Source organism: Ptychodera flava, chromosome 5 (assembly GCF_041260155.1).
Source record: "Ptychodera flava strain L36383 chromosome 5, AS_Pfla_20210202, whole genome shotgun sequence".
Lineage (NCBI taxonomy): Eukaryota > Metazoa > Hemichordata > Enteropneusta > Ptychoderidae > Ptychodera > Ptychodera flava.
The window spans coordinates 47,369,947-47,491,842 of NC_091932.1; the positions used below are offsets into that span (position 1 = coordinate 47,369,947).

A 121,896-nucleotide genomic window follows, 5' to 3' on the forward strand; every position below is an offset into this window, starting at 1 on the left:
AGTAATTCACAATTATGTAAAGTTACATTCCCTTTTTTCATGATCGAGTTCAGTTGCCGAAAAAGACAAGTTATCTTCAAATACTTCTGGTCCATGACAGATATTATTTTTAAGAATCTAAAAACGTGAAATAACCCACAAGGAAACTGTCACTTTCGGAATAAAGAATGAAAATCAAAAGTTAACCTAAGCAAAATTTGGCACTAGAGAAACAATTTCAAAAACTTTAACACACTTAAAATTCAAATGGCGGCCATGCCTATATTTGGAAAATCACATTTCCGATTTTAACAAATATAGGCCCTAAGCCGGATTTTCTATTTTAAGAAATGTAAGCTGATGAAACTTGACTTACTCCATGAGCTTCAAATTGGCTCCCACAAGATCAAAACACTACTGTAAAAGTTTGTTATGTATTAAAGTCCGAATATCAGTGCATGGGGCGCATTCAACCTCAAAGGGACATTATTGCTATCTTTTTACCCTTTTTTCACGAATATTGTTGCAAACGAGCAGTTGCTGATGTTGTTCGACTTATTGAAAGATGCCTAAAAATTGTCAACCATAGACAACTTCCATCCCATCTGCCTACACTGTGTAGAAAAACCTCGGATGGGGTTTTAGGTGGTCTACCTTAAATCAATTTTCGACAGCTAGTCTGTAAGTCGGTGGCAACGTCATACGTTGTCGTGTTCCGCTCGTATGCTACGAAAATAAATATTGTCGCCTTGGAGCAAATGATTTATGACAGTAGCTTAATAAGGGAAGTGGTAAGCTGCTTGTTTTGATGTTTCTCTTCCCGGTTTACATAAAGCGACGAATTTCCGCATTTATTAGATTACTTTTTGCTGATTACATGAATAGGGATTCGAAGGATCCCCTACTGACATGTGAAAGTCAGTCGACTATCGATATTCTGTTTCTCGCGAAGTCTCGCACAAAATAAATGGACATATCCGCCCCTACTAATCAGTTGTCTTGTGCCGACATTAGGGACTGTTTATGATTCGATCGCATAACATGATTTGCAGACATGCTATGATGCGTCAACCTGGACAGTCATTGGGGTCAAAAGATGGATTTGTCATCTTTGACGCGTATTTTCTTCAAGGTCGTGATCTTACATCGTCTGCAACTTAAAAACGCCCATTGTGATGATTATAAATCTCTGATAAAATAGCAGCTTTAGGTCTGCTAGCTTTGATCAGATTCAAAACAATTTTCTTGGTTGGACAATAATGAGCCTCATGGAGCAGCTAACGCTGACACTTAACTTTGAAAATGACTGAAGTTTTATTACCTAAGAATACAAAACAGGATTTCCATCTCCTTTCCGTGAACCGGTATTCGCAAGCACCCTTGTTTCTACCGTCTATGATTTAAATGTTTCAATTTATTCCTGTGAGAGACAGTCAGTGTTTTACGAGTCTAGTTTTATGGATGGAAATTTTGTGCAAAAATGATTGCATGATTGTTTATTATCAGATTGTTGTGATTGTTCGAGAGATCTTATCAAGCTATTGGTGATTATTACTTTGGTAATATCAGTACGCGTGTCAGGGGTTACTTTGTCTGACGGAACGGCAACTTCAAAGTGCATGGCATGCTATATTCAAAAGAATCATCAAAGTCTTTGCAACTCAAAACCGTCGTTACCCGCGCCAAAAGAAAATACCGCTCACTGTTTTTATTTCTATGGTCGTGACAAATTAGGTCAACAAGCCACTTCCTTCGTGCAAACCAGTTATATACGACATTGCCTATTTATGGCATGTCGGTACCCAGGATAAAAATCGATTTTTTTTTAACTGTATCATGAAAGGATTCTAAAAATGTTCAATGTAGACTCTGGCAAGCATGATATAGACCAAGACAAAACGAAAGCAAAGACACAGTACGATCCAACTTTGATTACGAGGATGTCCCGAAATACAAATGAAGGGATACACCATTAATCACATAGGAGGGGCCCTTCGCACAGACAAACATGTACACTTCTCGAAAGATTTATCGCATTTTACCTAACGACCATTATGTTACGTACGTGCAAAACACTTCCTTGACGCTTTCGATATGTTATTAAGTTGCAGGCGGTGATATAAGATTAACCTGATATGAAAAAACTCAGGATTGGTCATAAATACGTGTGTAATTGCTTAGCCACGGCAATAATAACCGTGGTTTTAACAACGCAGATCAAGATCATACATTCACACATAGAATGGCGAGCAATTTTATCAAAAATTCAACATTTTGGATTTGGATGTTTATCCACAGAGAGTAGATGGGACGATGAGTATTGCTTATTTTACCATGCTTTCAAGTTGGTTGTTTGAGAAATTGGGTCGTAAGAGTATGCAATGACGATTGCCAATGTCTCGAAGATGGAGAATGAGACGGAGAATGTCTTGAAGGAGGTTCTAAACTACCAAACAATGGAAAGACGGAAGATATGCTGACTATCATCACCCGACAAGGAAAAGCGACCTGGAAAACTGTTTTGGTTACAAACAGTTTCAAAGATGCGTGAAATAACGTAGACTTAGGGCGTCTACAGGCGATCTAAGCTTAACTTACACTAATAAGAGCCCTTAGGCTATGTAAGATTTAATTAAATAGCCAGAAGCGTATCCGGATCTGATTGGTTGTTAGTATGAACACATATGATTTAAACGAATTGCAGGAGTAGAAATGGACCAATCACAAATAAGATTAGAAGGCCATGGTGGGTCACTGAAAATGTTTGTTGCCAAATCTCAATAGCACCCTTTGGGACCGTTAAACGGTTGAAATACTGCAGACACAATTTCACTTAATTATTCGTGTGAAGAAGGAAATACTTTTACACAATGTCCACTGTCTCCCTGGTGACAGCAAAAAAAAAGCCGTGGATATGGTCTGGCCAGTATCACGTGTCCTCTCGTTGGAAATGACTGATCAAAGATCAGAATAAAAGATCTGATTCGGTCTGACGATTTTGTTGCCTTGACATGCATTCTGCAAAGTTCTTAAAGTTTGTACAAACAAGATGTAGCGGTCTGGTGACTCTAACTGTCGAAAACACTATTTCTATTCGCATCGTATTTCGGTGTCAACCAACCATATCATAACGTCGAAACGTCAACTAAGGGAGCATTCAGTCGTTATATGAAGGTATGGACCGAAGGATATATTTTACAAATCAGCCCCGAGGAGGGTCAAATGACGAATGAACAATCCTATCAGACTCACAGTAGCTATCCCTCAGTGTGTGAATTGCGTCAGTTTTAAATGTATAAATGTGTTTATTATGAATGAGACGGAGTGACAACATAACAAAACATCCACCATGTAATGAATGTCCGTCTAGTAATCATTCTTAATATCTGTAGATCTTTTGTTTATGACAAAGCTAGCAGTTCTACCAGGGTCATACTCGCATTTCAACAAGGAAGGGGCACATTTCACATAATGAACAATCCCTGATACTCCGTCCCCTCATCATAACTTCTATGTATGTATGTATGTATGTATGTATGTATGTATGTATGTATGTATGTATGTATGCTTACATATGTGTGTGTGTGTGTATGTATGTATGTATGTATGTATGTATGTATGTATGTATGTATGTGTGTGTGTGTATGTATGTATAATGTATGTGTGTATGTATGCATGTATGTATGTATGTATGTATGTATGTATGTATTATGTATGTATGATGTATGTATGTATGTATGTATGTATGTATGCTTACATATCCGAGTGTCTGTCTGTTTGTTTGTTTGTTTTCTGTTAACCTATCAAAAAAGCGTGATTATTATGATGACGGGCATTTTAACTCTTATAAGATTAGATAGCTCTTGAAAAGCTTACCCTATATGATATTCAGTTATGTGTTTTTCCTTTTACAAAGACAAAATATTGTACTTTTTAGACAAAATATTGCACATCTTCTATTATTCGACTTTCAAGAGGAAAAAAGAGAAGGCGGCAATGTAAGATCTGAAACATTAAACTTGTATGCATCTGCCAAGTGGCGTTCGAATCCGTATCGTTGTGGAGATTAACTTATGAATAAAATGCCACGTAACTGATAGGTACAAGCATAAATCCTTTATAGGGTCTATAGTACAAATTTTCATCATTGGAAAAATAAAATCCACTGGGGGATAGTTGATGACAGTTCTCAATACTGCCTCCGAGTCTGCTGCGAAAAGACACTCACTTGACAGATGTCGTAGAACACACACGGACAATGACTTTCTGGTCACGGTTATTTCGTTGAGGTAGAAAATATGATTTACATCACAAAGCTACTGCGGTAAAGGACCGTGCTCGGAGGTGTCAATGGATTCGTTTATGGAGAGCGGCTATATTTATTAGGGTTTTTTTTCGAAAAAGCAAAAGCTGAAAAAGCCGCGAGCACGGAACTGGTTTAGGCGATTCAGTAAATAAACACGCCAGGAAATCAAATTATGATTATCAGAGCAGATAAGAATTCCTGAGTGGTATTAATGAATACCTCCACCACGGTCACTGTGCCTCCACAAACAACCACTGAACCAAGTCTACAAGCACAATGGGTTGATAACTCGTCCTACAGCGCTATTGCATTCAGGCCTTAGACAAAGCAAATTAAGTAGGTCAATTTAAGTTTGAATGCCAGTTTCAACTACAAATCCACTCGATGCACATGTGAGGTTCTCAAAGATCGCTGGAGATTGCCAAAATCCAAGCTTTATGTCAAGCCCGTTTTAGGAGATTTACGGTTCATAATGAATTTGTATTATTGTATAAATGGGAGAGTTTACTGCTACGGAACCTAAATGTTTTAGTTTCAAACGCATAATGAGAAGGACATCAGGCTGGACGGATTGACTGGTATCTATCTTCAACTTCCTTGTGAACAACAACCTGTTGAATGTCTTAAGTCTGCTGCGTTTGAAGCCCTGCCGCTGTGGTCGGCTATCTCGGCCGACGCTGTACGCTTCCTTAGCATGGGCGTAGATGGGCGAGGTAGTTCACGTATCAAAAGATACATGTATGATGGTTTTGAACTTTTTATAACAGACATGAAGTTAGCCTAATGAGATATTTGAACAGTTTTGGTACCTCCTTGGGATGACGTTGATGAAAAATAATTTTATAAACAGTATTTCCGTCTCCCCGAAGAAAATTGGTGGCCGCCATGTTGGATCAAGGGTCACGCGAGTAATGTATATCTATTGACTTGGCAATTTTAAGTGGTCAGTCGAATGACATTTTCAATAAAACCTAAAAATCCAACTGAAAAAAGTATACTGCCTTAAATGTACAAATCTGAATGATAAAGTGGAAATGACTTACCAGAAAGTGGATATCGCCAGTATTCAGATGAATACAATACTGTCGTATCAGTGTGTTTGCTCGTCCACCACACATACCAATGTACGAACGTCTCATTAGCATATCCATTGAGGTGTTGCAGAGAGCCCGTGTACAGCGAATGAGATAACCAAAAGGGGCTTAACCGATTATGTAAATACAACTCATATGTAAATCATATTATTGTTACACAGATGACTGACAAGATCCGACCTAAATGCGGTCAAAGTTCATCGTCTCATAGACTCATATTCGGTTACAAAGTCCCATTTCCTTCTTTATGTTAGACCATGTCTTCCTATTAGTGTCACCTGCAAATCATACCATACCAGCGATTATGTCCCAAGTTCAATCAAATGAATTTGAGTATAATCCTAATAAAACGTGCCCTTGTTTTAAAAATACGGGCCCTGGTTTTTGGTTTGGTTGCGCCTCATATTTCACTTCTCTATTTATCAGTATTAAAACCCACAGAGGCACTGGTGCATATGAGAGGAAATAAGTCGATTGTCCCGCACAAATTCATATAGCAAAGGGGAATTCCAATGACACTCGTTGACCTAGGAAATAAAATGTTGTGAGAGACCTCCGCATCCGTCAAAAATACGACCAATCTGGTGCCGTAACTTCAGGAACTGACTATTAACGAGAAGCAGTCTACCAACGTACGGTTATAGAGTTTGCCTTTAGACATGTTTGTGGGTGGGGACTAGAAGTTGATACTGGTCTGATATCCGAAGCCCTTCCCAAATGCACCCCATTAAATCTTCTATAAACTGACAGGAAACAAAATTTTACCATTCATCATTTACTGGAATAAATCATGTATTGAGTATTGGTTACTCAGAGACAACAATCACCTCCTATGTGTGGAAAATTATTACTTCAAAAGTTCTGAAATTTAAAGTAAATTTTATGTAATTTCCCATAAGTTATGCCAGAAATAAATAACTAAATAACTAAATAACTAAATAAATAAATATAAATTACCAGTTACCCCTATTGTTATAAGTATGATGCAAGTAAAATGGGAACGACATTTAAAAAAATGTTCATTCACGTTACAACATACTAGTACATTTTTACGGTGACAAAAGCGACCGTCAAAATAAAACCCACTGAACAGTTTGTTTGTTTGATTGTTTGTTTGTTTGTGTAATCCTGTCTTTGATGGACCAGGTATGATGTGAGTCAAGCTGATTACAAGACATCGCACCAAAGCAACCGATTGCATCAGAAAATAGGAGGATGAAGTTACTGAAAGTTATACAAGCATGACCTAACCGTGCTCTCTCTGTGCTGAATATGGTCACGTGATTTCCAGGAAAATAAATGATGTGAAATGAAACGATTCATGACTCGCATGAATTCTCATTGTTGATAAATAACGGGAAGTTTGTTGTCGCTAAATCTTCTTTATATCAAGTGAAGTTTCTCACAAACGCCGTTTTCTTTGACATCAACAGTGAACCGTTTATGTCAACGTATCGTAAGATCCTGTAATAATATTATGACAATTCCAACACTGAAGTTCAGCCTCAAAATCAAGGTGACCATAGTATCAGCTGTCATTTATGTAGATTTATTCCATACTTGATGCAATGACTCAACATTCTCTTGATTGCACATGAACCAAACATGCAAAATCAGAAGTCTTCTTTTGAGAAAAAAATCCATAAATCTGACACATACGAAATTTGCTTGCCGACTGGTTCACTGAAATTCCCGAAACTTACTCTCCCATCTTCTCGCTCTAATATATGTCCACCTGCAGTACACGTATTTTGTCTGTCTATTTTCTCTGTTTCTGTGTCCGTCTGACCATGACTGCAGAGCTGACTTTGTCGTTGACAGTTAAGAATTGCTTCTCAGAAACGGCACGCTGATCATAACCTCAGCGTCTGTACGATTGAAGATGTATTAAACATAGACATCATCTTAAAGAAATGAATTGACGCAATTATCGGTGATTAAATTGCAAAACAAATGATGGCAATATCAATAAGAAGTTCCCGGGCGGGTTCAGAACACTGAGTCATCTACTTCGAATGCAACTGAAGAAAAATAGGGCAAGAAGGGCTCGAAGATGTCGTCCAAAATGCAGATAGCCGAGCAACTTTTTAGCGGAAACATAATTTTGAAATCAGACTATTTTGAAAATTTATAAGTTCCCGTCAGTTGCTAGACTAAGCTGACGTTTGATGATTCAATCGGTTGCAAATTATGCGAAACAAGGCAAGCTTTCCGAGGAAAGTGTGAATTTTTACTGAAATTGTGATTTTGTGTAGTTCTTCCCTGTAGATGACATGCCGTTTGTGTCGTGAATTGCTCAACGATATCAGAATACTGATGAAAAGATAAAAAACATATTTATTTTACGTTCTTTAACATTTTTTACCACTAAGGTAGAACGCGCCCCGGGGACAGGTGTTTCGACTCTCAAACTTTCAATTCTTTTCTGATCTACCACTTGTGGGGGTTCATTTTAAAGCTCTTGGTCAAAGAAAACTTTTTACCGTCTTAGTTTGTCAGAAATCGAAATTCTTAATTTTTTCCATAGAGTTAACACAGGGATGGCGGGCATTTTGAATTGCAAATACTGGTAAAATATTTGGTAATCTGTTTCTCTAGTACCGAAATTTGCACGACGACACCCGATTTTTATTCTTGATTTTGACAGAGGAATGGTTGAAATATTCCTTGCGGAAAATTTTGAGGAATAGTTTCAGTCTTTTACTTTCGAGGCGCATACTACCTTAAAGATCCAGTCTTGACTCAGTCTGATCCATGCACTGAGGGCGTTATGTCAGTGATTTCACTTCCTCGCGAAATATTGAAATAAATATATAAACCCAACATAAATTTAAAAAAGATTATAAAAACAGTGTCAAGCATTATCCAATGTTTCTGTACGACAATTCTTTCGTTGCTATGGTCATCACCATCAGCCTGAGTGTGAAGACCATAACAACGAAAGGTCTAGATCTCATGGAGTTTCCCCACAGTACGTAAAATGCTCCTCGGGAGGGGAATTATAGAGCCGGACACAGATACAGAAATCGCCAAATCTGCAGAGAATTTGTACTTTTACTTACCATCTTGGTAGACTGAACCTGCCAATTTAAGATTCTAACAATATCAAAGTTCGACAAATCATTGCCATGGCCAGTTTGTTGCCCATTATGCAGCTAGTAGCGTCACTTCGTATTTTCCACCTCTCACTCTTGTGCTTTCTATGGAGGATTCATGCTTGATATTTTAGGGTGACCTTGCCAGAAATGTTATTGCTTGACTCTACTCGTTTTTAAATACCTCCGAGGCGCATTAAGTGAAATTTGAATCAGTACGGACACAAGGAGTAACCAGAGAATACACAGTGATCGTTTTGAAGGGTCAATAAATAACCTTTCTCCCCAACAAATATAAACTGTTGAAAAGATAAAAACATGATGTTTGGTTCCTTATATAAACAGTATTTTCACTTCCTCTGGAGGTTCATGACATCTAAATATTGAAATGCATACATACCCTATATAAATGTATAAGGATATAAAACACACATTATTCCATGTTTCTGTAAGATAATTTTTGTTCAGTAAATTCGATTCTATTGTTGCTAAGTTAGTTTCGGAGAATAAAAAATTACTCTAGTTTCTGATGACGTGACTTCACGTAACTGGAAAGGAAACGATAGAGAGGTTATGGCTGTTCCTTTATGTAAATTCACCAATTCACTATGGCAACCATGTAAACTAACTCTGATATAACAAAATTTAACGTGCTACAATTTTTACAACATAAGATAAAATAAACGGCCATATTATATTCTACAACTTTGTAGGTTCCACTCTAATGTCAGGACTGTATGTTGAGAAACTCATAAAACGGAGATAATACAGCATAAAATACAGAAAGACCTCGGTATCATAGAAGCAATACGAAATGGAAGACGTATAAGTTAACTCCAGGAAAACGATTGGCCATACACATGTATACTTAGGTTAGTGAACACAAACTACCGACACAAAACGTAGTATGTTTCCTTGGGCTCACAAATACACGACTCCCTAGGTTGCTAATGATTTATGCAAAATGCCTTTACATTCACCAGTCCTCACTTATGATGCCTTTCGTTTGATTTCACTTAGTGTTGTTACGTTCAACAGATTTGGCGCGTCATGTCGTAGGCCCGCTGGCGACACTCAAAGGAAAGGTTAGGAGCCAATGCTTGTTCCACAAAATTTCAAAAACATCCCTTATCTGTGATTTCTCAGCCTAAAAGACACTCTTATTATGAGCAATACAGGAGAAAAATAAACCTGAAAACATCCTCTAATTTCTAACATTTAGGAGTGGGCTAGATATTTACAGCCATGTCGATGATGTGTAGAGCACTTAGATAGTCTTGACACATCAGTGTAGTCTATTGTCCGTTGTCTGTATTAATTTACCCTGCAACATTTGAGCTTTTTGAAAAAGAGTGTACACGATGACGTTCTTATTAAGAAAATAATTTCAACTTAGCGCTTACATGAATGTATACCTTAAGAAATTATTTACCAATTTTAAAGGGGCATTCTAATCTTCTCAAGGATAAGTTTTTGACCTCTTTTTCGTGTTTTCACGGACCTAGATGATGAACAAAACCTCTCTTTTCCTTGTTCGAGAACATGTACATGGGTATACCTTCCCCTTTTCCCTGGGAGTGTCACCACCGAGGTCGATGGATCTCCTATATCATTGTAGTCAGATTAGTATATCACGTGTGATGGGAAATTCTTGACGGTTGTCACGCTCCATACACCTGTGACTTGTGATGTATATCCAGTATATTCATCGGTTCTCCTTTCTTTGTTAAATGAAGTTATTTATTCAAGTCCTGAAACATTATGTTGAAATGCTTAATGTTCAACTCGGCAACGCGGGCGATATTTGTGATCTAAGGGCCAATGATGTTGTTAACAAAACGAATGATTTTACAGAAGACGTCGTGTTTGCAAGTCTAATACTATGGGTTTTTATATTCTTTTTTTCGGAAGAACAGTAAGAACATGATTTTGTGTTCTGGAACAAAACCGATAAAATTATGTCAAAAGTTACAGCTAGTATCCCCGCAATGGAATAGTCAAATGACGATTGGAATTCTATCTTACGCAAGAATATTTTGATTCAGGTTAGGGCCTACCTATTGTTAGAGTAACAGTACAGCGTTGCTCATAAACTGTCAAATTAATTGTAATCTGCACTTAATATTTCACTGAGTCTTTCTGAAGTCACTTGTGCAAATAAGGCTCTTTTATGATATGAAATGTTTGTTGTCTCGCTGATTAATTTCTGACTTAAATGCCGATGTAGATGATGAGATATTTACGAAACACAGATTTACAGTATTACTGACAAAGACACTTCTGCGTTGTGATAAAGTTTCGTTACGTCACAGAACATATGATTGTTGGGACACACCGATATGAACAGAAGAGCCAAAATAACTCCTTTCGACACCGGCCGAAACAAACGCAGTTACTGATGATTGAGAAAAAACTGCATATTTGACGACAAACTAAAAAGAGAGAGAGAGAGAGAGAGAGAGAGAGAGAGAGAGAGAGAGAGAGAGAGGAAGCATTTAATACGATGAGGCCACGTAACGTTCTCTCAGAAGAATGAGTAGTTACGGCGGTTAAACCAGCAGGCAAACTGACGAAGACAGGAGTGTTGGAAATGTATGAGAAGGGAAAGGACTGGGCCCCGAGGCTACGATAGGCTGTATACACAGTCCTCTACTCAGCAACCCTGGCCAGAATTATGGACTGGGTCAAAACACGTCGACATTCTTTGAACATATACATGCTGACTTATTAAAGCAAGCTGACCAGTCATCTACACGTCATAACATGCATGCAGCAAGCCGGCAACCTTGCCGGTCTCCAGTTTGTCAGTGTGGAACATCAGGGCACAGCAAACCTATTGCCGTTCCGACTAACTTTTGTTTTTTCATATATTATGCCATTAATTTTGTCATTAACAACATTGTCTGGAATTGCTTGAAGAATGGAAGGAGATAGACATTGAACCTTGAAAGAGGGCGCCATTACAGTAGAATGAGTTACTCGAACAGGATGGACAGTCAGTCGACCAAGTCTGATCGATCTATAGATGTAGGAAATGTTGTTTAGCACAAACGCCCTCTCGTTGTGAATTTATTTCATTTCATCACTCAATTATCATCTAAAGCTCAATTTTTACATGACCTGGTTTATGATGGCGTTGACAATCCCTTGGTAGCGTGTCGGGGCGGCAAGGCTGCTATTCCGATGTTGAAGGATGAAAGCGAGTAGTACAACAAAAATGCTACGGTGTTGTTAGTTAGGGACTGACTCATATACTTGATACATGCACAATATTGATAATTAACGGCCATGAATAAGAGAACGTTAGAATTTTACAATCACATCTGTCTACGCTGAGGGCGGAATATCATTCCGTGAATTTTAAAACTGTATTTTGCCTTTGTTTGCCAGACTCTACGAAAAGACTATGGCTAAGATTTGGATCGAAATTTCAGATCACGTGAGACTTTACTCATAAGCATCGAATGATCGAATGATGAATACACTGTGAGTGAAATTACTGAATAAGTCGTACTCTATAGTCAGCAATGTTCGATTCATCATGTTTTATTTCAACTTTTCGATTTTACATCTCCATGTTGAAAAAAGACGAAATATTAAATCTTGTGTACAAAGGTATGCAATAAGATTTAAAATTGAGTACATGACAATTTCGAAAACCAGGTAGACTCCATTAGAAAACTGAGTTTACCTTGAAGTATAAAATCAAGAAGGGAATACACTCCTTTGTATAGTAGTGTGCTTATATTACATCTGTTTAACGCGACAAAAGTACAAAAAACACCCTCCGTTGTAATTTATTGTATATTACAATTAGCCAGGAACACGCAACTTAACCAATGCTCCATTAAACCTGCTTAACTTAGATATTTCAATATGGTTACACTACAAGCAAAAGGTATATATATATATATATATATATATATATATATATATATATATATATATATATATATATATATATATATATATATATATATATATATATATATATATATACATGTATCTGTGTCTGTGTCTAGCCGGCGAAGGAAAGAGATAGCGTACAATTAAATGGTTCAACCCACCATTCAGCAAGACCAATGTTGGAAAGGAACTCTTCCGTATACTTGAGAAACAGATCCGAAAGATTCTAAATTACACAAAGTTATCAACGCAAATGCGTTGCAATTATAAAATAAACGGGGTTAACAATGATGAAAACAAAGTTACTTACACGTTTGAATGCATAATCTATAAGGCTACTGTTACAAGCGATGCCAATGTGACGAAACATCGGCCTAACCGACATCACATCTAAAACACGCTATGCAAATCATGCCAAACCTTTCCGAAGCAAGTCATATGCTAACAGCACAGAATTATCAAAGTATATCTGGTATGTCTGTCTGAGGACAGACCATTCAAGATATCACGGTCAATCCTGTCAACAGGAAGCAGTTACTCAAATGTGTCTAAGAAATGCAATCATCTAAAGACACTATTCATGATAAATACAGGTAAGTCCAACCTTTTAAAGAAGCTTCGTTCTGAGTTGCTTTCGAAGTGCCGACACGAAAACAAATTTTACCTGTCCAATTTCCATCCAACCAATCACCAAAAATGCTTTGACCCAACATGACACTTATATGTAGGCACCCGAAGCAAATTCTACCTATATCTGACCCAGTATGCTAGTAGAGTAGGGATCGTGTTACATTCAAAACAGCAGACATAAAACTAGGAGCAGATGGTAACTATGGAGACAAAAATGTTCACAATTGCTGTTAAAGTCTTTAGCTGCACGTGAACTTCTATAGTCGATTTATTTTTCAGAGTTTCCTGTGTGCCATCGATTTCTTATTCAATTAAGTTCATGTTATCAACTTTGACATCACCAGTTTGTTCTCGTGTCAACCAACTGTAAAGTCAAAGTTCCGAACTTGTCGCACTGAAAGGAATCTCAAGACAAAATCCAGGACTTTCTCAACTGGCATTGAGCCTTTCCACGAACCTAAACTGAGCAATCAAAAGCACAGTCACCGAACAAGGAAAACTTATTGACTGATGATGCTACATCTATCGATGCGATAAATACGCACGAAATGTATGGTGGCGATAAAACAACAGAACCGTAACGAAACACAGGATACTTAACGGCAGATCACATCCTAGGGTTCTTGAACGACTGCGCCGCATTACCGCCGTTTGATAAATACTGATGATTACAACAAAATGAAAAGAAGAAGTGAGTTCTGGAAGAGTCTGTCAAGTTAACTAAAATTGAAGAACGGATAAAAAGTAGCGTTGTCATTGTCATTAAACAATCTAGCTACATAGATGTCGATAGCTGGATATTTGGTCACTATGCTGTACTGATAGATGTTTGCTAGCATTTCAATATTACATTTCGAAAACTAAAATCACTGCAATTTTGAACTCTATTAATAACTTCTCAGAATTGTTTGTTATCATTCTGAGGTAGACAGTGACAGTATTTACTTCTATTGAGTACAAAAAGAGGTAAAAAGATAAAGAAAACACATTTTTTAACATTGTATTTTACAAAAAAAGATTCAACTGATAGATATGGCATGTAATTACAGAAATAGCGATTTCAATTAAACGTGTGTATAATTAATAACTATTGTTTCGAAGAGTTGTCTGTTGTAAATATTATCATCGTTTAATTACAATGCTTGCTTGAAAATTGAGAAGAGATACGACACGCCTTTTAATATCAATGCTTGGGTATAAAATGCTAAACCCATAAATCCCTTTTGTTTCTGAAGACATAGCTCTCCCTTATTGTGATTATTTCCAAGTTTGTACCCAAAACATGGACACAAAACTCTCGATTGGCAGCGTTTGCGGTTAAAAATTTAAAAACTATGCTCGTAAATGTCAGATAAGATACAAGACTACGTAGTGATTTAGTAGTAAAACGTGCATGAAAAATCTATGGGCTATCTAAATCATAGATTGCAATCAAGACTAGAGTTGTTGAAAAGTCATAAAATTGGTGTTTAACGATTACACTTTACAAACAATTATTTTCCTATAATAAATGAACATACTTGAGACATTACCATGGCCAGCATAAACAAATACAATGTACTATTATGCCGTTAGGATGGTGGTCAGACGGTCGGTTTCTACTCAGTGGTCTAGCCGATAATGTCTCAATAGCCATGATAGTAAACTTTAAAATCCATCAGATATACATTAAAACCATCAAACGGATCATAACTAAAATTAATGTAACGTTGAGTGAAAATGAATACAAGCTGTATATTTTTATCAAAAACACTATCATGTTATTTTTTTTTTAAATCGCCCCCCCCCCCCTCCCAATAAAAAGTCTGTTCAAAGTCATAACCGTTTACAAAACTGTAACAAGCATCTTGTTCATCTCTAAAATCATATTGACATGACTTGTATTAAACAAGTAACGACGATCTATACGTTTCTAATATCACACGTTGACGGGTGAATTTTTGTCTACACAATGATTCATTTATCATCACAACTTTGTAGAGTATACGCAATGCGTATTTTATGAAGGTAATACTTTTCATTTCACTATAATTTGGGTAGAAGAAGAAATCTTGAAAGACAATAATATCTAATGTACAGTTACAGCTATCGCCCCTCACATCAACCATTCTTAATTACTGGAAGGTAAGATCTGGACAAATGTAGACAGTATACTTGCTACAAAGTCTATGCCACAACGTGTATCTTTATCTGTCCTGGCGGCACTGAATGAATGTGTTGTATCTCAACCTTGGTTAACTGGAGTAACTGGCACAGAGGAAAGTGTGGGTAAAAGTAATACATTTAAAAAAAATAGCTACTTGATCGGTTTCAGGATTCAAACTTATCTTGTCTTCTTATTAACGGCTTATTGAGCTCATCTGCATAAAACGATAACAAATTCATAAAAAGAAGAATTCGAAAGTCCTTAAAAGACATAAATTTCGAACTTTTTTCGATCAAGCTTGAACATATACATACAAATTGCCGACTATACTTTATAATTACACTTTCAATATCGTAAAAAAATCAGAGAGGAGCTCACTTTTGAACAGATCTGACCTATTTGAAAACTTCTTTTGTAGATTGATCCCACATAAATTATTGATGGATGACAAGTGATAAGTAAATACAGTACCATATTGTCTAAATACTTGCTAACTTAAAATATATCTGTTGTAAGTTGAGATTGGTTCTGGAATCAGAACATTATTTTAGTGTCTACATAGATGTTGTGAATGTAGTCATACGTTATCGATGAAAATGGTAAGCCAGGCAAGATTGCTCTTGCAATTCCAAATCTCCATGGAGACGAGGACGTTTTAATTACTTTAAATCAAGTCGTCCGCCTCTCGATATCCTGGCTCCGTAGCAACAAAGTAGTCATCCAGGTAGCCGTGCAGGAATTCAAAAGTTGGCCTATCAAAGGGTTCCTTGGCCCAACACTTCTCCATCATCTCGTACAAGCTGTCAGGACAGTGCATTGGTTTTGGCATTCTGTAACCGCGTTCGATCTGTTCCAGTACCTCCCTACCGTTCATGCCTGAAGTGGGTAAAAAGGATGTTTTAATGGTTAGATTTCTGAAACTGCTGGTTTGTGAGAAAATGATATTTAGTTGACTCATGATGACGTAATGAACACGTGCAATAAAAAAATGCAAATTAATTTTATTATTACTGGATTAATCTGAAATATGTAATAATACTCACTTTCAACTCAAAAAGTCCTTTACTTTGTTATTTAAATCATGCAGTCGACAGACTTCGTTTATAAATATAGCTAGTTGCAAGCTTTGGTCAGATGAACCAACAAATGGTCTCAACATTATTGGTGATCACGTGCACGACACCATAGTTTGGTTTGGTTACTATTTACTTTTCTAATCCCACGTCCAGTCTGAGAATAGGCCAAACAAACAAAGTCTTACCCGCATAAGGCATCCTTCCCTTAGTGACGATTTCTGTGAGTAGGATTCCGTAACTCCAAACATCGGACTTGATAGTGAAACGGTTAAAGAGCGCCGCTTCTGGAGCCGTCCATTTTATCGGAAATTTAGCACCTTGGAGACACAATATAAGAAAAATTTAGTACACAAACGTCCAGTTCTAACAACTTCACTTCATTAATTATTATTAGAATTAATAATATATATATATATATATATATATATATATATATATATATATATATATATATATATATATATATATATATATATATATTATATATATATATATACACTTCTTTGTACATTTCATTATGTTGCAACGTTGAATTAGTGTACGCCCTCTAAGTTAGATTCTTGAGATTCTGACCATACTTCAAATGCTAGTATAACATTATTTTACTATTCATCCTACATGTTCTATTTCACAAAGAATGGTAAAACAGCAGCACAAAACGGATGGATGGAATGTTCTTACCTTCTCTGGCTATGTACTCGTCTTCAATCAATCTCGATAAACCGAAATCAGCGACTTTGTAGTCCACTTTGTCACCGACCAATATATTCCTGGCGGCAAGATCACGATGAATGAAATTTTCCCTCTCCAAGTACGCCATTCCGGCGGCAATCTTGCAAACAGAAAATTGAATCAGTTGTCATTAATGCCATGGTCCGTGTAAAAATTTTTTGAGATGACAAAACGCCTCTATTTCACTACTACACATTCTCTTTCATCACACATAAACACTGGCAAAACAAATGAGTCAGGCTTGGAGGAAGATTTTAACTTTGTCAGGACTGAAAACATACATGACCTTGGTTCAAGATCATGCTTGTGTAATAAATCAGAACCTCTGATTATATTGCAGGTGACGTTGCAGGGCATAGATCGTCACGTGATCATGTCCTGGATCAGAGCCCATTAAACTATTTTCACACTGACGTCAATATTAAGTTTTACACGATGGGTAAAATATATCGACGGTGTTTTTCCGAAACGTTCGCATTGAAAACGAGCAAGATCACAGTTCGATACAACAAACAGCCTTAACCTTGGGTGCAGTCTCTATGGTCTCTGAAATAACTGACCAACAAGTCATATCGAGAGAACAATGATATGCTCAGAAACGCATACTGCCTCTGGTTTTTGACACACATTTCCTTTAGGTTGCAGGAGCTGGCTTTTCAACATTTCTATAAAACAGTGATCAGCGAAACTTTGATTGCGCTGAGGTGACGACAGGCCATTGCAACAACGCTGTGTAAAAACCATATGACCTGTAGGTGTGCGTAAAACAGCTTTGCGTAAAAAAATCACCGGGAAATGCCCAGCTGACGACCCATGCCAAGCTGGAACTGCTTAGCTACCGCATGTACACGAAAGAGTCTCACCTGTGCGGACATTTCTATCATGTCTGGTAGTTTAGCATGTTGACCCTGGCCGTCCCTCAGGTAATCCAGTAAACTGCCGTTCACCATCAATTCAGTGACAATGTAAATAGGTTCCTGTCAAAAATTGACAGAATTCCATGGCGTTAGGAATTTTCATACATCCGATCAATATTTAGAGCGATGAGGAAACTAAAGAGCATTGCGGTTGTGGAATATTTTGTCAAAAGATATAAAACGATGTTCAGAAATGGTAAAAGATTTCTCTTCTTCAAAACTCATTAAACAACTAGTATCAACTTTTTTCCTGGATTGTAAATTACAATGGAACACCTGACAGCGATAAAGAAGAGGAGTTCAGAACTAATGCACAGTAAGTGTGAAGAGCCACCGTCAACAACCACTGACATAAAACTTGATGTCTTCAGATATACGGAGATCGCGTTACCACTTAGAGTATAGGAAATGTTCTATTGTCACATGAGATGTTATTTAAATAAGGTACAAAATAAAGGTATATCATATTTGGCATTTTCTGAAGTATCATCACGTGATTCGATTTCTACACTTACCGCGTCTGAGCAGACAGCCAATAGATTTACAAGGTTATCGTGACGTAATCGTTTCATGACATTAGCCTCCTGAAGAAATGCCTCGGGCGACATACTGCCCGGTTTCAGTGTCTTTACCGCCACTTTGGTCACGTTGTTCCACATACCTGACATGGAATAGAATGCAAGACATTGGATTGAACAACTAGAAGCAATAAGCGTGTCTGGGACACAACCGACAGCAGCAGCAGCAGCAACAACAACAACAACAACAACGACAACAACGACAACGTCAACGACAATGAAAATAACAACCTAGTTGCAAACGGTTATTATTGCACTTTGCAGCAAAAAATGATCTTCACATAAGTTTTCATACATTTTCCAACATTAAATAAATACATGCTGTCGTATGTTGATGATATCATAGAGATATGGGTTTTGCATTGGATATGCGCGTCTCCACATATCATGACGTCATCAGACCTGTCCAATATCAGTTAATTTATTTACCATTATGACTCACGAAATTAAAAAAGTGAAGAACTTTTTATCTGGATTCAAAACTAGTTTATGGACGAATTGTAGATGAAAATATGAGAGCTAGTACTAGTGTACCTTGCCAGACTTCGCCAAACTGTCCTGCACCAAGCTTTTTAACCAAAGTGAGCGATTCTCGTGGTATTTCCCATTTATCATAGCCAAGACCTGGTGTGTTCGGATTGTCCTTGGGACAAGCTTCGGTTAGTCGTGTGCACAGACCATCCGCACTCGCTGTCAGATAAAGATATATCATAGATTCGTGTTTTTGTTATCATAAATGTGTTTAAGTCAACGGGTCATTTTTAGGTCAAAACCTTTGAACCTTATTCTGAGGTCAATCTCGTATTACGTCATAGGCCATCTGATGATCAGGGTTCACAGTAGATAAAATGCCGAGATATTGCCTCATGTGTTGTGGCCTGAATTGTACACTCCCGTTGTTCTCACAGAACATTTTAGACACTGTTTTCGCCCGTATATGCCGTCTTATCTAAAAAAGGGTAAAACTAAGGGTAGTATACTTAACATTGCAGGAAAGACTCGTGTAATAGGGTAAAATTGCATTCGTTTAGAGAGCTTGGCCAATCAAACACGCAGATGAATCAATACCATTTTAATAGCCAACTATACAGAGTACCATCAGCATGTTAGAGCGATACATAATGTTTTTGGATTTCCCAATAAATAGCGCTGCAAGTTGTACCTTGGTAGTGCTTGACAAGGTCAGCGAGTGTTGGAAAGACAGCTCTAGCAGCGATGAAAAATCCACCATTATCCATAGTTCGGATTCTGTAATGTTTGACACTGTGACCTTTGGTGACGTCATAGTCGAGCACTGACATAGAGTAGGCACCTGTCAAAGAACAGATTGTTTCCATTGTAATGAGTTTTCAAATACGTCCACAAGATACCGTTCATCGCAGTCAGTTATGACCGAATCATCCAGGTGATGTTTCCACCTGTGATGTCGCAGCGGATCACATTTCTAAAAGTAGTGAGTGTCTGGAAAGTAAACGACTTAAACTTTTGCTCAAGATTTCTTGTATGAAACTCTCGACTATTCTCTTGCAAAATCAAGAAAAAAAAATCGGGGTCACCGTGCAAAGTGTGGAACTAGAGAAACTAATTACCGAGCATTTCAACCCGATATTTGAAATTCAAAATGGCCGCCATTGCTGTGTTAAATGTGAAAAATAAAATTTTCAAATCTCGAAAAATATTTCTACTCCACGAGCCTAAACATGAGCCCTATACGTAAAGAATTGTAAGAAACTGGGAGTACGAATATCTGTCCCCGAGGTGTATTCTAACTTACTAGCGCACAAATTCGTTCAATCAGTGTAAAAAGTCCTAAACTCTAAGTAATCGTTACACATTTCATAGGGAATGAGTTCTCAATTAAAACTGGATGCAAAAACATCACGTAAACATCCATAAACTGATCTCTTCCCCATAACAAACGCCATTCTTGTGCAGTTGATCATCATAGCTCAGTTCGAGTGTTTGCAGTGATGGTATTGTGATAATATTAAAGTAACATTTGTCAAAACTCATTTACACATCGGAGACTACTTATGAGTATGTGTGTATGCAACTGAATTGCAAACTAACCAACTGCAACTTCTCTCTTTTGATCAGGTTTCGATTTATTGACACCGGAATGTTATCTGGAATTTAAGTTGAATCGGATATGGAACAGCAATCGCCTACGTGCTTTATGGGGTATTCAAGGAGCAGATGCCATCGTTTGATAACTTTTGTCATTTTTCTTTCACTTCTCGCAAAACTACGATAATAGAATCGATGCAAAATAAACGCATCCCTGTCAAAAAACAGCTACCACTGGCTTTGACAATTGTGAATCAAAATGTACACATTTCATGGTCATAATTGCATTATAGTATCAGCATACAAGACAGCTCATGACGTCATCACTGCTGTTTTCACGTACCTTTAGCGGTTTCTGCTTCCCTTATTAAAAACATTCCCGCCATGCCTCCTGTTGCCTTCAGTTTCTTTTCTGCATCTCTTCGAGGAATGTTTCCATAGAACCAGCTGAAGAAACACAAGAGAGATCACATTCTGATTGTAAGTTTATCTGTAGAGAAATTCTCGAAACTAAATGACAAACGATGGTATTTCACTTCCCATGGAAACCTGCGACCGAAATTGATAAGTCGGACACTTGAAATTGTCACCCAACAAATCAATTTATCTGAAACATTTGTCTCTGAAACCCTAGTAAACTATCGCCTGCAATACTGCAATAAACCTTTGAAAAGTAGTCCGGGCATTTCCCCTGCGCATAAGAGTGATAAGTAGCAAATATGGGCGCCATCAATTGTTTTATATTTTGTGACCCGAGAACTCATTTATCTTTAGTAATTTCTAAATCTTATACAATTTTTGAAAAATGATAACACAACATGAGATAATTGTGCATATATCAGGTATAAAAGACCCTCTAACTTAATGGGGATCTTTGTTCGGAGAGAAGCGCAACTTCGTGGGGATAATTGTTCAGAGAGAAGTGTTATGTCAATGTACCTGGGGTTCAATTACTTCTTACGCAAACTAAATATACAAATCTCTTCAAACAATACCCAGCAAATGGTTTCAGTTCATTTTATACATATTCAAGCACCAGAACTCTCTTGAAAATTTGACAGAATTACCAATCATATTTGTATTCGTTTCCTTATTCCAAAATGGTATGGCAAACAGTCTCAATTCTTCTGCCTACCGTGCTCAAATAAATCTCAAAAACCAAATCGTGAAAGTTGAATTCAATTTATCATTAAACTCCTGAGAACGGATTTATTCGTCCAGTAATCCCAGTTAAAGCATTTCAAGCCCTGAAATCTTGTCGTTTCTACCTAAGGCTTTCAGTGCTTAAGTTGAACCAGTTAAATGGTGAGTGGTTAATCACCCATGAAGTGTGCGACAGATCTGTCACTCGGCAAATTAGAAACCGAAGCTTCATGTCATCAAATCTACTTTTAGTTATTTTAATGAAAAATGTGTATTACAAACGGAATGCATCTTACTCCATAGATTCTATGCTGACTTCTTCTGCAATGTAGTTGCTAGGCACGTAACCTTCATGATTTGTGGTCAGGTGACGGGCCATCCACCAATCACCAGCGCTGTATCATGATCAGAAAAAGAAGAGGTAATTTTCATAATTATTCGATATCTATCAAATATGAGGAAGGCGTGATAACTATCACTATTACTGTTTTGGTATTTGTATTTTGTTTTGGTTATCACTTGTTAAGTTGTTGTTGCCGCTTCTTGAAGTAAACAATCGCACGATAACGAAGACCCTTTGAGCCGTATATCACGTACTCTGCAACGATAAAATTTCAAAAAAACTGGTCTCTCAGTTCCCGATTTTGTGAAACTGAACAAAGTCCACCGAGTAAAAAATGCATGTTAAAAAACCTTAGTAATGATTTCATTGAAAAAACATCTGACCTCTTGTCCGTGACGAGAAGTCGGTCTCCCTTCATAAAGGCGACGTCATCGGTCGACCTCGCTTCGTAATCGTACAGGCCGACATATATCGTAGCTGAAAGAGAAGGTGGAACGAACGTTATTTTCCCGCCAAAATTGTTAACGTTAATGCGTGATATGTACAGTAGAGGAGCTCACGCGGGACAACGTTTCCGAGGTATTGGACATGCTCTGAACTGATAATCCAAAACGTTGTCTGCCGAAAGCTATGATGTGAATCAAAATTGTCACTAATGTACTCTTACCTGCTGGAGTACATTGCTGGTTTTTCGACGGGTGGCGATCCCCCCGTCCGCGAGATTTTGATCGCTTCGTGTTAAACATGATTGAGTATATTGCGTGTTATTCGATGCCAAACACCACAGCGATCTAGCGCGGAAGTTACTCGCACCTGATCTAGTTTCGTTCACTCATAAAACAAGGCTCTTCTCTGTTTCAGTATGGAATGTCAACTTCCAAGTATCTTTGCATAGGTGATTATATCGTTTACTGATTACTACTTGGCGAGAAAATCATTTAGACGTCTGATTCATTCAGCATCTCGATAACCCCCGAAGGCACAACACTCATTGTTACATGCAATAGACTTGAAAGGCATGTCCGACATATGATTAACTTTAAATAGCTTTGAAGATAATGCCCGAAAAGAAATTAAAACGAATGCAAAAATCTTGAGAACTTCTCACCTTCCGGTTCTGATTTGGTCGGTGAGGGCGGTTGCATGCCTAGGTTGGAAGGTTCTGAAGTGTAAGAATTCCTGGGTTTTCCAACTTCAGATCAGTTAAGCTCTTGCTCTTTCGCTTCTTCTTCTCCTCCTTTTTCCGTTTTTTCGCTTCTTTTTTCTCAGCCTTACTATGACTACCACCCATCTTCAAAAGTAAAACTGATTACCTGCTGGAAAATATCTGCATAAAAAAATGGGAAAATATAATATTACATTTTATCAGGCGTCATCGAGAAAACCAGACATGTATAGTTAGCACACGACACTTTCTGCACCGACTTTAACACAGCTTTGCTAACTGCTTCAGATAATGGTAAAAATGCATCAGCAATGTTGACTCTTCGGATACGTCAAATAAACTTGAATGGAAAAATAATGTCCAATCCGACATCTTCATCATCATCATCATCATCATCATCATCATCATCATCATCATCATCATCATTATTATTTATTTATTTATTTATTTATTTATTTATTTATTTATTAATATGTGTATTAATAAATAAATAAATAACATTATAATTATTTATTTATTAATATGTGTATTAATAAATAAATAAATAACAGGCTAATCACGATTAAAGGTATACTGTCACCTGTTCCAATTTTGCCACAGTTACCATGGAAAGAGAAAATCTAACCAATCACAGATTTTAAGCGGGTGGCCGCTTTTTAAAAACAGCGCCCTCACATGGCATTTTGAATACCAAGGAACGCCCCTTTGACTGTATATGGCCATATTTAAATTACAGGTGACTGTATACGATTAAGGCCTTCATTATAATGTTCCATGAAAGGATAATTAAGTAATTCTGAACGTCGACAAATCATTGCAGTTTCGAATAGATGGGGAATGAAATTCCAAATTTTATAGCATGATAAGCAAATGATCATTGACCCATGGCCGTCCTAAACATTGGTCGGTAAAGGTTACCATAACTAGCGCTGGGAGAATTTAAACGATTCATTTCTGAGAGAGGTCGAAATAGTTCACACGTAACTTGGTGCCAAGTCATTTAAAGCTTTGAAAGTCATAACTGCAGTGGAATATACAAAATCAATGGGCAACCAATGCAAACTGACTAAAAATTGGTCGAGAGAGAAAGGTCATGTCAACTCCGAGAATTACCCTCTCGGCCTTTTTCTGCTGTTTATACATAGACAGTACTCTACTGTTTATGGTTTACACAATCTTTGGAGATTACTCTTACACGTGTTGGTCTAAACAATACAACGGTAGTCAATTATAGACAGGAATAAAGCGTTGTAAAAAGTACATTCCTTTCGACCAAGGTAGAACGCACCACGGGGACAGACACTCGGACTCTCAATTTTTTTACAATTCTCTTCTTTTCACCGGCTTAGTTTTCGAAATTCGAAAATTTCCATTTGTCTCCATAGAGTTAACACAGGGATGGCGGCCATTTTGAATTTCTAATATCGGTAAATCTTGGGTAATTTGTTTCTCTAGTGACAAAATTTGCACGGTGACCCCCTATTTTTATTCTTGATTTTGAAAGAGAATGGTTGAAAGATTCCTTGAGGAAAGTTAGAGCAAAAGTTTAAGTCTTTCACTTTCGAGGTGCAAACTACCTTAACCACAGACTCCGGTAGATACAATCTTGCACAAATTAACTATTTGATCATCCCAGCTTAAAATATTGTCTGTTTTGGACACCTTGTAGTTTGTGAACATAAACATTGCAAGAGCTAAGTGATAATTTCATCGGATCACGATGAACTCATGTGCAGATATCATCACTACGCAATAACTAAGGAATCTTGTGTAAACGTCATCAATGGGTGATGGCCGTTCAATGAGCAAAAACGTCATCAACATGTGGTGACATGTCATGCGTAAACATCATAAAACAGGCATTATGGGTTATTAGTCATAAATTTAGTGAAACTGATTACAGACTGTGGCCGACTGTTCTGATTTATCGACCTTGGTATGTAATATAACACTGCACGATTCTAGCCACAAAGCTTGACATCAGAGTGAACGGAAACTCGTGACGCCATACATTTGCTGACGACGGATATTGAATCATTCTTTACGTCACTCATAACACGCTTTTAAGCAAAATGGAAATTTCAGTGATCGAGTTATCATGAATGAGATGTACTCGAACTGTAACCTTTAACCCTGCCTGCATCAAATTTGGCATAGCCCGGCGTCTTGTATAACAAAGTTAAATCTCTATACGAGGAAAGGGGGGCTGAAAGAGTTAAAACTTCCAACATACCTGGCTCAAATAAACAAAGATATTCGGCCACACTCGAAGTAATAAGGGGTGTTAAATGATTTAGAGTCAATAAATACCTAGATGACATCGCTAGACATCAGTTTTGTGACGCTATGTACAAGGTAGACATCGAATTATGAATGCAGAACTTATTCGTTTGAAGGCAATTCCCATTTCGCGTACCTTACCCTGTCGCCTATCCCGACGTCGACGGCTCAACAAATTTATTTTCCCCTTAATGACCTATGTAAGTCACGATTCCATGAAATCCACCCAAAGAAAGATTTCCTCGTTCATTGGTCGGACAACTTTCACTGCATTTCCTTGAAACAAACATGAAGTTGACAACCTCTCTCTGAATATCTATACACGTCGTGACATTTTTACGCATGCGCAATGTGACACAAAAATGCTGGTAAGGTCGATTGTCTTAATAGCGGCAAAACGGTGACTGTACTCATACCAATAAATGCAATGTGTAGTATCACAGAGCGCTGTTTAATACAGTATTTTCCCAAACACTTTGTGGACAGCGAGAAACAGTGATTAATTTCAGTGGCGCGAAATACTAATATGTTACTACATGTGACTTTTGGAAAGTTTTTGAATAGTGACGTCTGAGTGATCGGATCCTAACGATATCGTAGTGACTATTCAAATCATATGCTAGATTGGCCATACCCTATCTCATTTGGTTACGAGAGTCACTCTTTATTTATTACTCTTTTTGAATAATGTTGATTGGTGAGAAATACAAACCAAAATAACAATATAACAATATGACAAAACTTTCAAGTTAGAGACAGACCCCTATTCTGATACGTCAGAAAGTTTGAATATTGCAATACCACAGGCCTAAAGAACTTTCAAAAGAAAGTGTGCTATTGTGAGCAGCAAGTTCCCAACACAGAAATCTTTGAATACTTGTTTCCTTGACTTTAAAAGCCATGGCCAATACGTGTGACCTTTGGCACTTACAGATGCCACACTAGTCATACTGTATACACAGCTTACATGTAAGAACTTCGGAATTTCACCAAAGCGCTTTATATATCTCATCGGTTTCTGACCCAGGAAATAGATATCAAAATGAGTCTTGAGTGTCGTAAACATGGAAGACATACTACCAGCACTGAGTTAGTCAGGGTTGCACCTTGTTGTGTAACCACTGCGAATGGTTATCTGAAATACGGATAAAGCGCTTTTCTATTTTCGCAGACGTTGCCATGACCTCGTTTTCGAGTCTTTATTGCCAAGAGCAAGTCATCAAGTGGTTATTTGAATAGTTGTCGCTCGAGAATGACTGCATCACTGTCAACTCCACAAGAAATTACGCCTTATTTTAGAACGCTACATTAACTTTAGACCATGAAAAACATTTCATGCATTGATGTGCAACCACTTACTTGAGAAAGGTTTTACAACGGAGTGAATACACATAGCTGCGATCCCGGTTTCATGATGCGGCAAACTATTCAAACAGAATCTTTAGAGATGGCTACACCCATCGGATTGCACTTTGATAAGGTAGATTGTTCGCTTTGCACTGAAGATCTTCACAGAGCATCTAGTTCGCCCACTCTCCTTATGGATTCTTAAGCCGCGTCTCTGGTTCGCCTATACTCCTTGAGGTTTTTGACTAAGCAGCTAGCTCGCCCACTCTCAGGAGGTTCTGAATGACGACGCATCTGTTCCGCCTACACTCAGTTCCCGTAACTTATTTCCTGACTTATGGGATTGAATGAACGTGATCAGAATTATACGCGTCTATATTCATGTTCCAAGACCCTTCTTCTTCTGTACCGAAACTTTGAATATGCCAACCTATTCGTTCATTTAGTGTTTCAGATGTCGACACACACAACGTAATGTGTGGTAATCGACACGCGTGCTCACAGACTGTTTTCACTCAAGTTTCATTAAAACTTTCCTACCGTACTTTTCTGACCGTGCATCATCCAGCTACCACTTAAACGACGCGAGTTTGTGCGTCCACGCACCACCTCGCCTCGAAAGCCTTGTCACACAACCTACTGACTGGATGTAGAAACCACACACTGATTGCTTGGGATTAAGGATGGACACCATACGATGTCACAGTTAAATCAGTGAACTTTCATACAAACTTTTAAATCAACATCACTGATTCATCGTCGGCATTGATAAAAGTCTACACTTATTGGGACCTTTTACAGAGGTGAATGTACGCAATTTTACTATAGCTGCATTTTTAGAGTCAGTGAAACTGAACTTCTTGATTGTTTTCCTTTGCAGATAAGTAGCCTAAGTTTCACGTTTTGGCGTGGATATATATATATATATATTATATATATATATATATATATATATATATATATATATATATATATATATATATATTATATATATATATATATATGATATTATATATATATATGTATATAATATATATATATATATATATATATATATATATATATATATATATAAAGTAAGAGATAGATGGGAATTCTTATATATATACATATATATGAATTCCATATATATATATATATATATATATATATATATATATATATATATATATATATATATATATATATATATATATATATAAGAATTCCCATCTATCTCTTACTTTAGCAGATACCGAATCAAAGATCGTACAGTGTATGAATACGCGATACCTTGTTTAGACGGGTAAAGCTACATTCAGAATGGGAATGTGTATTCAAACCGACACAGTCTTAGAATTAACTTCTGGTGAATATTTGTCACCAAAGGTCAGGCAAACGGCTTCACAATAGAAATCTGTTTCACACAATACATCCTGTTAACAATCCTTCCAGACAAACAATTCGTCTGTCGTCCCTGGATTTGGTGCCGTGGGAGTAACGTATTCGCTTTCAGTAAATATATGAACGACTGACATGTGGCAGACCGTCCATTCGAACCAACAAAAGATGTTGGTTAAAGCGATGAACTACGGTCCCTCTATGAACCGTGGATGAGCATACAATACACTGTCGACACTGTTACTGCTATCGACTTGGAGTCACGTGACAAGGAAACGTGACATGCCCTCCATCACTGTCGTATTCTGAGGTTAAATCGATGGGTCACTTCGTTAACATTTAATAGCACGGACAAGATTACACTGAAAAGGTCTGGAATCGATTTGAGTTCATTCTTCTTACAGTGTTGTATTGTTCCAATACCGTGCTTTCCTCGACACATGCACATACCGTGTGAGGCCCTGGAAACGCCAGGGTCGGGCGATAGGCGGTACAGAGAAGCTCAAAATAATATCAACAGCTATGGTTTGCATCCTTCGATATACGGTATCCGCCTGGATATGAAAAGTTACCGACTTTTTCGATGAGACATACTTTAAATTCAAGGCATCTTCTGTATCGCCATAGACATATAACGCGGTCTGATACACTAACACTTTGTTCGGCAAGTATTTCATATATTGAACAATTTCCGAGGGTGCAGGTTCTTCTACATAAACAGTTGTTAAAAGAATTGTCACGTGACGAAAGATGTTATCACAGTTTCCACTGTTACTGAAAAGTTCTGCAAACTAAACATCTTTTCAGTAAATCGCACAATGGACTATGAAGGCTACTTCCTTGTCGAGAACAATGATACACGTCAACGGTTAAGTATGTTGTAGAGTTTAAAATAGCCTGAGCCAATAGCAAACAATAGCAAACAATTCGATGTGACATGATTTAGTACGCAGAGCAACGCTGATATTGGGAACGCTGTTTAAGATTGCCTGGGAGACACAATTATGTTTGTGCACATTGGTGTTTTTCATAACGTTGATTTTCTTCACAAATATTCCATACGTCGCATTGCAGAAATTTCGAATGAGACTGGTTTTTTTTTTCACTTTTATTGTTAAAATGAATATACATAATCATTTTCCTTCCGTCCGTACTTTTCCTGAAAGGCGTGCTCGTGAAATATTTGAAATTTAAATTAAAGTGAGTGCCGATGGCATGACAAAACTATATATAGTATGTTTCAAATAAGCGGAAGTTTCCCGGTTCGAGAAAATGGCCAACTTCGCTTCCTGCAACCTTATACCAAGTTTATCCTGAGCTAGCTTCATAAAACGCAGCTTTCCTAAACATATTTTCATAAATAAGAAATATTAGGAGCACTGCTAATGATCACCCAGTGTATGCAAATACTTGTCAAGGAATCAGTGCTGAACGATTTTAAATAATTGTATTACAACATAAAAAACTCTAGGATATCAGACTTCACCGAAATTTCTGAATTATCATTATCATTACATTAGAGATTTAGATCTCACGTTTTGACAAGTTAAGACAGCCAAAGAGTGAATTTTCGTGAATTCCAAGATTTTTTTCATGGCCATGAGAGTCGGAATTGATGGGAAGTGATGTTATGTTTACGTTTATGTTTAGGCTAATGTGAAAATAACAGTTTTCGATCTCCGACGTTTATTACTTTCTGTTGATTCATTGATAGGACTTGAAGCTGTAAACCCAAATGACCTGACTGGACTGGTCGACCGAACACATTCCGAAGGACCTACAAAGCCTGCGATATTTCGTATGTAATAGGCTGTGATTTCACAATTGAACAGTGCCTCTCTTACGCTTTTGTGAAGATACTCAAGTAAAAGGTTATTGTTAGGCGTGTTGAATGTACATAGTTTGGGTCGTAGAGTTGCTGAATTTCCGGTAATTCCTAGAAGTGTAGGCATGACGCTCTCTAGACACGATTTCCATTGGAAAATATGTATACAAGGATAGGCGTGGTCTGAGACGGGGTCCCATACAGTCTGGAGCATGCCAATCTTGTACATATATTGTCATCGACCATATCGCATAAATTATCAAACACAGTGCAATGTTCGTACTGACACTCAACCGCCAAATTATTTGAAAAAGTGAGTTGATTCTCGTTTTTCTTAAAAGCTTTCTTGCGTCAAGACTTTTAGCAATGCCATTCGAAAATCACGTTTTCACTATGGAGGCAAGCATGAAAGTGATAAAGAACACGGTTCAAATTTTGTTTGCCTTGAACCACCAAATTGCCGTGACGGTGTTAATATGGTAACTGACTACCCTATCACCCGAATGACTGTTGACAAATATTTTCACTATTTATGGCTGTCATCATTGATGTTCCATAAAACAATACTATTTACTTGTTCTTCGCACTTGAGTGCGGCGAATTGCAAATCAATTGTCCTTCAAATAAATTCTGGCCATGGCTATGATTCCGTTGTTGACACTACGAATTTCAGCAAGACTATGACAGTGAGACAAGAAACCAATATCGAAACAAAAAAGTATACTTTTAAGCACATCAAAAGTTACAGCTGTTTTGATGTGTGACTATTTAGCTGATACATGCATGTCTGCAATGTCAACACCCACTAAATGACTAATGTTCTAACAGAATAAACTCTATGTAATTCATCCACTGAATAACACAAAAGTGTTATTAAAACCTTAGGCTAGATATAGAGCTGTATTCAAGAGATAACTAACCACATTTAATATTTTTATTCAATCAACGCATCACTTGTCCGATTTCAATGTGTAAATTTGAGTACCCAATACTAGTATGATGAACAAGTTCACCCGATCGATTCCTCAGATCAGCCTTGAAAAATGTGTGGAGCTACCTAAATCACATGGGTGTATTACATTGGATAGACGTGTGCAGACAGGCTAAAGGATTATTCTGAAAAACAAACGTATTACGAGCTTATCATACCGAAAACTCCCCTTTTGTCTCACTAAATAGTGACGAGACTTATTTTATAAAATGACAGGAAAACAAAGATTTCAACAATTTGTTTCCGAAAAATATTAGTATTGTACACGGAGTTTAATAACACACTGAACCATGGCGTCCATTTTAAATGCATTTGGCGATTTTGACAGCCTGGTTCTTTAATCAAACAATGGCAGAGAACCTTATTTTCTATAAACAGGATTAAACGTTCAACGTATCCTGGAGCAAGGTATGAGGAATGGATTAAAGCTGTCATTTAGGAAATGCGAATCTTACAAACTTTCATACAAGAGAAGTAGAGCTCAAAACAAAATGTACTGCATCAGGGTTTTCTCTCGACTGCGCAATTGCGCAAAGTGCGCATTTCGAGCCATTTTCTGCCCTTTAAAAGTTACTGACAGCGCGAAAATAGCGCACAAAACACAGCAAGCAAATACGCCCATTAGCCCTGCGTACAGGTCTGTGTGTTCCCGGCGTTACACAGCCTCCACCACAGCCATGCAACGGTCTATGGAGATGACTGGCGACCCTGCGGTCCAGATCCGGACCGCAACGAAAACACGGTCTCTTGGCCAAAATTCTGCTCTATCGGGGCAAAATCCTTTCCCTGCCTACCTTTACCTTCTAATCGACCCCAGAAAAGATGCGATTAACTTCTCCTAACGTCCAAAAACCGCTCGTTTTCTGAAACATAACGTACTGGAAAAGTTGTTTACCTAGATCGCCATTTTGAATCTTGCCAGTTACCTCTATGGACCGTTGCAGGGCTGTGGTGGAGGCCGTATAACGCCGGGAACACACAGACCTGTACGCAGGGCTAATACGCCCATATGATGGTGACCCAAGCTCATAGTGTAGTGACCTGTGAATTTGCTGTTGTTTCTGCCCCTAAAATGTCAAGTCTGCCCCCTAATTTTGATGAATGGGGCAGAAATTTCCCCTTCCAGTGAACATACGTACCACAGTCGTTTGGAGAGCTATTCAGCGCTGGGACTATTCGCCCCATAGACGGGTATTTCTCGCTTCTGCACACTCGTCTATGGGGCGAATAGTCCCAGCGCTGAATAGCTCTCCAAACGACTGTGTACGTACCGAGAAAGTACTGCTGCATGTAAAAGAGGGCTTGTGAACTGAGAAATGCCATTATCCCAGAATTGATACGACAGTACTCAACACGATCAGTCTCGGGTCATCGCCGCATTAAATCAGAGCCTAAGGTTATCTTGTAACTAAGGAAATAGACATTTGATTCATCTGTAATCTTCGCTATACAGCAAGCGAACTTGTGGCGATTTCCGAGATTAAACAGTTTTATGATCGTCAATACCATTTCTTGTTGCCAAAACGCTGATGGGTAATACACAAGTTGTAGACGACAGGCAAGGCCTGGGTCACAAACTGGGGCACAGATCTCTAGAGTAAAATTCACATCCGTAAGTTTTTAATACTAGACTTTGTTTGATTAGAAAACTCAATGTCGATTATCCACTTGGCAACGGTAAAGTTAAAACGGGAATGCGAAGACTTAAATCGTCATTGCTGAGAAAGAAGACGATGGTCCCGGTAGACATAGTAACAATATCCGAATAATAACAGGCTTGATGGTGACTAAAGTTGAATACGCTTGAATGGTAGTTGTAACAATAATGATACAAAAAACGTTTATAAATAAGTTAATGATTTCAAACATTTTGCGTTAAAGTGGTTCCTATTAGAATAAGCTAAGTAGTAGATTTGTATTCTAGGCAACTCGTCTCGCAATGTATTACCGTGCCTCATCATCCATGACATACATGATCACACGTACATGATTGTTTGTCGCCCTTTGGTCCCTCTCAAAGTACTGTAAACGTTCCCACATAATGGCACCGACGTCACAAAAACCAAATGTGAGCTAAAAAAATATCACATGCTTAAATGTGCTTGTATGTATATGCATTTGAGATCACATCCAATAGCGTTGGATGAAATATTTTAATTTTCCCCCTCTTAATGTTGATCATATAATTTTAGCCGATGAGACGCAACAATGTTGTTAAGTGAGGCATCGCCGCAAGGTCACACACCCCTGCCCTTAAAATGCAATCGTTCCACAATCTATATTCAAAGTTATGACAGCAAACTAAGTAGTTTCAGTAGCCACATTCAACGACTAAATCCTATGGCTTTCCTCCGTGGTTTTAAAATTACTCGAGGGCATTCACTGAACTGTGAAAGCTAACAATGTCTGCCTGTGACTGATACCAGAGGAACAGAGACCGGTCCAACGATGAAAATTACCACCAGTCGAGACCATATACTTTATTACGCAGAGGAAACATTCCCATGCAGCTATGAAGTTACAGGGCAAGTTGGCTGCATATCGCTGTATAAATCTATAACAGAACATTGTTTGTCTAACGTCTTATTGAAACGGGCAGACACAATCGCAGTCGCAGTCTAGTAGTCGAAAACAAGGAATTTAAACTCAACTCCCGATGAATACGAAAATTACACTGTAGGAAATCCGTTTTGAAGCTTTCTGGAAATCCTGGTCTGGCTTGTAAAGCTAGTGAAGGTGTTTTGACAGTTCACACAAAAATGGACGTAAAGTGGATTAACTGAATGCTTTACAAGAGCGTTGACATAATTATATGAACCTTGCTGTGATAAACATCGAACAAAATTGCAAGTTAATTTGAGGATTTTTTCCCGATCGTCGAAACGACGGAACTACGCATCCTCGACCTCAAAAGGAACATTGTCTGGGAACCTTCATTCAGAGTTGTAAATATACGGATAGGTCTGGAATTTATCAGGAAGAAACACAGAGGACTGTGTATTGCGATAAAAATGCTGAAAACTTCTGTACAAGTGTTGGTCGTTCACATCGAGCAACCAGAAAAACCGAACCAGAGGAGCTAGGGGAGGCATTTTTTTGTTTTAGGTAGTATGCGCCTTGAAGTAACTTTTGCTCAAACTTTCCTGAATGAAACTTTCAGCCATTCTCTTACCAAATCAACAACGAAAATCGGGGATCAACGTGAAAAGTTTGAAACTAGCGAAACAAAGTAACATATTGCGATATTTTAAATTTAAAATGGCCGCCATTCCTGTGTTAACTCTACGGGACAAATTGAATGTTAGATGAGAGACGATGAAAGTTTTTCTTTCTCCAAGAGCTTTAAAAAGTGGTAGATCAGAAAGGAATTGTAGAAATTTTAGAGTCTGAATATCTGTCCCCGAGGCGCGTTCTTCGTGAACATGTGCTTAATTCCTTGACAGATATTGAAAAATAAACATAACCCAAATAAATGGACAAATACAAATTAAAGACATACATTGATGGATGCATATATCAATTAATGAATGCATCCATACCTACTTAACGTATGCTCAATCCCTCTCTACATACATATCCTTCTCATATTACTAGATATATATGCGGTGCACAGTTAATTTCCATACTGCTGAAACACGCTATATTCTATAATTGCCTTTCGTATTTGATATGTTGTTTTTAAAAACCTCTCTACATACATATCCTTCTCATATTACTAGATATATATGCGGTGCACAGTTAATTTCCATACTGCTGAAACACGCTATATTCTATAATTGCCTTTCGTATTTGATATGTTGTTTTTTAAAAACCTTGGCCGACAGAATGCTCACACAACACCGCCATAATACAGAGAACTGACTTTAATGTTGTAAATACATCTTTAAACGGATTTCTGGCAATTGAGGAGAGATATTACTAGAATTTTGTCAAGTGTCAAGTTTCCTACGGCATAAAGAGATCGAAAGTCGTGGAAACCCATGGCGCACAGTAATAGCGCCAAGTAAACACGATTACATGTAACAGCAATGGCTGGTGACACACTCGTCCTACAAAATAAATCGATTTGGAGTTCTATTCAAAGAAACCCCATAGTACCAGCCGTTTCTTTAATGTAAAGGTTGTTGAAACTTGCTTAGAATCCATAGGCAGACATGTATAGTGATACCCAGGTCTTAATGTAGTCTGTTGAGCTATGCCCTAACTCTTGTTATACGGGGCCTGGGCAGATCGTCCATGTGGGGCCTGGGTGCAAATCATAGGGGCTGGTTTGAATGCACTGGGCACTTTGTCTACGCGTACACCTACTTGACCATTCACAGTTAATGGCGGATAATCTTTGTTTGAATGTACCGCTACAATGTGTTAGTCACTGCACAGAATGCTAATTAACAGATTACAGTGTCGGTGACGGGCAAGGTGATTCTAATGGCAATCGCCTGTGTGACGAAGGTTGACATATAACGCATGCCGCTTGTACTCCACGTACATTCATGGTGGAGGGACTGTGCTCCAGGCAAGGTTGGTCTCTCCATGGAGGTGCAATTGAACTCTCCATGGTCTCTCTATTTGCTCAGTTTGACCCTGAAGGTTACCGCCATGGTTTAGCAGTAATAGGACCCCAACGAGAGTAGGAGAACTGTTGTGGTTAAATATTTAGCGACATTTTATCCAAAAGAGAAGTTATGCCTTCATAATAGCTGTGTCGGCAGCGCAGTGTACAAAGTACGAAGTGGCCACGTTCAAACAGTCGATTTGCAAGCCATTATATTATACCGAAGTTGCTTGTCTGAGCCATATACAAAGTCCAGTTCCAGTTATATAACGAATAGACTCTGTCCACATGAGGGGCGTTTTAACTTTTAGCTTTAAACATGTCATCGCTTTGTTTTTATCGTTAACAGGGAGTGCACGCCTACTGTTTGTGAGTGACTTTTAGCCTTGCTATCAGGTCGCCCATGGATTTTAAGTACACTATTGTCCTATGTTCGGTTATTTCCCAGGACAGGCCACAGTACACGGAAATACGTTAACATAGTCTGCAACAAGTCGCCTACGTCAAGCTTTAAATACCATTCACTTTCGATAAACAAGCTCTCTTCATGATCTGAGAGAGACTGCTAAATCAAACAATAATGGCCTCGGATACTGTGTTTGATAGTTATTCCGAATCGAAAACTACACATAGGGAAGTTTGCCGTAAATTGTCACGACACACTCCGACTATAGATGCACTGTAAGCCAACAACATTCAGCTATGCTCTCAAAACTTTCGATACGACCATGTATGTTTGGCAGAACGCAGTAGGTTTTACATACCTTAGTACTGACCTGAAGTCTATGACTCCAATACTATAGTCTGGTACACTGTCTTCACTTCAAAACTCTCCAAATTCGTAGTGTTTTCAGACTGAGTTCAGCTCTGCCATTATGTTCGGTGCGCCCTTCCTTCTTGCCCTCGATCCCACGACACATACAGATATTTTACAGGGGTCATTTCCTGGTTCGAAGGGCAAAGTTCATGAAAGGGGGCGTCGTGCAGATTGCTGGGTTTGCGTTACGGATAAGTGCAACGCAATCGGTGCATGTTTGATGAGATTGACCTCACGAAAGCTTATCAAATTATCTAGACCTTCTGATGATTTTTTTGCACTTTCTTGTTTTATATGTCAAATCCAAGTTCTTGTCACGTGTATGGACTGCATTGTGTTTATGTGTATTTGTGTTCTGGTTTGCAATAGAATTCAAATGTAAACAAAACGGTGAATTTTACATGTATACATGCTGTGTTGGCAAACTAAATAGTTGTTGTGTCAACATGCTTTCGGGAGTGGAACAGGAACTTGCGATTGACAAACAAAAATAGTGAAAAAACTCATCAAAATTTTAGGTACTGATCCTATAAAGGGACAATGGGTATATATATTTCAGAAACATTTACTTTATTTTAATTTACAAGAGAACGTTTATTTTCCCACTGCCTCAAGATTTTAAAATAGAAAGTACGTATTAGAGCAATGAATACAACGTCATGTGACTTTTGAGAATGAATTCTAATCCAAACCAGTACTAGAATTCAGTTGTCAACAAAAATGAACATGAAACATGTATAAGTTGAATTGAAACGTTCAAGAAATGAAATTTACTGAGGCCGATATACAGCTTTTATTCTTTATGCTTGTTTCCCACTCAAATTCACTCATCTCCCTTTATACTGAAATGCATGTCTACGGCGGACCATGAATGATAAACACATCGTCGACAATGTCGATAAAAACTTCATGTAAGGTTTCATCAGCTGTAACTTTGGATTTGCTTTCTTAGATTTTTCTGTTTATCTCTTTGCAAAATCCTGCTCCCGATACGTCATGCATTTTGTTAGTATTCGGTGTCAAACGTTATCTTGACAACTACTCAATTTTCATGCCGCGGGGACAGATATTTGGACTCTCATATTGCTACAGTTCTTTTCTGATCTACTACTTGTGGGGCTCATTTGAAAGCTCTTGCAGAAAAAAAACCAATTTATATACCGTATTTTTAGAAAATCCGAAATTTAAGATTTCCTCAATATAGTTGACACAGGGATGGCGGCTATTTTGTGTTTTCAAATAACGCAAAATGTTTGGTTGTTTAGCTAGTTCAAACCTTTGCATGGTGACCCCCTCCCCCCGATTTTTATTGTTCATTTGGTAAGAGAAGTATTGAAAGCTTCATTAGGAAAGTTTGATTAAAAGTTTAAGTTTTTCACTTTCGAGGAGCATAGGCCTACTACCATAAGCAACAAATTACACCCAGCGATGGATGGCACGAGATTTCGACCAGTGAAGTGGTCAAAACCGAGTGGTATACCGTTACTTGGTGTGGTTTATTGCCATTAGGCCTATATCATAACAGCATATTGAGATTCTGGCGTGAAACGTCAAAAAGGATATTGCCAATAACTCACCCATGCTATATCGCTACTATATCACGGTTACTATTTCCACGTCTCGACCAATCAGATCGCAGTATTTGCATCATCAATATACTGGTATGATATAATTGTCAACAGTCAACAATAACGTAGCCTATTGTACTCAGATTGATAAGGGCGATGCTTTTAATTTTGATAAACTTCAGAAAAAAGAAGATGGAAACATATTCTGTGAGTGAACATAAATAGTATCAAAAGCTACGGCTAACTTAATTCCGTCGGTTGACTAACTTGTCGAATCAGTCAAGCATGATTGCTTCACAAAGTCGTTCCCCTGTCATTGTTCATGGTAATATATTGATTAAAAATATATTTAGGATATTGTGTACATTTTATTCTTATAAACTTTCGATATTCCTGTATTCATCAGGGAAGTGTGTACATATATCATAAACCCATCCTCATATAGCATCATCCAAGTGACATTTGGCGTAAAATATCACCAGTGAATCCGTGATATTTTAAAGTTAACGTCAAGAAATACACGATTAACGTCATCGTTTTTGAAGTGTTCCGAACTACATTTGCAATTTAATAGTAAACAAAGTAAACAAACAAAATGGCTGGCACTCTCCGCCTATAAGATACGATGTTGCTGACATAAAAATTGAACGGCTTTGAGACAAGGATATTTCGGGTAGCTAAATACGGGAATAAAATGCTGGATAATGTAATGTTATCCCGTAGTTATTCTGTGAAAGTTATTTTATTATTTTAAATAATTTCTAGCAAATATTTCACCTCCCGTACAGTACGGCTAAACTCCGTGGAGACCATGACTGTGTGGCGTGACAGCAGAATGTCGCCGCGCATGCGGCACATCAATGGCAATTAACTCTCAGTGCAAACAAACAAAATGGCAGCCTTTTTCGGCTCCGTACGAAGATGCATGGCGCTCAATCGAAATCACGAGAAATTCAATGCAGATGACAGTTTTTGATCGATAACGCCTGTAAATAACATGTTTTACCTTACAAAGCTCTTCTTGAATACCGGTGTGGTGTTTATAATGATAATAACTTTTATTGCCCAAGAATACATCAGGGAGTGCGGTAATCCAAAGTTACAAAAACAAAATTGCGATCTTCAACAAACACTGGATGAAGCTGCTTTTGGAGAAGGAACTAAAGTACAAGAAAATAATTTCACAAAAGGTAGTTTATCTCTGTGAGTATTTACATGAATTTTTTTTCTTTCATTCAAACTAAGAAAGCCAGGATTATACAAACTTGTCCATGAAAATAAAATGTCTCTACAAGTGCTGTATTCTGTAACAAAGTGGCATTCATCCTCACCTAAAGATTTACAAAGTATGCATAACCTTTCATTTGCGGACACTTTTGGGATTGACCTTTGACCAAATTCTATTTAAAGGTTGAACCACAGGCGACCCAATAAGTACTACTGAGTTTTTCAGTGTTTTCTCTATCATTTTCTCTTCTTTCTTCATGCTCTGAATGATCGGAATAAATAAAATAAATGGTTTATATAACATAACCTAGCCTCTGTGACTCTTTATTTATTTTACACTCCATTACAAGGACGTATATCTCTCATACACACATGCTGTAATTAATTAGTCAACACAACTAATTATGCTAATCCGTGGACTTATCAGGGATTTTACAGGTTGGTCAACATCGCGAAAGATAGGAATGCATGGTTACTAAAACTCCTTTTTAATTAACATCACTATCTTTCCGATGTTGACCAACCTCTGATAAGTCCACGGATTAGCATAATTAGTTGTGTTGACTAATTAATTACAGCATGTGTGTATGAGAGATATACGTCCTTGTAATGGAGTGTAAAATAAATAAAGAGTCACAGAGGCTAGGTTATGTTATATAAACCATTTATTTTATTTACTACGATCAGTCAGAGCATGAAGAAAAGGAGAGGGGCTGACAGTGACAGAGAAAACTGAGAAAAACTCAATAATAAGCTTATCAATATGTATGGGCCGCCTATGGTTGAACTATAGAGATTTCATTGAGCTATGGAGGATTTTGTCGCGGGTGGCGTTGACGTGACTTCTTCGTATAGTTTCATGAATAAAGCCTGTTTTTCACAAATACTTCATATTTATGCATAAAGTGGAATTATAAAAATAAAGCCTCAAAATTTAAGGTTTTAACTATCATTTGTAAAATTCTGGGCACGGGTAAATGTATTTCCAAATACAGCCTGTTCCTTGCGTCGTACCAACATTTGTGCTGCGTCAGACACTCGACTTCGTCTCATGTCTGTATGGCCAGTTCAAGGATAGCAAAATTAATGGCAAGGGGCAAGGGAGAATATTTTGGTAAATGAAACAAATTTACGTGATTGAGCTGTATTTATTCATTATAATCAAGCGGTGCGTTCATGCTATTTTCTTCTTCAAAATTAGAAACAGACTCTGCTTGCCTCAAAAAGCAAGAGATCTCACGTCTGACTTCAAGCGTTCGCTTTGAATTATGAATTTTTCAATACTCTTGTGCTATTTTAAGTCCCCGCAAGCGGGGACTTTATGGGTTAGGTCATGTCCGTCCCGGGTCCTTCCGTCCGTGCACCTGTCATCAACGATTTCTGTGGCTCTGTGAAGCGATCGTTTTGTAACTGGGCATAAATGTAGTACCATATGGTCTCTTGATGCACAGTCCTTATTATCTCAAAATAATTCAATTTAGTCACCAAAATTACTCTTGATGTCTTTTATTCAGACTTTTTTTCTCTGAATCCGAATCTGAAGCCAATGTTTGGCTCATGTAAATACACTGATGACGTAAATCACCGGACTGTACGATTATTTATGGGGGAGACGCTAGCAAAGGTTGTAGTCGATTCCAAAAGGTATTTCGCAGGACTGGTGACGGTTTCGGTTGGTCAGTTTTAGGAGTTTTAGGCGTCAAGCGTTGTCTGTCGTGATGAACGAGAGCCACAGAAAGCTTTAGTAATTTGCAAAAAATGTCATCTCGTCAGTTTTAAACGTCATCGTTGACAAGCACTACGGTTGTTTATGCGGGCTCCCGTAAAATAATGGTATGGTCAGATGATTTGAATCGCTGGTGATCACATGCAGTGAACACGTGCTCTGAAATGTGGCTGTTTGACAAAGTTATCTATCTGTTTGGGATCAGACGGTCCGTCATGACGGGACGAAAAAATGAAGGCGGCGTTCGACGTCGACTGCATTGGCCAGGAATGATGCCGTCCGCAAAGTAATGCAGTACCGAAAAAACCGTCATTAATATTCAACTTTTTCGCTACTCGGAAGTTGAAAGAACGGCTAGTACGGGATCGAAATAAAATACTCGAGAAAGAACGTCGACTTTCAAAGTCTGAAGGAGCCATGCTCTGCCCGATGGCTATCCCTTGGTGGAGCGTAACGGTGCGAAGGCCCTCGCTGTTTTTGGAGTTTGGTGATGAATGCCGCAAATAACAACGTTGCAGACGGCTTGTTGAAGCAAACAATATTCGTTCGTATAGCCATGACATGCATGTTGATGATGCCGATCATTGACCAATGTAATTTTGTCTTTCATAGTCAGGATGCAAACCTTTCGATAATACAACCAATGATACAGTCGACCATCGCAGAATTACGGACAGTGTTAGATGTAAAGGAATCATGAATGCAACCTTTCGATAATACAACCAATGATACAGTCGACCATCGCAGAATTACGGACAGTGTTAGATGTAAAGGAATCATGAACGCGAGTTCAGAGAAGAAATCGAAGCCAACCACACGACCTGATATATGCTAATGAGAGCTGCGTCATCCGCTTTGCCTGTGCAAACTCGCGTCGACGCTTCATCGCGCCGAACATTTGATACAGCGAACGGAGGAGCGATTTCCTGCCAACTGTACTACATGTACTAATATCCTATTGTGTCTTGACAAAGTCATAAATGCAAGTAAATACCCAGAGATTGACAATGAACTCCGTGACTACGGTATCGAGGCACTTGAAACTCATCGATCATCTTGGATCAGACTACGTAAACCGTGAGCACTCACGGCAACGCGTTTAGAAACGACTTCAGACAAGCGAAGTTTACGCTGAGAACTCGGAGTCATGTCGTTTGCTAATTCAAGAATATGCGGAAAGGTTTCCTGCAGTTCGACAATTGACATGTATTGCAGTAGTAATTCCTGTATCCTTGGTTGCATGCGAAAAGGGCTTCAGCTGCTAAAACAGGAGCCCGTAGTAGATTTTCCGACGGCAATGTAGATAATTTGATGTTGCTCTCAATGGAAGGGCCGTGTGTTGCCGATTTCCCGTACGGCAGAGCAAGGGAGATATTTGCCTCGAGGGCTCGCAGAAACCCTAGGAATTCTTAGATGTTGAATGTTATTGACCTGATACTCAGAATTCAACATTAACACAATTATCAGTAGTTTACAGCTACTAAATATTCCAAACAATGTAAACAGCGGGGACTGTGTCATCTTTCGATGACTTGTTAATAGATAATTTCAAATGATTTTCCAAATTGCAAAAGCACAAAGCTGCCTTCGAATTTTAATTTTCAAACCGGTAAACCCCCCAAAAACAAACGAATCCTACCTCTGATCGCGCGCTGTCTGGCTTTTTTCGAGTAATGTTTATGATAAGAATAGCATAGCCGAAATGTTGTGGTAAAATAACCAGCCTCCCTTTTTTCATGGCCACTGACACGAGAAAAGTGCCAAACAACCCACCGAGAAACCGTGACCGCTTTTTACCGTTGTCTGCCTTCTAAAAATGTAAAAAGTTAAAATGCTTCAACATCTTTAAAGGAGCAATAACTCTAACTTTCGATCATTTTTCACCATTTTATTACCAGAATACCTTTCTCATTCTTCTATCGAAAGTATTTTGAAACTTACATTATTACCTTTGCCGACAAAGTATTAAAATTGTGTCTTTATTGCATTGTTGTCAAATGGTTTTTAACGGGCCAGTAGGTATAACTTTCAATTTCTTTTTTTCACTATCTTTTGTTGTATTCTCCGTATTCTCCAAAGCATATTCATATACACAGTATTCCGCCTGTCAACCCAGTCCGTATATGCGTAGACTGCATTGTTATTGTTACAAGTAAATTATGGCCGCGGGATTCACTCAAACTGTAAACAGAGACACTGAATTTCGTATTGTCACCATGGTAACAAACTATATAATAGGCAATTCAAGACGTTAAGACTTTACTATAGAAACTGTATTTTACTCTTAAGGTAGAATGCGCCTCAGTGTCTCCATAGCGTTAACATATATAGGGACGGTGCCATTTTGAATTTCAAATATCGGTATTTGTGTATTAAGTGCTAAAATTTGTGCGGTGAACCCAATTTTTATTCTTTATTTTGAAAGGGAATTGTTAAGAAATTCCTGAGGAAAGTTTTAAAAAGTTTACGTCTTTCACTTTCGAGGCGCATACTACCTTAAAAACAAAAATTATGAAAAAAATCATAAAAATTACAGCCTTTGACCCTTTTTAGTGGACAATGTACGTACACAGAGGCTAGGCGGTGATTACATGTTGAATACACAAGGCGGCATTGAGACATGTGATAATTTGAGATCTAAAAGAAAATATAATTTACAAAGATAACAAAAATACTTAGAACCAGAAGAAGTGAAAATTTGTAAAGCTGTAACGTAATGACACTCTCTTTGACGTATGACGAAGACAATGAAGATGATGCCGATGATAGTGATAGTGGACCTTGAACTCTACAAGGGTAGTCGCGTAGAAGAATCCTGGAGCAGTCGTGCTTTATGACGAAGCTGCTAAGATAAACGGGACTATCATTTTTGAACTGACTTGTTCTGTTCAAAAATTATTGAAATATTTGGATCAAGACATAAGAAATTGTGTATTAAAAAGGGCGTAAGGTGTCTCTGTCTCACTCTTAGCCAAACGAAAACTTTAATTTTTATGCAAGGAAGACTTCTCTTATACACTATTCATCATATATTCATCGCCATCATAATCATCGGGCCATCATTGCCCCCATCACCATTGGTATCATATATATATATATATATATATATATATATATATATATGTGTGTGTGTGTGTGTTGTGTGTGTGTGTGTGTGTGTGTATATAAACAGATTACTTCAAGTACAAAGTAATGAAAGCTATTGCATCTTGCAATCCTCAGATAGACTCTATCTGAGGATTGCAAGATGCATGAAACTTAAGTAATAGATTTCATTACTTTGTACTTGAAGTAATCTGTTTATTTATAACGCTCTGCTTTTGCATTGAGCACTGTAATTTCCCACGAGGACATCTGAATACTTCAATATATATATATATATATATATATATATATATATATATATATATATATATGTTTGTATGTATGTATGTGTGTATGCGCATGAAACACAATGAGCATCAAACTTACTGTGCGATCTCATCTATATTGTATAAAATCCATGATATCTCACGGTCAATCTATATATTTCAATAGACAGATGGACCTTACAGGTTTATTGCTAAAATGACAAGCACATCCTACATACATAAGCAAATGTCAACAAAAAATTAGCCAGAGAAGGCTTGACAAAAAGAAAAGGTTGAAAGAGTGGGGGAAAAAAAGAGCGTGGAAATTGTACAAGGGATCTGGTAAAAAGTAATGCTACCTCATCAATCTCCTAGACCCTACCCCTCCTGAACATCAAATGTTCCATCCCTTTGTTTATCATGTTTACATAAGGCCAGATGGCAGGAAATATATTTACAACCTTGGGGATTTTTTAATTAATGCTATGAGTGCTATCATTCGAATGTAAACAGCACTTAAATTAGTTACAGATAGTGAAATGCCTTCCACTGTGGAGCGGGGGGGGGGGATGATTAAGACATCTGGAATTATCCTGGATCCAAATTTGACATTAGTTCTTATGTGTCTTACATGGAAATATTGCAAAAATTGATCCATAATGAAAAAAAATTACCTCAGCTTTATCTGGATCAAATTTACTAAAAATCGATACCAAATATGACAAAATTATGTTCACAGCCTTCGAAACTGTCTCACAACATATCCTGGGTTGGTGTAGGTCATTTAAGGTCACAAACTGAGAAAACTACTTAAAATATAAACTTTTGGGGGCTTCCCAACACTTTCAGCAGAAAATTTATCTAATAACATCCCTCAGGACTTTTGTACCAAATTACAAAGCTATCAGATAAGCAATTTTGAGAACAAGTTTTCTTGACCAAAAAGGACAAATTTGTCTTAAAAATACAAATTTGTATATTTCAGGACAACTTCCATATATCTAACTATTGTCATCCCCGGACATCTGTGTACCAAATATAAAAGCTTTCTGTCCAGGGGCTTTAAAAGAAAATATTCTTTACGATTTTTTGACCAAAATTGACAAAAATTGCCCTAAACAGTAATTTTTCAAAGTCTGTCTTAATTTCAACAAATTAGAAGGGTAACACCCTTGCAAACATCCAACCCAAATTTGAGAAAAACTGGGCTGGCGGTTTCAGAGAAGAAGAATGTTTACTTAAAATGAGGAAATAACCAAAAAATTTAGCAAGAATTCAAAATTCAAGATATCTTTACGACATACACAAAACTGTATAAGGTCTACCTAAGGTACCGGTACTTATACTTATTTTCAAAGCAATCAAACCAGCGGTTCTGGAGTTATTGATTTTTGACAATTTTCACATTAAGCTCATTTGCATAATTTGGGTACTGCAAACTTCATTTGAACAAAATCGCATCTACAGCCCAGGATTCATCCACAGACTAAATACCGCACTAAAAAGAGCAGCGGTTTGTGAGTTTTTGAAGTTGACAGACATACTGTACATACGTACATACATACATACATACATACAGACACCACCAACTTCAGCTTATATGATAATCAAATGTGAGCTAAAAACAGTCTGTAGCTGTAATTCAATGATTTGAATAATACCATAATCATAGCATGGTTACAATCATCAAAATTACCCCTCTCAGTGCTGAAAGATCAGCCATACAATGACCAACCTGTCACAGAGGAACACTAGACATAATATTTTTCAAAAATATTATTCTAACAGTGCCCTCATAAAAGTTACTGTAATTTTATTAGTAGTACTTACAGCAGCATACAAAAATATCCCTAATTTCAGGACCAGATTTTACGAAAAAATTTAGCAGAGCTAGTTTATTACACAGACTTTGCATGAGATGAAGAAAAACATTGTCAGCCGTATGAGTGTAAAACCAAAGATATCAATAATTTCAAGATACAGTCAGGAACAAATTGTTAACAATCTAGATATCGAAAGCCCAAGTTCATATGTTCTATTGGTATTTAATGAAGTCATGTATTTAAGTGCGTTCACCAAGGTATATCAAGGATGATTTTATTGTTTGAATTATTTTCTTAGTTAACATTAGCAAGGCCTGGTATTTAAAGAGTTAACATGTATATATTAAGACAAGTTTACTCCCCTCTGTCTCACACTCTTTGCATTCACAAGGTTTGATATGTTATTGGATCAATTTGTATGCACCAAGATTTTTCTCTAATGAAAATCTTTTACCGGCTTACGTTGATGTTTACATGTGAAAAGCTTTTGCATGCATGTCTTACATCATTCTTTGCCTTCAAGAGGTCTGTTCTTCCAAGGGGCATCACATGTCTCTTATGTCTGCCCTAGGGTTCTATAAATAAAACAATAAAACAAACAAAACTCGACAATCCTGTGTAATTGGTGTCAGACTCTTTATTTGATTGCTATGACCAATCATCGGGTTTCATCAATATAAGTCTCATAGAATCATTATTTCAAGGTAAAATATCACCATGGTCTTGTAATGTCTAATATCTGAGCTGTTGTGTTCATGTGATTTTTGAGTGGGTGAACATATGCCTATTAAGATGTCACTTCAGTGTGAATGTTTTACCACACTCTTTACATTCATGCTGTCTGATGCCAGAATGGGTCTACAAGTGCCTTCTAAGATTAGTGTGTAACTGTTATACACACTCTTTATATTCGTGGGGTCTGACACACGAACTGATCAACAAATGCCCATTAAGGTGAAGTACTACGAATTACGTCAAAATTAGGTTGTGGTGTCATTTTCTTGAAACTTTGCACAAATATTCTTGGAAGTTGTGCAAGTGCAAAAATGAAATAAAAAATGGGGGTCACCACGCTCGTTTCCATGGAAACGGACGTTAAAATGGCGTCGTTAGAAATAAATAAAAATGATATAATTCACTTAAACTAAAGAAAGCAATTATAAAACGCTTAGAAAATGAGTTAATTTTAATAAATACCAAGACTTAAGATCTATATCTATCGAATGTTTAGTTTTCATGATGTTTGTAAAGAAATTTTAACATAAGTATCGATTACAAAATGACGATATCGAAATTATATCACTACATAATTTTCGAACTTTCTTCCTGTCACTTTGAATGGTGTCATTTTGACCAATCTTGGCGAATAAAATCCTGACATAATACCATTTAGTTTACACTTTTAATAAAAGGGTGTCACCATGCTACTTTTTACAATATCTCCAGGTGAATGGGTAATATGCGCCATGTAAATGGGAGAGAAATGTTAATTTTTCGCTCATATTGAATAAAAACCAGCTTCCTAGGGGGTCAAAATATGACAAGGTTATAGGTCACATGTATTTCTAAGAGAATGGGTCAAAAAATTAGGTAAGAGCGCAATTTCAACAATGACAGGTGATGTTAAATACATGCACTTCAAAATAACCCATTTGCGGCAGGCTGGACTTAAATCTGCGCAGAAACGTTCTAAAGCGTGTGCGCGTCCGAATTCGTCGCCCTTCACCTTAAGACCCAGTTGTCTTTTAAATATTTAACCACTCTTTACATTCGTGTGGTCTGATCTTTGGATGGGTCAACATGTGAATTTTCAGATTGCCCTTCTGTGTGAATGTTTTACCACACTTTATACATTCATGCGGTCAGACACCTGAATGGATGAACATGTGCATAATAAGACCATCTTCTCTTTTAAATGTTTTACCACAATCTTTGCACTTATGTGGTCTGATCTCTGAGTGGGTCAACATATGCGTGTTTAGATGGCCCTTCTGTGTGAATGTTTTACCACACTCTTTACACTTATATGGTCTGATCTCTGAGTGGGTCAACATATGCCTGCTTAGATTGCATTTATGACTGAATCTTTTACCACACTCTTTACATTCATGAGGTATGGCACCAGAATGGATCAATATATGACTGATAAGACCCTTCCCACTTTTAAATGTTTTACCACACTCTCTGCATTCATGTGGTCTGATCTCTGAATGGGTCAATATGTGCATTTTAAGACTATCCTTCAGTGTAAATGTTTTACCACACTCTTTACATTCATGCTGCCTCACACCAGAATGGATCAACATATGCCCAAGATCCTGTTCTCTGTTAAATGTCTTGCCACACTTTTTGCATTGAAATGGTCTGATCTCTGTGTGGGTCAACATCCTGTGCTTTTTAAGACTGCTTCTGTGGCTGAATGTTTTACCACAATCCTTACATTCATGCGGTCTGGCACCAGAATGGATCAACATATGCCCAATAAGATCCTGTTTTCTTTTACATGATTTCTCACACTCTCTGCATTCATTTGGCCTGATCCCTGAGTGGGTCAGCATGTGGCTTTTAAGACAGCTCTTTCGTGTAAATGTTTTACTACACTCTTTACATTCATGCTGTCTGACACCAGAATGGATCAACATATGCCTTGTAAGATCATATTTTCTGTGAAACATTTTACCACACACTTCACATTTATGTGGTCTGACACCAGAATGGGTCAACATGTGCTTTTTAAGACTGTCCTTTAGTGTGAATATTTTAGCACACTCTTTGCAACTATATGGTCTGACACCAGAATGGATCAACATATGCTTATTAAGACTGCTTTTATGGCTGAATGTTTTACCACACTCTTTACATTCATGTGGTCTGATCTCTGAGTGGGTGATCATATGCGTTTTAAGACTGCTCTTTAGTGTGAATGTTTTGCCACACTCTTTGCAACTATGTGGTCTTATATTTGAGTGGATCAACATATGCTTTTTAAGACTGCCCTTCTCTGTAAATGTTTTACCGCACTCTTTGCATTGTGGTCTGACACCAGAATGGATCAACATATGCTTATTAAGACTGCTTTTATGGCTGAATGTTTTACCACACTCTTTACATTCATGTGGTCTGATCTCTGAGTGGGTGATCATATGCGTTTTAAGACTGCTCTTTAGTGTGAATGTTTTGCCACACTCTTTGCAACTATGTGGTCTTATATTTGAGTGGATCAACATATGCTTTTTAAGACTGCCCTTCTCTGTAAATGTTTTACCGCACTCTTTGCATTGTGGTCTGACACCAGAATGGATCAACATATGCTTATTAAGACTGCTTTATGGCTGTATGTTTTACCACACTCTTTACACTCATGTGGTCTAATACTTGAGTTGGTCAAAGTATGAGTCTCAAAATTGCCATTTGAGATTAATGTTTTACTGCACTCAATGCGTTGGAATGGCCTGAGTTCAGAATGGATCAATGCAAGCCCCTCGCATTCACTTTCTTGTGCCCCTGAATAATTCATTAAGCCATGTGCTCCATCATAACTGCTGATCATATAAATTTCACCACACTCATTGCTGATTTCACCATCATTGTCGTCACCATTATGAGAATGGCACTCCACCAAACTGAAGGAATCTTTGTGTAATGTAGTTTGGTTTTCAATATGATCACCCTCATGGTGTGGAGTTGGGTCTTCATCTCTTTTCTCAGGTTTGGACATGCAATATTCCAATGTTATCAGGCAATGTTGCATAACACTCTGTACAATTATTGATGCATCTGTTAGTGAAGAGATAAATATCAAACAGTTCAGTAGAGTTTAAGGTAGTAACATCCACGGCTCCATATAGATGTACAAATTTTGTACATCCATGGCTCCATATGGATGTACAAATTTTGTACATCCGTGGCTCCATATGGATGTACAAATTTTGTACATCCATGGCTCCATATGGATGTACAAATTTTGTACATCCATGGCTCCATAGAGCACTCTTGGTACAGAGAGAGGTAGGCTTTTGATGTTAATGATGACTTCATGTAGTATTGGACAAAACATGGACTTTTTCATGGATTTTATTAGATTAGTTAAGAGCACAGCAATAGCTATCATACCAATCTTCAATCCAAAACTTATAGGTCAAAGGTCACATCCATAGCACAGCACAGCAAGGGACAGATTATGAACAAGTCATTGACGATGACACAGTCTCCCTTGAAATTTGGACTTTGTCACTACTATCACTAGAAGTGACTAAAAATTGAAGTCAATATAATGCACATGAAAAAAGAAATGCAGGTACCAAAGCCCTGATTTTGACAGATGTAAATGTTGGATTGGATTGTAAACAAGTAGACATTAGTAATAAACTAAATGTATGTCCTTTAACCAAGTTGGACAGAATTAGGTATGTCATGCCCTGGCTCGTGAAATGTCAAAATTCAACTAATCCACAAGAAACCAGTCCAGGCCTGTCTGAGTAATGGCTTTTGACATTAGAAAGTCAGAAAGCCAGATGTGAACCAAAAATGTCCCCATGTTCAGTACAGAATAGACTTCCTATAATAGCTATTGATACATGTACTGCTAAATTTAAAATGCCTTTCTTGACTGGTAAATCTTTGTATGATCAACATCGGCAGAAAGTGTCATCAGATTTAGTGCCATCATTCAGAATATAGATCTCTAATTACAAACATTGTTTCCCTGTTTAGCCAATCTTGGCTGCCACCCTAATGACAAAAGGTCATTAAATAAGTCAATTAATAATTTATCAACAGGTTGTTGCTGTTCACTTTTACAGTACTGGAAGATCAACACTGATGATCTGTACCATGTTTCATAAAATTTGATGCACTATATCTGGACATATCACACTAATGAGGAAAATACATTAAATATACAAATTAAAAATTAATTAACATGATAGTGATAAACGTCCTTATACATACCCCCGGTAGGTAAAGCAACAAGAGCTCAACATCTCTACTAAAGTTTCAACAAATCTGATGAAGTATTTCTTGATTTATCAGCCTTCTTACAAAAATTCATTTAATATGCAAATTGGCAATTAATTCATATTTGATGACACTTGGTACAGATGGTGATATACCAGAGCTGTAGCAGTAAGTATGCAAAGACATTTAGCAGAATCATGTCATGTAATTGCTAATTTGCAAATATAATGAATTTCATAATTCCTATAATATGTCGAGAAATACTGACTCAAAATTGATGAAACTTGGTGCAGATATTCATATTATACCAAAGACATACCGGTAAGTGTGTACAAAGACATTTTGCAGGACCATGTCATTTTATTGCTAATTTGCATATTTGATGCTTTTTTACGGTGGCCCAAAACTACCTGTTCTCCGCATTCAAAGTCTGCGTCGCATTCAATTTTTTTTCTCTCACATATGTCTCCGCATTCAAAGTCTGCGTCGTATTCAATTTTTTTTCTCTCACATATGTCTCCGCATTCAAAGTCTGCGTCGCAATCAAATGTTTTTCTCTCACATATGTCTCCGCATTCAAAGTCTGCGTCGCAATCAAATGTTTTTCTCTCACATATGTCTCCGCATTCAAAGTCTGCGTCGCAATCAAATGTTTTTCTCTCACATATGTCTCCGCATTCAAAGTCTGCGTCGCAATCAAATGTTTTTCTCTCACATATGTCTCCGCATTCAAAGTCTGCGTCGCAATCAAATGTTTTTCTCTCACATATGTCTCCGCATTCAAAGTCTGCGTCGCAATCAAATGTTTTTCTCTCACATATGTCTCCGCATTCAAAGTCTGCGTCGCAATCAAATGTTTTTCTCTCACATATGTCTCCGCATTCAAAGTCTGCGTCGCAATCAAATGTTTTTCTCTCACATATGTCTCCGCATTCAAAGTCTGCGTCGCATTCAATTTTTTTCTCTCACATATGTCTCCGCATTCAAAGTCTGCGTCGTATTCAATTTTTTTTCTCTCACATATGTCTCCGCATTCAAAGTCTGCGTCGCAATCAAATGTTTTTCTCTCACATATGTCTCCGCATTCAAAGTCTGCGTCGCAATCAAATGTTTTTTTCTCACATATGTCTCCGCATTCAAAGTCTGCGTCGCAATCAAATGTTTTTCTCTCACATATGTCTCCGCATTCAAAGTCTGCGTCGCAATCAAATGTTTTTCTCTCACATATGTCTCCGCATTCAAAGTCTGCGTCGCAATCAAATGTTTTTCTCTCACATATGTCTCCGCATTCAAAGTCTGCGTCGCAATCAAATGTTTTTCTCTCACATATGTCTCCGCATTCAAAGTCTGCGTCGCAATCAAATGTTTTTCTCTCACATATGTCTCCGCATTCAAAGTCTGCGTCGCAATCAAATGTTTTTCTCTCACATATGTCTCCGCATTCAAAGTCTGCGTCGCATTCAATTGTTTTTCTCTCACATATGTCTCCGCATTCAAAGTCTGCGTCGCATTAAATTGTTTCTCTCCTAGATGGGCGTCGCAGTCAGTGATTTTGTCACCAACACATGAGGGCGCTGGCAAGTTTCTGTGAGCGTGACCCTCGCTCCATGACCCATGATTGCATCCGGAAAAAGTATCACTCTTTCAGTGTTCGTGATTGCGAAAAGCTCACTGATTTCGAAGGTAAGTGACAAAGTTATTCATTGTATTGTAAGCTTATGGGGTTAATGATCTAGCCACCGTCTAGCCCTGGATGTATTGGCAGTTGTGGGACGGGCTGCCGTTTTATATTCGGACGCTCACGTGGGACCCATTATGATGCGCCCATACTGGTGAGCAGCGTACCCCCTTGGCTAGATCATTAACCCCATAAGCTTACAATACAATAAATTACTTTGTCACTTACCTTCAAAAATGAGCTTTTCGCGATCACGAACACTAAAAGAGTGATACTTTTTCCGGATGCAATCATGGGTCATGGAGCGAGGGTCACGCTCACCAAAACTTGCCAACGCCTTCATGTGTTGGTGACAAAATCATTGACTGCGACGACCATCCACAGGCGGCCCAATCACTATTAATAAAGCTTATTATTGAGTTTTTCCCAGTTTTCTCTGTCACTATCAGTCCCTCTCCTTTTCTTCATGCTCTGACTGATAGTAGTAAATAAAATAAATGACTATATAGCCTTATCCAGCCTCTTGACTCTTTATTTATTTTACACCCCATTACAAGGATGTTTATCTCTCATATACACATCTTGTAATTAATTAGTCAACACAACTAATTATGCTAATCCGTGGACTTATCAAGGGTTGGTCAACATTGGAAAGATAGAGATGTAAATGAAAAAGGAGTTTTAGTAACCTTTCCTATCTTTCGCGATGTTGACTAACCTATAAAATCCCTGATAAGTCCACGGATTAGCATAATTAGTCATCTTGACTAATTAATTACAAGATGTGTGTACATGAGAGATAAACGTCCTTGTAATGGGGTGTAAAATAAATAAAGAGTCAAGAGGCTAGGTTAGGCTATAAAGTAATTTCTTTTTATTTCCTACGACCAGTCAGAGCGTGAAGAAAGGGAGAAGAACTGATAGAGAAAACTGAGAAAAACTCAATAATAAGCTTATTAATAGTGTTTGGGCCGCCTGTGGCCCATCTAGGAGAGGAACAATTAGCTGCAACGCAGACTTTGAATGCGGAGACATATGTGAGAGAAAAACAATTGAATGCGACGCAGACTTTGAATGCGGAGACATATGTGAGAGAAAAACATTTGATTGCGACGCAGACTTTGAATGCGGAGACATATGTGAGAGAAAAACATTTGATTGCGACGCAGACTTTGAATGCGGAGACATAAGCTTATGTGAGAGAAAAACATTTGATTGCGACGCAGACTTTGAATGCGGAGACATATGTGAGAAAAAAACAATTGAATGCGACGCAGACTTTGACTGCGGAGACATATGTGAGAGAAAAACATTTGATTGCGACGCAGACTTTGAATGCGGAGACATAAGCTTATGTGAGAGAAAAACATTTGATTGCGACGCAGACTTTGAATGCGGAGACATATGTGAGAAAAAAATTGAATGCGACGCAGACTTTGAATGCGGAGACATATGTGAGAGAAAAACAATTGAATGCGACGCAGACTTTGAATGCGGAGACATAAGCTTATGTGAGAGAAAAACATTTGATTGCGACGCAGACTTTGAATGCGGAGACATATGTGAGAAAAAAACAATTGAATGCGACGCAGACTTTGAATGCGGCGACATATGTGAGAGAAATACAATTGAATGCGACGCAGACTTTGAATGCGGAGAACAGGTAGTTTTGGGCCACAGTACTTTTTTGTAATTAGGAAATATGTCCAGACATACTGCAGCAAATTTGATGAAACTCAGTACAATTCTTTGACACACAGGGTTGTAATAGTGCAGAAAAACATTTAGTGATATCTTGTCACTTAATTGCTAATTTGTATATTTAATTCCCTAATTAGTGCGCTATTTCGTAGTACAGATGTCAATCTCTTTATTCTCTGACAGTGTGTGAAGACATTAAGCAGTAGCATGTCAATTACATGACATGATTCTGCTAAATGTCTTTGCATACTGCTACAGCTCTGGTATATCACCATCTGTACCAAGTTTCATCAAATATGAGTTGGCATTTCTTGACATCACCCTAATTACAAAAATTCTCAAATGCGCAAATTAGCTTCTAATTGACATGATCCTGCTAAATGGCTTTGTACAAAGTTACAGCTCTGGTATATAAACATCTGTAAGAAGTTTCATATAATTTGAGTCAGTATTTATTGAAGTATTAGAGGAATTATGAAAATTCATAAAATATGCAAATTAGCAATTAATTGACAAAATACTGACAGATGTCTTTGTGTGCTATTAGAGCTCTGTGTGACCAACATGTGTACAAAGTTTATCAAACTTTGTATAGTCTCTTAAGAAAGCTCTTTTTCAAAAATCATTATTATGCAAATTAGCACTAACTATGCACGCCACACCAAAAACAACGGGTGTGCACATGTGCCATAGTGTATTATCCTTGTACCAACTTTTAAAGGAATTGACTCTGGCATGTCTGAGATATCTGCATGGACGGACGGACGGATGGACGGAGCCCTAACCATTAGTCCAGTGTTGCCGCCAGGACGCGCCCTTGCGACAATGTCCCCAAAACGGAAGCCGTTGTCCCGCACTCTTCTGTACTGCGGGTCACCTCGGGCGCACTCGTGAGTCGACTGTGAATGTAGTCTACAAATAATATCTGTTACTGACAATGATCTTTGTTTTGCATAATTATTTTGAGGCTTACACTTGCGTACTTTTGGAGCTAGCTATATGATTATAAAAGTAATTAAAACGCTGCACTTGATATTTGCTTGATGGTAGTCTGCCTGAGCTCTGATTTGCGGCAGATATGGTACTGATTTAATTGCCTGAAATTCAAGCATAGCGACGCGGTCCCGTTAGCTTGAATTTTGTTCAGTGCAACTAATGTGTTATGAAATAATGCAAAATTTGATTGACAACTGCTTGTTGTTCCCAAAATGTACAAAATGTCCCCCAAAATAAATGGTATTGGGACACAGTGTCCCCTGATGTAAAATTCCTGGCCGCAACACTGTTAGTCCCCTGGACTTAGTCCGGGGATTAAAAAAGTACAGGCACATATGTAAAATATTTAAGTCAAAGTTGTGAAAGCAATATATATTTTAAACTCTTCAGTCCAATATGAGTATACATGAAACCATGGCTATCAAAACCATGAGTGATCAGAGAGATCGATATCAAGTAAAACCTCAGCAAATGACATGAAAATGTCTGACAATCAGTTTGTATTGGCTGCAATATTTTACAAGTGGTATAGCCACAAACTGATGATGTCAAATCACCATACACAATACACATTGCCATAATTACAAGCCTCTGGGTTTTGTGTACAGCGATTTAACGTCATCAGTTTGTGGCTATACCACTTGTAAAATGATGCCATTTTGGCACACTTAGCTGACTGATCACCTGAAGCTGATTCTAAACATTAAATCAATTCTGGCATTCATACTTCACACAATAGCAGCCAACAAATACATTTCTGGACACATTTTTCCTGTTACAGTTCTTAGTAAACAACATGAAGTTAAGTGAGTGCAAAGTCAGCCAATTTCCTTCAAGGCGCAGGTCATTTATCAGCCTTACACACAACACACAGAGAAACACATGTGCACAATGGTTTGTTTGTACCACCATCACATAATTATTTTTGTTAGAGTCTGTAGAACACAATGCATCCTTTTATTCCAGAGTAGAACTATAGACTGACTTGATAAAAATTTCAAACAAAAACAAAGGGCTAAAATGTACATACTCAAAGTCTGCAAGAAGTAATCTAAAAACCAGGGATTGAGATCTACCCATAAACAATAAATTCTCGATGGGATTCGAATTCACATGTATGGCACCCTGTCAACTAGCAAAGACATCACAGTCCAAAAATGACTTGACAAAAATCCCCGTCCTTAAAAAGTGTGGTGTGGTTCAAGTAATCATAACATACTTCTTCCATTTTCTCTGACTGTGACCCCCTCCTCCACACTGTAGTTCATTGTAATTCATGCAGCACCCCAGTAAAGCTCATACAGTAAGCCTGTGACTTCAGAATTTCAACCCTTCAAAATTAGGTATGAGACTAGTTCAGCTGTACTGTGTTAGGAGGTAGTGAATCCTTTCTTAGGCCATTCATTTGACATCAAACTTACTGACACTTACCGCAAAACATGGTCAAACTCATAGTCAAGTTGGAATGAAAATCTATTGAGTTACAGTATGTACATGCAACAGATCTGAGCATGACAAAATGGCTGCCATATTACAATGTTGCATTGAAAAGCAAAATGATGTAGACATGTGCACTATATGTATGTAGCATATTCTTGTGTTAGATCCACTTATACAAGCAGACACATATAAACACACCATACCAAACAAAACTCAACTTCTGCCCTGTATACCCTTACCTTTCATTGATAATGTATTGTCTTGATATTGTTGACACATCTTTTCAGTCAGTGTCTCTAATGGTTTCACTAGCTCATGCATTTTGTAAACATGTTTTAGACCTTTGAAAATTGCACAACACTCTGAAAGAAATAAAAAATGTTTCAATGTCAAGAAGCTATACAGTTAAGCCAAAAAAAAATAAATTGTGCTGTTCCCATAACATGGTTTTCAAAATAGGGTAGGTAGGTCGGCAGGAATTTTTTCCCAAAGTATTTTTATTTTAAAAATATGCATTTTTAGGGGGTAAGGGCAGTGAACACAGGCCACAACATTTCCAGAAAAATGTATCATACAGATAAAAGGAAAAAAAACCAAAAGACTTCCTCGTTCAAGCAAAAATCAAATGCCAAGTAACAAATGTGTGATGTTTATGGTTTTTTCTTTCTTATAATTTTTACTTCCATGTTTACGAAACTCTGAAAAGTTTAGGGTTGACAGGTAAAAAATAGGGTAAGTCAAGTTATAGGAACAGCACGTTGTTTTCTTTGGCCTAACATTAACAGCAAATCTATGATATTCCCTAACTGAAAAAAGAAAAATGGTCAGATATATTCACTGAAAATATAAACACCATACCAATGTGCTCCAGCACAACTAAGTTTCATAAAACTGCTGGAATCTTAAGCAACCTGAACATTCATAATTTCACCACACTGTGGGAACAGCTCTTTCATCACTTCATTGTAAACCTTAAACTTTTAACATAGTTCTATGACTTTAACCAATACACAAATACTGCTCTAAACATCTGATAAAACTCTGGAAGTCACGTTGTCCTATTGTTGATAAAAGTGATATCTTATTACATGCCTCGATATGAGTGCAAATCAGTGCATTGATTTGAATAGGAACATCTGGGGAGTCAGCGGGCTGTGTGAACGACGTACTGGATTTACAGTTACTCTGTCTATAAGCCGTTCCACTTTTGCAACATCAAGGTAAACGAGACACTTACATGTAATGCTAGATTTAAAATATCCATGTGTGCACTGCTATTTTGACTTTCGTTACAATCTGTTTAATGCTGTTCAATAATGGTAAAATTGTTTGAGAATGCCGTGCATGTAACTATTAAATGCAATATGGCATTAACAGTGAAGAGGCATGTAATGAAAATATTATTGCCTGAATACATGGGTTTATGTGTCCCCTCAGCAGGAGACAATGTGCCCTCCTGGTGTCCGGCAAAGTGTCACCTGTTCTCGGGCACATAAACTTATGTACAGTATACAGGAAATACTGTAAATGTATGGGAAAGACTGCAGAATGGTGGACTCAGTGTGTTTGATTTTTGTTAGTGACCTACGAAGTCCACTCATCTGATTACTTTAGAGCCCCTAAGAAATTCCTGTTTAGTTCGCAATCAGTGGTGTGTCCACTATTCTTTACTTGTATCTGACAGAGCTCTGAATTGCCTCACTGGCTGCTGTAATGTAGCTCGAGGTTTTGCCTTGGTATTTGGGTTGACCTGCACCGCCATCTAACTAAAATACATGTACCAAGGCAAAATCTCAATCCACAGAACTGTAGCTATGGCCTTATTTGGTGAGAGTCCTAAACCCAGGAACAACACAGCCCTGCCAGGCAGAGCTTGGGGAGCTATCATTATTTATGACTGGGGTGTGATGGGGTCAGAGGAATTTCATCAGAAGCTCCTAAGTTGTGAATAACCCCTGGCAACCATGATGAGTTTGAGTAACCCCTTTCTCTAAGACAGAAATTTTGACTGAAACCCCCAATACATATAATAGTAAAATTTACAAAAATACAGCAATAGTATACAGCGTTTCCGTTAACGCGAAATTACGCGTATTTTACGCATTTCTTGCAGAAATTACGCAAAAAAAATGACGAACGCGTCGATCTGTACGCATTGATTTTCGGTCAGCGTTTCATAAGGAACGTGACGCTGAGCGTAGCACACGCGTACACAGGAGTCTCAGTCAGTCAAACAACAATAAACGGCGACGCTTTGGAACTAAAATAGACTAACCCAAGACAGGTTAATTTGTTTCATTTTGCATTTTTTTTAGCTCTGCGTCAGAGAACGAAAAAACATCGCAAACTCTGTTTAATTTACGACAATTTTCATTGGCCATCATTTCTGATACCTGTCATAACAAGACAATGTTACGATGTTTCACTCTGCATGCAACACCGGAGACAATGAGTGAGGTGAAGTTCTGAAGCGAAATGTTGTAATGTGTTTTTTTTTATGATGGGTATCACAGACGACCAATAAAACCGTCTTCTCTAATGCCGTCTTGTGTTTTTTGTAACAATATTTGTGCTGTATAAATGTTTTAGTGGCGTCTCTAAAACACGCTACACACTGAGTACACGGCATTGCTGACGCATGCACTACCCTGAAAATATCTTCCATGCATTTTCCTGAAATATGTCGAAAAGGAAAACTATCAACAGTTATTTTTCCGTCTCGTCGACATCGAGAAGACCGCGTCCACTACCTGCTGTATTGGTGGAGCCCGACAACTCTATCGCGAGTCGGCCAGCATCTACTAGTACTGCAGAAATTGCAGCCCCCGTAAAACATCATAGTAAGTTTCGTCAGGAATGGATGCGAGAGTTCAGCTGGTTATACCCCGATTCGGAAGGTCCCTCAACAGACGTCAAAATGCTCTGTAGACTTTGTAAACGTGCTGGTAAAAATAATTCCTTCACGAAAGGTTGTACTGACATGCAACGTTCTGCACTGATTCGGCATGTTGACACAAGCGACCACCGAGCAGCATGTCAATCAACGGGATTGCGAAAGACGATGGAACGATCAATTGAAACCGCTGCAGTTGCGGATTCTGACGGACAGACAGCTGTCATGCGTACCGTTTATGTCATGGCCAAGGAGGATATCGCGGACAGAAAGTTAACGACTTTGCTGGAATTGCAAAAACTGAATGGTAGTGACATGCTAAAAGCATGTAATCCGTACTCTCATTCCGTCTCCATCCATGAAATGCAGAGAGCAATAGCAGATATCATACGGCGAGATAATTGTGAAAAGATTAGGCAGAGCCCTTTCATTGGTCTTCTCACCGATGAAACCGTCAATATAACGATCGACAAGAAACTGATAATATATCTGCGTGTGATGACAAATAACGGGCCGACTACGTTATTCCATGAAAATGTGACAGTTAGTAACGGTACGGCAGAAACGGTGACAAATGCTTTGATAGAATCGCTTCGTAAAAGTGATATAAACGTACAGAAAGTTCTCGGTTTCGGGTCGGACGGTGCCAGTGTCATGACTGGTCGACTAAATGGCGTTGCAGCCCGTATGAAGAGACTAACTCCGTTTATGACGTCGGTGCACTGCGTAGCTCACCGCTGTGCTCTGTCCGCCAGTGATGCAACAAAACGAGATAAGGGAGTCATCGATGTAAGCGAATATCGTAGAGACGTAAATAACATTTATAACTTTTACCACTACTCTGCTGTCCGAATGAATCGTCTTCGCGAATTGAGTGAGGCACTTGACAACAATGATTTCCGTGCACTCAAAGAGCCGTGCTCTGTGCGGTGGTTATCACTTTCAAGAGCAGTAAATGCTATAAATAACAGTTGGAATATTCTTGCCCTGGAATTAGAGGAGGAATCTCGTCCCGAAAAACACAATCCTACAGCGAAGGGACTCTTGACACGCGTATCCTCGTTCAAATTTGTGGCCACGACCAAACTTCTGAAGGATGTATTACCGGTAATGGATAGATTAAATCTGCTATTCCAGCGCGATAACATTGACCTTTCGTCCATAGCGCCGATGGTTTCATCAACAGTCGAAACTCTCCGAAATTTATTGGAGACTCCGTACAGCGGTGTACACGAGGCTGGCTTTCTTGGTGAACTTGACCGCGAGAACCAAACTTATCTGGGAGTGCAGCTTAGAAATGCGGCCGATATTAACGTGAATGCGTTTGCCAACGGTACTCGACGCGAGTTCATCCAGGCACTCGTTTACAACTTGCAACACCGTTTCTCGCAGGAAGAAGTCACTGTACTCTCTTCATTAGACGTCCTGCTGAATCCGCGGAAACTTCCCCAAGACAGAAACGATCTAACGAACTTCGGACAGGTCGAGATTGAGACACTCAGTGACCATTTTGGTCACGACATCGATCGGGATGGAGATATCCACCCGGCTATTATAAATAATGATGAACTTCGTGTGGAATACCAACAATTCAAACTTATGCTTTATGGCCTGAGACATATGTCCTTTATTGCCGTTTGTACACTGATGTTTACCGAGTATCGCGAGATTTATCCCAACATCTCTACGCTCGCCACCATAGCGGCTGTGATCCCTGTCTCTTCTGTACCTTGCGAAAGAGGGTTCAGTACACAAAACCGAATTAAAAATTGCCACAGAAACCGCCTAAACGAAGACGTTATCAATGACCTCATGACGATTACTATGGAAGGCCCGGCAGTGGGCAATTTCGATTTCAGAGCAGCCATGTTGTTATTTCGACAACAGCGTCAACGCCGAAAGTAGAGAGAAACATTTATAAGTGAATGTCGTCAGTGTTTAGATCGGCTGGTCACATTGTCAGGACAGCAAAGGTGACCTTCGCTTCGTTTATTGACTGACACGTGCGCGTAAACGCATATATGCAATGTATGTATACAGACCATTACCGAGCTCCAGGTGTAGACAAAACGAAACAAATGTCTTGATTAGCTTGAAATGAACCTTGTCGTAAGTTGCAACTTAAAAACTATTTCGGTGAATAAAGGAGTTCATTTGAATGCGTTTTGACTATTTGTCAACTGTGTCTTCTATAAACTAATTTGCATATGCTAATTTAAAACACTTTGAAAAGGTTACGCATTACGGCTACATTTTACGCAAAAAAAATAGAGGACGCGTACGGCCATACGCAAAGCAAAAAATACTAACGGAAACGCTGAGTAAAGACCTTTCAAATTCTGGTATACCCTGCTAGATTATCATTGGTTATCTCATGACGGTTGAAAAGGGTGAAATCAACAAAATCAATGTCTAAGTCACAACAAAATGTACATATAAAAGCTCATGGTATAACCAGTATCCAATCATATAGTATTGTTTACTTTGTATGAGTATCGTGACAGGGTTTTCACTAAGATATCTGACAGGGCAGAATTTCAAAGTGGGGGGGAGAACACACAGCAGGCTTAGGGGGGAAAGTGTCAGAGGGGGTTGCATCCTCTCTTGCGTGTAAAATGTTGTAATTGATTCCTGCAATTGTGCAGCCTGGTGCAATCATAGAGGCGTTTTCAATCGGTGATTTTACAAAGTAAACCTGTCAGAACACCCACAGGGGAGTGCACGAGATGGGGGTGCCCTCTCGCATGGAAAATTTTGAGAATTTGATGTGTGAAATGGTGCAGTCTTAGAGGTGTTTCAATTCATATTGCACCCCAAACTGAGTAACCCCCTTATCTCCACATTTGGAGCAACCCACCTTGTAGTTTTCAATTTTTTGAGTGGCCCCTTTAGATTCCTCCGATCTCCCAGCCCTAAATAACAACGGCTTCCAAGTGTCTCCCTTAGCCCTGCAAACGATTCTGTGTGTTTCCAGTGTTGTTGAGGCCATGCAACGCCGTGAACACACACCATGATCCATACGCAGGACTTAATAATTGTGTTGGACCTTGTCAAATATGCTGACACAGGAGTACCCAGTGAACCATTATTTTAGGGGTGCCCAAAAGGTATGAGGGACTGAATATAGCCATAAGACAATTTGCCTAGCTCACAGTGTTGAATCTAGAGCGCGCCATCGCGGGATTGACGCGTTTCAGCAAAAAATCCCGCTCTGAAATCTACCCAGTGCGTCACTTTGGGCGCACTCACAATGAGGGGGGTCTGTAAATAGGTCAACGTGTTTTTTCTTTCATTGTTAAACGTAACCACTTTGCGTGATGATTTGCTATATTTTGCTAGAATGTTACCAATGATTTCATTTATAAATACTTAAGCAGCACACGTCCGTTTTGAAATGACATTTGCGTTTGTTACATTGTCAATAAAACTTGTTTGTGAATGTACTGACTGACAGCCGTGACGAGAAAAAAAAATTCACGTACGGGAGTAATTTCAAACTAACTCTCACACAGAAAGGTTTTTGAAAAATGTAGCCAACACACCTATTCCATTCAAAAAGAAAAAACATGTTCTTGATCAAGCGGAAATCAAACCAAATTCCAAAATTTTCCGAAACATTTCATGTGTCCACATGGATCGAGATACTAGACGTAGCTTGGTTCATGTTGTTTGTCAAAGTCGTTATGCCACGGTCACGCATGCATGGCTTGCCAAGAAATTCGATCTAGCGAGAACAACAGTGAATATCTATTCAGATCTTATACCAGACGGGTCATATGTCAAGTTCTTCAGTAAGAATGCATTTACTAATACTTGCACGGCTTGCATTGTCAGAGTCGGGACGTTGTGCTGTGTTTGTTTTGCCTCGAGGCAGCACATGGTGTCGGCCATTTTCCAAACTTGCTTAGGACAAAGCGTCATCACTCTAGACTCCCTAGGTTACCCTTTTATGTCTATGGGAACTTACTGCTGCAGAGATCGAGACTACTTAGTCATTAAAAAAAGTCCTGCTCTATCAATGAGAGCTGTGAAATGACAAATGAACTTACTTTTCTCACTGTGGGGAAATTGTCAATTGTATTTTTGCATAATACTGAAAGAATTATCTCTTGAGACTAACAGAATGTGCTGCATCTTTTCTATGAATGTGAGTGAATTTGTGATACTTTATTCAAAACAATTATATTCTTGAATAGATGTACAAAGACTTCATAGACTTATTTTAAATAAATGCTAATTTAATATGCAGATTAATATGCAAATTTGCTGCCAAAAAATTGTCCCCCAAATTTTGAAAATGTCCCCCAAAATTTAAGGCAGTGGGCCCAAATGTCCCCCAATCCTAAGATCCTAGATTCAACACTGAGCTCAGTAAGTCATATGTTCTGTTCGGTCCTACTAATTACTGCCCGTGACTGCCCGACTGCCTGAGGACTGCCCGAGAACTGCCCGAGCACTGCCCGAGGAAAAAATGGGCCAAATTTCGCCCATAACACTATGCCAATAGGTTCAGTTCATGTCATGCCCAGCCAACCAAAAATATCATTGATTTGGCATTAACCTGATGTTTTCTCCGGCAGTTTTGGAACACTGAAGACGCTGAGCTTGAAGGACGTCGCGGGCTTGATAGTGAGATACCATTCAGTCCGAGAGGTGGCACAATAACCTCACTGAGGGCGTACAGCCTGACAGCCTACCACCCCTTTTACTGAATGGTATAATCTCACAATCAAGATGGGGACGTCTTTCTAGTCGAAAGCCTGGCATCTTTCTGGTTCTAAAACCGCTACAGAAAACACCAAATCAATAATATTTTTGGTTGACTGGGCATGATACAAGTTCAACCCATTGGCTAAGTGTTAAAATGGGCGAAAATTTGCCTACTTGCTCCTCGGGCAGTCCTCGGGCAGCTACGGGCAGTCACGGGCAGTAATTAGTAGGACCTGTTCTGTTAACTGTGATGTTTCAGTGGTTCTAGTGGCATCTGGCGGTCAGGTCAAGGGTCTCGCTACAGTACCACTGCGAGCAAACCTATACGCATTTTTGGTAGTTTACTACTTCACACTGTCGGCTACCCCTAAAAAATAATGATACAGCCGGCTGGGTATTTCTGTCGCAGCATTTGACTAGGTTCTTTGTGTCTATCTCTATGGTACATTGTATGTTGTGCGTTATTTACAGTGTTTTGAGATACACGCCGGAAAACCAACACCTTTGACCCTGAAAAAACATCTTTTTCTTGGTCACATGGGCCATCAGAGTGTACCAGATCACAAGTTCTTATATACGGGTGTTTCACCTTAGAAGTGGAACCAAAGCTGCTGTGGTGCATGATGTTTTCGGGCAGGATTTCTTCCGTTTGTTGGCTGGTTTTGACGTTCACGTTTTTACCGGTAACCCGTGGGCCGTAGGGCAATGGCGGGGTTAAAAACCTGAAAGTCAAAACCAGCCCATAAAAGGCAGAAGTCCCGCCCGAAAACACCACAGCTGCGGACCTACTGCTAGTTTCACCTCCGCTTCAGTTCAAATTGACCATACGTACCCTGTTGACTTAAAACACCCCAGTTGTTGTTGAACTTGAATGACCTGGTACCACCGCCATTAAACTTAAAGTTTGTTCTCTCACAGGGTTCCACATCCGAAAGAAGATGATCCTTGTTCATTAGTTCCACCGATTCCATCTTTATAGTGCAAATTTTGCTGAAAAATATATCAAAAAGACGTAAAATTCACTGAATTTGCGGCTAACCGCGCGGCGACGGCTATGTAATACGGAGCCTGGAGGGAGTACGTACCCGGGAATCCATGTACCACGCTTTGGATGAACTTGTGACCTCTCAACTGAACTTAGAAACATCCGGGCCGTTGGGGGCGTTTTGCATAAAGACACGGGCTGCATTAAAAAATACTGGAAAATGGGTTGGAGCAATCGCGATTAAAATTTTAATTTTTTTCAATCCATCCTCGAAACCTCAAAAACCTTTTAAATCACCCTCTACTTGATATAAACTGTTCAAGAAACCCCCTCATAATCATCCTTCGGGCTGTCGGGTTGTGTGCGACTATATTCATTGCACAATTTTCAAAAGTATCCAACAGTGTCCAATTCTACTAATCACAGGTCATTAAAATCTCTCTATCAGATTTTATCAGATTGTTAGGTTTTCCAATCAATAACAATGTCAATCTACAATCAGTATCTAAAATTGTTTATCAGTCATCAACAGTTTAGGAAGTATGATTCTCATCTCTTTTCAAGATATTTTGTCGTCTCCATGGTAGCTTTCTCTGTTGTTTTGCTGATGATGCATGACGAAGGGATGTACGTTTTTTCTGTTTAACAATAACATGTTCTTTAAAAGCACTTTACAAACAAATATGCTGAAATTCAAATGTACCCACCATGTCAAATACAATCTGTACAATATGTTTATTTGCATCGGTGACAAACAAATGGGACAGGAGCTACAATTTTGATGATAATATTCTGACACCTTTCTTTTCGCGTATTCTTTCTTTTCCTGTATTATATACAGTCTATATACACTAGTCTATATCCAATTCAGGTGTTAACACAGTTTGTATTGATATTGGAAGTGAATACTTTACAAAGTAGAAAAAGAAACTCTAGTATGAAGGACATGTCTGCATATTTTAATCTCAACAAATGTAGAATTACTTTCTGCATAACAGACATTGTCTATAATTGTTGTCTGCTGGCTTCTACAAGCACGCCACAAATACTAGACGATGCTGAAGTTGGACTCAGTTTCGGATTCGGTTTCGGATTCGGTTTCGGATTCGGTTTCGGATTCGAATAACTGAGAATATTTTTATATTTCCAGCTAATATTATTATTTTTTCGGAGGATATGATAACTACTGACACACAAGGAGATATTTTATCAAGATCACCTACCTGCACATGTAGGATGTATTTGATACATGGTAATAATCATAATTTATACAGTTCAAAAAACAAAACACTTTACGCAGTAGTGCAAGAAACTGTAGGCATGATTACATCAGACAAAACTGCTGAAAATTACTCAAAATATACAACTTATGAGTAATTATGGGCATTATGCAGTTTGTACTATTCAAGTTAACTGTAGAACGCAAATGCATTCAATGCAACATTTATTACACAACATATTAACTGATAGTTTAGTCATGGAGTTTAGTATGATACATTCAAAATGAGATCTATGTAGCACAACATCAAACAAAACATTAGTATTACACCATGTGACACATATTGTGACATATAAACAAATTAAAGTATGTTTTTGTAAATGTTGTTTTCCTTGCTCGACACTTCCTTTCAAATTAAAGTGCTTTGAAGTTTTCTGTAATGTATATTTTTTAACCATTTTAATCTTGAATTATGCACATAATTTATGCTGTGAAATATATACTACACTGCGTACATATGCCAACAGGTAATCCATTGAAAACTTGTTCTCGACAACAAGTATTTATCTTTGTATACGAAAGTACTGTGGACTATTTTTATTTTCACTGGAATTTATGTTAGCTGAAAACAAATTTTTTGCCAGAGGTCCATATATCTTTCTTTCATGAATATGACTTTGTTTGTGTACCGTCTATTTACTGTCTGTTCTGTTCTGTTTTGTGTCTGTGTTTACAACTATTGTCTTACGAATTCTGACCTACTGTCATTGGATTATGGATTGGTATGATTGCGATTATTTCATTGTTTCACTGTGATCTTATTTTCACTTCGTGTAGTGTGATTGGATTTTATTTTAGCTGAAAAAGGGTCCAGCGGAAGTAACGAAAATATATTCCAAGTGAAAATAAAGTATTCCACAGTAAAACAAAATCGGCTGAAAATATAAAATTTCTTTCAGTCACTCGAATCCGAAACCGAATCCGAAACTGAATCCGAAACCGAATCCGAAACCGAGTCTAACTTCAGCATCGTAATACTAGTAACTGCAATATTGAAACATCCGTTGGGGGCGCTTTGCCGGAGACATCATTTTCACTACAGGCATGGCTTTATTTTGGGACTGGATAGAAATTACACATTACTGGAGATGGATTTTGTCTTTCAAAATAATGCTGCACGAAAAATAGTAAAAAATTAAAAGTGTTTGCCATAAAATAAGCAACCCTCCCCAAATTGCCATGCAATGGCCAATAGGTTTAAATTTCAGAAACGTTCTCAGTAGCTTTGTTTTATTAGAGAAGATTCACTTCTCAAGACCTCAAGATTTTAAAATTGAAAGTATGTCGATCTACACATTGTGAACAAAATACAACGCCATCGACTATTGAGAATTGAATTAATTCTAATCCAAACTAGAAATCAGTTGTCAACAAAAAACATAGGGCCATTGTCCCTGAAGCTACTATAGACATGGATACAAAATTAAGTATTTCCTGACTGTATGAAATTATCTCACTAAGGTCATCCTAGGGACATGTAAACCAAATATTAAAGCTGTCTGACCAGCAGTTTTGAAAAAACAAGCGGCTCAACAGTTGACAGAGCTCTGCTGTGTTATGTAGAGAATAACCTTTTGTGACACATGTATTGATGAAGAAGGTGGATATCTTTGATAGCTCATTTCAGGATGGCCTGACCAAAAATGGAAAAAATTCCGTAAAAATACAGATTTGCATATTTCATCAGACTATATTAGTCTATAATAGCAAATAAACGAGAGTTAATTACATTCTAATTAAAGTAAACAAGACTTGCTTAAATCAAGATTTACGTCATAAAAAACAGCATATCTGTCAGGTTATAAAGAATCTTGAGCTGATTATCTTTTAATATCAGTATTTTCATCCTATTAACCAAGCACATTTTAACTTTCAAATTAACATTGTAAGTAAGTTCTGTTGAATAAGTTGAGACTGTAGGTACTCAAAGAAAGCACATTGAAGTGACAAATGTTTGTAACTTAAGAAGTTCAAGGTCATCAAAAGCATTATAAGGAATCATGTTACACTTTCATTGCACTGTTTACACAGATTGCATAACTGCTATAAATAGCACATGAGAAATCTTACAGCCCAGCTTTACCATAAAAACCCTATCACTTTGACCACTCTTTTAATTGACCACTCTATTTTTTTCCTCAAAAAGTAATCTTATTTTATCCTTACCAAGTCAACCATAAATGGAAATAAGAACTTTCTCTATCTCTATTTATTTGACCACCCTATCATGACAAACTATTATGAGCAATTTCTTTAGGATAACATAAATGGTGGTTCAGAATATATCAAAGTTGGGATTCAGGAAAGTTGCCTTTACATGTTTTAATCCTCAATTCACTATGAACTGTCAAAAAAAGTTGAACTTTCTGATAATTCCACACTATAATTATTTTGGCTTTGATGATTTCCTAATTAATTCAATTATTTAAAATCATATTCATTATTTTTTTCTGGGTGAATTGATATGATTTATACAGTACAAGAATTACATACAATGTAAGTCAAACTTTGACCAAAAATGACAAAAAAATTCCTTAAAAATACACATTTGCATATTTCATCAAAATTTGAACAAATCTAAGTTGGGTTATCCCTAGGGACCTGTATACCAAATAACAAAGGTGTCTGACCAGCGGTTATGAAGAAGAAGATTTTTTACCAAAAACACCTTTTTTGGCATTAATTTGCCTATTTTCAACAATATCAAAAAATTAAAAAAAAAGTTTCTCAAAATCATATTTTTCATCTACACAACAAATATCAAATCAGTAAGTACTGCGGTTCTCAAGATATTTGAGTGGACGGACGCCTCACAAACGGACATACATACATACATACATACATACATACATACAGACTGACGACGGACGCCGGACGGATACCCATCCCAATAGCTTCTATAGACTATAGTCTACAGTAGCTAAAAACCAATGAATATTAAACATGTATATGCTGAATTGATACGTTGAAGAAATGAAATGCACTGCAGCCGATACAGCTTTTATTCGTTATGTTTTGGGGGTTTTTTGCGATTCAAATTTAATTAGCTCCTTTTGTAAATCATTTAACAGAATGTCCACGGCGGATGTCTACATCTTGTAGATGGCGCTGTTGACCGGCTGCCTTTTTAGTTCTCTCTCAGTTTTTACAACTAATTTTCGTTCTTACGGCGTGTTTTAAAGCTGGGTTGTCTTAATCTTGCTTTTAAAGTGTCCTAGCATCAAACGTTTCGGAAGAAGACGTCATTTGTCGCTCCAGAGACTGTAAGTTTCTGCTTCTTTTCTTCGGAGTTTCTGACGCACTTTGTGACCAGTTCAACATGGCAGCGCGTACTCTCCTATTACGTCACAGCCTTTGTTCTTCACTGTACAAAACTTCCAAACCCCGTGGACGCAAAGCTGGACGGAAACATCCTAAGCCAGTATACCGTATTTCGACCATCGTCACTACAGATCGGACTTCCAGGCTACTACAGAAAAGTGTTCGAACAAGTGTGCTTCAGCAGATATGTGTTCAAGATATTGTATACGGTGAGCCTAAAGCCATTGAAACTCTCGTTACAAATCGTACCATTCAACCAGGTGCAAAGAAGAGGAAACCGGTGCTGTTGAAAATTCCGAAGTTCTCCACATGTTTTCAAAAACTGCAACTGAATGCTGCCCTTTGGAATGCACGTTCAATGACTGGAAAAATTGGCGTCATTGCGTCAACTCTGATCGAAGATAATCTCGATATCTTAGTCATCACAGAAACATGGCTTAAGAGTCAAACGGACCCTGTAATCGCCGATTTTCATTCAGCGGTCAGTGGCTACAATGTTCACCACCAGTCTCGCTCAAGTCGAAGAGGCGGCGGTGTCGCTGTGATCGCTCGCTCCAATTTGCGTGTTACAGAAAAACATTCTGGTTCATTCAATTCTTTTGAATCTCTGGACATCAAACTTCAATCATTAAGTCAGACAGTGCGTATCATCACCATCTACCGCCCGCCGGAATCAAAGAAAAACAGTTCGACTACAAATGATTTTCTCACCGAGTTCTCCACACTACTGGAATCTGCTGTACCGTCACCAGGCTATCTTGTCATTGCTGATGACTTCAACTTTCATCTTGATGACGGCAACTTGCCCGATACAGTGAAGTTCACCACCCTACTGCACTCTATGGGATTGCGTCAACACATTCTCTCGCCTACACATAACAAGGGACACATCCTAGACCTAGTTATTATACGTTCAGCAGACCAGATTCTCCACTCCGTCAATATCACTAATTCAATGAACTCTGATCACAGTCTTGTACGGTTCGGTTTGACCGTTCAGCGTCCGGCAAACAGTAAGGTGAGGATCTCGAGGCGAAATTTCCGTAACATGAGCACCGATGACTTGCGAGACGAAATCGCTGCCAAGTTCTACACCTATCCACGTGATATCGACATTGAGCGTCTATCAAAATTCTACATCGACTCAGTCACGGACATATTAGACACTCTCGCCCCCATCAAGCAGAAAGTGGTGACTGATAAAGTAAGAGCTCCATGGTATTGTGAAGAGTTACTATTGCTACGGAAAACTGTGCGACGACTTGAGACAAAATATCGCGCCACAAACCTTGAGATTGATCGTCAGATTTTCCTGACAAGGCGGAATGAATACTTTCGCCGCTGTGATGATTTGAAAGCTGACTACCATAGGACTCGCATTGAAGAGGCAGATAGCAAGAGGCTGTTCAAGATCATCGCTGAGTTGACTGATGCGAAGGCAATTCACGCCAAAGAGCTACCTTGGCAAATTCCATCGAAGGAAAATTCCATCTGAATTCATGAACTACTTCAACACAAAAGTCTCTAAACTTCGCGAAAGTTTACCCAATGTCAGTGTTGACAGTGACTGCATTTTACCATCCCACACATTTCCAGCTTTCAGCGATGTGTCTGCAGACCAAGTTAACACCCTAATTAAACGAGCAGCGCCAAAATCATGTGATCTTGATGTACTGCCAGCGAACTATATCAAGAAATTTGCCATTGTTCTATCGCCATTCGTGGCTCATCTTTTCAATGAATCGCTGTCATCTGGAAGTGTGCCCAGTAACTTTAAATCTGCCGTCATCCGACCACTGCTAAAAAAACCGGACCTCAACCCAAACATCCTGAAGAGTTATCGACCGATATCAAATCTACCATTCTTATCTAAAGTTCTTGAGCGCATCGCAGTTGAGCAGTTACCTCAGTGATCACTCTCTGTTTTCCAAGTTCCAGAGCGCATATCGCGCTCATCACAGTACAGAGACTGCCCTTCTGCGTGTCCATAATGACATCATGCTTGCTCTCAATGACAAAAACGACGTTCTCCTCATCATGCTAGACTTGTCGGCGGCTTTTGACACAGTTGATCATGAGATACTACTTCATAGACTTCAATTTCGGTTTGGTGTCACAGGTACAGCTCTATCGTGGTTCAAGTCGTATCTCACCCATCGCAATCAGTGCGTCAAAGTTGGCTCTGCAGCATCAGCTAGTACACACTTGAAGTATGGTGTTCCTCAGGGCTCAGTCCTGGGCCCGATTCTTTTTACTCTGTACACATCACCACTTGAAGACATCATCGTCCAGCATGGTTTTAATCCTATGATGTATGCGGATGATACACAGATTTATGTTGTGTGTAGCAGACCTGATGAAGTTCGAGTTTCTGTCGAGGTATGCGCCAACGAAATCCCCTGCTGGATGAAATCCAATATGCTAATACTTAATGATGAGAAGACAGAGGTTGTTCAGTTTTCGTCTCGTCTCAGATCCGATGCAGTGAAACTTTCAAGTTTAAGGATTGGGGAGTCAGATATTGCCCCTTCTGCTACAGTTCGCAATCTCGGTGTGAAACTTACCCATGACGGCTCGATGTCAGACCATATCAGCCACATCTGTAAGAATGGATTTTATAGATCCGTCAATTGTTGGACAGACCCACCACAGAAAAGATGGTCCATGCATTTGTTACTTCTCAACTGGATTACTGCAACAGTCTTTTGTATGGTGTTGGGAAATTTCAGCTCGGACGCCTTCAGTCACTTCAGAATGCTGCAGCTCGCCTTGTCTCGCGTACTCGTAAATTTGATAATATCACAACTGTTTTCATTGATCTACACTGGCTGCCCGTAGAAGCTAGAATTAAATTCAAAATCTTGTTGACGACCTTTAAAATAGTTCATCATGTTGCTCCACTTTATCTCATGGATCTGATCGAGATATACACCCCTGCCAGAGATCTCAGATCGAGTGATTCCTTACGCGTAGTGCCACCGCGTGGAATGTTCAACAAGGCATATGGGCAGAGAGCTTTCTCTGTCTGCGCACCTTCTCTATGGAACTCATTGCCCCCTGAAATTCGTAATGCCAAGTCCGTTGACTGTTTTAAACGCGTTTTAAAGACTCACCTTTTTGTAAAGCACTATTACTAATGTTTTGGAAGGGTCACCATTTTACCGTAACCGCTGATGCTTGTTTTATTTTAACGTTTTCTGGTACTTTGTAGAATTTTAATAATGTTTTTTGTAGTTTGACGGTTTTTACTCTGTAGAAATTTTCATCATTTTTAACCATGTACGTTTTTAGCCTAATTTGATTGTTTTTTACATTTTAGTTTGTTATGCTTTGCTGGTATTTTATCAATTTTAAATGTGTAAAGCGCACTGAGACGTATGTGTAGTGCGCTTTAAAGAAATAAATATTATTATTATTATTATTATGAAAGCAGATAAAAGCGTGAATGGTTGAAAAATGCTAATAATAACTTAAAATATCAAAGGTTTCATCAGCTGTAATTTTCGATATGTTTTCCCAGATATTGTGCTTGCAGAATTCTGATCCCGATACGTCAATACATTTTGCTTGACAACTCAATTTTAATCCCGAAGTTTCGTCTAAGCATAAACATGTATAAAACTGGATTTTGACCAGTTCACGACATATGAGCACGAGCGATAGCGACTGCATATATAAAGTGGACTGGTCAAAACCGAGTGGTATACCGTTACAGGGTGTGGTTTATTGTTATTATATCATAAACAGTTTGCATATTGAAATTCTGGCTTCTAATGTCACAAAAGGATTTTTGCTCTTGCCGAGATCTCGCGCATATGCCAACCGCGCTATATTGCTGATATATCACGATATTTTCACGTCTCGACTATCAAATCGCAGTATTAATTACATCATCAATATTCTGGTATGATATATTTGTCAATAATAACGTGGTCTATCGTACCTACATTGATAAAGCCGATGCTTTTTATTTTGATAGACCTCAGAAAAAAAAAAGAAGGAACCGCACTCGGTGAGTGAACATCATCATAGTATCAAAAGTTACGCTTGACTTTCTGTCGATTGACTTGTCGATTCAGTCAAATATGCTTGCTTCACAACTTTCCCATTTCGCTGTTCAAAATAATATATGGTTTAAAATATATTTAAAATATTGTGTGAATTTTCATTCTTACACTTTTTGTTGTTCCAGTGTCAGGTGTGTACATTACTCAGGTCGCTTTACCGGACGACTGATGAAATAAACGTGCGCGATATCATGCACATAGTCATGGCACTTTTTTGTTGACGGTTCTGAATGAAATCCGAGAACCATGGTCAATGTATTATATCATCTGTTATCATATACCCACCTCCATATCGATCAATCTTGGTGACGTTGACCGTAGAATATCACCTGTGATGTTGTAAAGTAAACGTCGATAATGTGCGATAAACGTAATGAGTTTTTGTGTGTTCCCGAACTACATTTGCAATTTGATTGTCAACAAAGTAAACAAAGAAGATGGCTGCCTCTCTCCATTTTTTACATCCATGCTCTCTCGCCTACGAGACAATGTTGCTGCCATGAAAATTTGAACGGCTCTGATGAACAAGGATGTTTTGGGTAGCAAAGGGAGTCGGTTTTTTTACGGGGGGGGGGGGGGTTGGTGAAAATCAGGAGGTTTAACTTTTATGAAACCGTTTTAAGGCAAAAACTGAGTTATGACAAGAAAACAGAATTGACCTAAAGGACATAAAACAGAATGCGAACATGGTTTTACTCTGTCTGAACAGGCAGCATAAAAGAGCACTTTTGTGCACAAAAATAATGTTTTCAAGTTGAACAAGAGAAATAAGTGTCACGGCAATGTTCACGATATAACTTTTATAACAATGGGAAAACTAGCTCCAATTTTTAGCTCCCATATATATGCATATGTATATATGCAAATGGGAGGTATTCGTATAAGGTGGAAAAATGTCGTCTGTATGTATGTATGTATGTACGTATGTATGTATGTATGTATGTATGTATGTCCGTCCACATCAAAAACTCCTAAACCGTAGCACCTACTGTCTTAGTATTTGGTGTACAGGTGCACCTAGGGATGGAGATGTGAATTTGTTCAAATGAACATGTCAGTGCCAAAAATATGCAAATGAGGGGAAAAAAAGGAAAAATCCTGCAAATGGCTAAAACTCAGTAAGCAGTGGTCAGATTTGGTTGAAACTTGGTATGCAGATTTCTCTAGATATTCTAAAGTATGTGTGCAAAAATTGGGATGAAATTTACATGTTTGTATTTTTAGGGTATTTTTTCAGTTTTTAGTAAAAAAAATCTTGTTCTCTGAAATCGCTTGTCTGATTGCTATGAAACTTCATATTCATGTTCCTCAGAATGACCTCAGTCATGCTTGTACAAATTGTATTGATATTGTCATATTTGTAATTTTGGGGCAATTTTCCCAATTTTTGATAAAAATTTTTTTATCCCAAAACTGCTGACTTGATAGCTTTGATATTTGGTATACAGGTATCTAAGATTAATCTCAATATAAAGTATTGAAGGTATGTTGAAACTGGCAATTTTTTTTTAATTTTTGGGGCAATTTTTGCCTTTTTTGGTCAAAAAATTTTACTCCTGAAACTTGTGATCTGGTAGCTTTGATATCTAGTGTACAGGTTCCTAAGGTTTATGTTAATGAGATATATTTAAAATTAGGATGAAATCTGCAATTTTGTATTTTGGGGGCAATTTTTCTCATTTTTGGTCAAAAATTTGTTTCTCAAAATTTACCAGTATGATTGCTTTGATATTTAGTAAACCGGTTCTTTAGGTTTTTGTTAATAAGATATATTGAAATTAAGTTGAAATCCGGAATTTTGAATTTTGGGGGCAACTTTGTGAAACTGTCAGTTTTACTGGGATATCTTTCATTTTGTATTTTTAAGATTTTTTTTGGTAATTTTATACCTACTGGAACTAAGAGTATATAATGTGGTGATTTAGTAAGCATTTGATATGGTTAACTTTATTAGGTGTTGAAATGCGGTAAAAAAATCCTGGCAGATTTTGAAAAAATTCCAAACAAATGCCAATAAAAAATTCAGCCAGAGAAAGTTTGATAAAAAGAAAAGGTGGTAGAGTGGGGAAAAAAGAATGTACAATTGATTGGATAAAAAAGATAATGTACCTCATCGATCTTCCAGACACCATCCCTTATCAAATGGTCCACCTCGATGTATTTTTGAGCGCAATTAATCATGCAGTGTATTTTAGTTTAAGATGTCAAGTTAGGTAAGGATTTGAAAGGAATAGTTAAGTTCACCACAGTTTAACTTTATCTCTTGTGTCATCATCCTTGTGTACTTGGTTAAGTTTGTAAGTTGTTCCAGATGTGGATGCACCAGCTGTTCTGGAAGAAAACAATGTTTACTTTTCCCTGAATAGGGTTTTCTGAGTTGATGATTTTATGTTGAAATTTCTCCATGTATCTGGTGTATGGGCAAAGTGTAAACATTGGTTGCATGTTATGTATTACAGTCCATGTCAAATATTGTAAATGAAAAATCAAGAACAGTTTACTGTGTGCTTGTAAAAGATAACATATTTTATTTGTCAATACATAAACTGCCTTGCAGATTGATTGTCTTAAAGATTATCACAGAAGTAGAAAAGGAAAAGAAACTAATCAAATTGCTGTAACATATTCACTCTCAGTGCCTGTATAGGCCTATACTTAACTATTTTATCATTACATTCAGCTGTTTGTTATATCTTTATCACTCTCCATGGGCCAAGGCACACTTTGGGTCAATGTCATCACTCTGTGCCAGTCTGTGTATGTCAGTCTGTCTGTATATGTATGTCCATGTTTCATACAATTGTTAACTTGTTTTGATAACTATATGGGAGCGAACAGTGATGTTGTCACTATTTTTGAAAATATGGTGTTATATGAAGTGTTTGCAAAGCTTTTTGAACTTTTTAATTCCATACCGGTACATTTAAACATCCAGAAGACTTTTGGGACAAGTGCCTTTTTTATCAGTATTCCCGACGAGTCACTTTGACTGCTTGATGGTAACCCAGTCCAATTTCTGTCAACAGAGGAGTACACGCACACGCGCACACACACACACAGAGAGGCAGTTTTTCCAATCTGTAAGAATAGCTTCCATTGGCACATATACCACTGTGTATGGCCATATGGAAAATAAAAAACCTGCAATATTTTAGGACGATTTTTGCAGTGTTTGATCCCAAAACAAAATGCCACATATCTTCTTCAAGAATTCCCAGCTCAAATTGCAAAACCTTGTGCCGAGGCATATTTCATCTTTGTATTTGATGTGTACAATAATCACAATCATTATAACCTATCCAGAATCATCCAATAATACTAAGTCAATTACATTAATTCCATGCAGTACAACATTACAAGAGGACATCTTCACTTTGATATAATAAATTGTACCACTGATTTTGAGGTACAAGGAAGTGATTTCTTGGCCATTTTGGAGTGTTTTAACCGTGCAGTTTTCATAAAAACACAAAATTATATTAGACACAAAATGATTTCCAAGCATAATGTCTTGTTAGGTTATAGAGACAAGTGAATATCACAATTGAAGAAAAACATGGCAGCAGAAGCTGCAGCATAAATTAGAAGTTAAAAGGTCAGCACCCATTTGTAAATGCCAAGAAATCCAATACAACTTCGTAATATGTATACACCACAGAAAAAGACGTCCGATTTTTTGTGGACGTGGATAAGTATGGGAGCCAAAGTTTTTGACACAATGTTGCATCACCAAGATGACCTTTGACTCACTTTCACAAAATAATCTGAAACTGTAATTTAACAGTTGGAATATATCATATTCATAGCATGGTTATAGTCAGCAAAACAACCTCTCTTAGTGCTGACATATCAACCATATAGTGACCACCTGTCACATGTGACATGGAACATGCAAGGCAAAATAATTTTCAACCTGTTATTTTAACAGCGCCCTCATATGAGGTGCTGTGATTTTATTGGTAATACTACCAGCAGCATAAAACACATATCCTTCATTGCAATGTTGTAAAAGAATACAATAGAGCAAATTTATAACACAACTTGTAATTTCACCAAAATGCAGCTAGATATTGTCAGCCATATTCTAAGATGCAACTAATGACAGCATTTTTACATCACAATCTCCCATTATTTTTATGAGTATAACACCAACATGACACATCTCTCATAAAGATGACAATAATCTGAAGATTAAGTCGGGAACATATTGTAAAAAAGCATGATATTGTTCATTTGTTCTATTTGTTTTCCATGAGGTCAGATACTCTAGTGTAAACACCTTGATATATCATGAATGTTTAACATTAAGCAGGGCTTAAAATAATTTTTTTCCTGGTAGTCCACTTGGGCTACCATTTTGTGAAGTTGGTATCCCAATGTGAAAATGGCTGATAGTTCATGGATTTTGGTTTAGGAATATTTTTTCACCAACCAGACAATGAAAGACCAATTTATCAAGATTCTGCCCAGAAAGTAAGTTTCTCATCATTTGACAAGAATACTTGCAGGCTTTACCAAATGTAACTGGTATAATGGACAACAGTGACACTCAAAAGTTTAGAGACCTATCGATGATTTGTTCAATACACAGAGGTTGTACATGTACCGGTATACACTCTTTGCATTTATGTTTACTTATTATTATTATTATACTATTATGTGGTCTGATCTTTTAGTGGGACAACATGTGCCTTTTAAGACTGCACTTGTGTGTGAATGTTTTACCACACTCTTTGCATTCATGCTGTCTGACATAAGAATGGATCAACATATGGTTGATAAGCTCATCCTTCCTTTTAAATGTTATACCACACTCTGCTTTTATGTGGTCTGATCTCTAAGTGGATCAATATGTGCTTTAAAGACCGCCTATATATTTCGAATAGACAGATGGGCTTACAGGTTTATTGGTAAAATGACAAGCACATCCTACATACATAAGCAAATGTCAACAAAAAAATTAATCACAGAAGGCTTGACAAAAAGAAAAGGTTGAAAGAGTGAGGAAAAAAGAGCGGGAAATTGTACAAGGGATCTGGTAAAAAGTAATGCTACCTCATCAATCTCCTAGACCTACCCCCTCCTGAACATCAAATGTTCCATCCCTTTGTTTATCATGTTTACATAAGGCCAGATGGTAGGAAATATATTTACAACCTTGGGGATTTTTTTAATTAATGCTATGAGTGCTATCATTCGAATGTAAACAGCACTTAAATTAGTTACAGATAGTGAAATGCCTTCCACTGTGGGGGGGGGGTGATTAGGACATCTGAAATTATCCTGGATCCAAATTTTTCATTAGTTTTCATTAGTTCTTATGTGTCTTACATGGAAATATTGCAAAAATTGATCCGTAATGAAAAAAATTACCTCAACTTTATCTGGGTCAAATTTTACTACAAATCGATGCCAAATATGACAAAATTATGTTCACAGCCTTCGAAACTGTCTCACAACATATCCTGGGTTGGTGTAGGTCATTTAAGGTCACAAACTGAGAAAACTACTTAAAATATAAAATTTGGGGGCTTCCCAACACTTTGAGCAGAAAATTTATCTAATAACATCCCTCAGGACTTTTGTACCAAATTACAAAGCTATCAGATAAGCAATTTTGAGAACAAGCTTTCTTGACCAAAAATGACAAAATTATCTTAAAAATACAAATTTGTATATTTCAGGACAACTTCCATATATCTAACTATTGTCATCCCCGGACATCTGTGTACCAAATATAAAAGCTTTCTGTCCAGGGGCTTTAAAAAGAAAATATTCTTTACGATTTTTTGACCAAAAATGACAAAAATTGCTCCAAAACAGTAATTTTTCAAAGTCTGTCGTAATTTCAACAAATTAGAAGGGTAAAAAGCCTTTCAAAGATCCAACCCTAATTTGAAAAAAAATTGGGCTGGAATTTTTACTTAAGAAAACTAACTCAAAATTTCACCAAAAATATAAAAATTAAGATATCTTCATGACATAAAACTGTTTAAGGTCCACCTCAGGTACTTGCATACCAATTTTCAAAGCAATCAAACCAGCGGTTCTGGAGTTATTGGTTTTTGACAATTTTCACATTAGTTAAGCTCATTTGCATAATTTGGGCACTGCAAACTTCATTTGAACAAAATCGCATCTACAGCCCAGGAATCATCCACAGATTAAATACCGCACTAAAAAGAGCAGCGGTTTGTGAGTTTTTGAAGTTGACGGCCATACTGTACATACGTACATACTTACATACATACATACATACATACATACATACAGACACCACCGACTTCAGCTTATATGATAATCTCACAATGATTTAATCAAATGTGAGCTAAAAACAGTCTGAAGCTGTAATTCAATGATTTGAATAATACCATAATCATAGCATGGTTACAGTCACCAAATTACCCCTCTCAGTGCTGAAAGATCAGCCATACAATGACCAACCTGTCACAGAGGAACACTAGACATAATATTTTTCAATAATATTATTCTAACAGTGCCCTCATAAGAGCTACTGTAATTTTATTGGTAGTACTAACAGCAGCATACAAAAATATCCCTAATTTCAGGACCAGATTTTACGAAAAATTTAGCAGAGCTAGTTTATTACACAGACTTTGCATGAGATGAAGAAAAACATTGTCAGCCGTATGAGTGTAAAACCAAAGATATCAATAATTTCAAGATACAGTCAGGAACAAATTGTTAACAATCTAGATATCGAAAGCCCAAGTTCATATGTTCTATTGGTATTTAATGAAGTCATGTATTTAAGTGCGTTCACCAAGGTATATCAAGGATGGTTTTATTGTTTGAATTATTTTCTTAGTTAACATTAGCAAGGCCTGGTATTTAAAGAGTTAACATGTATATATTACCGTAAGACAAGTTTACTCCCCTCTGTCTCACACTCTTTGCATTCACAAGGTTTGATATGTTATTGGATCAATTTGTATGCACAAAGATTTTTCTCTAATGAAAATCTTTTACCAGCTTACGTTGATGTTTACATGTGAAAAGCTTTTGCATGCATGTCTTACATCATTCTTTGCCTTCAAGAGGTCTGTTCTTCCAAGGGGCATCACATGTCTCTTATGTCTGCCCTAGGATTCTATAAATAAAACAAACAAAACTCGACAATCCTGTGTAATTGGTGTCAGATTCTTTATTTGATTGCTATGACCCATCGGGTTTCATCAATATAAGTCTCATAGAATCATTATTTCAAGGTAAAATATCACCATGGTCTTGTAATGTCTAATATCTGAGCTGTTGTGTTCATGTGATTTTTGAGTGGGTGAACATATGCCTAATAACCCTTTCACCACCATGGTTTGTCCCAAATCCATTGTTTTCTATGGTAAAGTTGGACCTGTATACAGGGAACTGGGGGTGAAAGGGTTAAGATGTCACTTCAGTGTGAATGTTTTACCACACTCTTTACATTCATGCTGTCTGATGCCAGAATGGGTCTACAAGTGCCTTCTAAGATTAGTGTGTAAATGTTTTACACACTCTTTACATTCATGGGGTTTGACACCAAAATGGATCAACATATGCCCATGTGGCATGAAGACCCAGTTTTCTTTTGAATATTTTACCACTCTTTACATTCATGTGGGCTGATATCAAAGGGTCCAGCATGTGCTTTTTGAGACTGCCCTGCTCTGTGAATGTTATACCACACTCTTTACATTTATGCTGTCTGACACTTAAATGGATCAACATATGCTTTATAAGACTACCCTTCTGAGTTAAAATTTTACCACAATCTTTACATTCATGTGGTCCGATCTTTGAATGGGTCAACATGTGCTTTTTAAGAGTGCACTTCTCTGTGAAGGTTTGACCACACACTTTACATTTATGTGGCCTGACAGTAGAATGGATCAACATGTGAATTTTCAGACTGCCCTTCTGTGTGAATGTTTCACCACACTCTTTACATTCATGCTGTCTGACACCAAAATGGATCAACATATGCCCAATAAGACCAGCTTCTCTTTTAAATGTTTTACCACACTCTTTGCATTTATGTGGTATGATCTCTGAGTGGGTCATCATATGCCTGTTTAGAATGCTTTTATGATTGAATCTTTTACCACACTCTTTACATTCATGAGGTCTGGCACCAGAATGGATCAACATATGGTCAATTAGACCCCCATTTCTTCGAAATGTTTTACCACACTCTCTGCATTCATGTGGTCTGATCTCTGAGTGGGTCAACATGTGCTTTTTAAGACTATCCTTCAGTGTAAATGTTTTACCACACTCTTTACATTCATGCTGCCTCTCACCAGAATGGATCAACATATGCCCAATAAGATCCTGTTCTTTGTTAAATGTCTTACCACACTTTTCGCATTGATGTGGCCTGATCTCTGTGTGGGTCAACATCATGTGCTTCTTAAGACTGCTTATGTGGCTGAATCTTTCACCACAATTTATACATTCACGCAGTCTGGCACCAGAATGGATCACCATATGCCTTGTAACATCATCCTTTCTGCGAAACATTTTACCACACTCTTCACATTTATGTGGTCTGACACCAGAATGGGTCAACATATGCATTTTAAGACTGCCCTTCTGTTTGAATGTTTTGCCACATTCTTTGCATTTATGTGGTCTTATATTTGAGTGGATCAACATGTGCTTTTTCAGACTGTCCTTCACTTTAAATGTTTTACCACACTCTTTACATTTATGTGGTCTGATCTCTGAGTGGGTCAACATATGCATTTTAAGACTGACCTTCTGTGTGAACGTTTTCCCACACTCTTCGCAACTATGTGGTCTTATATTTGAGTGGGTCAACGTGTGATTTTTAAGACTAACCTTCACTTTAAATGTTTTACCACACTCTTTACATTCATGTGGTCTGATCTCTGAGTGGGTCAACATATGCATTTTAAGACTGTCCTTCACTTTAAATGTTTTACCACACTCTTTACATTCATGTGGTCTGATCTCTGAGTGGGTCAACATATGCATTTTAAGACTGACCTTCAGTGTGAATGTTTTCCCACACTCTTTGCAACTATGTGGTCTTATATTTGAGTGGGTCACCATGTGCTTTTTAAGATTGCCCTTTAGTGTGCATGTTTTGCCACACTCTTTGCATTCATGTGGTCTGATCTCTGAGTGGGTCAACACATGCATTTTAAGACTGTTCTTCAGTGTGAATGTTTTACCACACTCTTTACATTCATGTGGTCTGATCTCTGAGTGGGTCAACATATGCATTTTAAGACTGTCCTTCAGTGTGAATGTTTTCCCACACTCTTTGCAACTATGTGGTCTTATATTTGAGTGGGTCAACATGTGCCTTTTAAGATTGCCCTTTAGTGTGCATGTTTTGCCACACTCTTTGCATTTATGCGGTCTGATCTCTGAGTGGGTCAACATATGCCTTTTAAGACTGCTTTTATGGCTGAATGTTTTACCACAGTCTTTACATTCATGTGGTCTGATACTTGAGGGGGTCAACATACCCTTTTTAAGACTACGCTTCCTTGCAAATGTTTTATAACACTCTTTACCCTCATGGTGTCTGGCATCGTAATGCATCAACATATGCCTTTTAAGATTGCCCTTTTGCGTGAATGTTTTGCCACACTCTTTGCATTCATGCGGTCTGATCTCTGAGTGGGTTAACATATGCCTTTTAAGACTGCTTTTATGGCTGAATGTTTTACCACACTCTTTACATGTATGTGCTCTGATATTTGAGTGGGTCAAAGTATGTGTCTCAAGATTGCCATTTGAGACTAATGTTTTACTGCACTCAATGCGTCGGAATGGCCTGAGTTCAGAATGGATCAATGCAAGCCCCTCGCATTCACTTTCTTGTGCCCCTGAATAATTCAAGCCATGTGCTCCATCATCACTGCTGTTCATATAAATTTCACCACACTCATTGCTGATTTCACCATCATTGTCGTCACCATTATGAGAATGGCACTCCACCAAACTGAAGGAATCTTTGTGTAATGTAGTTTGGTTTTCAATATGATCACCCTCATGAGGTGGAGTTGGGTCTTCATCCCTGTTCTCTGGTTTGGACACATCATATTCCAATGTAATCAGCCCACGTAGCACAAGGCTTTGTACAATTATTGATACATCTGTTAGTGAAGAGATAAATATCAAACAGTTAAGTAGAGTAAGGTAGTAACATCCATGGCTCCATATGGATGTACAAATTTTGTACATCCATGGCTCCATAGAGCACTCTTGGGACAGAGAGAGGTAGGCTTTTGATGTTACTGATGACTTCATGTAATATTGGACGAAACTTGAACTTTTTCATGGATTTTATTGGATTAGTTAAGAGCACAGCAATAGCCATCATACCAATCTTCAATCCAAACCTTAGGTCACATCCATAGCACAGCACAGCAAGGGACAGATTATGATATGAACAAGTCATTGACAATGACATAGTCTCCCTTGTAATTTGGACTTTGTCACTAGAAGTGACTAAAAATTGAAGTCAATATAATGCGCATGAAAAAAGAAACGCAGGTACCAAAGCCCTGATTTTGACAGATGTTCAATTGGATTGGATTGTAAACAAGTAGACATTATAGGCGAGCGACGAATCCCCAAAAAGGGCCTTATTTTAGGAGTTTAATGTACCCACCTTACATACGGCCACATCATACGTCATTTCAAAGCTTATTATCTCTACTTTCAGAAAATTGACGATGTGGAGCTGCCAAGTAGGGCCATGACCTGCTAATTTGCATAATTAACAAGGGTACCCAAATTACGTAAATGCGATATAACATTTGAAATTTATTGTTAACTTCTCTAACGATACGTTTAAACTATCGAGTGATATAGCAAATGAAAGGTCTTTCCATGTAGAATACAAAATGGATATTCAAAGAGATATTGAAATTGATTGTACTGAAATATTTTCATGTTTATAAGGAAAACAATATTTTCCCCTTTTGAATAACAATATTTTAAAAAATTTAACACATACAGCCACAACACACAGCCACATCATACATCATTTGAAAGCTTATTATCTCTACTTCAAAATAATTGACAATTTGGAGCTACCAAATCAGGCCATAACCCCCTAATGTGCATAATAAACACGCATACCCAATTTGCATAAATGCGATATAGTATTATAAATTTATAGTTAACTTTTCTAAACATACGTTTAAACTATCGAGTGATATATCAAATGAAAGGTAGTTGCATGTAGAATACAAAATGAATATTCAAAGAGATATTGAAATTGATTTCACTGAAATATTTTCATATTTATATGGAAAAAATATTTCCCCTTTAGAATAACAATATTTTAAAAATTTTAACACATACAGTCCTATCATACAGCAACATCACACGTCATTTGAAAGCTTATTATATCTACTTGAAGAAAATTGACAATGTGGAGCTATCAAGGAAGGCCGTACCCCTTTATGTCCATAAAGAGATTTTGATCTGCATATAGGGGACCTGAAAATGTTTTGGTTCCCTTTTACTTTTTACGATTCAAAGGTTTTGAAATTAATTTAATGAAAATTTAATAACATTTAAATGTCATCCGATTTTCTAAAGTTAGTAATAATTAAACAAGATTTAGAATCGTTTGGTCGCATTTCATTACTTTTATCTCGAAAATATCTTGTATTCTCTATTGCCTTGTTGTTGCATGATTGTTCTAGTGTATCGTAATGTTTCGCGTTTAACAAGGCCCTTGAATGTTGCCGTTTGGTTTCATGAACCGCAATGTATCTGTTGGTTTTGTGTGTGTTTTGCAGTCAAGAATGTTCTCTTTGTTCCACCGATGACTTTATAGATAATGAGGTCTAACGATATGATTTCTTGAGAAGAGCTTTCAAAAATTTGAAAGTATGAATCTCAGTCAGAGCGATATTTGTTCAGTGTGTTGCTGAATTATTCTCATTTCGTCTTTTGAAATGTAATGTCGGGAATTTCTGGTAAAACTGGAGATCTCGTACCGCACCCAAATACATGACGATAAAATTCACTGTTGACTTGAAAGTGTTGTTTTTCAAGATCATTTTCAGCATAGCTATCATGTATTTTGTTGTTGGTTGTTTGATTATGCAATCATTTGATGATCTTTCCTGATTTAATGCTCTGTCAACTGATTCCATTGCTTCATTGTGCGTTGCATTAGTGTACATTGAAACAATGTCTAGTGTTACCAATGTTGCATTGGCCGGAACTTTTATTGTCTCAATTTTCCGTGTAAAATCTGTCGTATCTTTGATGTATGTTGTTTATTTTTTCACAATTTATTTGAGAAAATAGTAATGAATTTTGATCTGTGAAAGGTTGGACTGCATCATCCACTTATAATTGGGCGGCCCACGAACTTTCCTCGTGGGCGTCCCAACTTGTAAGTGATGCTAGTATTTACTGTTAACTGGAATAATCGCCATGGCTAATTAACACTTTATATAAAACAACCAAACATAATATACACTGACAATATACACAATATCATACACAAAATGCAAACAACGAAGATATGAACGGTGTGTTGAGTTGCTTTTCCTTCATTATATAACAATAAATACGATAAATGAAATATGGTGCCTTCCGTCTACATATTCCATATAACTGAACTGAAAATACAGATGTAACACAGATGTAGTAACCAATGATGTCTCCATCAAAACAAGATTTCTAGAGAAATTGAAACAAAAATGACATCAATAATACAAAAGGGCCATTCAACACACAGCTATTTATAATTGGAACTAATTTGGGATAATTGGATGGTGAAGTAATGTCGGTTTAATTTGCAAATTTAAGCTCATCTGCTTGTTATACTTCAACACTCAACTATAGAGCACTAAACGTTTTAGAAAATTTGCAAAATATGAAGACCAAATTATCCGAATTAGTTCCAATTGGTTTTATGTATTCTTGTTGTTCAGCTATATGTGAATTAGAAGGTAAAAGGTTCCAGATTGCGTATCCTTACTAAACAAAAAATCAATTGCAAAACAAATTCAGATATTTATCCCCATAACGTTAGCATTATTTGTATTTAGTACACAATATTTTGAATATTAAAAACTAGTCAAGATGTTTACGATTTAATTGAAAATATTCGATAAGAATATTTTGAATACACGTTTGGAGTTCATGATTCTATTCTACATGCAAATACCTATCATTTGATATATCACTTGATAGTTGAAAAGTAAGTTTAGAGTACTTAACAATGGATTTTAGTAATTTTATATCGTATTCATGCAAATTAGGTACACGTGTGCATTATGCAAATTAAATCATTAAAGCCCTATTTGTCAGCTACATATCGTCATTTTTCATGAGGCAGAGATAATAGGCTTTCAAATAACGTTTGATGTGGTTGTGTGATGCGGTTCTATGTGTTAAAATTATTGAAATATCGTTATTCAAAAGGGGAAAGTATATTGTTCTACATTAGTACGAAAACATTTTAGTAAAATCATTTTAATATCTCTTTGGATATCCATTTTGTATTCTCCATGCAAATACCTTTCATTTGATATATCACTCGATAGTTTAAAGTATGTTTATAGTAGTTAATAAATTTCTAATTTTACATCGCATTTATGCAAATAGGGTATCCATGTAAATTATGCAAATTAAGGGCCACGTCCGTACTTGACAGCTCCACATTGTCAATTTTCTTGAAGAAGAGATAGTAAGCTTCAAATAACGTATGATGATGCTGTACGATTTGGCTTTTTGTATTAAATTTTTTTAAATATTGTTATTGAAAAGGGGAAAATATTTTTTCAATATAAATAAGACAATATTTCAGTAAAATGAATTTAAATATCTTTTAGGATGTCTTTTTAGTATTCTGCATGCAAATACCTTTCCTTTTATATATCACTCGATAGTTTAAAAGTATGTTTTGAGTGCTGAATAATAAATATCGAATATTAATCGCATTTCTGCAAATTGGATACCCGTGGGACTTATGCAAATTAGGGGCTAAGGCCCAACTTGACAGCTAAATGTTGTCTATTTTCTTCAAGTTGAGACAGTAGGCTTTCAAATGATGTATTATGTGGCTGTATGATGTGGCTGTATGTGTTCAAATTTTTAAAATATTGTTATTCAAAAGGGTAAAATATTTTTTTCAGTATTAATATGAAAATATTTCAGTAAAACCATTTTAAATATCTTTTCGAATATCAATTTTGTATTCTACATGCAAATACCTTTCATTTGATAAATCACATCATAGTTTAAAAGTGTGTTTAGAGTAGTTAACAATGAATTTCCTAATTTTATATCACATTTATGCAAATTGGGTGCCCATGTGAATCATGCAAATTAGGGGGTTATGGCCCTACTTGGCAGCTCCACATCGTCAATTTTCTTAAAGTAGAGATAAGAAGCTTTCAAATGATGTATGATGTGGCTGTATGTAAGGTGGGTACATTAAGTGTGAAAAATAGGTGAGCCTGCCGCTCGCCTATTAGTAATAAACTAAATGTATGTCCTTTAGTATGTCATGCCCTGGCTCATGAAATGTCAAAATTCAACTAATCCACAAGAAACAAGTCCAGGCAATGACTCTTGACATAAGAAAATCAGAACACCAGATGTGAACCAAAAATGTCCCCATACAGAAGAGACTTCCTATAATAGCTATTGATACATGTACTGCTAAATTTAAAATGCCTTTCTTGACTGATAAATCTTTGTATGATCAACATCAGCAGAAAGTGTCATCAGATTTAGTGCCATCATTCAGAATATAGATCTCTAATACAAACATTGTTTCCCTGTTTAACCAATCTGGGCTGCCACCCTAATGACAAAAGGTCATTAAATAAGTCAAGCAATAATTTATCAACAGGTTGTTGCTGTTCACTTTTACACTACTAGTAGAGGATCAACATCAGTACCATGTTCCATAAAATTTGAAGCAGTATATCTGGACATATCACACTAATGAGGAAAGTACATTAAATATACAAATTAATTAACATGATAGTGATAAAAGTCCTTATACACAGGTAAAGCAACAAGAGCTCAACATCTCTACTAAGTTTCAACAAATCTGATGAAGTATTTTTTGATTTATCAGCCTTCTTACAAGAATTCATTTAATATGCAAATTGGCAATTAATTGACATGATACTGCCTAATGTCTTCACACACTATCAGAGAATAAAGAGATTGACATCTCTGTACAACGCTTTTTCAATTGTTGTGCAGTATTTCTGGACATAGCACACTAATTACGAATGTTCATTAAATATGCAGATTAATTCACTGACAAAATATCACTAATTTTTTTCTGCGCTATTACAACGCTGTGTGCAAAACATCTCTACTGAGTTTCATCAAATTTGCTGCAGTATGTCTAGACATATTTCCTTAATTACAGAAAAGGATCAAATATTCAAATTAGTGATTAAATGACATGATCCTGCAAAATGTCTTTGTACACAGTTATATCTTTTGGTATATGAATATCTGTACCACGTTTCATCAATTTTGAGTAAGTATTTCTCGACATATTATACAATGATGAAATTCATTATATCTGCAAATTAGCAATTACACGACATGATTCTGCTAAATGTCTTTGCATACTGCTACAGCTCTTGTATATCACCATCTGTACCAAGTTTCATCAAATATGAGTCGGTATTTCTTGATATAGCACCCTATTTACAAATTCTCAAATGTGCAAATAATAGCTACTAATTGACGTGATCCTACTTAATGACTTTGCACAAAGTTACAGCTCTGGTACATAAACATCTGTAAGGTTCATATAATTTGAGTCAGTATTTATTGAAGTATTACAGGAATTATGAAAATTCATAAAATATGCAAATTAGCAATTAATTGACACAATACTGAGAGATGTCTTTGTGTTCTATCAGAGCTCTGTGTGACCAACATGTGTACAAACTTTATCAAACTTTGTGTACCGGTAGTCTCTTGAGAAAGCTCTTTTTCAAAAATAACTAATTATGCAAATTAGTACTAATTATACACGCCACATTGAAAATAATGGGCGTGCACATGTATGTCATAGTGTATTATCCTTGTACCAAGTTTGAAAGGAATTGACTCAGGCATATCTGAGATATCAGCATGGACGGACCGACGGAAGGAGCCTAAACCATAAGTCCCCTGGACTTCGTCCTGGGACTAAAAAAGTATGGGCACATATGTAAAATATTTAAGTCAAAGTTGTGAAAGCAATATATATTTTTAACTCTTCAGTCCAATATGAGTATACATGAAAGCATAGCTATCAAAACCATGAGTGATCAGAGAGATCAATATCAAGTAAAACCTCAGCAAATGACATGAAAATGTCTGACAATCAGTTTGTATTGGCTGCAATATTTTACAAGTGGTATAGCCACAAACTGATGATATCACATCACCGTACACAATACACATTGCCATAATTACAAGCCTCTGGGTTTTGCGATTTAACGTCATCAGTTTGTGGCTATACCACTTGTAAAATGATGCCATTTTGGCACACTTAGCTGACTGATCACCTGAAGCTGATGCTAAACATCAATGAATTATGTAAATCAATTCTAGCATTCATACTTCACACAATGGTGGCCAACATATACATTTCTGGGCACATTTTTCCTGTTACAGTTCTTAGTAAACAACTTCAAGTTAAATGAGTGCAAAGTCAGCCAATTTCCTTCAGGGCGCAGGTCATTTACCAGCCTTACACACAACACACAGAGAAACACATTTATTTCCAAAAACATGTGCATATTGGTTTGTTTGTACCAACATCACATGATTATTTTTGTTAGAGTCTGTAGAACACATTGCATCTATTTTATTCCTGAGTAGAACTATAGACTGACTTGATAAAAATTTCAAACAAAAACAAAGGGCTAAAATGTACGGTATGTACTCAAAGTCTGCAAGAAGTAATCTAAAAACCAGGGATTGAGATCTACCCATAAACAATAAATTCTTGATGGGATTCGAATTCACATGTATGGCACCCTGTAAACTAGCAAAGACATCACAGTCCAAATATGACTTGACAAAAATCCCCGTCCTTAAAAAGTGTGGTGTGGTTCAAGTAATCATAACATACTTCTTCCAATTTCTCTGACTGTGACCCCCTCCTCCACACACTGTAGTTCATTGTAATTCATGCAGCACCCCAGTAAAGCTCATACAGAAGGCCTGTGACTTCAGAATTTCAACCCTTAAAAATAGCGTCAATGATATGACACTGTGCTCCTCCGTGCATTTAGCGGTAGGGATGCAAGGAGAGGGGTTTGGGGAATGTTGCTGAGAAAGATGCAAAGAAAGGGTGGAAATGACAAACTGTAATAAAACCTATTGTTTTTTTAGCAGTGAGCGTCCAGCTTGGTATAAAACATGCCATCTTGTACATGAAGGCAAAAAACATAATGTCCACCAAACTTGGAATTTGCATAGATCAACATAGATCATCCAAATTGATTTATCTACAAGATAAATTAGATTTTGTATGTTCCTTGCTACAAAATTCTGACACAATTGAATTATAACAGGAAAATAAGCACGCATGATTGGACAGTGTGGACTGTGTATTGCATGCACTACATCTGCCGTGATGATGGATTGCCAGACGACCACACTGCATCAAAGAACTGTAGTTTAAAACGAAAATATAATTCTAAACAAACTTTCTTCGTGTCATTGATAGCCTTGATTGTCTTTGGATATTGAATGGACACATTTATTAAAGACGTCACTTTAGCTTGTCATTGATGGTGAAATGATTTTTTGCAGAAACTTGATCGGTCCAGCCAAGTACACATGCTTACTCATAACAGCTAGCTGGACTGCGATGATCACAACATTGTTTTGTGATATTCAAATACAAAATTAAAATAATTTTATTAATATGTCGCATTGACTATAAAGTTACAAATGTTTCCTTGGGTGTTGAAACATGTTAGCATAGTGTGTTACATTGAATCAACACACCAAACAGCAATGTTCATGTAAGAACAACCTGCTCGATTTCCATGGACTTTCTGGTCCGCCCATCACACTAGTATGTCTGTTTCCCCTCTAGCTACCAAAAATCCTTAGTAAAGTTTCAAATTCAGTCTCAAAAGTTTTGAGTAAATTTCAAAATTGACTGTATTAATTAAATTGTCAGTTATCAACAAATTCCTTTTGTATGCCAATATAGCTCATCTCAGAACCGGACATACTTATATACACACAAGATTTGGCAACACCCTGACAATTAAATAATCTTAAACAGCACTGATTTACATTTACAAATTATTCTATGTGAAGTAATTCTTCAATTGCAGATACTATGATAGAAGAGTTCAGCACTGCCAAGATATGAGTATAGCACACTGAATTTTGAACCAGAGTTATGAAAATGACTGATCTGTGTCACAATAAGTTTCTTTTATTAAATCAATCGTTTCATTTTTTCTAAGATTGTAGAGACTAAAGGTTAAGGATATTAGTAATATTAAACCAGGAAAAAATACCAATAAGTGGAAAGGATCAAAAGAAATCAACTTATTTATTTCTTTACATGTTACAAAACCAGAAAGTAACACATAATTCTAATTTAAGTGATTTAAGGCTAGTTTTACAAGCTTACTTGTCAATGTTTGATGATATAAAAGAAACAAAAAACCACGAATAAACCTCAAAAGCAACAAAATTCCAAGCATAACATTACACAATGGTTCAGAATGTTCATTTACAAAGTTCACTCAAAATGTACTTTGAAAACGATAGTGTTTTGACAGCTGTACCGCGGGTACTTACTAAAAGTCTGTTGAAAAAGTACTAAATATCGTTGTTTTTCAGGTCAACAAGTGATTGAATCAGAAACATGTGTCATGAAACAGTAAAACAACAACTGATAAATAAGTAACTTTTCTAAAGAGTAACTTGAAACGCCTCGCCTGAAAGAAAATTTCATCCCGTTTCACAGAAACTGACTGCGTATTCGAGCGCCACAGCAATGAACGGTCGGGGAATCCCCGCGAAAAATCACTCACACGTATGCACTTGTCCAAAACATTGATTGTTCACTTTTTAGCTGCATGATTCAGCCTGCCGAAATTTTTTTTTTTTGTAGATAAATAATTGAATTTATTACTTTTTTTTAGTTTGTTAATGAAAAGTCATTTTAATATTTTTAGATGCTTTAAAAATTTCAAAACCTGCTAAAAAGCGACTATTTGGCCAAAATTCAAACGAAAAACAGGAAAACCAAGCTCGAATCATGGGCTATTTCTCTATGAATACTCTCAGTCTCTTTAAGCTTACGCATATTACTCTCGCCGATGCACGATTTTTGCATCGAAATTTTTCACTCATTTTCGTTGGTATGACTTTGAAACTCCAGGAAGCGATTGAGAAGAAAGGGTTACCTTGAATTATTGAGGTTTTTGCTGATAATATGCCAAGTTAAATGAGAAAAAACACTACGCAAATTTCCACAGGCTTACACACTGACTGTTTCAGAGGCCGGCCTTTCATGTTCGTGTGGTACTACATGTGGAGGTTGTAGAGACTGAGGTTTCTTGCACGGTCGCGCCGATGAAATGGGAAGCTGTAATTTTCGCTCGTAATTTTACAAACGAAATCGTAAATCCACTCAAAACTTCGTATTTTTTGACATATTTGAAACCCATGAGGGACGTAATTCATTCTCCCCTGCACAGTAAAAAGGAGATCGAAACGACATGCATGTCCAGGACCAAACGCACGCATGATGTCGAGACTGAGGTGGTTTCTTGCACGGTCGCGCTGATGAAATGGGAAGCTGAAATTTTCGCTCGTAATTTTACAAACGAAATTGTAAATCCACTCAAAACTTTGTATTTTTTTGACATATTTGAAACCCACGAGGAACGTTATTCATTCTCCCCTGCACAGTAAAAAGGAGATCGAAACGACATGCATGTCAGGACCAAACGCACGCATGATGTCCGTCAACATCCACCAATCTCGTAATTTACACTGACAGAACAAAAACAATTTGATCGAGCATGGACGTTCTAACGTAAATGCATCATTGTCTATCGCATTTTCATGTAAGCCAATACACTCACACGTACGCTCTAAGTTCAATTATAATGTCAATTCAACACGATCTGGTATTTTCGCTGATAGTGAGTGTGCAACGTGAATGGTATGCCATGGAGGTATGCTAGTGTAGTCGTTAAATAACACTGATCACGTGGTGTGACAAAATAGTTTTACGGAAGTTGTTGACGGAAATGACGTCAATTTTGCCTCTCCAAACTCTATAAGCTTCCTCAGTTACGTAACTTCGTCGCTAAAAATTAGGTACGAGACTAGTTCAGCTGTACTGTGTTAGGAGGTAGTGAATCCTTCCTTAGGCCATTCATTTGACATCAAACTTACAGACACTTACCGCAAAACATGGTCACACTCATAGTCAAGTTGGAATGAAAATCTATTGAGTTACAGTATGTACATGCAACAGATCTGAGCATGACAAAATGGCTGCCATATTACAATGTTGCATTGAAAAGCAAAATGATGTAGACATGTGCACTACATGTATGTAGCATATTCTTGTGTTAGATCCACAAGCAGATACATATAAACACACCATACCAAACAAAACTCAACATCTGCCCTGTATACCCTTACCTTTCATTGATAATGTATTGTCTTGATATTGTTGACACATCTTTTCAGTCAGTGTCTCTAATGGTTTCACTAGCTCATGCATTTTGTAAACATGTTTTAGACCTTTGAAAATTGCACAACACTCTGAAAGAAATAAAAAATGTTTCAATATCAAGAAGCTATACAGTTAAGCCAAAAACTAATAAATTGTGCTGTTCCCATAACATGGCTTTTCAAAATCGGGTAGGTAGGTCGGCAGGAATTTTTCCCAAAGTATTTTTATTTTAAATATGCATTTTTAGGGGGTCAGGGCAGTCAACACAGGCCACAACATTCCAGAAAATGTATCATACAGATAAAAGGAAAAAAACAAAAGACTTCCTCGTTCAAGCAAAAATCAAATGCCAAGTAATAAATGTGTGATGTTTATGGGTTTTTTCTTTCTTATTGTTTTTACTTCCGTGTTTACGAAACTCTGAAAACTTTAGGGTTGGCAGGTAAAAAATAGGGTAAGTCAAGTTATAGGAACGGCACGTTGTTTTTTATTTGGCCTAACATTAACAGCAAATCTATGATACCATTCCCTAACTGAAAAAAGAAAAATGGTCAGATATTTGAAAATATATTTGATCACTGAAAATATAAACACCATAACAATGTGCTCCAGCACAACTAAGTTTCAAAAAACTGCTGGAATCTTAAGCAACCTGGACATTCACAGTGTTTGATCTAGGACTTCGAAAATAGGGGCCATCGTAGGCCCACTCCCATGAAAAAAAGGGGCCATTGGCAAAAAAAGGGGGCCATGCTGGGCCCCTTGCAATTTTTAAAGAGGGCCCTTGTTGATCCCAACCAGCAGATAAAAAGTGGTCCCCCAGAATTATTAATCAAATTAAAATTGCAATTAATCGTTTTTAAAAGGCTTATAATGGACAGACTGGGTTGCCAGGCAACATTTGCAAAGACAGATTCCATTGTGCTAAAGGAATTGACAAAAAAGGTGCAGTAGCTGTAACTGTTGATATTTTTCTTTCTGTGTGTCATCCAACAACGACAGTTTTCTATTGAGCTTGAAGTTATTTCACTAGCATTCAGTTTGTCAACTACGCTTTAGTTATTCATGTTTTAGTTGTATAGTAAACCCTTATTGTTCACAATTTAATTTAGATTCAATTGTCAACAATACCACTGCTAGAAATAGAGTGGATATACAGACTTTGTTGACAAACTTGATTTTTTAAGAATTACAAAAACCATTTTGATACTCAGAATAAAAACACTGAAAGCAGCCTATTAAAAGTGACAGCTACTGTCCCTTTAATCAAATAATATGAAGTTACTGCAGTGACTGGCAGTTCCCCGCAAGAAGGATCTCTTCAAAAAGACAGACGTACAGGTGAGTCAACATTTAATAACACACTTTTATTCGGGGTTTTTTTTCAAATTTTGACCATTTTCTCAACTCAATACTGATGATTATGCATATGTTTTATTGCAGACATGTACCATCAGCTACCATTCATCATGTCCATAGTACAGCCAGTGCCATTGTGACAGCCACTTCACCTGAGAGAAGAAAATATGATTTTTTTATTGAGCTGTAAACACTGAAATGCCAAATCTGATTTTAATAAAAATTTCACCCTAACATGTACCATTTCTGAATCAATTTTAAGTAAAGAGTAAAGGAAAAAAATAAAAGGTGGTGGTAAATAAATTAAAAAAATAAACTATTAAAAATGTTAAATACTAGATTTTGGTATCCAGAGAAATAATAAACTTAGATTTGAGAGTGTGTCCTTTATCTTACATTTCTTCAAAATTTCAAGTTTAGAGTAAAGGACTAAAATAAAATTTGGGGGTTCACGTAAATAAGTTCACGTAAATGAATTATCAAACCTGTAAAATACTAGATTTACGTATACTAGAGAAAAATTAAACTGAGACAAAAACATTCACTCTCTTCTCCATTTGTTCGATGACAGAAATATGAAATATCTAAACCGTTTTTGTACGACTGGAAACCCCTCGTGGCTACCACGCTGGTATGCGAATCACTGCCAAACGAATAAATAAACAAGTGACTTGTCCTCGGAAACTCGCAGCCAGTTTACAAACATAACCATTCCCTACCACTCGGATATTTTGATCACCCCAAGAAATGTCAGAAATTAGCGGCCACGACACCATGCACTGAATACCAGTCCCGGCCACTCCATCATGTAAAATAGTTATACCGTATAAGCATTGCTTGCTATTTGATCATAACGTACTACAGTCTAAGCTTACATATGGTAGCCTTACATATCGAAGTTAATGGTAAAATTCCCAAAATTGTATTCACCTGCGGGGTCCGGTTGTGTTGCGAACCGGCAACATCAGTCTGCGTGTCAGTTTCTGACACTTCCATCGTTGTACCTCCATCGTCGGGCGTGGGTGAGGAGACAACCCGACGGCTTTACAGATATAGCCACGGCAGAGCACAGGTTATCGTAACATTGTTCGGATAGTCGTTCGAGGCGGGCGGCCACAGGTCGCCGTTTACTTGGCCAAGTAAACGGCGACCTGCGGCCGCCCGCCTCGAACGACTATCCAAGCAACGTTACGATAACTGTGCGGCAGAGTAACCATCCTACCGTTGGCATCGCCATCGTACAGCTGGCATAGCTACGCATGGCCTTCTGCACACGTCCCGTCAAAGACGTCAGCCCAACTTACGTCATTGTCGCAAAATGTCGTGATTGAATACACACCACGTTACGGTAAATCCTCGTGTTGTCGTAGAGCATGGGCGTAAAACATAGTGGCCTGGCGGAAACAAACTACCAGGCGCCGGTCTTGAAATATTGCGCCCGAAATGGCGCCATGGCCTGTGAAAATAGCGCCATAGCTGATTTTTTTGCGCAAAATGCGCAATGGCGCACTCTAGATCAAACACTGCTCATAATTTCACCACACTGTGGGAACAGCTCTTTCATCACTTCATTGTAAACCTTAAACTTTTGACATAGTTCTATGACTTTAACCAATACACAAATACTGCTCTAAACATCTGATAAAACTCTGGAAGTCATGTTGCCCTATTGTTGATAAAAGTGATATCTTATTACATGCCTCGATATGAGTGCAAATCAGTGCATTGATTTGAATAGGAACATCCAGGGAGTCAGCGGGCTGTGTGAACGACATACTGGTTTCTATAGTTACTCTGTCTAGTGAAGCCGTTCCACTTTTGCAACAACAAGTAATGGAGACACTGACATGTAATGCTAGATTGAAAATATCCATGTGTGCACTGCTATTTTGACTTTCGTTACAATCTGTTTAATGCTGTTCAATAATGGTAAAATTGTTTGAGAATGCCGTGCATGTAACTATTAAATGCAATATAGCATTAACAGTGAAGAGGCATGTAAGGCCAAAAAAAAAAAAAGAAATGTTTCTGGTCAGGTCTTTCTTTAAAAAATGGTGCGGCGACGCGCATTTTATTTTATTTTATTTTTTTTTTATTTTTTTTCGCTCAAGGGATGGAGGAGGGTCAGTTTTATAGTTTTATCAATATAGTCACATATATACTGTTCATGCAGTCACTGATCATGCCCCCCACAGAATTTTCTCTTTCTCTTCAGCTATTTTGGTTTGGTGTCAGCCACAGCCGCCTGCCACAAACAGAAAAAAAAGGGTGACGCGCTGTTGTTCAAGCAGGGCCTGAAAAATTTAATTTTTATCCACTTGTCCCCGGACAAGTAGCCTCTATTTTTCTACTTGTCCGCAGCAGAAACTCACTTGCCCTGAAAATTTTCCAAAAAAAAATTATTCTGCTCTTACCCAGATTGTGGGACCTCTTCTACAATGGTTTGTGACAAATTGGTGGTTTTACAGTGTTTAATTGTAAAAAAGGACATTACCATAATGAAATTAATTTAATATGCTTCAGTCTTTTATTGGAATTCTTGCCAGTTACCGCATTAGATGTGTTTAACAGAAATAAATACTAGTAAGATGTTTCATCACACTTATGACTACAAAACCAGAAGTGATTGAAGACAATAGTCTAATGCAGACATTTAACATGGTTTTTTCACTACTGCCGTAAAGTTCACTTCATTTTTATAATTGCCCAAGTGACTAATACTTTTTCATTGAAATCGCAAAAAAAATAGGTTGAAAACACTAAACATCTGAGAGGAACTCCTTTTTTTTCATAATAGCAATAGCAACTTGCTATACCACGGTTTTGACAAGCTAGGTGGCTTTTGTTAAGGTCCGCTACAATCAAGATAGGGGGTCTTGACCATATAAGGAATTCAGCATGGTGACCTACACAAGGTTGCTGCGTACGATCGAAGAGTGGCATGAGACTCCTTCTGGAGAACTTTCTGACTGCAAAATACTACTTTGAAAGACAGGAATATAGTGCTTCATCAACATTTTGGAGTTACTGATATTTTTAGGTATAGTTGTGAGCTTCCATCACACCACATAGTGCCGTTTGATGCTCCATGCAGTGTGGCTAGAAATTTCATTCTCCGTGACACTGTGTACTACTATAGCTAGCAGGTTAGTTGGGTCATGGATGTAAAAAATAAAGTTTGCTTTACTGTTTCACTGTCCAAATTGTTTGGTGAAAAGTTAGTTGTTCTTTTTAAAATAATTAAGGCTTCCGCTTCAAACATTGTCTGGTCATTATCTCGTTACATTTTACATGTAAAATGAGTGGAGTGTACGTGGCCGGGCATTTGCCCTAGGGTCCAGTGGCTAGTGGACGCACATCGACTTGCTCATACCATGGAGGTAGTAGAGAAGGAGTCACAACTGAGATAATTACGTTTATTACTATTGTGCACCATTGGTTTAATCCCTTTATGTCCATTGTTTAACACCCCTTTCCCGCCATCTGCGTTGCCGACGGTACCTTCGCAACCGAACCGAGTGAAATTAACCTGGGTTTGCTAATGCAACTCAGTTTCTCCACAGTGTCATAAGGCATGCGCAAAGACTGTATATGCGTAGCTTGGGTCAAGTGCGTCATGATAGTGTTAGAACCGACACGTTCCGTCCACGAAAAGTGAAGTTACAAGGAATTTAAGTTTTTCATTCTCAAAATCTTGGTAATTTTAACGTCGTTTTTTATATACTTTACATTCGATCGCAGGAACCTTTCCTTGTTAGAATGAAAGTTCTGATCACGAACTTTTCAATCATGTACTGAGTATGGTGCAGCGGACTGCAGCACTGCCGTGAGCGTGGGTTAAACTTGCAGCGTTTCCCGGGTGTTTATGACGCGACGCCATTGCGACGCTTTGTTTCAATGCATCGTACGTGTTGTTTTTATGTCGCCACCATTCATTAAAGTCATGGACGTAGCAGTTAAAAGCTATGCTTTCTTATTTAACCTTATCATTAATGCCAGTACAACATGATAAAACACGGCAAGAACCAAGAACTGGATTTGGAAAAAGTTGGCGTGTTAACAATGCTGCTCTACGATGTAGGCCATAGTGGCATTTTTTTTGTAATCGCAAGCTATGATCAACTCAGTCTCCGCACCTTTGCAGATACCAAAGCTCCCTTCCTCAATTATCTGTTCCTCGACCTCTTTAACATCGTGTACATCAAAATCAGTGGAACGACTCGAACTTCCCGACGCGACGCTTGGACACGTGACGCCATGTTTGAAGATGTGTCAACTGCCGAGGGACGGCCGAAACACCCGAACGACCCCGAACGAACTTAATCTTGTTTCCTAAATCCGAGAAAACGCGTTTGCAAGTCCCGTTGGTGCTAATGGAGTAGTTAGTAAGGCAAACAGCGGCAAAACACATGGTCCCTTTGATCTCCGCCTAGTTGTGACTCCTTCTCTACTACCTCCATGCTCATACCATGAATCGCAAACTGTAACAGAGTAACTGATTTTTCTTTAGTGTTTCGGTTGAGACGAAAAAAATAAGTCCCGATTTGAGTGCGTCAGAGTGACCCATGTCTGGTACTTTCGAGGGACATTGTTTCTAATTTGCATCAAAAGACGAAAGAACGCACTCTTGGCAAAACACTGAGTTGACTCTGAACTTTCTGCCCGCGGGCAAGTGAGGGCTAGTTTTGCGCTTGTCCGTATTAGAAATCAGTCTGTCCCGGGCATCGGGCAAGCGTATTTTTCAGGCCCTGTCAAGTGACGCGCGCGCTGACCAGAAACATTTCTTTTTCTTTTTTTGGCCTAATACAAATATTATTGCCTGAATACGTGGGTTTATGTGCCCTCGCAGCAGGAGACAATTTGCCCTCCTGGTGTCCGGCAAAGTGTCACCTGTTCTCGGGCACATAAACTTATGTATACAGGAAATAAATGTATAGGAAAGACTTAAGAAAAGTGGACTCACTGTGTTTGAGTATTGTTAGTGACCTAGGAAGTCCACTAATCTGATCACTGTGTTTGAGTATTGTTAGTGACCTAGGAAGTCCACTCATCTGATCACTGTGTTTGAGTATTGTTAGTGACCTAGGAAGTCCACTCATCTGATCACTGTGTTTGAGTATTGTTAGTGACCTAGGAAGTCCACTCATCTGATCACTGTGTTTGAGTATTGTTAGTGACCTACGAAGTCCACTCATCTAATCACTGTGTTTGAGTATTGTTAGTGACCTAGGAAGTCCACTCATCTGATTACTTTAGAGCCCCTAAGAAATTTCTGTTTAGTTCGCAATCACTGGTGTGTCCACTATTCCTTACTTGTATCTGACAGAGCTCTGAATTGCCTCACTGGCTGCTGTAATGTAGCTCGAGGTTTTGCCTTGGTATTTGGGTTGACCTGCACCGCCATCTAACCAAAATACATGTACCAAGGCAAAACCTCAATCCACAGAACTGTAGCTATGGCCTTATTTGGTGAGAGTCCTAAACCCAGGAACAACAGCCCTGCCACGCCGAGCTTTGGGAGCCATCATTATTTATGACTGGGGGTGTGATGGGGTCAGAGGAATTTCATCAGAAGCTCCTAAGTTTTGAATAACCCCCAGCAACCATGATGAATTTGAGTAACCCCTTTCTCTAAGTCAGAAATTTTGACTGAAACCCCCATCACTATTAAAGTTAAATACCAATACATATAATAGTAAAATTTACAAAAATACAGCAATAGTAAAGACCTTTCAAATTCTGGTATACCCTGCTAGATTATCATTGGTTATCTCATGACGGTTGAAAAAGGTGAAATCAACAAAATCAATGTCTAAGTCACAACAAAATGTAGATATAAAAGCTCATGGTATAGCTAGTATCCAATCATATAGTATTGTTTACTTTGTATGAGTATCGTGACAGGGTTTTCACTAAGATATCTGACAGGGCAGAATTTCAAAGTGGGGGGGGGAGAACACACAGCAGGCTTAGGGGGAAAGTGTCAGAGGGGGTTGCATCCTCTCTTGCGTGGAAAATGTTGTAATTGATTCCTGCAATTGTGCAGCCTGGTGCAATCATAGAGGCATTTTCAATCTGTGATTTTACAAAGTAAACCTGTCAGAACACCCACACGGGAGTGCACGAGATGGGGGTGCCCTCTCGCATGGAAAATTTTGAGAATTTGATGTGTGAAATGGTGCAATCCCGGTGTGTCAATTCATATTGCACCCCAAACTGAGTAACCCCCTTATCTCCACATTTGGAACAACCCACCTTGTAGTTTTCAATTTTTTGAGTGGCCCCTTTAGATTCCTCCAATCTCCCAGCCGTAAATAACAACGGCTCCCTAGTGTCTTCCTTAGCCCTGCGTACGATTCTGTGTGTTCCCAGTGTTGTGGAGGCCGTGCAACGCCGTGAACACACACCATGATCCATACGCAGGACTTAATAATTGTGTCTGACCTTGTCAAATATGCTGACACAGGAGTACCCAGTGAACCATTATTTTTAGGGGTGCCCAAAAGGTACCCAGTGAACCATTATTTTTAGGGGTGCCCAAAAGGTATGAGGGACTGAATACAGCCATAAAACAATTTGCCTAGTTCAGTAAGTCATACGTTCTGTTAAGTGTGATGTTTCAGTGGTTCTAGTGGCATCTGGCGCTCAGGTCAAGGGTCTCGCTACAGTACCACTGCGAGCAAACCTATACGCATTTTTGGTAGTTTACTACTTCACACTGTCGGCTACCCCTACAAAATAATGATACAGCCGGCTGGGTATTTCTGTCGCAGCATTTGATAAGGTTCCTTGTGTCTATCTCTATGGTACATTGTATTTTGTGCGTTATTTGCAGTGTTTTGAGATACACACCGGAAAACCTACACCTTTGACCCTGAAAAAATATCTTTTTCTTGGTCACATAGGCCGTCAGAGTGTACCAGATCACAAGTACTTATATACGGGTGTTTCACCTTAGAAGTGGAACCACAGCTGCTGTGGTGCATGATGTTTTCGGGCAGGATTTCTTCCGTTTGTTGGCTGGTTTTGACGTTCACGTTTTTACCGGTAACCCGTGGGCAATGAATGGCGGGGTTAAAAACGTGAAAGTCAAAACCAGCCCATAAAAGGCAGAAATCCCGCCCGAAAACACCACAGCTGCGGACCTACAGCGAGTTTCAGCTCCGCTTCAGTTCAAATTGACCATACGTACCTTGTTGACTTAAAACATCCCAGTTGTTGTTGAACTTGAATGACCTGGTACCACAGCCATTAAAGTTTACACCCGAAAGAAGATGATCCGAAGGCTTGTTCATTAGTTCCACCGATTCCATCTTTATATTTCAAATTTTGCTGAAAAATATATCAGAAAGACGTAAAATTCACTGAATTTGCGCCTAACCGCGCGGCGACGGCTATGTAATACCACGGTCCTGGAGGGAGTACGAACCCGGGCATCCATGTACTAAGCTTTGGATGAACTTGTGACCTCTCAACTGAACTTAGAAACATCCGGGCCGTTGGGGGCGTTTTGCACAAAGACACGGGCTGCATTAAAAAATACTGGACCAGATATAAACTGAAAATGCTCACGTGTTTCATTATATATTGCAGTTATGTGTAAATTCTAACCTTTGCCACATGTTTGCAACTTCATTGAAAATATTATGATCAACGTAATGAACAATAATCACCGCCGATTAGGTCATGAAGTATACAAATATGTAATTAGCTGAAATAAAAATATAACAGTTCCTTTACTGCTGTCATTGTATCACCACTTTATATAGCAAGTGTAATTACCGTTGGCCAAGTCCTTCAAACAATATATGCAGAGCTGTGAAAGCTCATTAGACATGCAAATTATAAATTAGCTTACATGAAAATGTGAAATGACTTTTGATATTGTTTTAACCTGGTATAATCATCAATGTACATAGCATGTTTTGCCAACTTTGATAAAGTAAATCCAGTATATATCCCTATTAAGCAAAGCTCATTAAATATGTAAATTAGGAATTGGCTGAAGTAAAAATGCTTAATGATTTTCAACAATGTTGTATCATGGTATCTGCAATATATGTAGCAAGTTTTGTCAACTTTGGTCAAGTTGATTCCAATATGTATCTCTAATTAGGAAAGTTCATTTAATATGCAAATTAGGAATTGGCTGAAGAGAAAATACTTAATGACTTTCAATAATATTGTATTATAGTATCTTTAATGTACATAGCAAGTTTCATCAATTTTGATCAAATCAATTCAGATAAATATCCCCAATTATGAAAATTCATTTAATATGCAAATTAGAATTTGGCTGAAGTAAAAATGTTTTTTGATTTTCAATAATATTATATCACAGTATCTTTGATGTATATAGCAAGTTTCGCCAACTACAATCAAGTTAATTCAGATCCCTAATTTGGAAAGTTTATTAAATATGCAAATTGGGAATTGGCTGAAGTAAAAATGTTTAATGACTTTCAACAATGTTGTATCATAGTAGCTTCAATTCATGTACCAAGTTTCATCAACTTTGGTCCAGTCAATTTAAATATATATCTCTAATTAGCAAAGTTCATTAAATATGTAAATTAGGAATTGGCTGCAGTTAAAACGCTTAATGACTTTCGATAATGTTAAATCATAGTATCTTTAATATACATACCAAGTTTGGTCGATTTTGATCGAGACAAATCAGACATATATCCCTAATTAGGAAAGTTCATTAAATATGCAAATTAGCAACTCTCTTTCATGTCACCCCTTAATGGTTCCCACTACTGATATATCTTGGTGTGATCAACATTTGTAGCAAATCTCATCAAATTGTGTGTAGTCGTTTTTAATGAATATCCGTTTTTTCTAAAATCATCAATTATGCAAATGAGCAAAAAGTATGCAAGCCAGACCCACCAAAAACTAATCAGTTCTTGCCATTTGCTAACTGAATCTATGTACCAGATTTGATTTTGATCTGATAAGCCGTTTTTGAGATATCGGACCAACAGACAGACAGACAGACAGACAGACAGACACACGGACACACAGACAGACAGACAGACAGACAGACAGACATCGCTACGACATATGCTCACGTGTGTAAAAACGTGAGCAAAAAATGGGTTGGAGTAATCCCGATTGAAATTTTAATATTTTCAATCCATCCTCAAAACCTCAAAAACCTTTTAAATCACCCTCTACTTGATCGAAACTGTTCAAGAAACCCCTTATAATCATCCTTCGGGCTGTCGGGTTGTGTGCGACTATTCATTGTACAATTTTCAAAAGTATCCAACAGTGTCCAATTCTACTAATCAGAGGTCATTAAAATCTCTCTATCAGATTTTTATCAGATTGTTAGGTTTTGCAATCAATAACAATGTCAATCTACAATCAGTATCTAAAATTGTTTATCAGTCATCCACAGTTTAGAAAGTATGATTCTCATCTCTTTTCAAGATATTTTGTCGTCTCCATGGTAGCTTTCTCTGTTGTTTTGCTGATGATGACGACGGAGGGATGCGCGTTTTTTCTGTGTAACAATAACATGTTCTTTAAAAACAAATATGCTGAAATTCAAATGTACCCACCATGTCAAATACAATCTGTACAATATGTTTATTTGCATCGGTGACAAACAAATGGGACAGGAGCTACAATTTTGATGATAATATTCTGACACCTTTCTTTTCGCGTATTCTTTCTTTTCCTGTATTATATACAGTCTATATACACTAGTCTATATCCAATTCAGGTGTTAATATATCAATACAGTTTGTATTGATATTGGAAGTGAATACTTGGTATTCCCTTTACTAAGTAGAAAAAGAAACTCTAGTATGGAGGACATGTCTGCATATTTTAATCTCAACAAAATAGAATTACTTTCTGCATAACACACATTGTCTATAATTGTTGTCTACCGGCTTCAAGCATGCCACAAATACTAGTAACTGCAATATTGAAACATCCGTTGGGGGCGCTTTGCCGGAGACACTACTTCTCCGCCATTTTCACTACAGGCATGGCTTTATTTAGGGACTGGATAGAAATTACTCATTACTGGGGATGGATTTTGTTTTTCAAAATAATGCTGCGCGAAAAATGGTAAAAATTTAAAAGTGTTTGCCATAAAATAAGCAACCCTCCCAAAATTGCCATGCAAGGGCCAAAAGGTTTAATTTTCAGAAACATTCTTTTTAGCTTTGTTTTACTGAGATTCACTTCTCAAGACCTCAAGATTTTAAAATAGAAAGTACGTCGATCTACACATTGTGAACAAAATACAACGTCATCGACTTTTGAGAATTGAATTAATTCTAATCCAAACTAGGAATCAGTTGTCAACAAAAAATAATGAACATTAAACATGTATATGCTGAATTGAAACGTTGAAGAAATGAAATGCACTGGAGCCGATACAGCTTTTATTCTTTATGCTTTGTTTGCGACTCAAATTTACTTAGCTCCTTTCATAAATCATTTAACAGAATGTCTACGGCGGATGAAAGCGGATAAAAGCGTGATTGGTTGAAATATGCCGATAAAAACTTAAAATATCAAAGGTTTCATCCGCTGTAATTTTCGATATGTTTTCCCTGATATTGTGCTTGCAGAATTCTGATCCCGATACGTCAATACATTTTGTTAGTATTTAACATCAAACGCTATCTTGACAACTCAATTTTAATCCCGGAGTTTCGTCCAAGCATAAACCACACAGCGAAGGTATACTACGGGATTTTGACCAGTTCACGACATATGAGCACGAGCGATAGCGACTGCATATATGAAGTGGACTGGTCAAAACCGAGTGGTATACCGTTACAGGTAGTGGGTTATTGTTATTATATCATAAACAGCATGCATATTGAAATTCTGGCGTCTAATGTCACAAAAGGATTTTTTGCTCTTGCCGAGATCTCGCGCATATGCCAACCGCGCTATATTGCTGATATATCACGGTTATTTTCACGTCTCGACCATCAGATCGCAGTATTAATTACATCATCAATATTCTGGTATGATATATTTGTCAATAATAACGTCGTCTATCGTACTTACATTGATAAAGCCGATGCTTTTTATTTTGATAGACCTCAGAAAAAAAAGAAGGAACCACACTCGGTGAGTGAACATCATCATAGTATCAAAAGTTACGCTTGACTTTCAGTCGATTGACTTGTCGATTCAGTCAAATATGCTTGCTTCACAACTTTCCCATTTCGCTGTTCAAAATAATATATGGTTTAAAATATATTTAAAATATTGTGTGAATTTTCATTCTTACAACTTTTGTTGTTCCAGTGTCAGGTGTGTACATTACTCAGGTGGCTTTACCGGACGACTGATAAAATAAACATGCGCGATATCATGCACACAGTCATGACAATTTTTTGTTGACTGTTCTGAATGAAATCCGAGAACCATAATCAATGTATTACATCATCCTTTATAATATACCCACCCCATATCGCTAAATCTTGGTGACGTTGACCGTAGAATATCACCCATGATGTTGTAAAGTAAACGTCGATATGTGTACGATAAACGTAATGAGTTTTTGTGTGTTCCCTACTACGTTTGCAAATATTAGATAGTAAACAACACGATTGGAACTAAATTGGGATAATTCGATTGGCAGAATTTCACAAGAATTTTAGAAATTTCTCTAATTTTACTCCATATTAGCTTACCATCTTTAATATTTTATTCAAAATTTACGATGCTGTTGAAATGTTATGAGTAAGAATCAGTGCATGATAGTATCTAATGCAATATTGTTCAAAACATATGAACAATATTTATATTTGAATTAAAATATGACAGTTTGCCTGTAGTTTCTTCTTTACTGAAACACTAGTAATAATCTCAGTTTGTCATTTTTCCTCGACCAAAATGAAGTTTTTCGATTGATTTACAGTTAAGTCAGTCAGGGTCTTTTAAAATGTTTATGAAGCCTTAAATTCATGAAAAAGTCAGGGGGCATTTCAAAAGTGCCCCAACTCAAAATTCGTCAATTAGAGAAATTTTAAGCATTTTATCTCCTTTCTTCAGTACATTTACACAAAAATGAACTTATTTTCATAAAAACGAATCCGATGAAAGAGGTATGCAATAAATGTTGTGTTTTCGTTGTTTTGTCGGATGAGAACAATATTTCAAATTTTACACTATTCTATCATTTTGTAAAATTTCAGCTGTAAAAATTTCGATTTCCTTACATTTCCTAATAATTACTCTTCTCCAATTTTCCCAAATTAGTTCCAATCGTGTTAAACAGAGTAAACAAACTAGATGGCTGCATCTCTCGCCTACGATACGATGTGGCTGACATGAAAATTTGAACGGCTTTAATGAACAAGGATGTTTCGGGTAGCGAAGGGAGCGTTGGTTTTTTACGGGAGGGGGGTGGTGGAAATCAGGAGGTAAGGCAAAAACCGAGTTATGACAAGACAACAGAATTGACCCAAAGGATATAAAACAGAATGCGAACATGGTTTCACTCTGTCTGAACAGGCAGCATAAAAGAGCACTTTTGTGCACAAAAATAATGTTTTCAAGTTGAACAAAAGAAATAAGTGTCATGGCAATGTTCACGATATAACTTTTATAACAATGGGAAAACTAGCTTCAATTTTTGAAAATATGGTGTTATATGAAGTGTTTGCAAAGCTTTTTGAACTTTTTAATTCCATACACATTTAAACATCCAGAAGACTTTTGGGACAAATGCCTTTTTTATCAGTATTCCCGACGAGTCACTTTGACTGCTTGATGGTAACCCAGTCCAATTTCTGTCAACAGAAGAGTACATGCACACGCGCACACACACACACACAGAGGCAATTTTTCCAATCTGCAAGAATAGCTTCCATTGGCACATATACCACTGTGTATGGCCATATGGGAAATAAAAAACCTGCAATATTTTAGGACGATTTTCGCAGTGTTTGATCCCAAAACAAAATGCCACATATCTTCTTCAAGAATTCCCAGCTCAAATTTTTACATCATGTTTACATCAGGCCAGATGGTAGGAAATATATTTACAACCTTAGGGATTTTTAATTAACGCTATGAGTGCTATCATTCGAATGTAAACAGCACTTAAATTAGTTACAGATAGTGAAATGCCTTCCACTGTGGGGGGAGGGGTGATTAAGACATCTGGAATTATCCTGGATCCAAATTTTTCATTAGTTCTTATGTGTCTTACATGGAAATATTGCAAAAATTGATCCGTAATGAAAAAAATTACCTCAGCTATATCTGGATCAAATTTTACTACAAATCGATGCCAAATATGACAAAATTATGTTCACAGCCTCCGAAACTGTCTCACAACATATCCTGGGTTGGTGTAGGTCATTTAAGGTCACAAACTGAGAAAACTACTTAAAATATAAAAATTTGGGGGCTTCCCAACACTTTCAGCTGAAAGTTTATCTAATAACATCCCTTAGGACTTTTGCACCAAATTACAAAGCTATCAGATAAGCAATTTTGAGAACAAGTTTTCTTGACCAAAAATGACAAAATTGTTTAAAAATACAAATTTGTATATTTCAGGACAACTTCCATATATCTAACTATTGTCATCCCCGGACATCTGTGTACCAAATATAAAAGCTTTCTGTCCAGGGGCTTTAAAAAGAAAATATTCTGTACGATTTTTTGACCAAAAATGACAAAAATTGCTCCAAAACAGTAATTTTTCAAAGTCTGTCGTAATTTCAACAAATTAGAAGGGTAACACCCTTGCAAACATCCAACCCAAATTTGAGAAAAACTGGGCTGGCGGTTTCAGAGAAGAAGAATGTTTACTTAAAATGAGGAAATAACCAAAAAATTCAGCAAAAATTTAAAATTCAAGATATCTTTACGACATACACAAAACTGTATAAGGTCTACCTAAGGTACTTGCATACTAATTTTCAAAGCAATCAAAGCAGCGGTTCCGGAGTTATTGGTTTTTGACAATTTTCACATTATTTAAGCTCATTTGCATAATTTGGGCACTGCAAACTTCATTTGAACAAAATCGCATCTACAGCCCAGGATGCATCGACAGACCAAATACCGCACTAAAAAGAGCAGCGGTTCGTGAGTTTTTGAAGTTGACGGACATACTGTACATACGTACATACACACATACATACAGACATACACCACCGACTTCAGCTTATATGATAATCTCACATTGGTATAATCAAATGTGAGCTAAAAACAGTCTGAAGCTGTAATTCAATGATTTGAATAATACCATAATCATCATAGCATGGTTACAGTCACCAAATTACCCCTCTCAGTGCTGAAAGATCAGCCATACAATGACCAACCTGTCACAGAGGAACACTAGACAAAATATTTTTCAATAATATTGTAATAACAGTGCCCTCATAAGAGCTTCTGTAATTTATTGGCAGTACTTACAGCAGCATACAAAAATATCCCTAATTTCAGGACCAGACTTTACAAAAAATTTAGCAGAGCTAGTTTATTACACAGACTTTGTATGAGATGAAGCAAATATTGTCAGCCGTATGAGTGTAACAGCAAAGATATCAATATTCTGAAGATACAGTCAGGAACAAATTGTTAACAATCTAGATATCGAATGCCCAAGTTCATTTGTTCTATTGGTATTTCATGAAGTCATATATGTAAGTGTGTACACCAAGGTATATCAAGGATGGTTTTGTTGTTTGGATTTTTTTCCTAGTTAACATCAGCAAGGCCTGGTATTTTAAGGGTTAATATGTTTATATTAAGACAAGTTTCCCCCCTTTAGTCCTACACTCTTTGCATTCACAAGGTTTGACATGTTATTGGATCAATTTGTATGCACAAAGATTTTTCTCTAATGAAAATCTTTTACCAGCTTACATTGATGTTTACATGTGAAAAGCTTTTGCATGCATGTCTTACATCATTCTTTGCCTTCAAGAGGTCTGTTCTTCAAAGGGTCATCGCATGTCTCTTATGTCTGCCCTAGGATTCTATAAATAAAACAAACAAAACTCGACAATCCTGTGTAATTGGTGTCAGACTCTTTATTTCATTGCTATGACCCATCATCAGATTTCATCAATATAAGTCTCATAGAATCATTATTTCAAGGTAAAATATCACCATGGTCTTTGTATTTGTACTGTCTAATATCTGAGCTGTTGTGTTCATGTGATCTTTGAGTGGGTGAACATATGCCTTTTAAGATGTCACTTCAGTGTGAATGTTTTACCACACTCTTTATATTTATGCTGTCTGATTCCAGAATGGGTCTACAAGTGCCTTCTAAGATTAGTGTGTAACTGTTATACACACTGATTATATTCGTGGGGTCTGACACCCGAACTGATCAACAAATGCCCATTAAGACCCAGTTTTCTTTTAAATATTTAACCACTCTTTACATTCGTGTGGTCTGATCTTTGGATGGGTCAACATGTGAATTTTCAGATTGCCCTTCTGTGTGAATGTTTTACCACACTCTATACATTCATGCGGTCAAACACCTGAATTGATGAACATATGCATAATAAGACCATCTTCTCTTTTAAATGTTTTACCACACTCTGCATATATGTGGTCTGATCTCTGAGTGGGTCAACATATGCGTGTTTAGATGGCCCTTCTGTGTGAATGTTATACCACACTCTTTACATTCATGCTATCTGACACCAAAGTGGATCTACATATGCCCAATAAGACTATCTTCTCTTTAAAATGTTTTACCACACTCTTTGCATTTATGTGGTATGATCTCTGAGTGGGTCAACATATGCCTCTTTAGATTGCTTTTATGATTGAATCTTTTACCACACTCTTTACATTCATGAGGTCTGGCACCAGAATGGATCAACATATGGTCAATTAGACCCCCATTTCTCCAAAATGTTTTACCACACTCTCTGCATTTATGTGGTATGATCTCTGAGTGGGTCAACATATGCCTCTTTAGATTGCTTTTATGATTGAATCTTTTACCACACTCTTTACATTCATGAGGTCTGGCACCAGAATGGATCAACATATGGTCAATTAGACCCCCATTTCTCCAAAATGTTTTACCACACTCTCTGCATTCATGTGGTCTGATCTCTGAGTGGGTCAACATATGCCTCTTTAGATTGCTTTTATGACTGAATCTTTTACCACACTCTTTACATTCATGAGGTCTGGCACCAGAATGGATCAACATATGGTCAATTAGACCCCCATTTCTTCGAAATGTTTTACCACACTCTCTGCATTCATGTGGTCTGATCTCTGAGTGGGTCAACATATGCCTCTTTAGATTGCTTTTATGACTGAATCTTTTACCACACTCTTTACATTCATGAGGTCTGGCACCAGAATGGATCAACATATGGTCAATTAGACCCAAATTTCTTCGAAATGTTTTACCACACTCTCTGCATTCATGTGGTCTGATCTCTGAGTGGGTAACATGTGCTTTTTAAGACTATCCTTCAGTGTAAATGTTTTACCACACTCTTTACATTCATGCTGCCTCACACCAGAATGGATCAACATATGCCCAATAAGATCCTGTTCTTTGTTAAATGTCTTACCACACTTTTGCATTGACGTGGCCTGATCTCTGTGTGGGTCAACATCATGTGCTTCTTAAGACTGCTTATGTGGCTGAATCTTTCACCACAATTTATACATTCACGCAGTCTGGCACCAGAATGGATCACCATATGCCTTGTAACATCATCCTTTCTGCGAAACATTTTACCACACTCTTCACATTTATGTGGTCTGACACCAGAATGGGTCAACATATGCATTTTAAGACTGACCTTCTGTGTGAATGTTTTGCCACATTCTTTGCATGTATGTGGTCTTATATTTGAGTGGGTCAACATGTGATTTTTAAGACTAACCTTCACTTTAAATGTTTTACCACACTCTTTACATTCATATGGTCTGATCTCTGAGTGGGTCAACATATGCATTTTAAGACTGTCCTTCACTTTAAATGTTTTACCACACTCTTTACATTCATATGGTCTGATCTCTGAGTGGGTCAACATATGCATTTTAAGACTGACCTTCAGTGTGAATGTTTTCCCACACTCTTTGCAACTATGTGGTCTTATATTTGAGTGGGTCAACATGTGCCTTTTAAGACTGTCCTTTATTTTAAATGTTTTACCACACTCTTTACATTCATGTGGTCTGATATCTGAGTGGGTCAACATATGCATTTTAAGACTGTCCTTCAGTGTGAATGTTTTCCCACACTCTTTGCAACTATGTGGTCTTATATTTGAGTGGGTCACCATGTGCCTTTTAATATTGCCCTTTAGTGTGCATGTTTTGCCACACTCTTTGCATTTATGCTGTCTGATCTCTGAGTGGGTCAACATATGCCTTTTAAGACTGCTTTTATGGCTGAATGTTTTACCACACTCTTTACATTCATGTGGTCTGATCTCTGAGTGGGTGATCATATGCGTTTTAAGATTGCCCTTTTGCGTGAATGTTTTGCCACACTCTTTGCATTCATGCGGTCTGATCTCTGAGCGGCTTAACATATGCCTTTTAAGACTGCTTTTATGGCTGAATGTTTTACCACACTCTTTACATTTATGTGCTCTGATATTTGAGTGGGTCAAAGTATGTGTCTCAAGATTGCCATTTGAGACTACCGGTAATGTTTTACTGCACTCAACGCGTCGGAATGGCCTGAGTTCAGAATGGATCAATGCAAGCCCCTCGCATTCACTTTCTTGTGCCCCTGAATAATTCAAGCCATGTGCTCCATCATCACTGCTGTTCATATAAATTTCACCACACTCATTGCTGACTTCACCATCATTGTCGTCACCATTATGAGAATGGTACTCCACCAAACTGAAGGAATCTTTGTGTAATGTAGTTTGGTTTTCAATATGATCACCCTCATGGTGTGGAGTTGAGTCTTCATCCCTGTTCTCTGGTTTGGACACATCATATTCCAATGTAATCAGCCCACGTAGCACAAGGCTTTGTACAATTATCGATACATCTGTTAGTTAAGAGATAAATATCAAGCAGTTAAAGAGTAAGGTAGTAACATCCATAGCTCCATAGAGCACTCTTGGTACAGAGAGAGGTAGGCTTTTGATGTTAATGATGACTTCATGTACCGGTAATATTGGACAAAACATGGACTTTTTCATGGATTTTATTAGATTAGTTAAGAGCACATCAATAGCCATCATACCAATCTTCAATCCAAACCTTATATGTCAAAGGTCATATCTATAGCACTGCACAGCAAGGGACAGATTATGAACAAGTCATTGACAATGACATAGTCTCCCTTGAAATGTGGACTTTGTCACTAGAAGTGACTAAAAATTGAAGTCAATATAATGCGCATGAAAAAAGAAACCGCAGGTAGCAAAGACCTGATTTTGACAGATGTTCATATTGGATTGGATTGTAAACAAGTAGACATTGTATGTCCTTTTACCAAGTTGGACAGAATTAGGTATGTCATGCCCTGGCTCATGAAATGTCAAAATTCAACTAATCCACAAGAAACAAGTCCGGGCAATGACTCTTGACATAAGAAAATCAGAACACCAGATGTGAACCAAAAATGTCCCCATACAGAAGAGACTTCCTATAATAGCTATTGATACATGTACCGGTACTGCTAAATTTAAAATGCCTTTCTTGACTGGTAAATCTTTGTATGATCAACATCGGCAGAAAGTGTCATCAGATTTAGTGCCATCATTCAGAATATAGATCTCTAATACAAACATTGTTTCCCTGTTTAACCAATCTGGGCTGCCACGCTAATGACAAAAGGTCATTAAATAAGTCAAGCAATAATTTATCAACAGGTTGTTGCTGTTCACTTTTACACTACTAGTAGAGGATCAACATCAGTACCATGTTCCATAAAATTTGATGCAGTATATCTGGACATATCACACTAATGAGGAAAATACATTAAATATACAAATTAAAAATTAATTAACATGATAGTGATAAACGTCCTTATACATACCCCCGGTAGGTAAAGCAACAAGAGCTCAACATCTCTACTAAAGTTTCAACAAATCTGATGAAGTATTTCTTGATTTATAAGCCTTCTTACAAGAATTCATTTAATATGCAAATTGGCAATTAATTGACATGATACTGCCTAATGTCTTCACACACTATCAGAGAATAAAGAGATTAACATCTCTGTACAACGTTTTTTCAATTGTTGTGCAGTATTTCTGGACATAGCACACTAATTACGAATGTTCATTAAATATGCAAAATTAATTCATTGACAAGATATCACTAATTTTTTTCTGCACTATTACAACGCTGTGTGCAAAACATCTGTACTGAGTTTCATCAAATTTGCTGCAGTATGTCTAGACATATTTCCTTAATTACAGAAAAGGATCAAATATTCAAATTAGTGATTAAATGACATGATCCTGCAAAATGTCTTTGTACACAGTTATATCTTTTGGTATATGAATATCTGTACCACGTTTCATCAATTTTGAGTAAGTATTTCTCGACATATTATACAATGATGAAATTCATTATATCTGCAAATTAGCAATTACACGACATGATTCTGCTAAATGTCTTTGCATACTGCTACAGCTCTTGTATATCACCATCTGTACCAAGTTTCATCAAATATGAGTTGGCATTTCTTGACAGCACCCTAATTACAAAAATTCTCAAATATGCAAATTAGCTTCTAATTGACATAATCCTGCTTAATGACTTTGTACAAAGTTACAGCTCTGGTATATAAACATCTGTAAGGTTCATATAATTTGAGTCAGTATTTATTGAAGTATTACAGGAATTATGAAAATTCATAAAATATGCAAATTAGCAATTAATTGACACACTACTGAGAGATGTCTTTGTGTTCTATCAGAGCTCTGTGTGACCAACATGTGTACAAACTTTATCAAACTTTGTGTACCGGTAGTCTCTTGAGAAAGCTCTTTTTCAAAAATAACTAATTATGCAAATTAGTACTAATTATACACGCCACATTGAAAATAATGGGCGTGCACATGTATCTCATAGTGTATTATCCTTGTACCAAGTTTGAAAGAAAATGACTCAGGCATATCTGAGATATCTGCATGGACGGACTGACGGAAGGAGCCTAAACCATAAGTCCCCTGGACTTCATCCTGGGACTAAAAAAGTATGGGCACATATGTAAAATATTTAAGTCAAAGTTGTGAAAGCAATATATATTTTTAACACTTCAGTCCAATATGAGTATACATGAAAGCATAGCTATCAAAACCATGAGTGATCAGAGAGATCAATATCAAGTAAAACCTCAGCATATGACATGAAAATGTCTGACAATCAGTTTGTATTGGCTGCAATATTTTACAAGTGGTATAGCCACAAACTGATGATATCAAATCACCGTACACAATACACATTGCCATAATTACAAGCCTCTGGGTTTTGCGATTTCACGTCATCAGTTTGTGGCCATACCACTTGTAAAATGATGCCATCTTGGCACAAATTGCTGACTGATCACCTGAAGCTGATTCTAAACATTAAATCAATTCTGGCATTCATACTTCACACAATGGCGGCCAACAAATACATTTCTGGACACATTTTTCCTGTTACAGTTCTCAGTAAACAACTTCAAGTTAAATGAGTGAAAAGTCAGCCAATTTCCTACAGGGCGCAGGTCATTTACCAGCCTTACACACAAAACACAGAGAAACACATGTATTTCCAAAAACATGTGCATATTGGTTTGTTTGTACCACCATCACATGATTATTTTTGTTAGAGTCTGTAGAACACATTGCATCTATTTTATTCCAGAGTAGAACTATAGACTGACTTGATAAAAATTTCAAACAAAAACAAAGGGCTAAAATGTACGGTATGTACTCAAAGTCTGCAAGAAGTAATCTGAAAACCAGGGATTGAGATCTACCCATAAACAATAAATTCTCGACGGGATTCGAATTCACATGTATGGCACCCTGTCAACTAGCAAAGACATCACAGTCCAAATATGACTTGACAAAAATCCCCGTCCTTAAAAAGTGTGGTGTGGTTCAAGTAATCATAACATACTTCTTCCAATTTCTCTGACTGTGACCCCCTCCTCCACACACTGTAGTTCATTGTAATTCATGGAGCACCCCAGTAAAGCTCATACAGTAAGCCTGTGACTTCAGAATTTCAACCCTTAAAAATTAGGTACGAGACTAGTTCAGCTGTACTGTGTACTGTGTTAGGAGGTGGTGAATCCTTTCTTAGGCCATTCATTTGACATCAAACTTACTGACACTTACCGCAAAACATGGTCACACTCATAGTCAAGTTGGAATGAAAATCTATTGAGTTACAGTATGTACATGCAACAGATCTGAGCATGACAAAATGGCTGCCATATTACAATGTTGCATTGAAAAGCAAAATGATGTAGACATGTGCACTATATGTATGTAGCATATTCTTGTGTTAGATCCACTTATACAAGCAGACACATATAAACACACCATACCAAACAAAACTCAACATCTGCCCTGTATACCCTTACCTTTCATTGATAATGTATTGTCTTGATATTGTTGACACATCTTTTCAGTCAGTGTCTCTAATGGTTTCACTAGCTCATGCATTTTGTAAACATGTTTTAGACCTTTGAAAATTGCACAACACTCTGAAAGAAATAAAAAATGTTTCAATATCAAGAAGCTATACAGTTAAGCCAAAAACTAATAAATTGTGCTGTTCCCATAACATGGCTTTTCAAAATCGGGTAGGTAGGTCGGCAGGAATTTTTTCCCAAAGTATTTTTATTTTTAAATATGCATTTTTAGGGGGTCAGGGCAGTCAACACAGGCCACAACATTTCCAGAAAAATGTATCATACAGATAAAAGGAAAAAAACAAAAGACTTCCTCGTTCAAGCAAAAATCAAATGCCAAGTAACAAATGTGTGATGTTTATGGGTTTTTTCTTTCTTATTGTTTTTACTTCCGTGTTTACGAAACTCTGAAAACTTTAGGGTTTGCAGGTAAAAAATAGGGTAAGTCAAGTTATAGGAACGGCACGTTGTTTTTTATTTGGCCTAACATTAACAGCAAATCTATGATACCATTCCCTAACTGAAAAAAGAAAAATGGTCAGATATTTGAAAATATATTTGATCACTGAAAATATAAACACCATAACAATGTGCTCCAGCACAACTAAGTTTCAAAAAACTGCTGGAATCTTAAGCAACCTGGACATTCATAATTTCACCACACTGTGGGAACAGCTCTTTCATCACTTCATTGTAAACCTTAATTAAACTTTTGACATAGTTCTATGACTTTAACCAATACACAAATACTGCTCTAAACATCTGATAAAACTCTGGAAGTCATGTTGCCCTATTGTTGAAAAAAATGATATCTTATTACATGCCTCGATATGAGTGCAAATCAGTGCATTGATTTGAATAGGAACATCCAGGGAGTGTGTGAACAACATACTGGTTTCTATAGTTACTCTGTCTAGTGAAGCCGTTCCACTTTTGCAACAACAAGTAATGGAGACACTGACATGTAATGCTAGATTTAAAATATCCATGTGTGCACTGCTATTTTCACTTTCGTTACAATCTGTTTAATGCTGTTCAATAATGGTAAAATTGTTTGAGAATGCCGTGCATGTGACTATTAAGTGCAATATAGCATTAACAGTGAAGAGGCATGTAATAAAAATATTATTGCCTGAATACGTGGGTTTATGTGCCCTCGCAGCAGGAGACAATTTGCCCTCCTGGTGTCTGGCAAAGTGTCACCTGTTCTCGGGCACATAAACTTATGTATACAGGAAATAAATGTATAGGAAAGACTGAAGAAAAGTGGACTCACTGTGTTTGAGTATCGTTAGTGACATAGGAAGTCCACTAATCTGATCACTGTGTTTGAGTATTGTTAGTGACCTAGGAAGTCCACTCATCTGATCACTGTGTTTGAGTATTGTTAGTGACCTAGGAAGTCCACTCATCTGATCACTGTGTTTGAGTATTGTTAGTGACCTACGAAGTCCACTCATCTGATCACTGTGTTTGAGTATTGTTAGTGACCTAGGAAGTCCACTCATCTGATCACTTTAGAGCCCCTAAGAAATTCCTGTTTAGTTCGCAATCAGTGGTGTGTCCACTATTCCTTACTTGTATCTGACAGAGCTCTGAATTGCCTCACTGGCTGCTGTAATGTAGCTCGAGGTTTTGCCTTGGTATTTGGGTTGACCTGCACCGCCATCTAACCAAAATACATGTACCAAGGCAAAACCTCAATCCACAGAACTGTAGCTATGGCCTTATTTGGTGAGAGTCCTAAACCAAGGAACAACACAGCCCTGCCACGCCGAGCTTTGGGAGCCATCATTATTTATGACTGGGGGTGTGATGGGGTCAGAGGAATTTCATCAGAAGCTCCTAAGTTTTGAATAACCCCCAGCAACCATGATGAATTTGAGTAACCCCTTTCTCTAAGTCAGAAATTTTGACTGAAACCCCCATCACTATTAAAGTTAAATACCAATACATATAATAGTAAAATTTACAAAAATACAGCAATAGTAAAGACCTTTCAAATTCTGGTATACCCTGCTAGATTATCATTGGTTATCGCATGATGGTTGAAAAAGGTAAAATCAACAAAATCAATGTCTAAGTCACAACAAAATGTAGATATAAAAGCTCATGGTATAGCCAGTATCCAATCATATAGTATTGTTTACTTTGTATGAGTATCGTGACAGGGTTTTCACTAAGATATCTGACAGGGCAGAATTTCAAAGTGGGGGGGAGAACACACAGCAGGCTTAGGGGGAAAGTGTCAGAGGGGGTTGCATCCTCTCTTGCGTGGAAAATGTTGTAATTGATTCCTGCAATTGTGCAGCCTGGTGCAATCATAGAGGCATTTTCAATCTGTGATTTTACAAAGTAAACCTGTCAGAACACCCACACGGGAGTGCACGAGACGGGGTGCCCTCTCGCATGGAAAATTTTGAGAATTTGATGTGTGAAATGGTGCAATCCCGGTGTTTCAATTCATATTGCACCCCAAACTGAGTAACCCCCTTATCTCCACATTTGGAACAACCCACCTTGTAGTTTTCAATTTTTTGAGTGGCCCCTTTAGATTCCTCCAATCCCCAGCCGTAAATAACAACGGCTCCCTAGTGTCTCCCTTGGCCCTGCGTACGATTCTGTGTGTTCCCAGTGTTGTGGAGGCCGTGCAGCACCGTGAACACACACCATGATCCATACGCATGACTTGTGTCGGACCTTGTCAAATATGCTGACACAGGAGTACTCAGTGAACCATTATTTTTAGGGGTGCCCAAAAGGTATGAGGGACTGAATACAGCCATAAGACAATTTGCCTAGTTCAGTAAGTCATATGTTCTGTTAACTGTGATGTTTCAGTGGTTCTAGTGGCATCTGGCGCTCAGGTCAAGGGTCTCGCTACAGTACCACTGCGAGCAAACCTATACGCATTTTTGGTAGTTTACTACTTCACACTGTCGGCTACCCCTACAAAATAATGATACAGCCGGCTGGGTATTTCTGTCGCAGCATTTGATAAGGTTCCTTGTGTCTAGCTCTATGGTACATTGTATTTTGTGCGTTATTTGCAGTGTTTTGAGATACACACCGGAAAACCTACACCTTTGACCCTGAAAAAATATCTTTTTCTTGGTCACATAGGCCGTCAGAGTGTACCAGATCACAAGTACTTATATACGGGTGTTTCACCTTAGAAGTGGAACCACAGCTGCTGTGGTGCATGATGTTTTCGGGCAGGATTTCTTCCGTTTGTTGGCTGGTTTTGACGTTCACGTTTTCACCGGTAACCCGTGGGCAATGAATGGCGGGGTTAAAAACGTGAAAGTCAAAACCAGCCCATAAAAGGCAGAAATCCCGCCCGAAAACACCACGGCTAGTTTCACCTCCGCTTCAGTTCAAATTGACCATACGTACCTTGTTGACTTAAAACATCCCAGTTGTTGTTGAACTTGAATGACCTGGTACCACCGCCATTAAAGTTTGTTCTCTCACAGGGTTCCACATCCGAAAGAAGATGATCCTTGTTCATTAGTTCCACCGATTCCATCTTTATAGTGCAAATTTTGCTGAAAAATATATCAGAAAGACGTAAAATTCACTGAATTTGCGCCTAACCGCGCGGCGACGGCTATGTAATACCACGGTCCTGGAGGGAGTACGAACCCGGGATCCATGTACTAAGCTTTGGATGAACTTGTGACCTCTCAACTGAACTTAGAAACATCCGGGCCGTTGGGGGCGTTTTGCACAAAGACACGGGCTGCATTAAAAAATACTGGACCAGGTATGAACTGAAAATGCTCACGTGTTTCATTATATATTGCAGTTATGTGTAAATTTTAACCTTTGCCACATGTTTGCAACTTCATTGAAAATATTATGATCAACGTAATGAACAATAATCACCGCCGATTAGGTCATGAAGTATACAAATATGTAATTAGCTGAAATAAAAATGTAAAAGTTCCTTTACTGCTGTCATTGTATCACCACTTTATATAGCAAGTGTAATTACCGTTGGCCAAGTCCTTCAAACCATATATGCAGAGCTGTGAAAGCTCATTAGACATGCAAATTATAAATTAGCTGACATGAAAATGTGAAATGACTTTTGATATTGTTTTAACCTGGTATAATCATCAATGTACATAGCATGTTTTGCCA

General features: G+C 37.6%; 6 protein-coding genes and 1 pseudogene across 7 annotated transcripts; 1 reads left to right on the top strand and 6 right to left on the bottom strand.

The window, feature by feature from the left end:
- The window catches only part of LOC139134141 (tyrosine-protein kinase Yes-like), a 23,032-nt pseudogene extending 17,607 nt beyond the window's left edge, over positions 1-5,425 (bottom strand).
- Positions 5,426-14,092: 8,667 nt separating this feature from the next.
- Positions 14,093-36,470, bottom strand: LOC139134142 (tyrosine-protein kinase yes-like). 2 transcript variants are annotated; one of them, XM_070701062.1, is made up of 12 exons: positions 36,332-36,470; positions 23,121-23,339; positions 22,396-22,489; positions 21,966-22,064; positions 20,870-20,973; positions 19,622-19,771; positions 18,994-19,149; positions 18,397-18,542; positions 17,828-17,941; positions 16,914-17,064; positions 16,418-16,549; positions 14,093-16,032 (listed from the first exon to the last, which is right to left on the bottom strand). In XM_070701062.1, exons 2-12 carry the CDS (start codon positions 23,155-23,157, stop codon positions 15,821-15,823), a joined length of 1,395 nt encoding a protein of 464 aa, XP_070557163.1. In that variant the 5' UTR covers positions 23,158-23,339; positions 36,332-36,470; the 3' UTR covers positions 14,093-15,820. The 2 variants fall into 2 exon arrangements, with proteins under 2 accessions (XP_070557163.1, XP_070557162.1); XM_070701061.1 differs by having other exon boundaries at positions 36,320-36,468.
- Positions 36,471-46,683: 10,213 nt separating this feature from the next.
- Positions 46,684-65,553, bottom strand: LOC139134145 (zinc finger protein interacting with ribonucleoprotein K-like). Its single transcript, XM_070701064.1, has 4 exons — positions 65,526-65,553; positions 65,273-65,430; positions 57,077-57,199; positions 46,684-49,843 (listed from the first exon to the last, which is right to left on the bottom strand). Exons 2-4 carry the CDS (start codon positions 65,409-65,411, stop codon positions 49,368-49,370), a joined length of 738 nt encoding a protein of 245 aa, XP_070557165.1. The 5' UTR covers positions 65,412-65,430; positions 65,526-65,553; the 3' UTR covers positions 46,684-49,367.
- On the bottom strand, positions 47,929-49,209 carry LOC139133783 (zinc finger protein 418-like). The gene has a single exon (XM_070700549.1). It carries the CDS (start codon positions 49,207-49,209, stop codon positions 47,929-47,931), a length of 1,281 nt encoding a protein of 426 aa, XP_070556650.1.
- A 4,470-nt stretch (positions 65,554-70,023) lies between the features above and the next one.
- Positions 70,024-71,520, top strand: LOC139133784 (uncharacterized). Its single transcript, XM_070700550.1, has one exon. It carries the CDS (start codon positions 70,024-70,026, stop codon positions 71,518-71,520), a length of 1,497 nt encoding a protein of 498 aa, XP_070556651.1.
- An 8,589-nt stretch (positions 71,521-80,109) lies between these two features.
- On the bottom strand, positions 80,110-103,622 carry LOC139134143 (zinc finger protein 11-like). Its single transcript, XM_070701063.1, has 3 exons — positions 103,345-103,622; positions 94,760-94,882; positions 80,110-84,222 (listed from the first exon to the last, which is right to left on the bottom strand). Exons 1-3 carry the CDS (start codon positions 103,463-103,465, stop codon positions 81,617-81,619), a joined length of 2,850 nt encoding a protein of 949 aa, XP_070557164.1. The 5' UTR covers positions 103,466-103,622; the 3' UTR covers positions 80,110-81,616.
- A 6,882-nt stretch (positions 103,623-110,504) lies between these two features.
- On the bottom strand, positions 110,505-121,679 carry LOC139134147 (oocyte zinc finger protein XlCOF6-like). The gene is made up of 3 exons (XM_070701066.1): positions 121,147-121,679; positions 117,700-117,822; positions 110,505-114,156 (listed from the first exon to the last, which is right to left on the bottom strand). Exons 1-3 carry the CDS (start codon positions 121,277-121,279, stop codon positions 112,667-112,669), a joined length of 1,746 nt encoding a protein of 581 aa, XP_070557167.1. The 5' UTR covers positions 121,280-121,679; the 3' UTR covers positions 110,505-112,666.
- Positions 121,680-121,896: the final 217 nt, after the last annotated feature.

What these genes read in the sequence shown, in the direction of transcription:
- LOC139134142 (XM_070701062.1), bottom strand. Translation starts at nt 23,157, where the DNA reads ATGCAACCGCCCTCACCGACCAAATCAGAACCGGAAG. An exon ending in GACCAAATCAGAACCGGAAG is followed by an intron (nt 22,490 to 23,120) that starts GTGAGAAGTTCT and finishes CTTCTCTTTCAG; the next exon opens with CTACGATATATGTCGGCCTG. An exon ending in CGAGTACATAGCCAGAGAAG is followed by an intron (nt 16,550 to 16,913) that starts GTAAGAACATTC and finishes TGTGTCTCCAAG; the next exon opens with GTGCTAAATTTCCGATAAAA.
- LOC139133783 (XM_070700549.1), bottom strand. Translation starts at nt 49,209, where the DNA reads ATGATCACCCACTCAGAGATCAGACCACATGAATGTAAAGAGTGTGGT.
- LOC139134145 (XM_070701064.1), bottom strand. Translation starts at nt 65,411, where the DNA reads ATGGAATCGGTGGAACTAATGAACAAGGATCATCTTCTTTCGGATGTG. An exon ending in GGGTGTTTTAAGTCAACAGG is followed by an intron (nt 57,200 to 65,272) that starts GTACGTATGGTC and finishes TATTTCTTTCAG; the next exon opens with AGTGTTGTGCAATTTTCAAA. An exon ending in CAATACATTATCAATGAAAG is followed by an intron (nt 49,844 to 57,076) that starts GTAAGGGTATAC and finishes CTTCACTAACAG; the next exon opens with ATGCATCAATAATTGTACAG.
- LOC139133784 (XM_070700550.1), top strand. Translation starts at nt 70,024, where the DNA reads ATGGCAGCGCGTACTCTCCTATTACGTCACAGCCTTTGTTCTTCACTG.
- LOC139134143 (XM_070701063.1), bottom strand. Translation starts at nt 103,465, where the DNA reads ATGGAATCGGTGGAACTAATGAACAAGCCTTCGGATCATCTTCTTTCG. An exon ending in GGATGTTTTAAGTCAACAAG is followed by an intron (nt 94,883 to 103,344) that starts GTACGTATGGTC and finishes TATTTCTTTCAG; the next exon opens with AGTGTTGTGCAATTTTCAAA. An exon ending in CAATACATTATCAATGAAAG is followed by an intron (nt 84,223 to 94,759) that starts GTAAGGGTATAC and finishes CTTCACTAACAG; the next exon opens with ATGTATCAATAATTGTACAA.
- LOC139134147 (XM_070701066.1), bottom strand. Translation starts at nt 121,279, where the DNA reads ATGGAATCGGTGGAACTAATGAACAAGGATCATCTTCTTTCGGATGTG. An exon ending in GGATGTTTTAAGTCAACAAG is followed by an intron (nt 117,823 to 121,146) that starts GTACGTATGGTC and finishes TATTTCTTTCAG; the next exon opens with AGTGTTGTGCAATTTTCAAA. An exon ending in CAATACATTATCAATGAAAG is followed by an intron (nt 114,157 to 117,699) that starts GTAAGGGTATAC and finishes CTTAACTAACAG; the next exon opens with ATGTATCGATAATTGTACAA.